The sequence below is a fragment of the Xenopus tropicalis genome, chromosome 3, assembly GCF_000004195.4.
Source record: "Xenopus tropicalis strain Nigerian chromosome 3, UCB_Xtro_10.0, whole genome shotgun sequence".
Taxonomy (NCBI): domain Eukaryota; kingdom Metazoa; phylum Chordata; class Amphibia; order Anura; family Pipidae; genus Xenopus; species Xenopus tropicalis.
Genome location: NC_030679.2, coordinates 3331940 through 3476118, shown reverse-complemented (window position 1 = coordinate 3476118; position 144179 = coordinate 3331940). Strand labels below are relative to the sequence as shown.

The window sequence follows — 144179 nt, the reverse complement described above, 5'->3', positions numbered from 1 at the left end:
AGATGTCTGATAGCAAAAACAATGGAAAGGTATGCCTCCAAGAACGCAGGAGACACGCACAGGCCTGGTCTTATAAACTGCGGGGCCCAAATGGGACCATTTTGGCCCCTGCACAAGGTGGCACAGGGTTCCATGGCTGGGTGGGCAAATAGTCCCTGCCTCTCTACATGTGACTGATGGTGTAACCCCGCCTTTTCACCTGTCTTTGTCTTGTTCCATTGGCCCCCAAAATTTCATGGCACAATGTGACCCCCAAGCACACTATACACATACACGTTGTTGGGCTAGAAAGCTTTATGTGCTTATTCCCCCTACTGTGAGCCCCCGTGGGTGCAGGTCCAACTGGTCTAAGGCCGGCCCAACATTTTTGTTGGTTTGTTTGTACACTTTTTGTAAAACAGAAATTAACTCAAATTCAATTTCAAGGCAATTGGCTAAAATATGCCCCAGAACGACACCTTCCTCAGGCTACGGCCATACATGCAACACGGTCATCCAACATGGCTCCAACCAACAGTAAGTGGGACTAGAACACATTGGTGACAGTTTACTTGGGAGGAGCCATAATTCAAGCAGTGGGTGGGACTAGAGCATTCTGATGGAAGCTCACAGTGGAAGAGTAAAGAAGACTATAACTCAAGTAGTGGGTGGAACTAGGACAGTCTAATGGCAGCTTGCAGGGGTGGGGCAGGAAGTCTGTGGGTGGGACTAAAAAACAATGGCTGCTTACAGGGGGAGGAGTTGGGTGTCTGAAATTTAAAGGGGCACGTCAATAACTCAAGCAGTGGGAGGGGCAAAGAATCTGTAAATCAAACAGTGGGTGGGACTAGAACACACTGATGGCAGCTTACAGGGGGAGGAGCAGAGAGTCCAAAACTGAAGCAGTAGAAGGACTGGAACACAGATGGCTGCTTAGAAGGGGAATGGCAGAAGGCCTAAATAAAGCTGTGGGTGGGACTAAAGCACTCTAATGGCAACTTACATGGGCAGCCTGTATTAGCCAATAAATCCAGTGAAACTCCTAGTCACATATATAAATGTTGTGTTTGGGTTCATTTTGGTTCTGAACTTTGCCCCATTGTGATGAATGAGACCTTCCAGCCGTCCCACCCACAGACTGCTCTGGAGGCACAATCCGAACAAGCGAGACAGCAATGCGCGTGTGAGATCCTCTTGGACACAAACGCACACTAAGCCGCAGGTGTAATAACAAATCAAGCTGAAATATGTCATTAAGCCGACAGAGAAATTCATAACAATGCCGTTAAAAAGACACTTACTTATTTCTGGTTCAGTTCCCGGCAGTGACGAGACTTCTCCCAAACTCCAGCAAAAACACGGCACAGACAAAGGCTCTGATATTACTGAGGCAACACAAACTCGCTGGGAACAGCAAGGATGAGACACTAGACAGGTGGGAACCTGTGGGAAAGGAACGTCTCCTGGTTTCAAACTGCCCCCTGCAAAAGTGCCCCCACGACAAAAGCCTCAACAGGGCAATAAACCGATTGACCGTTGAGGAAAACATGGGTCGTCTTTTTTAGGTGATCAAATCAGAATTCTTTAATGCATTATTAAGTGCTATCAAGTTAATCATACGGGTGGTTCTTCTCCAGGAGGTCCTCATGTTTGGCCTCCACTCTTCTCAACGACATCTTCATGATCGTTGTGATTGAGTATCTTGTCGTCCAACGATCATCCTCTTTTGCCTTCAACCCAATCATTTTTCAATGAACTGGGCCTTCCCATTACATATCAAAGAGGGCTTTCATTTGGTTATTGGTGCAGACTTGGCCAAGGATCCATGTTTCCTCCTGTCCATGGGATTCTCTTCTTCACAAACGTCCAAGTGCCTGAACGTAACGTAACTCATAGAGAGTGGCTGCTCAGACCTGGTTGGAGTAAATAGACTTCTAGAGTTGTTTCTCTAAGTGCTCAACGTCGTTTTTGAGGTTTTGTGTCCTTTTTGTTTTTGTTCTGCATTTTAGTTCTTCGTCCTTTTCAGATCTTTTAATGAATGACCAGACATTTGTAGTTTTAGTGGAAATGAGTTTTCAAGAAACCTCTCAAACCCACTAAAATCAGAATGTTGATAAATGTGTCTCTATATTTCGCCATGTTGAATTGGGGTCAAGGAGGCCAAAATTATTCTGGGTCACTTTGGTGTCGTTACTTCCACCAAACAAAAACATCTTCTGCTTCTGGACTTTTTTGAAGTGAAGTGGATGAATATTTATCAAAATGCACTTCTTAATGGAACCAAAACCACCGTGGCCCACCGGTCTTCATCTCATAACTCTCGATTTTGTGTTGGGAAAATAATTTTAGATGAACTACACACGTAGCATGGAGGTCCGAGGAAGGAATGACCCAGGTTTCGTATTTCTGTGGGAAGTCTCATCATTGGCTTAAATGTGTGGTTTATTTTATGTTTGGGCTCAAAAACGTTTCAGTGCTCACGATTTTATGATCCGAGGGCTTAAGGCGTAACTATGGGAGAAGCAGATAACTACCAGCACTCTGGGCATGGGGCCCTCAATGGGATGTAAAGCAGTAAGTGGGGGGGGGGGGGGGCTGTCAGATGGAATATTAGAATAGGGCCCAGCCTGAAGGCCAGTTAGGGGGGGATTTGGGGTGAGTGCTTATTTGTGCCCTGGGTACCCCTGGAACTATAGCGGGGTGACTGTTACCCCAATGTTTCTATATATCTGTAACCTTGTTATGGGCTAAGGGGGCCCAGCCTGAAGGCCAGTTAGGGGGGGGATTTGGGGTGAGTGCTTATTTGTGCCCTGGGTACCCCTGGAACTATAGCGGGGTGACTGTTACCCCAATGTTTCTATATATCTGTAACCTTGTTATGGGCTAAGGGGGCCCAGCCTGAAGGCCAGTTAGGGGGGGATTTGGGGTGAGTGCTTATTTGTGCCCTGGGTACCCCTGGAACTATAGCGGGGTGACTGTTACCCCAATGTTTCTATATATCTGTAACCTTGTTATGGGCTAAGGGGGCCCAGCCTGAAGGCCAGTTAGGGGGGGATTTGGGGTGAGTGCTTATTTGTGCCCTGGGTACCCCTGGAACTATAGCGGGGTGACTGTTACCCCAATGTTTCTATATATCTGTAACCTTGTTATGGGCTAAGGGGGCCCAGCCTGAAGGCCAGTTAGGGGGGGATTTGGGTGAGTGCTTATTTGTGCCCTGGGTACCCCTGGAACTATAGCGGGGTGACTGTTACCCCAATGTTTCTATATATCTGTAACCTTGTTATGGGCTAAGGGGGCCCAGCCTGAAGGCCAGTTAGGGGGGGATTTGGGGTGAGTGCTTATTTGTGCCCTGGGTACCCCTGGAACTATAGCGGGGTGACTGTTACCCCAATGTTTCTATATATCTGTAACCTTGTTATGGGCTAAGGGGGCCCACACCCCCCCAACATAATGCAGACACACTGCAGCCGCAGGGTAGAAGTTGCGTGACTGTGGGCTGGAACATGAGTGACATTAGAGATGGGAATGGCCGCGCTCCATCACACATCTATAAGCTTTAGGCTGGGGACACAGTTTAGACGGAAGGAGTTAACGTTCCGCACAATGAAGTTTCTGGCACACAGTGAGGGCAGTGCAGCACATAAATGATATGATGGAGGCGTCGCACATCTGAGCTTTCCGACCCTCCATCCTATGACATCATGTTGCCAAGCGGCGGAATGATCCGGAGATCTAGGCACCCGATACGCTCTCTTGAGCATAAAGTGGGTCTTAGTGGCCGGTGGAGCTTATTCTTCACTGATTTGTGCCACACAAGATGCACCATTGGCTGCTGAAACGTTTTATGGGTTTAGCCGCCTCCCACCTTGTGAGATTCACGCACCGTTGTACTCAAACCCACAGTCAGATCCTCACACCTAATATTCCAGATTTTCGTAGTGTTTTTTCTGCGTTACGATTTATCTGCCCCAAAACAGAGAAAAACTTCTGTGAAAATTCGCTGCGGAAAAATTTGTTGTGCAGATTTAGTTTTGTCGCGCGTCAAATTTGGCACGGTCGCATCAAATTGCCCGTGGTTGTGTCAGAATTGGGTGAGATTGCATCAGAATTGGGTAAGATTGCGTCAGAATTGGGCGCAGTCGCGTCAAAAAAAGGTGTGATCGCGTCAAAAAAGTGCAGGCGACAAAAAAAAATAGACTTGGGCGACAAAAAAAAAAACCTGCAACAAATGCGTTTCGCGAATTTTCTTGCCCTTTCACAAATTCTATGGCGAAACGGGACAGATTTGCTCATCACTACTTATAGGGGCAGATTTACTAATCCACAAACAGACCGAAAGCGTCCGAACGCGTTTTTTCGTGATGATCGGTATTTTTGCGACTTTTTCATATGTCCTGCGATTTTTTTTTTTGCCGCTGTTACGACTTTATCGTATATTTTCCGTGACTTTTTCGTCGCCGGTGTGAAAAAATCGGATTGGTTTTTCCGCCGTTTACAATTGCTCAATACGGAAACATCGCGACGGCGGCGAAAAAGTCGTGCAAAATACGATAAAGTCATGATAGCGAAATACGAAAAAAACGCGACGGCAAGGAAAAAGTCGCAAAATTTTCGTTTCCAATCCGTTTTTTTCCCATTCGGGATTCAGATTCGGGGATTAGTAAATGTGCCCCATAGTGTTCCTAAATACAATGTGAAAGGGGGGGGGGGAAATAAAAACAAAATGGTAACCGAGGCCCAACAGGGTTTAAAATAAAAATAATAAATACAAAATACTTTGTGGTTTCACATTTAGAAAAAAAATAATAGAAAATTGCATTTTAAATAATAATTTTTAAGATTTAAAAAGAACGGAAGAATTTAAAATTTAAAAAGAACTGAAGAAGGCACAGATTTACTAAAACGCTTACATTTCTAAATTTTTTCATCTTCACGACTGTCTGGAATTTACTAAAAAATCTAAAATGAACAAGCTTGTGCAGGAAAATTTACAAAAATTCAGAATTTTCCCACAAAAACAGCAAATTTTTGGAAATGTCACACAAAAACGAAAACAAAAAGTTTCAAAGCAAAAGAAAAATCCTCCAGGGAAGGGACGTCTGCCTTTGACTTCTACCTGATCTGAGCAAGTTTTAGCTGGCGAATCGTCAAATTCTGATTTTTAGCCATTTTGATGCATGTTAAATCTAAAAAAAAATCGTTATTTTTCCCCCAGCGTCTATTAGCGCCAAAAATTACAGGGGAAAAAAAGGTTTATTAAATTTTAGAGACAAGCAGAAAAAATATCTAAACTCCACAAATACTCTTACATACTAAGGACACCTATTTTTTTTTTTATTATATAATAAATCTAGAATTAATTAAATTGGGAGGCCAATTTATTAGAAAAAAAACTCTCCAGACTCAAATTTATTTATTTCCAAATTTTATATTGCGCCTGATAAATCTAGAAAATTTCAACTTTCAAATTTAAACTTAAAAATCCCGATTTTGTCACAAACCACTCGAATCGTCGTAACGCAAATTTGTTAATTCTGCCCCAATAGTTGATTTTATAGTTTTAGTTCTTTCTAACTGTTATTTGTAAATGCAGTTTACAAATACAATTTTGAATTTTCAAATTCTCTATTTTAATGTTAATATTTTATCATTTCTATAATAATTACTTATAATAATGAAAAAGGGAAATTTTAGAATGAAACAGAAAAAAATGGAGAAGCATAAAGTTTTTGTATTAAATATTGTGAATAAGAGGTTCCAAAATGGAAATTTTTGAGATTTATCAAGTGCAAAAGAAACACAAAAACTCATATAAAAATTTGGCAAAATTCAAGATTTTTTTTTTCATTTAAGTTTTTTGAAATCAGGGCAAATCTGAAAAATAATGAAAGTGATTTGCGGTGGTTGAGTTATTTTTTTTAATTTTTTACACAATTTAGTTTCCAAGATTCAACTTTTTCAAATAAATCAGTAAATATTTAAGTTTGTCACGTTTTTGAGTTATTTTTTTAATGAAAAAAATAAAGTCAAAAACATGAACATGAAGTTTTTGAAATAAATAAGTAAATATTCAAGTTTGTCACGTTCTGGAGTTATTTTTTCAATGAAAAAAATGAACTCAAAAACATGAATCGGTTATTATTATTGGCATGACTTGCAAAAAAGTTACCGGAAATCTTCCGAGACAACTCCCCTCGATTTACGTTGAAAAGTAGCATCTTTTACTTGCTGAGTTGTTTCATGGGAATTTTTTAATTTTTTTCTTTCTTTAATAAATAGCGACTTTTCGAATTTAAAAAAAAAACATTTTCAAAAATGTTTTTTTTTCCAGTGTGTTCTGCGAACAAACCTCAATCTTGAATTTTGATAAATGGACCCCTATTTGTTTCCATATTTTTGAGGGAATTTTTTCTTTCTTTAATAAATAGCAACTTTTTGAATTAAAAAAAAAATTTCAAAAATGTTTGGGGGGGGGGTTTCCTCTGTGTTTTCTGCGAACAAACCTCAATCTTGAATTTTGATAAATCGACCCCTATTTGTTTCCACATTTTTTCATGATAGGTTTCAATTTTATTTTTTTAAGTAACTTGAAAGTTCTGGGGTTCTGACTCTGACTCCGTCTGCCACTGTCCAACCTAAATGGGTCAGAAGCTTCTTCATCAAGCAGAACTGGATATTAAACATCAATATTTTCCATTGAATCAGGACCAGAACCAGGACCAGACCTTCACAGATCTGGTATTTCCAGAACATGCAAAGCATTGTGGGAATCGAAGCTGGATTTCAGGTTCTTGACCCTAGACCAAGGACCACTGAATGGGTTTTAGCATTAAATGTGTTGGCTTTGGGCAGGAGATGTTTCCCATTTCTGGAGTCACTGGAGTCATCTGGGTACATTGGTGTTCCTCAACCTTTTCCTCAAGGAGACCCAAAAAAATAACTTGAGACCAAAAAATATAACTTGAGGGCTCATTTTAGGGTTCTGACCCATAGGTTCAGAATCCACTATATACATATAATGTCTGAGGAAAGTACGAAAGTAGAATTAGGGAATAAGAAACATGAGGAACCCGTGCAGCCAGGCCAACGGTTTAACCAGAATATCTGGATGGCGGAGTCTAAAGTCACATGTTGGCTTGTGTGAGAAATGATTAGAAAACAGAACCACACGTCTGACTATTGACCACACATGTTTGTGTAGTATCAGGATCCGGAGGATGGTGCTGTACTTGTGGCTGGTTGAATACTTGAGGTATACTGTGATTTAGGGCAAGGAAAACAATTTAATATGGTGGCTTTGCTGAAAATAAAAGATGCTGATTGCATTTCCTAAAGAGCTTTAGAGGAGAAGATGGGACTCTGGGTTTAACGTTTTACTCATGAACATATCCAAATAGATCTTAGAAGATACAATCAGGACAGACTTGGAAGTAGAATTTGGCCACATACTGACGTCACTGACATCCCTGCTGGCAAAGGAGGTTTTCTGTCTCCTGTTGGTGTCCAAGACTATTGATCCATGCCCAAAGGAGCTGGTAATAGCTACAATATGAAATAGGTTTTATGGGTTTTCTATCTTCTGTTGGTGTCCATGGTTATTGATCCATGCCCATGAAGTTAATAATAGCTACATTATGAAATAGGTTTTATGGGTTTTCTATCTTCTGTTGGTGTCCAAGGCTAATGATCCTTTCCCAAAGGAGCTGGTAATAGCTACATTATGAAATGGGCTTTCTATCTTCTTCTGGTGTCCATGGTTATTAATCCATGCCCATGAAGTTGATAATAGCTACATTATGAAATTGGTTATATGGGTTTTCTGTTGGTGTCCATAGTTATTGATCCATGCCCATGGAGGTTGTAATGGTTACATTATTAAATGAGTTACCTATCTGTTGTTGGAGTCCAAGGTGATCCATGTTCTTGGAGCTAGTAATAGCTACATTATGAAATGGGTTTTATGGGTTTTCTATCTTCTGTTGGTGTCCACGGTTATATTGATCCATGCCCAAGGAGCTGGTAATAGCTACATTATGAAATAGGTTTTCTGTCTTCTGTTGGTGTCCAAGACTATTGATCCATGCCCAAAGGAGCTGGTAATCGCTACATTATGAAATGGGTTTAATGCGTTTTCTATCTTCTGTTGGTGTCCAAGGCTAATGATCCATGCCCAAAAGAGATGTTAATAGTTACATCATGAAAATGGTTTTATGAGTTTTTTATCTTATGTCGGTGTTTGAGGTTATTGATCCATGACCCCCTGCCCATGAAGCTGATAATAGTTACATTATGAAATTGGTTATATGGGTTTTCTTTTGATCTTCTTTTGGTGTCCTTGGTTATTGTTCCATGCCCATGGAGGTTGTAATGGTTACATTATTACATTAGTTACCTATCTGCTGTTGGTGTCCAACTTTATCCATGTCCGTGGAGCTAGTAATAGCTTTCTATCTTCTTCTGGTGTCCATGGTTATTGATCCATGCCGATGGAGGTTGTAATGATTACATTTTTAAATGGTTAATCATTATTGGATCTTATGGGTTTTCTATCTTCTGTTGGTGTCCAAGGTTATCCATGTCCATGGAGCTAGTAATAGATACATTATGAAATGGGCTTTCTATCTTCTGTTGGTGTCCATGGTTATTGATCCATGCCCATGAAGTTGATAATAGCTACATTATGAAATGGGTTTTATGGGTTTTCGATCCTCTGTTGGTGTCCATGGTTATATTGATCCATGCCCAATGAGCTGGTAATAGCTATATTATGAAATGGGTCTTGTGGGCTGTCTATCTTCTGTTGGTGTCCATGGTTATTGATCCATGCCCATGAAGTTGATAATAGCTACATTATGAAATGGGTTTTATGGGTTTTCGATCCTCTGTTGGTGTCCATGGTTATTGATCCATGCCCAATGAGCTGGTAATAGCTACATTATGAAATGGGTTTTGTGGGTTTTCTGCCTTCTGTTGGTGTCCAAGGAGGTGGTAATGGCTACATTATGGTGTTATGTATAATGTGGTTATAAACATTATGAACCATTATCAAATGGGTTTATATCTTCTGTTGGTGTCCAGGAATAAATCTAATTTGGTGTGGGGATCAAAGTGCAATTTAGTTTGGTTATATAGCCGATTCCATAGTGGAGAGATGTGTTGGGCTTTCTCTGGAACAGTATAAAGATAAATGTGTTGAATTTGATGGCTTGCTACTGAACTTAAGTCTTTAAAACTAAGATGCCCCTTCACAGAACACTCATGTCTGGTCAATGGCTGCATTCTCCACCCTACACCCGACCTATGCCCACTTCTTCTCTACTGTCTTTGGATGGGGGCCAAGCGTGAGCATAAAACAAGGGCTTTCCCATCCCTTGTTGGGCTTGGCATGGCACGGAGAGGTCATTGGAATGGCCAGCTGCCCCAAACCATGTATCACTAAAGGTGCTACAGGGCTCTCCAGAGCTTTGAGATCTATGGCCTTCAGAATATGGCTCAGCGGCCGGGAGTGCAATGTGCAAATATGAGAATTCCCATCATTCTTTCTTATTAGGACCATAGTTCTACAGGACACGTAGCACCATCTACATCTAGTTGTTATAAAATGCTGGTGGATATGACCTCCCAGCAATAGCAGAACTTCTCAACCCTCAACTCCATGGCTTGTCATTTGTCAAAATGCCAAAACGACGCCTGAAAAAAATCACAAAATGAAAATAAAGCTCATTGCAGTCAGTAGAACGAGGCGCCACGTCCACCGGCGGGGCCACAAACACGTACGTAGATATGTTCCGCTTGTTGTAGGAGATAAGAGTGAACTATTCACCTTGGGGCAAAGTTGTCTGACTGCATCCTCACCTCCTCGGCTTCTGTCATTCTGGTTCCTCAACAATGAGAAAGATCTCAGATATTTTTGCTTGAGCAGGGACAGAATGCGGGGAATGTGGGTGAGAAATGCACTTGGTGAGGTTTCAAAATACAAGGTGAGTTAAAGGGGAAGAGAATCCAACGTGCAATTTATTATCAGTGTCACGGCACCCTTAATAGTTTTTCAGCTTTCAAAATGCTTTCTGTGTGTTAGGGGTCCCTGGTTGCTAGGGGTTTTGGCATAGATACCCCGACCAATGAGTGTCCTGTGCTTCTATGTTGGTGTCACCATGTTGTACCCACAGCTATATCTGTAACCTTGTTATGGGCTAAGGGGGCCCAGCCTGAAGGCCAGTTAGGGGGGGATTTGGGGTGAGTGCTTATTTGTGCCCTGGGTACCCCTGGAACTATAGCGGGGTGACTGTTACCCCAATGTTTCTATATATCTGTAACCTTGTTATGGGCTAAGGGGGCCCAGCCTGAAGGCCAGTTAGGGGGGGATTTGGGGTGAGTGCTTATTTGTGCCCGGGCTCCCCTGGAACTATAGCGGGGTGACTGTTACCCCAATGTTTCTATATATCTGTAACCTTGTTATGGGCTAAGGGGGCCCAGCCTGAAGGCCGGTTAGGGGGGGATTTGGGGTGAGTGCTTATTTGTGCCCTGGGTACCCCTGGAACTATAGCGGGGTGACTGTTACCCCAATGTTTCTATATATCTGTAACCTTGTTATGGGCTAAGGGGGCCCAGCCTGAAGGCCAGTTAGGGGGGGATTTGGGGTGAGTGCTTATTTGTGCCCTGGGTACCCCTGGAACTATAGCGGGGTGACTGTTACCCCAATGTTTCTATATATCTGTAACCTTGTTATGGGCTAAGGGGGCCCAGCCTGAAGGCCAGTTAGGGGGAGATTTGGGGTGAGTGCTTATTTGTGCCCTGGGTACCCCTGGAACTATAGCGGGGTGACTGTTACCCCAATGTTTCTATATATCTGTAACCTTGTTATGGGCTAAGGGGGCCCAGCCTGAAGGCCAGTTAGGGGGGGATTTGGGGTGAGTGCTTATTTGTGCCCTGGGTACCCCTGGAACTATAGCGGGGTGACTGTTACCCCAATGTTTCTATATATCTGTAACCTTGTTATGGGCTAAGGGGGCCCAGCCTGAAGGCCAGTTAGGGGGGATTTGGGGTGAGTGCTTATTTGTGCCCTGGGTACCCCTGGAACTATAGCGGGGTGACTGTTACCCCAATGTTTCTATATATCTGTAACCTTGTTATGGGCTAAGGGGGCCCAGCCTGAAGGCCAGTTAGGGGGGGATTTGGGGTGAGTGCTTATTTGTGCCCTGGGTACCCCTGGAACTATAGCGGGGTGACTGTTACCCCAATGTTTCTATATATCTGTAACCTTGTTATGGGCTAAGGGGGCCCAGCCTGAAGGCCAGTTAGGGGGGGATTTGGGGTGAGTGATTATTTGTGCCCCGTGTGGGGGTGGGGGGTATGGCACTGGCAGTACTAGGGCACAGACAAAACTGTTGGCAAGGTCACTTTGAAGGCACCCGATTGGCCTCTCAGACTCCTTCAACTCATTTGTGTTTCCCCACAGGCAGTCGGGAGGCCGCATTCACGTACGCCATCACTGCTGCCGGAGTTGCCCACGCTGTGACATCGGCATGCAGCCAGGGCAACCTGAGTAACTGCGGCTGTGACCGGGAAAAACAAGGCTACTATAACCAGGAGGAAGGCTGGAAGTGGGGAGGCTGCTCGGCTGACATTAAATACGGCATCGATTTCTCCAGGAAATTTGTAGACGCGCGAGAAATCAAGAAGAATGCACGTAGGCTCATGAACTTGCACAACAACGAGGCGGGAAGAAAGGTATGTTGCACGCCATTGGCTCCTTCTTGGGGTGTTGCAGCCCACAATTACGTGTGTTATGGGGTAATGATGGTTTCCAATATATTGCAGTTGGTCTCTGTTATGGTGAGTCCGGGCCTCTCTATACTTTCTGTAGTCTCTTCCTATGCCCATCACTGCACTATTGTCTCCTCATTCCTCCTAAATGTTATACCTTGTATGTGATTGGTTCAACTTAAAGGCATCCTTGATTGGCCAGAGCTATTTTGGGTCTGCGGTTCCATAGATCAGGCCTCCATGCTTGAATGGGATCGCTCCAGCTGAAGAGGAATTCCAACAAACATTACAACCCCCATATCATCCATTTTGGTATTTTGTCCATCCTTTGAAGTGTATAGGGGCGGCTACTGGAATTCCACTAATAGGAACGCGGCCGTAATGAGATGTCACATTCTGAGTGTTCAACATTTCAGGGGTTAGATCAGCGATGAGGTCTCCCAGTACAACCATGTAGGTAAGAGATCTGATGACCTTGCAGTCAAGCATGTGACAGGTCAAGTTGTGTCAAACTGGCTCGACCTTCCAACCTCTGACCTAATGGCAGGCTCATATGGGCTACGTGTGGGAGGAAGGGGTTAATTGCAGGCTATTTCATCTCTGAAATCTTCAAAAAGACTCTTCTGAGGAACTGAACATGTGCAAAAAGAAGATCTCACTCATCTTCCACAAACAGACACCCACTGTTGTGACACCGTAAACCTTTCATCATTCAAAAAAAGCCAATTTCACAAGGAGATGGGTCTGAGCTCAGCCTTACAGGGGCAGGAGGAAGCACTGTAGACCATGGTTTCCACCATGAAGCCCTGATGACACCATGAGCTAAAAACAAGACAAACTGCCCCAAGATTAGGTTCCATCACACTCTAGGTGCAGCAAAACTCCATAATCCCACTTTCCTAAATGTCCATATAATCCTGGGGCGGTTCTAAGCTTCAGAGATAGGGCGTACAATGAAGATCCCGCTTTCCTAAATGTCCATATACTCCTGGGGCGGTTCCAAGCTTCAGAGATAGGGCGTACAATAAAGATCCCGCTTTCCTAAATGTCCATATACTCCCGGGGCGGTTCTAAGCTTCAGAGATAGGGCGTACAATAAAGATCCCGCTTTCCTAAATGTCCATATACTCCCGGGGCGGTTCTAAGCTTCAGAGATAGGGCGTACAATGAAGATCCCGCTTTCCTAAATGTCCACATACTCCTGGGGCGGTTCCAAGCTTCAGAGATAGGGCGTACAATAAAGATCCCGCTTTCCTAAATGTCCATATACTCCCGGGGCGGTTCTAAGCTTCAGAGATAGGGCGTACAATAAAGATCCCGCTTTCCTAAATGTCCATATACTCCCGGGGCGGTTCTACGCTTCAGAGATAGGGCGTACAATAAAGATCCTGCTTTCCTAAATGTCCATATACTCCCGGGGCGGTTCTAAGCTTCAGAGATAGGGCGTACAATGAAGATCCCGCTTTCCTAAATGTCCACATACTCCTGGGGCGGTTCCAAGCTTCAGAGATAGGGCGTACAATAAAGATCCCGCTTTCCTAAATGTCCATATACTCCCGGGGCGGTTCTAAGCTTCAGAGATAGGGCGTACAATAAAGATCCCGCTTTCCTAAATGTCCATATACTCCCGGGGCGGTTCTAAGCTTCAGAGATAGGGCGTACAATAAAGATCCCGCTTTCCTAAATGTCCATATACTCCCGGGGCAGTTCTAAGCTTCAGAGATAGGGCGTACAATAAAGATCCCGCTTTCCTAAATGTCCATATACTCCCGGGGCGGTTCTAAGCTTCAGAGATAGGGCGTACAATAAAGATCCCGCTTTCCTAAATGTCCATATAATCCTGGGGCGGTTCTAAGCTTCAGAGATAGGGCGTACAATAAAGATCCTGCTTTCCTAAATGTCCATATACTCCCGGGGCAGTTCTAAGCTTCAGAGATAGGGCGTACAATAAAGATCCTGCTTTCCTAAATGTCCATATACTCCCGTGGCGGTTCTAAGCTTCAGAGATAGGGCGTACAATAAAGATCCCGCTTTCCTAAATGTCCATATACTCCCGGGGCGGTTCTAAGCTTCAGAGATAGGGCGTACAATAAAGATCCCGCTTTCCTAAATGTCCATATACACCCAGGGCGGTTCTAAGCTTCAGAGATAGGGCGTACAATAAAGATCCCGCTTTCCTAAATGTCCATATACTCCCGGGGCGGTTCTAAGCTTCAGAGATAGGGCGTACAATAAAGATCCCGCTTTCCTAAATGTCCATATACTCCCGGGGCGGTTCTAAGCTTCAGAGATAGGGCGTACAATAAAGATCCTGCTTTCCTAAATGTCCATATACTCCCGGGGCGGTTCTAAGCTTCAGAGATAGGGTGTACAATAAAGATCCTGCTTTCCTAAATGTCCATATACTCCCGGGGCGGTTCTACGCTTCAGCGATAGGGCGTACAATAAAGATCCCGCTTTCCTAAATGTCCATATACTCCTGGGGCGGTTCTAAGCTTCAGAGATAGGGTGTACAATAAAGATCCCGCTTTCCTAAATGTCCATATACTCCCGGGGTGGTTCTAAGCTTCAGAGATAGGGCGTACAATAAAGATCCCGCTTTCCTAAATGTCCATATACTCCCGGGGCGGTTCTAAGCTTCAGAGATAGGGTGTACAATAAAGATCCTGCTTTCCTAAATGTCCATATACTCCCGGGGCGGTTCTACGCTTCAGCGATAGGGCGTACAATAAAGATCCCGCTTTCCTAAATGTCCATATACTCCCGGGGCGGTTCTAAGCTTCAGAGATAGGGTGTACAATAAAGATCCTGCTTTCCTAAATGTCCATGTACTCCCGGGGCGGTTCTAAGCTTCAGAGATAGGGCGTACAATGAAGATCCTGCTTTCCTAAATGTCCATATACTCCCGGGGCGGTTCTACGCTTCAGCGATAGGGCGTACAATAAAGATCCCGCTTTCCTAAATGTCCATATACTCCCGGGGCGGTTCTAAGCTTCAGAGATAGGGTGTACAATAAAGATCCTGCTTTCCTAAATGTCCATATACTCCCGGGGCGGTTCTACGCTTCAGAGATAGGGCGTACAATGAAGATCCTGCTTTCCTAAATGTCCATGTACTCCCGGGGCGGTTCTACGCTTCAGAGATAGGGCGTAGATGTTGGATCTAGACACGGTTTTGGAAAGATTTGGGGCATTACCCATGTATATCTGCAGGACAGAATTTCATGTGGGAATGAATACTATAACATTAGTCTATAAGATGCAAGAAGGTGAACTTCCCCTTTGAAATACCTAAAACTGTGTCCTGAGATTGGAGATTTGTCCTGTGGTTCATCCCGCGTTATTATTGAAGGCTGAATGGGAAGGCACATGATTAATGGATCCGAGGGTCACGGAAGACTAATGGTTTTTCAATCTTTAATCAGGGCCGTTTCTGGCAGCCGCTAGTGAAATCGGTTAACAGTATATCCCTTGGATGGGGGCCAGAGGTGGGAAGGTTGAACAAATGAGGAGTCCCAGCGAGTTCTCCAGGCTCAGTATTGAGATCCTTCAAAGAGCATCACTTTGTGAGGAATGCAAATTAAGAGGCTGCCAAACCCTCGCAAATATCAGTTTACAACGTCGGGAAAATCATGTCTACGGCAGCCTTGTGGCTCCACCGGGGGTAGGGGGGGAGAAAGGTGCTCCGCTTAATGACAAACAGGAATCCCAGGCCGTCATGGAGGGTCTTTGTAGAGAAGGCATCATTTGTCTAAATATATTAGTCAGCCTGGCGTACGCGCATAAATGCTTGGCTGTAGCGCAACTGATCTGTTTCTAACTGATTAACGAATCAAATTGATAGATTCATTCCTCCCATAAACCACAGCATTGTATAGCTAGAATGTGTTGAACTGCATTCAAAAGCGGCCATATTTGCCTTCCGTCAGCCTTCTCTGTGTTCCCAGAGTGTCAGGGGGGTGGAGCTACTTCATGTAGGGGGTGGAGCTACTTCATGTAGGAGGTGTGCAGTCCAGCCTGGCTTACACCCTCTTCACAAGAGATGCCACGCCCCCTGGAAAAATGAATATTTACTGCAAGAGGTTTGCCGAACTAAAGATTCCTCATTCTTAGACAAGACATAAATAGGGCCTGAAAAAAAAAGTAGAAAAATAACAAAAAAAAGGAAAAATAATAAATAATATAATATATATATTATTTTATAATTATTATATATATAAAATACATATTAGTGGCCTTTTTTTTTATATTATTTTATAATATTAATGATTTCACTTGTAATTATTTTTAAAAAAATTTAAAAAATTATTTTTGTACAGCATTATATATATATATATATACACACATAACTGTATTGTCATTATTTTTGTATTTTATGTTTTACAATTTTTTTAAATTATTTTTATTATATATTGTATATTTTTTCTAATAGATAAAAAATATTTTTGTATATTTTCCTAATATTTTATTTTTATATTTGTTTTTCTAACAGATAAAAAATATTTTTCTACTATTTTATTTTATTTTTTTGTTTTTCTAATATATAAAAAATATTTTTGTATATTTTCCTACTTTTTTTATAATTGTTTTTGTAATATCAATAAAAATTTTTGTATATTTTCCTACTTTTTTTTGTAATTGTTTTTGTAATATAAAATTTTTTTTTGTATATTTTCCAAATATTTTATTTTTATATTTGTTTTTCTAACAGATAAAAAATATTTTTCTACTATTTTATTTTTTTGTTCTTCTAATATCTAAAAAATATTTTTGTATATTTTCCTACTTTTTTTTTATAATTGTTTTTTTAATATATCAATACATTTTTTTGTATATTTTCCTACTTTTTTGTAATTGTTTTTGTAATATAAAAAAAATATTTTTGTATATTTTCCTAATATTTTATTTTTATATTTGTTTTTCTAACAGATAAAAAATATTTTTCTATTTTATTTTTTTCTACTATTTAATTTTTCTGTTTTTCAAATATATAAAAAATATCTTTGTATATTTTCCCAATATTTAATTTTTATATTTGTTTTTCTAATATATAAAAATATTTTTGTATATTTTCCTACTATTTTGAAAAATTTTTTTAGTTTGCTTTTATATCTATATTTTTTCCCTAAAACTTTTTAAAAATTATTTTTCGATTTGATATGATAAAATATAATAATAAAAAAGATACCCAGTACAGTTTAGTGGACATTTTTTTTTTCTTCGTAAAATTGACAGTTTCCTGTTTAATAATATCGTATTCCTCATTATTTTTTGTATTTCCAGGTGCTGGAAGAAAAGATGAAGCTGGAGTGCAAATGTCACGGTGTTTCGGGCTCCTGTACCACAAAAACCTGCTGGAACACATTGCCTAAATTCCGGGAAATTGGATTCGTGCTGAAGGAGAAGTACAATGACGCGGTACATGTGGAGGTGGTGAGAGCCAATCGCTTGCGGCAGCCCACCTTTTTGAAGATCAAAAAAGTCCGCAGTTACCAGAAACCCATGGAGACGGACTTGGTCTACATTGAGAGGTCCCCCAACTACTGTGAGGAGGACAGCGCCACCGGGAGTGTGGGGACGCAGGGACGGCTTTGTAACCGCACTTCTCCGCACACAGACGGCTGCGATCTTATGTGCTGTGGGCGTGGCTACAATACCCACCAGTATACGAAGGTCTGGCAATGCAACTGTAAGTTCCACTGGTGCTGTTTTGTGAAATGCAATACCTGCAGTGAAAGGACAGAGGTTTTCACCTGCAAATAAGGCACTCCGGTGATGGGCATTGGAAAAACACGGACCATTGTGGCGTCATTTTGCACACTTTATAATTTTCTTTGCCATAGAAAATTATGCCTCTTGGTCCCTCCTTAAAAGGGGTCGCATCCATGGTCCTTGGCCGGTGTCCGAGTTGTAGCGTCTTCATCAGGCGTTGAGTCGAGAACCATTAAAGCGGAGCATCATCAGGCACTGGAGGGGGGGAGAAGACAGTGATTGGCTTTTACTCTCTCAACAACAACAAAAAAGCTACGTGGGTGTTGTAGATATTTTTTTAAATTATAAATATCACAGATGTCCGAATGTAAGAGAAAAACAAAAAAATCTGAAGACGGTGATGGAAGGGACCAAAATGAAGCCTCAACGAGACAAGAAAGAAAATGGATAAGAACAAAAAAACTTGGGTTCCATAAATAAAATTTATCTTATCACTGGAACTATAATAATGAACATTAAAAAAAACAAAAACAAACAAAAAAAACCCCCCCACATAATTATTATTATTTATGTTTTAATAGTATGAACAAATTCTGAGCACTAACGGGTAGGTTGTGTCTTAATTCTGTACTAAATGGAAACTCCTAGATGTCTGGTTTTTATAATGAGCTCTGTTTATTTCTAACAATTTTTATTGCTACTGAGCCCTTTTGTTTTTGAGAATTGGGACTTCAACATTTGTTTCTACATATATTTTTCCCCTAAATTTTTGTTTTTGAGAATTGGGACATCAACATTTGTTTCTACATATATTTTTCCCCTAAATTTTTGTTTTTGAGAATTGAGACGTCAACATTTGTTTCTACATAAATTTTCCCCCTAAATTTTTGTTTTTGAGAATTGGGACGTTAACATTTGTTTCTACATATATTTTTCCCGCTAAATGTTTGAGAATTGGGACGTCAACATTTGTTTCTACATATATTTTTCCCTTAAATTTTTGTTTTTGAGAATTGGGACCTCAACATTTGTTTCTACATATATTTTTCCCCCTAAATTTTTGTTTTTGAGAATTGGGACATCAACATTTGTTTCTACATAAATTTTCCCCCTAAAGTTTTGTTTTTGAGAATTGGGACGTCAACATTTGTTTCTACATAAATTTTCCCCCTAAATTTTTGTTTTTGAGAATTGGGACGTCAACATTTGTTTCTACATATATTTTTCCCGCTAAATATTTGAGAATTGGGACGTCAACATTTGTTTCTACATATATTTTTCCCTTAAATTTTTGTTTTTGAGAATTGGGACCTCAACATTTGTTTCTACATATATTTTTCCCCCTAAATTTTTGTTTTTGAGAATTGGGACATCAACATTTGTTTCTACATAAATTTTCCCCCTAAATTTTTGTTTTTGAGAATTGGGACGTCAACATTTGTTTCTACATATATTTTTCCCCTAAATTTTTGTTTTTGAGAATTGGGACGTCAACATTTGTTTCTACATATATTTCCCCCCCTAAATTTTTGTTTTTGAGAATTGGGACGTCAACATTTATTTCTACATATATTTCCCCCCCTAAATTTTTGTTTTTGAGAATTGGGACGTCAACATTTATTTCTACATATATTTCCCCCCCTAAATTTTTGTTTTTGAGAATTGGGACGTCAACATTTGTTTCTACATATATTTTTTTCTAATTTCTTTTTGTGAAGAAGCAAAAGAACTGAGTTGAACTTTTACACTAACCCTTTATTTGAGGAGAAAATGGTTGTCCCAGTGATTTGGTGAGTGACTGTAGCCATGTTGGCTAAGTTTTTGACTAATTTAGGAGGAATTCTTAACACGCCCTTGTATTAAATCACTGGAGATTTATTAAGAAGCAATCATGTGAACAAAATGATAATACATATAGAGGAGCTATTGAAAAAAATATATATAAATAATATATATATATTTTTTTTATTATAATTTTTTTTTTTTTTAAATAAATAGCCCCTGCTTAGTAAATCCAAATCCAGGACTGAGGGATTTAATTTCATGCAAAATTTGAATTCAAATCTTTGTTTACAAATAACACACAAATTTTAACATGCAAAATAGGGGTTCGATATGGTTTCAAAATGGTCTGAATTGGGAAAAGTAGGAATTGGGCACTTGCCTAAAATTGAAATCGACTTTTTAAACAAGAACTGCCGTGAATTTCAATTTTTTTTTTAAAAAAAGGAAAAATTACAATTTTGATAAAATGATTGCACATTTCTTTTAATGTGCAAGGAACTTTCCAACTTAGAAGGGGAATAGAAGTCACTTGTGTGGTACAAAGCTATGCTTGAGGATCATACAAAGGTTGTACCTGGAGGGGGGAGGGTTCAAATGCTCAGCCTTTTGTAAATATATAGTTGGGCACCACAAGACACAGACAGGGTAAATCTGACCTTTTATGCACCGAGGGTGTCCATACTTTGTGGATGTGGGGTCCATTAGAAAAGTTAAGGCATAAGGGTCTGTGAGCTAATATGTTACACTCATGGGAAATGGAAAATAGCAACAAAGGAACAAACACTGAGGTATTTAGAAGAACAATGGCCAATTCACCAAACAATTTTTATTAAAAATCTGAATAATGGGAAATGCCATAAAGTGGGATTTAATAGAACCGTGATATTCTGGTCAGCTGGTCAAGATCTTCTGTTAGATAATAATATACTTTTTAGGTAACCATGAATTAAATTATATACCACCAGTATGGATGCACTGTTCTTGGACAACTTTCTGAACTCCTTGGGTGGCCAAGCACTGGATTCCATTGAGACATCATCACTCTCTTAGATTGTGTGCTTCCCCAATGAAATTGGGCTAGTTAGGGGAGGAGATATTCAGCCTGCAACTAGTTTCTAGTCTTCTCATGGAAATGAAGAGCATCATTGTGCAGAAAAGAGATTAAAAGAAATGAGAAAGGCAACATGGGCGTCAAGAAATCAAAAAATAAACAAGAAAAAATAAACAGGTAGAGAAGAAAAAGGATGGGAAACAGAAGAAAGGTGGTAGGAAGGAGAAGATGGTGGGCAGAAGAAAAAATGTGGTGGGAAGGAAAAGATGGTGGGCAGAAGAAGAAAGGTGGTGGGAAGGAGAAGATGGTGGGCAGAAGAAGAAAGGTGGTAGGAAGGAGAAGATGGTGGGCAGAAGAAGAAATGTGGTGGAAAGGAGAAGAAAGGTGGTGGAAAGGAGAAGATGGTGGGCAGAAGAAGAAAGGTGGTGGGAAGGAGAAGATGGTGGGCAGAAGAAAAAAGGTGGTGGGAAGGAGAAGATGGTGGGGAGAAGAAGAAAGGCGGTGGGAAGGGGAAGAAAGGTGGTGGGAAGGAAAAGATGGTGGGCAGAAGAAGAAAGGTGGTGGGAAGGAAAAGATGGTGGGCAGAAGAAGAAAGGTGGTGGGAGGGAGAAGATGGTGGGCAGAAGAAAAAAGTTGGTGGAAAGGAGAAGAAAGGTGGTGGGAAGGAGAAGATGGTGGGCAGAAGAAGAAAGATGGTGGCAAGGAGAAGATGGTGGGCAGAAGAAGAAAGGTGGTGGAAAGGAAAAGAAAAATGGTGGGAAGTAGAAGAAAGATCATTGGAAGGAGAAGAAAGATGGTAGGAAGAAGAAGAAAAATGGTGGGAAGGAGAAAAGAAAGACAAATTTCAAAAAAGAAGAGAGGTGGTAGGAAAGAGAAGAGACAAGAGGAGGACAAGATGGAAGAGAATAAAAGGGAGAAATGAATGAGGTAGGCAACTTATAAAAGGGCAAAAAGGCACAAGGAGAAGACAAGGACAGGAATTAACAGAGAAGTGAGAGAAGGGACAGAATTTCCACCAGTAGCAACCTCTGCTTTCTTGGTAGTCCTCCTGCCACCCCAGCTGCTGAAAGGGTAGTGTTGGGAGCTGTAGATCAACAACAGGTAGGGGGTGGCAGGGAGTGGGCATCAGTGACAGAAATAGAAGCTAAAAGTCATGTTTCCCAGGAGGATCTTCTGGCCAAGGAGCTCACTTCCAGCTTACTGACCTGTAGACTTAAACAAGCCCCGCCTCCATCCCATTCTTCTCTATAAGGAGATGGAGCAGTTGGCTGAGCTGTTACCCAGAAACCAAGGGAGTCTCATAACAATGTGAATCCGACTTCAATCTGGGTGGGAACGGGGAGACTTCACCTTGGAGATCAAACGCTTTCTCATTCTCCATTCCGTAGGGACTTCCCCCCCCCCTCCCAGTTAGGGTTGAAAAATAGCTGCACGGTATTTATTGTGGTAATACATTCCCATTAAATCAATAAGGTCTGATACACTGTGGTCTCGTGTTTTTGCCCAACTTTTTGAAGTTCCAAAATGGAATTATTTTTTATTTTATTTGAATATTTGGGAGGAAAACAAGGGGCGGGGCTCGGTAGTCGTGTTTATTTCTGTTCGTATCGAGAAGGTTGAGCCGAGTTAAACATTTTTGAGTGCATTTAGGATTTTAAAAATTCACAAGAATTTAAGCAAGAGGTCAGGTGACTTGGGTTTTATCTTCTCATCACCGAGTGTTTGTTCATGAGAAATGCCAGATTGTTAACCCTTTCTGAGGTGTTTGTCTACTAACTGTCACCTCCTGTTCTGTTCTGTCAGCTGGATCAGCCTTCCCAGAGGCTATTATCCAACCACTGCTACTATAGGCACCATCTCTCCCTACTATACCTGCTATCCCACAGCCCCAGTCCCTTCCCAGAGGCTATTATCCCCCCCCACTGCTACTATAGGCACCATCTCTCCCTACTATACCTGCTATCCCACAGCCACAGTCCCTTCCCAGAGGCTATTATCCCCCCACTGCTACTATAGGCACCATCTCTCCCTACTATACCTGCTATCCCACAGCCCCAGTCCCTTCCCAGAGGCTATTATCCCCCCACTGCTACTATAGGCATCATCTCTCCCTACTATACCTGCTATCCCACAGCCCCAGTCCCTTCCCAGAGGCTATTATCCCCCCCACTGCTACTATAGGCACCATCTCTCCCTACTATACCTGCTATCCCACAGCCCCAGTCCCTTCCCAGAGGCTATTATCCCCCCACTGCTTCTATAGGCACCATCTCTCCCTACTATACCTGCTATCCCACAGCCCCAGTCCCTTCCCAGAGGCTATTATCCCCCCACTGCTACTATAGGCACCATCTCTCCCTACTATACCTGCTATCCCACAGCCCCAGTCCCTTCCCAGAGGCTATTATCCCCCCACTGCTACTATAGGCACCATCTCTCCCTACTATACCTGCTATCCCACAGCCCCAGTCCCTTCCCAGAGGCTATTATCCCCCCACTGCTACTATAGGCACCATCTCTCCCTACTATACCTGCTATCCCACAGCCCCAGTCCCTTCCCAGAGGCTATTATCCCCCCACTGCTACTATAGGCACCATCTCTCCCTACTATACCTGCTATCCCACAGCCCCAGTCCCTTCCCAGAGGCTATTATCCCCCACTGCTACTATAGGCACCATCTCTCCCTACTATACCTGCTATCCCACAGCCCCAGTCCCTTCCCAGAGGCTATTATCCCACTGCTACTATAGGCACCATCTCTCCCTACTATACCTGCTATCCCACAGCCCCAGTCCCTTCCCAGAGGCTATTATCCCCCCACTGCTACTATAGGCACCATCTCTCCCTACTATACCTGCTATCCCACAGCCCCAGTCCCTTCCCAGAGGCTATTATCCCCCCACTGCTACTATAGGCACCATCTCTCCCTACTATACCTGCTATCCCACAGCCCCAGTCCCTTCCCAGAGGCTATTATCCCCCCACTGCTACTATAGGCACCATCTCTCCCTACTATACCTGCTATCCCACAGCCCCAGTCCCTTCCCAGAGGCTATTATCCCCCACTGCTACTATAGGCACCATCTCTCCCTACTATACCTGCTATCCCACAGCCCCAGTCCCTTCCCAGAGGCTATTATCCCACTGCTACTATAGGCACCATCTCACCCTACTATACCTGCTATCCCACAGCCCCAGTCCCTTCCCAGAGGCTATTATCCCCCCACTGCTACTATAGGCACCATCTCTCCCTACTATACCTGCTATCCCACAGCCCCAGTCCCTTCCCAGAGGCTATTATCCCCCCACTGCTACTATAGGCACCATCTCTCCCTACTATACCTGCTATCCCACAGCCCCAGTCCCTTCCCAGAGGCTATTATCCCCCCACTGCTACTATAGGCACCATCTCTCCCTACTATACCTGCTATCCCACAGCCCCAGTCCCTTCCCAGAGGCTATTATCCCCCCACTGCTACTATAGGCACCATCTCTCCCTACTATACCTGCTATCCCACAGCCCCAGTCCCTTCCCAGAGGCTATTATCCCACTGCTACTATAGGCACCATCTCACCCTACTATACCTGCTATCCCACAGCCCCAGTCCCTTCCCAGAGGCTATTATCCCCCCACTGCTACTATAGGCACCATCTCTCCCTACTATACCTGCTATCCCACAGCCCCAGTCCCTTCCCAGAGGCTATTATCCCCCCACTGCTACTATAGGCACCATCTCTCCCTACTATACCTGCTATCCCACAGCCCCAGTCCCTTCCCAGAGGCTATTATCCCCCCACTGCTACTATAGGCACCATCTCTCCCTACTATACCTGCTATCCCACAGCCCCAGTCCCTTCCCAGAGGCTATTATCCCCCCCCACTGCTACTATAGGCACCATCTCTCCCTACTATACCTGCTATCCCACAGCCCCAGTCCCTTCCCAGAGGCTGTTATCCCCCCCCCACTGCTACTATAGGCACCATCTCTCCCTACTATACCTGCTATCCCACAGCCCCAGTCCCTTCCCAGAGGCTATTATCCCCCCACTGTTACTATAGGCACCATCTCTCCCTACTATACCTGCTATCCCACAGCCCCAGTCCCTTCCCAGAGGCTGTTATCCCCCCCCCACTGCTACTATAGGCACCATCTCTCCCTACTATACCTGCTATCCCACAGCCCCAGTCCCTTCCCAGAGGCTATTATCCCCCCCCACTGCTACTATAGGCACCATCTCTCCCTACTATACCTGCTATCCCACAGCCCCAGTCCCTTCCCAGAGGCTGTTATCCCCCCCCCACTGCTACTATAGGCACCATCTCTCCCTACTATACCTGCTATCCCACAGCCCCAGTCCCTTCCCAGAGGCTATTATCCCCCCACTGTTACTATAGGCACCATCTCTCCCTACTATACCTGCTATCCCACAGCCCCAGTCCCTTCCCAGAGGCTATTATCCCCCCACTGCTACTATAGGCACCATCTCTCCCTACTATACCTGCTATCCCACAGCCCCAGTCCCTTCCCAGAGGCTATTATCCCCCCCACTGCTACTATAGGCACCATCTCTCCCTACTATACCTGCTATCCCACAGCCCCAGTCCCTTCCCAGAGGCCATTATCCCCCCACTGCTACTATAGGCACCATCTCTCCCTACTATACCTGCTATCCCACAGCCCCAGATGGACCTGCAATGCGATTGGTCGGAGGCAAGCAGTTCATTCCTTAATTTATTTAATTTCCTCTCTCTGTCCCTTGTTACAATATGGATCGTTGGCCCTAATGATCACTGGGCGGCTAATGTCTAATAATGATTAATTATTAATGTCTGAAGGGCTTTCCTTGCTCTTACGCCCGCAGGTTACTCAGCGCTGGGATGTCGGAGCCACACAAAGACTTTATTCATAGCATTAGGGCCCTTTCCATGGAAACGCGTCTGTGATGGCAAAATAGAGACACAAGTCCCCTGTCCCCATTGGCCGGTCGGCAAGGGAGAGAAAACAAGGGTTTGACCAGTGGCACCTCTCAACCAATCAGCAGTGGGATGGGGGGTAGGGCAGCTATGATTAACTGGAAAGTTATGACATTGTCAGTGCTCAATAGCTGGATATACTGTACATTGTATCTGAGATAATTCCATGGGCGAGATCAACTATGGGCTATGGTTGCTATTGACTAGATTATGGGCTATGTTGCTATGGGCTAGATCAACTATGGGCTATGGTTGCTATTGACTAGATTATGGGCTATGTTGCTATGGGCTAGATTAACTATGGGCTATGGTTGCTATGGGCTAGATTAACTATGGGCTATGGTTGCTATGGGCTAGATTAACTATGGGCTATGGTTGCTATGGGCTAGATTAACTATAGGCTATGGTTGCTATGGGCTAGATTAACTATGGTCTATGGTTGCTATGGGCCAGATTAACTATGGTCTATGGTTGCTATTGACTAGATTATGGTCTATGGTTGCTATGGGCTAGATTAAGTATGGGCTATGGTTGCTGTGCACTAGATAAAATATGGCCTATGTTGCTATGGGCTAGATTAACTAATCTATGGGGTATCTATGGGGTCATAGTGTTGCGTAGTCGCTGTGACTCACAGACTGTTGGCCAATCAGCTAAGAGAATGGATTTTGCCCTTACACCACAATATCTGACTCAGAGTTTAAATACAAATGGTGACATTAAAGGGGAACTTCACCCCAAAACTGCTTTTTGCCTAACGAAAGCCAATGCCACCCCGGGCAACTTCTCATCATCCAATGATACAGAATGTTCTGTGGGTTTATGTTACGTGCGAGTGGATTTGCTATTATTCTGCCGCTGATTTATTACCTGAATTCTGGGAAATTCCCAGAATTCAGGGGGGGGGTTGGTGGATAAATGGGCGATTTAAGGCGACACTTAGGGGCTGACAATGGATATTAATGGAGTTACTACTTTCTCCTGAGCCGCTTTGTCCCTATTGGGCAGAATAAATCATTTGGAGCCGCGGGGGGGGGGGGGGTGGGGTACGACTCAATGGGGGGTCATTTTCACACTATTTTCACCCTTTATTTCCCCTTTACTTCCCTTTCTTCCACCCCCAATTGGTGCCGATCATGTGATGCCGGGGAAGGGGGAGAACAGAGCTTGTTTAATTCAGCTGCCCCCCCCCCCCCCCCGGCTCTGAATAGAATAACAGGGATGTAGCCGAGCGCGAGTAACGCGGGTTTTGTTGGCCGCCCGAAGCCCCGGAACTGACTAAGCCCCGATATTATATCCAGGATTGAGAATAATAAATCCATTTTGTTTCCTGCAAACATTGAAAACACGAAGTAGAAAAACAGACTCTGCCGTCGGCGCGGCGGCCCCCGGGGCGGCCATTGTCCCCGTGTCAAAAGCATTAGCTCAATGGCGGATATTCTGCAAGCTCATACCTCCTGCCTAATGCTCTGTGGGGGCTGCGTGTCTGCTCTCCAAACAGGAACCCCCCCCCTGGGGCCGGGGGGCACATAAGGGCTTGGGATACAATGGCAACGGCCGCCATTATTAATAGGAAGATGGTTAGAGAAAGAGGAGTAGAGTTGGCCGTACACTGGTCACCAAATGAGAAGATCTTCTCCCAGTAGGCCCACCTAAAGGGGAGCAATATCGGGCTTATTTGATCGTTTGGCCCTAGGGCCTATCAAACCTGCCCAATGGAGATCTGGCCAATTTGAGGTAGGTAGGCCCGTCAGGGGTGCCCATACACAAATTGGTCTGAAGGACCAGAATTGGCAGCTGGAATCTGCCCATGTAGGGCCAAACGGGGGGGGGGGGGGACACAGCTGGGGGATAAGGGCTTGGGCTGAAATGATGAAGCTCAGAATCGGCCGCCATTATTAATAGGAAGATGGTTAGAGAAAGAGGAGTAGAGTTGGCCGTATACTGGTCACCAGATGAGAAGATCTTCTCCCAGTAGGCCCACCTAAAGGGGAGCAATATCGGGCTTATTCGATCGTTTGGCCCTAGGGCCTATCAAACCTGCCCAATGGAGATCTGGCCAATTTGAGGTAGGTAGGCCCGTCAGGGGTGCCCATACACGAATTGGTCTGAAGGACCAGAATTGGCAGCTGGAATCTGCCCATGTAGGGCCAAACGGGGGGGGGGGGGGGACACAGCTGGGGGATAAGGGCTTGGGCTGAAATGGTGAAGCTCAGAATCGGCCGCCATTATTAATAGGAAGATGGTTAGAGAAAGAGGAGTAGAGTTGGCCGTACACTGGTCACCAAATGAGAAGATTCTCTCCCAGTAGGCCCACCTAAAGGGCAGCAATGTCGGGTTAATTCGATCGTTTGGCCCTAGGGCCGATCCGACAGAAAATCAAACCTGCCCCATCAAGGTCTGGCCAATTTGAGGTAGGTAGGCCCGTCAGGGGTGCCCATACACAAATTGGTCTGAAGGACCACAATTGGCAGCTGGAATCTGCCCGTGTAGGGCCAAACGGGGGGGGGGGGGGGGGGGGACACAGCTGGGGGATAAGGGCTTGGGCTACAATGCTGACGCTCAGAATCGGCCGCCATTATTAATAGGAAGATGGTTAGAGAAGGAGTAGTAGGGTTGGCCGTATACTGGTCACCAGATGAGAAGATCCTCTCCCAGTAGGCCCACCTAAAGGGGAGCAATATCGGGCTTATTCGATCGTTTGGCCCTAGGGCCGATCAAACCTGCCCAATGGAGATCTGGCCAATTTGAGGTAGGTAGGCCCGTCGGGGGTGCCCATACACGAATTGGTCAGAAGGACCAGAATTGGCAGCTGGAATCTGCCCATGTAGGGCCAATTACAATGGTGGACATAAGCGCCGTCGGACCGAATCAATGAGCCGGCAAAATTAAACCTGCCCAGTCAAGATTTGCCCAATTTTCAGCCAGATGTTGGTTCTGGTAGGCCTGTCGGGGGGGGGGGGGCCCTAGATGGATCCTAGAGTGGCCACCTGTCTGGCTTTGACCCAGACAAACCCTTGAAAAACCTTCTCCCCGGTCTTCAACCTCTGAACCCCCCCCCCATGTCTCCAGAAACATCATCATGTGACGACTTCAATGGGGTAAAATCACAACAATCAGCAGTCGGCTTTTAACAGTCAGAAGACAAATTTGCACCAGGCCACCAACTGGGACTGAGCCAGGGGAACACTGGGAAAAAACCCAGTGGGCCCCACCCCTCATAGGCCCTGCTGACCCTAAAATGATCCAAAGCTCCCCCCGCTGACCTTCCACCAGGGAGGAATGATCTGGGGAAGGGGTTGGGTGGTGGAGGCCCCTGAGGCGGCAGCCCAAGTGGTCCCTGCACACCCCAGTCCGACTCTGGGCAGATCTTTGTGGAAAATAGATCTGCTGGGTGGTATCCCCGCTCTTCCTGATTGGATCACTGATCCGGCATCAAAAGAGACCACTTGGCCAAAAAGTCACTCGTAGCCACCACAATGGGAGTCCAACACCAGATTAGGAACCAGAACCTCCAGCAGGATACAATATAGAGGAATGTTTTTGGCGGCCCACCTCCAGCATGGAGAATTGCCACCCCCCCCCCGGGGCAGGTGGTGTTTCAGCTGTTGGGCGTGGCCAAGTCTAGAGACCTTCACCCATGCCAAATCTCTTCCTAAACCCTTAATCTCATCCCTGCGCCACCGTCCGTTCCCCTAAGGCTTCGTGCCAATCTCCCAATCTGAACTCTGGGTAATGGAACAAATGGCAACAAAGTATTCTCTGATTGGCTACAGTTTGTTCTAGCCCTCTGGTTATTCCAGTGCTCTGATTGGCTGGAGGTTGGTCTGTCCCTGGAGACATTCTGATGCTTTCATTGACTTCAGGTTGGTCTCACCCTTTGATGGAACACTCCAAGTGTCTACAGGCTGATCCAGCCCTATGACTGTTCCAATTATCTGATTGGCTACAGGTTAGTAAAGGCCCATGAATGTTCTAATGGCCTGATTGGCTACAGGTTAGTGAAGGCCCATGAATGTTCTAATGGCCTGATTGGCTACAGGTTAGTGAAGGCCCATGAAGGTCCTAAAGGCCTGATTGGCTACAGGTTAGTGAAGGCCCATGAATGTTCTAAAGGCCTGATTGGCTACATGTTAGTGAAGGCCTATGAATGTTCTAAAGGCCTGATTGGCTGCATGTTAGTGAAGGCCCATGAATGTTCTAAAGGCCTGATTGGCTACAGGTTAGTGAAGGCCCATGAATGTTCAAATGGCCTGATTGGCTACATGTTAGTGAAGGCCCATGAATGTTCTAAAGGCCTGATTGGCTACACATTAGTGAAGGCCCATGAATGTTCTAATGGCCTGATTGGCTACAGGTTAGTGAAGGCCCATGAAGGTCCTAAAGGCCTGATTGGCTACAGGTTAGTGAAGGCCCATGAATGTTCAAATGGCCTGATTGGCTACATGTTAGTGAAGGCCCATGAATGTTCTAAAGGCCTGATTGGCTACACATTAGTGAAGGCCCATGAATGTTCTAATGGCCTGATTGGCTACAGGTTAGTGAAGGCCCATGAAGGTCCTAAAGGCCTGATTGGCTACAGGTTAGTGAAGGCCCATGAATGTTCTAATGGCCTGATTGGCTACAGGTTAGTGAAGGCCCATGAATGTTCTAATGGCCTGATTGGCTACAGGTTAGTGAAGGCCCATGAAGGTCCTAAAGGCCTGATTGGCTACAGGTTAGTGAAGGCCCATGAATGTTCTAATGGCCTGATTGGCTACAGGTTAGTGAAGGCCCATGAATGTTCTAATGGCCTGATTGGCTACATGTTAGTAAAGGCCCATGAATGTTCTAAAGGCCTGATTGGCTACAGGTTAGTTAAGGCCCATGAAGGTTCTAAAGGCCTGATTGGCTACAGGTTAGTGAAGGCCCATGAATGTTCTAAAGGCCTGATTGGCTACAGGTTAGTGAAGGCTCATGAAGGTTCTAATGGCCTGATTGGCTACAGGTTAGTGAAGGCCCATGAAGGTTCTAATGGCCTGATTGGCTACAGGTTAGTGAAGGCCCATGAATGTTCTAATGGCCTGATTGGCTACATGTTAGTAAAGGCCCATGAATGTTCTAAAGGCCTGATTGGCTACAGGTTAGTTAAGGCCCATGAAGGTTCTAAAGGCCTGATTGGCTACAGGTTAGTGAAGGCCCATGAATGTTCTAAAGGCCTGATTGGCTACAGGTTAGTGAGGGCCCATGAATGTTCTAATGGCCCGATTGGCTACAGGTTAGTGAAGGCCCATGAAGGTTCTAATGGCCCGATTGGCTACAGGTTAGTGAAGGCTCATGAAGGTTCTAATGGCCTGATTGGCTACAGGTTAGTGAAGGCTCATGAAGGTTCTAATGGCCTGATTGGCTACAGGTTAGTGAAGGCCCATGAAGGTTCTAATGGCCTGATTGGCTACAGGTTAGTGAAGGCCTACAGAAAAAGAAAATAAATATAAACAATAGTTTCTCGCACCCCCATGAACATATCAAGACTTCATATGACTCTTCTGTTGGCTCCAACTCAAAAAGACAAAAAAAAAAAAAGAAAAAAAAGAAAAATTTGGCATTAGTTGTGTAGATTTAGGAGCTCGGGGCGACCAAGGCCTGACTTGGAGGATTTGTTTTCTTGCCATTCCCCTTCCTCTCATTTAGGAAAATGGCTGTAGGCTCCGTGACAAACAGACGAGTTCACAGAGATGGAAGGAGATCAGTAGAAGTGGCGCATTGTGTGTAACCAAGAAAAACTCCCCAGGTTGAGTGATGAGAGACGGAGCACAGGTGGCCTCCTACCTGGAGTCAGATGGAGCAGCGAGGGGGGGCTCTAATAACAACGGGAACTGAACCTCCTCCATAGTCAGGGCTGGGAGAGGGTAACGGGGGGCAACCACCGGGGGGTACAGGTTTGGTCAGAAACCCCCCATGTTTTCCATTAAAAGAGCACAATTTGGGGGACGGAACCTCACAAAACGTTGCTGGGAATCTCATTGTGGAAATATTCCAGACTTTGTAACTGTCAAAACATTTTTTTGCATCAGGTTTGGACTTGTCTTATTCGCCCACAGGCTGCGGAGCCGGGATTTGTACTCACAGGGCTGTGGGGCCGGGTATCATTGTGTGGCATTGGGTTACCTGAACCGCAACGCACAGTGGCACGGCCGGCACTGAGGGGCAAAGTCACAGCCCTGATTCAGTATGCCCAGAGCATTCCCTCTCTGTATATTTGTATTTATACATATGGGTAGGGGGTGCCATAGTGTTTCCCTTAGACAGTACAGTATGGGGGTACAGCTTATTGTGTGCCCAGAACATTCCTTCTCTGTATATTTGTATTTATACATATGGGTAGGGGGTGCCATAGTGTTTCCCTTAGACAGTACAGTATGGGGGTACAGCTTATTGTGTGCCCAGAACATTCCTTCTCTGTATATTTGTATTTATACATATGGGTAGGGGGTGCCATAGTGTTTCCCTTAGACACTACAGTATGGGGGTACAGCTTATTGTGTGCCCAGAACATTCCTTTTCTGTATATTTGTATTTATACATATGGGTAGGGGGTGCCATAGTGTTTCCCTTAGACAGTACAGTATGGGGGTACAGCTTATTGTGTGCCCAGAACATTCCTTCTCTGTATATTTGTATTTATACATATGGGTAGGGGGTGCCATAGTGTTTCCCTTAGACAGTACAGTATGGGGGGTACAGCTTATTGTGTGCCCAGAACATTCCTTCTCTGTATATTTGTATTTATACATATGGGTAGGAGGTGCCATAGTGTTTCCCTTACACAGTACAATATGGGGGTACGGCTTATTGTGTGACCAGAACATTCCCTCTCTGTATATTTGTATTTATACATATGGGTAGGGGGTGCCATAGTGTTTCCCTTAGACAGTACAGTATGGGGGTACAGCTTATTGTGTGCCCAGAACATTCCTTCTCTGTATATTTGTATTTATACATATGGGTAGGGGGTGCCATAGTGTTTCCCTTAGACAGTACAATATGGGGGTACGGCTTATTGTGTGCCCAGAACATTCCCTCTCTGTATATTTGTATTTATACATATGGGTAGGGGGTGCCATAGTGTTTCCCTTAGACAGTACAGTATGGGGGTACAGCTTATTGTGTGCCCAGAACATTCCTTCTCTGTATATTTGTATTTATACATATGGGTAGGAGGTGCCATAGTGTTTCCCTTACACAGTACAATATGGGGGTACGGCTTATTGTGTGCCCAGAACATTCCCTCTCTGTATATTTGTATTTATACATATGGGTAGGGGGTGCCATAGTGTTTCCCTTAGACAGTACAGTATGGGGGGTACAGCTTATTGTGTGCCCAGAACATTCCCTCTCTGTATATTTGTATTTATACATATGGGTAGGGGGTGCCATAGTGTTTCCCTTAGACAGTACAGTATGGGGGTACAGCTTATTGTGTGCCCAGAACATTCCTTCTCTGTATATTTGTATTTATACATATGGGTAGGGGGTGCCATAGTGTTTCCCTTAGACAGTACAGTATGGGGGTACAGCTTATTGTGTGCCCAGAACATTCCTTCTCTGTATATTTGTATTTATACATATGGGTAGGGGGTGCCATAGTGTTTCCCTTAGACAGTACAGTATGGGGGTACAGCTTATTGTGTGCCCAGAACATTCCTTCTCTGTATATTTGTATTTATACATATGGGTAGGGGGTGCCATAGTGTTTCCCTTAGACAGTACAGTATGGGGGTATTGTACATTTCTTTCAGGAAGAGAATGTCAGGGAAGACTTGACTGCTTTGATGTTGTTGTGTTGTTGGGACACCAAGTCTTTCTCCATCTCATCAGAAAGGTCTTGTTTTGGAATTCCCACTCCGACCCCCATGTAACACATGCCAGGATAATGGAAGCCCCTTCCCCAATATGTTTGGGTTACTTTACGAACCCTTTGAAGAACTGAGACATCGGCGCGGGGAGATCTGATAGGGAAAGGGGTTAATAACATTCCTTTGGGATATTTTTCAGCCATGAGGGATCTGGGTAAAGAAAACAGACAAAAAAACCCCCATTCTTAATGGACCAATGAGCGACGACGTGGGGTTTTTGTCGGGGTAGAAGAAGACAATGGGCTGAAAAGTGCTGGAACTGGAATCATGGTCAAACAAGATGGCGGCCAACTTAATACCGGTGGGGCTATCAAGCAGTGGTTCCCAGACTGTTGCCCCTCAGGGGAGCTCAGTGCCATGTTTGTGGGGGCCCAGCCTGAGGGAACGTTGGATTATGGGTAGAAAGCCTGTCCGGTCTTCTAAATACTCCTCAAACCCAACAGAGATACCTTGGCTCTATGGCTGAATGAGCCAAGTTTTCATTGGTATTTCAATCTTGTTATGAACTAAGGGGGGGCCTTGCTCAAATGTTGGGGCTCAACCAATTAAGTCTGCCAACCACTGCTATAGAGAGATTGGGGGGCACTGGGTATTGGCCATTACTTTGTTAAGGAACGGACTTACTTTGCAATGGTTTCCTCCATGGTGGCTCCCCCCCACTACCCCAACCTCACTGCATCTAGAGGCTCCCATGGTCTTTAACTCCCACAATTCCTTAAAAAGCAAAAGTGAGAAGTCTAAAAAGATCAACCCTCAACACTGTGGCACCTCCTACCCATATGTATAAATACAAATATACAGAGAGGGAATGTTCTGGGCACACAATAAGCTGTACCCCCATACTGTACTGTCTAAGGGAAACACTATGGCACCCCCTACCCATATGTATAAATACAAATATACAGAGAGGGAATGTTCTGGGCACACAATAAGCTGTACCCCCATACTGTACTGTCTAAGGGAAACACTATGGCACCCCCTACCCATATGTATAAATACAAATATACAGAGAGGGAATGTTCTGGGCACACAATAAGCTGTACCCCCATACTGTACTGTCTAAGGGAAACACTATGGCACCTCCTACCCATATGTATAAATACAAATATACAGAGAGGGAATGTTCTGGGCACACAATAAGCTGTACCCCCATACTGTACTGTCTAAGGGAAACACTATGGCACCTCCTACCCATATGTATAAATACAAATATACAGAGAAGGAATGTTCTGGGCACACAATAAGCTGTACCCCCATACTGTACTGTCTAAGGGAAACACTATGGCACCCCCTACCCATATGTATAAATACAAATATAGAGAGAAGGAATGCTCTGGGCACACAATAAGCTGTACCCCCATACTGTACTGTCTTAGGGAAACACTATGGCACCTCCTACCCATATGTATAAATACAAATATACAGAGAAGGAATGCTCTGGGCACACAATAAGCTGTACCCCCATACTGTACTGTCTAAGGGAAACACTATGGCACCCCCTACCCATATGTATAAATACAAATATACAGAGAAGGAATGCTCTGGGCACACAATAAGCCCCACCCCCATACTGTACTGTCTAAGGGAAACACTATGGCACCCCCTACCCATATGTATAAATACAAATATACAGAGAAGGAATGCTCTGGGCACACAATAAGCTGTACCCCCATACTGTACTGTCTAAGGGAAACACTATGGCACCTCCTACCCATATGTATAAATACAAATATACAGAGAAGGAATGCTCTGGGCACACAATGAGCTGTACCCCCATACTGTACTGTCTTAGGGAAACACTATGGCACCTCCTACCCATATGTATAAATACAAATATACAGAGAAGGAATGCTCTGGGCACACAATAAGCTGTACCCCCATACTGTACTGTCTAAGGGAAACACTATGGCACCCCCTACCCATATGTATAAATACAAATATACAAAGAAGGAATGCTCTGGGCACACAATAAGCTGTACCCCCATACTGTACTGTCTAAGGGAAACACTATGGCACCCCCTACCCATATGTATAAATACAAATATACAGAGAAGGAATGTTCTGGGCACACAATAAGCTGTACCCCCATACTGTACTGTCTAAGGGAAACACTATGGCACCCCCTACCCATATGTATAAATACAAATATACAGAGAAGGAATGCTCTGGGCACACAATAAGCTGTAAGATACAATAAGATAAAAACTGAAGCAGAATAGGAAAGGGGTAGAAGTAGTTTTGGCTGTGAGTTCCATGTAGAGAACAAACAGTGCGGTTTCTATGAATATCTCGCTCGGCGCAGATGTTAATATTTAATGTATTTTTGCCACCAGGGTAACTGTGCAATTAAAAAGCCATTGGGCAGGACCCGCACTGACGCTATTAAGAAGACAGAACGGGGCAATTGATGTGGTGAGGGCAATGGCAGAGGTTTATTGCACCACGCGGGGGGGGGGGAGCTGACTCTCTGCCCGTTGGCCCGTTGGACATTTTCCACTTCTCCGATGATTCACCGAATGGAATGAAAATGATCCTCGTGCCCCAAACCTTATGGTTTCATGGATTTCCTGAAAGTCTAAACAGTTAACTATTTGCTTTGTTTTAATAAGGATATTGTCCTATTATTGAATATAAAATGGCCGTGGGCTTGTTTCTTGGGATTAAAGGGGAACTAAACCTCAAACCCCTTTAGCAGGGAAGTTGTGTCCCCCTGTCGGCACCCCCGGCAGCTCCCCATTTGCTTTTCTGCCACTAACCAATCAGAACAAAGCTTATAGCTAGAACAGTTATACTTGACCTATGGGGTCAGGACCCAAAATGTGGCCCCCATGATCCTCATCAATACATTTCCTTGTACAGTAATAACCTGAGGGTTAGACCAGCCTGTAGCCAATCAGAGCATTAGAACATCCCCAGGGCCAGACCCACCTGTAGCCAATCAGAGCATTAGAACATTCCCAGGGCCAGACCAACCTGTAGCCAATCAGAGCATTAGAACATTCCCAGGGCCAGACCAACCTGTAGCCAATCAGAGCATTAGAACATCCCCAGGGCCAGACCAACCTGTAGCCAATCAGAGCATTAGAACATTCCCAGGGCCAGACCAACCTGTAGCCAATCAGAGCATTAGAACATTCCCAGGGCCAGACCAACCTGTAGCCAATCAGAGCATTAGAACATTCCCAGGGCCAGACCAACCTGTAGCCAATCAGAGCATTAGAACATTCCCAGGGCCAGACCGACCTGTAGCCAATCAGAGCATTAGAACATCCCCAGGGTCAGACCAACCTGTAGCCAATCAGAGCATTAGAACATTCCCAGGGCCAGACCAACCTGTAGCCAATCAGAGCATTAGAACATTCCCAGGGCCAGACCAACCTGTAGCCAATCAGAGCATTAGAACATTCCCAGGGCCAGACCAACCCGTAGCCAATCAGAGCATTAGAACATACCCAGGGCCAGACCAACCTGTAGCCAATCAGAGCATTAGAACATTCCCAGGGCCAGACCAACCTGTAGCCAATCAGAGCATTAGAACATTCCCAGGGCCAGACCAACCCGTAGCCAATCAGAGCATTAGAACATTCCCAGGGCCAGACCAACCCGTAGCCAATCAGAGCATTAGAACATTCCCAGGGCCAGACCAACCCGTAGCCAATCAGAGCATTAGAACATTCCCAGGGCCAGACCAACCTGTAGCCAATCAGAGCATTAGAACATTCCAAGGGCCAGACCAACCTGTAGCCAATCAGAGCATTAGAACATTCCCAGGGCCAGACCAACCTGTAGCCAATCAGAGCATTAGAACATTCCCAGGGCCAGACCAACCTGTAGCCAATCAGAGCATTAGAACATTCCCAGGGCCAGACCAACCTGTAGCCAATCAGAGCATTAGAACATTCCCAGGGCCAGACCAACCCGTAGCCAATCAGAGCATTAGAACATACCCAGGGCCAGACCAACCTGTAGCCAATCAGAGCATTAGAACATTCCCAGGGCCAGACCAACCTGTAGCCAATCAGAGCATTAGAACATTCCCAGGGCCAGACCAACCCGTAGCCAATCAGAGCATTAGAACATTCCCAGGGCCAGACCAACCCGTAGCCAATCAGAGCATTAGAACATTCCAAGGGCCAGACCCACCTGTAGCCAATCAGAGCATTAGAACATTCCCAGGGCCAGACCAACCTGTAGCCAATCAGAGCATTAGAACATTCCCAGGGCCAGACCCACCTGTAGCCAATCAAATTTTAGATAATGTAGCTATGAATCAAAGTATCCCTGTACATGACAGAAAGGCTACCATAGGCCTGCCCAAGGCTTGGCTAATTCGGGGCATGTAATTGGCCAAGGGATATCACATGACATGTTTGCCTTACAGAATTCCCAGGAGCTGCACAATTAATTCCGCCTTTGTTCATTTTCGGCAGAGTCAACACGGTAACAGGTTGAAATTAGGACACCCCATAGGCTGCTGATTAACCCGCGGGCTTGTCACGCGTCCAACCAACACACAGTCCCCGAGGCATTTGTTGGTCGATTGAGAAGATATTATTAACCGGGCACTCCTTCCTCTTGCCCTGCTCCTGTGCAGCCAGCCAATCAGTGTCTCAGCAACAAGGAATCCTGTAACCCACAGCCTGGCACTTGTCAGAGCTCGGTGCCAACGCAGAATAATTCATTTAGCTGATGAATGTCAATGGAAGCTGCCATAGTGTTTCCCTTAGACAGTACAGTATGGGGGTACAGCTTATTGTGTGCCCAGAACATTCCCTCTCTGTATATTTGTATTTATACATATGGGTAGGGGGTGCCATAGTGTTTCCCTTAGACAGTACAGTATGGGGGTACAGCTTATTGTGTGCCCAGAACATTCCCTCTCTGTATATTTGTATTTATACATATGGGTAGGGAGGTGCCATAGTGTTTCCCTTAGATAGTACAGTATGGGGGTACAGCTTATTGTGTGCCCAGAACATTCCTTCTCTGTATATTTGTATTTATACATATGGGTAGGAGGTGCCATAGTGTTTCCCTTAGACAGTACAGTATGGGGGTACAGCTTATTGTGTGCCCAGAACATTCCCTCTCTGTATATTTGTATTTATACATATGGGTAGGGGGTGCCATAGTGTTTCCCTTAGACAGTACAGTATGGGGGTACAGCTTATTGTGTGCCCAGAACATTCCTTCTCTGTATATTTGTATTTATACATATGGGTAGGGGGTGCCATAGTGTTTCCCTTAGACAGTACAGTATGGGGGTACAGCTTATTGTGTGCCCAGAACATTCCCTCTCTGTATATTTGTATTTATACATATGGGTAGGGGGTGCCATAGTGTTTCCCTTAGACAGTACAGTATGGGGGTACAGCTTATTGTGTGCCCAGAACATTCCTTCTCTGTATATTTGTATTTATACATATGGGTAGGAGGTGCCATAGTGTTTCCCTTAGACAGTACAGTATGGGGGTACAGCTTATTGTGTGCCCAGAACATTCCCTCTCTGTATATTTGTATTTATACATATGGGTAGGAGGTGCCATAGTGTTTCCCTTAGACAGTACAGTATGGGGGTACAGCTTATTGTGTGCCCAGAACATTCCCTCTCTGTATATTTGTATTTATACATATGGGTAGGGGGTGCCATAGTGTTTCCCTTAGACAGTACAGTATGGGGGTACAGCTTATTGTGTGCCCAGAACATTCCTTCTCTGTATATTTGTATTTATACATATGGGTAGGGGGTGCCATAGTGTTTCCCTTAGACAGTACAGTATGGGGGTACAGCTTATTGTGTGCCCAGAACATTCCCTCTCTGTATATTTGTATTTATACATATGGGTAGGGGGTGCCATAGTGTTTCCCTTAGACAGTACAGTATGGGGGTGGAGCTTATTGTGTGCCCAGAGCATTCCTCGTATATTGCTATATGCCTGGGACACTGTACTAAAGATCAGCAGAGCCATGTTGATGAATAAAGGCCCTTCCGGAGGAATTTTGGGATTCAGTACATCTATACATTTGTGTTGTTTCCACGGTGATGGCTGAACAGAAAGAATCTGAATTGTAATTGGCTCTGCCATGAAACAGAACTTCATCAGGGAAATGGCCGGCGCCTCGCTGTGTAACCCCCCCCTATTGTGCGGCTCTGCCCGGGGCTCCTCATTGTCCCCACCGTGTTACCATTGGCCCAGGGGCAAACAAAAGCAATGAAATATGTCTGAATCGGGGACTAAACCAACCAAGTTCTTCCCTAAGCCGTAGTGGAACTACACTTCCCACCCCCCCCCCCCCTGATTAACAGCCCCAGGGGGCGGAGCCCTCAATGCCCAGTGGCAGACTGGCTTTCCAGTGGGGTGAATAATATATATATAATTAAAGAAGTACTGTGCCATGTTTGGCCCCTTTAATACCCACATTACAATCAAGCTGTGGCTTGTGTAGTGGCAACAGCTTGTCGGGGGTAAAGCCCAGCCAGCGAGTGTATTACCTGTGGGAAAGTGCGCCGCGGTCCCACGGGCGAATACAGTCACCCCCATTGTTAGTCAGGGAAGGGCAGTAGCACGGGGCCAGCTAATCTCTATTGAAAGATGGCATTAGGCTGGCAGTCTGGGGCGCGGTGCCAGGCATTCCTCTCATACATGTATTGTCCGGCAGGTACGGATCCCATTGCACAATAATGGCATCGCCTGCCAGCACCGAGGCTTCTGGGTATCTGAGCCCCTGCTATTCATATATCAGCTGAACCCCCACGGCTCCCCAAATGGGCAGTTTTTTATGCTCCACTTTCTGTCACCGTGCCACCCGGGCACCACTCCTTCCCCTCTGTTTATCCTCTGTGTAACGTCTGTGCCAACGCCCCGTGTATCAACTACTTCTACATTCCCTTCTACTAATGTCATAGTATGTCTCTAACTCTACCAGCTAACCCCCATATATATACTATATAGGCACAGATATACCCCCCCAGCCCCCCCCCCCCCCCCCACTGTCACAGTGTAACCCCCATATCATATATGCACATAATGTAACTGTATACTATATAGGCACAGATATACCCCCCCAGCCCCCCCCCCCCCCCCCACTGTCACAGTGTAACCCCCATATCATATATGCACATAATGTAACTGTATAATATATAGGCACAGATATACCCCCCATCTTTCCCCCAGCCCCCCCCCACTGTCACAGTGTAACCCCCATATCATATATGCACATAATGTAACTGTATAATATATAGGCACAGATATACCCCCCATCTTCCCCCCAGCCCCCCCACTGTCACAGTGTAACCCCCATATCATATATGCACATAATGTAACTGTATAATATATAGGCACAGATATACCCCCCATCTTTCCCCCAGCCCCCCCCCCCCCACTGTCACAGTGTAACCCCCATATCATATATGCACATAATGTAACTGTATAATATATAGGCACAGATATACCCCCCATCTTTCCCTCCCCCCCCCCCCCCCCCACTGTCACAGTGTAACCCCCATATCATATATGCACATAATGTAACTGTATAATATATAGGCACAGATATACCCCCCATCTTTCCCCCAGCCCCCCCCCCCCCACTGTCACAGTGTAACCCCCATATCATATATGCACATAATGTAACTGTATAATATATAGGCACAGATATACCCCCCATCTTTCCCCCAGCCCCCCCCCACTGTCACAGTGTAACCCCCATATCATATATGCACATAATGTAACTGTATAATATATAGGCACAGATATACCCCCCATCTTTCCCTCCCCCCCCCCCCCCCCCCCCCACTGTCACAGTGTAACCCCCATATCATATATGCACATAATGTAACTGTATAATATATAGGCACAGATATACCCCCCATCTTTCCCTCCCCCCCCCCCCACTGTCACAGTGTAACCCCCATATCATATATGCACATAATGTAACTGTATAATATATAGGCACAGATATACCCCCCATCTTTCCCCCCCCCCCACTGTCACAGTGTAACCCCCATATCATATATGCACATAATGTAACTGTATAATATATAGGCACAGATATACCCCCCATCTTTCCCTCCCCCCCCCCCCCCCCACTGTCACAGTGTAACCCCCATATCATATATGCACATAATGTAACTGTATAATATATAGGCACAGATATACCCCCCATCTTTCCCTCCCCCCCCCCCCCACTGTCACAGTGTAACCCCCATATCATATATGCACATAATGTAACTGTATAATATATAGGCACAGATATACCCCCCATCTTTCCCCCCCCCCCACTGTCACAGTGTAACCCCCATATCATATATGCACATAATGTAACTGTATAATATATAGGCACAGATATACCCCCCATCTTTCCCCCCCCCCCCCACTGTCACAGTGTAACCCCCATATCATATATGCACATAATGTAACTGTATAATATATAGGCACAGATATACCCCCCATCTTTCCCCCCCCCCCCACTGTCACAGTGTAACCCCCATATCATATATGCACATAATGTAACTGTATAATATATAGGCACAGATATACCCCCCATCTTTCCCCCAGCCCCCCCCCCCCACTGTCACAGTGTAACCCCCATATCATATATGCACATAATGTAACTGTATAATATATAGGCACAGATATACCCCCCATCTTTCCCCCCCCCCCCACTGTCACAGTGTAACCCCCATATCATATATGCACATAATGTAACTGTATAATTTATAGGCACAGATATACCCCCCATCTTTCCCTCCCCCCCCCCCCCACTGTCACAGTGTAACCCCCATATCATATATGCACATAATGTAACTGTATAATTTATAGGCACAGATATACCCCCATCTTTCCCCCAGCCCCCCCCCCCACTGTCACAGTGTAACCCCCATATCATATATGCACATAATGTAACTGTATAATATATAGGCACAGATATACCCCCCATCTTTCCCCCAGCCCCCCCCCCCACTGTCACAGTGTAACCCCCATATCATATATGCATATAATGTAACTGTATAATATATAGGCAGATATACCCCCCATCTTTCCCCCAGCCCCCCCCCCCCACTGTCACAGTGTAACCCCCATATCATATATGCACATAATGTAACTGTATAATATATAGGCACAGATATACCCCCCATCTTTCCCCCAGCCCCCCCCCCCACTGTCACAGTGTAACCCCCATATCATATATGCACATAATGTAACTGTATAATATATAGGCACAGATATACCCCCCATCTTTCCCCCCCCCCCCCCACTGTCACAGTGTAACCCCCATATCATATATGCATATAATGTAACTGTATAATATATAGGCACAGATATACCCCCCATCTTTCCCCCCCCCCCCCACTGTCACAGTGTAACCCCCATATCATATATGCATATAATGTAACTGTATAATATATAGGCACAGATATACCCCCCATCTTTCCCCCCCCCCCCCCCACTGTCACAGTGTAACCCCCATATCATATATGCATATAATGTAACTGTATAATATATAGGCACAGATATACCCCCCATCTTTCCCCCAGCCCCCACTGTCACAGTGTAACCCCCATATCATATATGCACATAATGTAACTGTATAATATATAGGCACAGATATACCCCCCATCTTTCCCCCCCCCACTGTCACAGTGTAACCCCCATATCATATATGCACATAATGTAACTGTATAATATATAGGCACAGATATACCCCCCATCTTTCCCCCAGCCCCCCCCCCACTGTCACAGTGTAACCCCCATATCATATATGCACATAATGTAACTGTATAATATATAGGCACAGATATACCCCCCATCTTTCCCCCCCCCCCCCACTGTCACAGTGTAACCCCCATATCATATATGCACATAATGTAACTGTATAATATATAGGCACAGATATACCCCCCATCTTTCCCCCAGCCCCCCCCCCCACTGTCACAGTGTAACCCCCATATCATATATGCACATAATGTAACTGTATAATATATAGGCACAGATATACCCCCCATCTTTCCCCCCCCCACTGTCACAGTGTAACCCCCATATCATATATGCACATAATGTAACTGTATAATATATAGGCACAGATATACCCCCCATCTTTCCCCCAGCCCCCCCCCACTGTCACAGTGTAACCCCCATATCATATATGCACATAATGTAACTGTATAATATATAGGCACAGATATACCCCCCATCTTTCCCCCCCCCCACTGTCACAGTGTAACCCCCATATCATATATGCATATAATGTAACTGTATAATATATAGGCACAGATATACCCCCCATCTTTCCCCCAGCCCCCCCCCCCCACTGTCACAGTGTAACCCCCATATCATATATGCACATAATGTAACTGTATAATATATAGGCACAGATATACCCCCCATCTTTCCCCCAGCCCCCCCCCACTGTCACAGTGTAACCCCCATATCATATATGCACATAATGTAACTGTATAATATATAGGCACAGATATACCCCCCATCTTTCCCCCAGCCCCCCCCCCCACTGTCACAGTGTAACCCCCATATCATATATGCACATAATGTAACTGTATAATATATAGGCACATATATACCCCCCATCTTTCCCCCAGCCCCCCCCCCCCCCACTGTCACAGTGTAACCCCCATATCATATATGCACATAATGTAACTGTATAATATATAGGCACAGATATACCCCCCCATCTTTCCCCCCCCCCACTGTCGCAGTGTAACCCCCATATCATATATGCACATAATGTAACTGTATAATATATAGGCACAGATATACCCCCCATCTTTCCCCCAGCCCCCCCCCCCACTGTCACAGTGTAACCCCCATATCATATATGCACATAATGTAACTGTATAATATATAGGCACAGATATACCCCCCATCTTCCCCCCCCCCCCCACTGTCACAGTGTAACCCCCATATCATATATGCACATAATGTAACTGTATAATATATAGGCACAGATATACCCCCCATCTTCCCCCCCCCCCCACTGTCACAGTGTAACCCCCATATCATATATGCACATAATGTAACTGTATAATATATAGGCACAGATATACCCCCCATCTTTCCCCCCCCCCCCACTGTCACAGTGTAACCCCCATATCATATATGCACATAATGTAACTGTATAATATATAGGCACTAATAGTAAATGCAAGGTTATTCACTTGGGTAAAAATAATTGTTGCACAGTATATCTTACTTCCTCTCCCTTTTAGACTGTAAGCTCTTGCGAGCAGGGCCCTCACCTCTAACGATATGTGACTGTAACTGTGCATCTATCCTGGAGAAATGTTTCTCTGTTTATATAATAGGTCTTGTATTTCTATCCCCTCACTGTGTCAAATGTGGCACATGGGAGTGTGTTGGGGGGTATTTGTGGATAACAGGCTGTGCAACTCTAGGCAGTCACTCAGTGGCTAATAAGCAAATAAAGTGCTGTCTTGCAGAAAAACCACTATTAAGTCAAGGGATGAAAACATCATTTTGCCTCTTCACAGGCTCCTGGTAAGGTCTAACTGTGGGTTTGGGGTGGGGGGCAGTTTTGGGTCCCAGTCCTTAAGAAGGACATCAATGAACTAGAGAGACAGTGCAGAGACTGCAACTAAACTGGGAAAAGGGATAGAACTATGAGAGAAGTCTAACAGGGTTTGGGTTGTTTCTCTGGAAACATCGGGGGACCTGATTACATTGGGGGGCATTATAGACAGATAACGGTGTGGAGGGGGGGGTCTTTTTTTCCCCCATAGAGATTATTCCCGTATTTCAGCAGAAGGTAAGGGCTGTAACCCTTGTGGATGGAACGAGCCAAAGATATAAATGAGCTCAGCAAAGAACTAAAGGCAGAAAGTGCAAATGTTACATTGTGACGTCACTTTCCCATCAGTAACAGAAAGTAAAAGGAACCCCCCCCCCCCGGGGAACAAATAATGGGAGAGTCTAAATCCTTGTGGGGGGTTTGTATCTCAAATGGCTAAAAAAAAGGGGGTTTAAGAGTAAAAGGTCAAATCTCCCGTGACCCCCACCATTTGGAGAAATAACTAAGCAAAGAAAGTGACCCCCATCCAGCGGTCCTGACCGTGGAGCCCACAACATGGGACAATGGGGATATTTATGGGGGGTTCCTGCTGGGGGGTCTCTCGGCAGCTTTTGAAGACGGCCAAGTGAATAGAAACTTGGTCATTTTCACACATTTTCGGACAGGGTCAGGGAAGACAGGGCTAAAGGGCAAGTTGAAAGGCAACTCCAGCTTGGGTGGAAAGGGGAACGTTTGGGGCCATAATATTATAAGGGACTGTTCCATATACTGTGGGGCCCAGTAACCTAGTTACCCGCTGTGTCCGGCACTCTCATTGAGTGGTGAGTGGGACCATACGTGTAAATGTAATAAAAGGCTCAATATAAAGTGAATATTTCCTGCATAAGGATTTTACCAGCATAGAAAGTTCATCTAAAGCCAAATTAGACTGCAGAGACATAGGCTGAGAGACTGCCAAGGCACAAAGGCCCGGCTGAATAAAAGCAAAGGAATGCCCAGTCCCACCGGGTCACTCTGAGATCCCACTGACCTCTGGTGTTGTTTCCCATGGTCGCTCCGTCAGCTGTTACATTGTGTCTGGCCAATCTCTATTTGAACAGCTTCATGGAAAGACCTGAGGCTCTAGGTAACTGTCTCTAGGTAACGACTCTCTTATTTGTAAAAGAAAGTCAGGGTAATTTAGTCATGGCAGTTGGTTCTGATGTTTGTTCTTGGAAGGGGTCCCTAATGGAGACTAAAATGATTACTGCATAAGTCAAGCCAAGCTGCCTGCCATAGTCCTGCTGCTCTGGAAACAGTAGGGCAAGATGGAGACAGTAGGGCAAGATGGGGACAGTAGGGCAAGATTGAGACAGTAGGACAAGATGGGGACAGTAGGGCAAGATGGAGACAGTAGGGCAAGATGGAGACAGTAGGGCAAGATGGGGACAGTAGGGCAAGATGGAGACAGTAGGACAAGATGGGGACAGTAGGACAAGATGGGGACAGTAGGGCAAGATGGGGACAGTAGGACAAGATGGAGACAGTAGGGCAAGATGGGGACAGTAGGGCAAGATGGGGACAGTAGGGCAAGATGGAGACAGTAGGGCAAGATGGGGACAGTAGGGCAAGATGGAGACAGTAGGACAAGATGGAGACAGTAGGACAAGATGGAGACAGTAGGACAAGATGGAGACAGTAGGACAAGATGGGGACAGTAGGGCAAGATGGAGACAGTAGGGCAAGATGGGGACAGTAGGGCAAGATGGAGACAGTAGGGCAAGATGGAGACAGTAGGGCAAGATGGAGACAGTAGGACAAGATGGGGACAGAAGGACAAGATGGAGACAGTAGGACAAGATGGGGACAGTAGGGCAAGATGGAGACAGTAGGGCAAGATGGGGACAGTAGGGCAAGATGGAGACAGTAGGGCAAGATGGGGACAGTAGGACAAGATGGAGACAGTAGGGCAAGATTGAGACAGTAGGACAAGATGGGGACAGTAGGGCAAGATGGAGACAGTAGGGCAAGATGGAGACAGTAGGGCAAGATGGGGACAGTAGGGCAAGATGGAGACAGTAGGGCAAGATGGAGACAGTAGGACAAGATGGGGACAGTAGGGCAAGATGGAGACAGTAGGGCAAGATGGAGACAGTAGGGCAAGATGGGGACAGTAGGGCAAGATGGAGACAGTAGGACAAGATGGGGACAGTAGGACAAGATGGGGACAGTAGGGCAAGATGGGGACAGTAGGACAAGATGGAGACAGTAGGACAAGATGGGGACAGTAGGGCAAGATGGGGACAGTAGGGCAAGATGGAGACAGTAGGGCAAGATGGAGACAGTAGGGCAAGATGGGGACAGTAGGGCAAGATGGAGACAGTAGAGCAAGAAGGAGACAGTAGGGCAAGATGGAGACAGTAGAGCAAGATGGAGACAGTAGGGCAAGATGGGGACAGTAGGGCAAGATGGAGACAGTAGGGGAAGATGGGGACAGAAGGACAAGATGGAGACAGTAGGACAAGATGGGGACAGTAGGGCAAGATGGAGACAGTAGGGCAAGATGGGGACAGTAGGGCAAGATGGAGACAGTAGGGCAAGATGGGGACAGTAGGACAAGATGGAGACAGTAGGGCAAGATGGAGACAGTAGGACAAGATGGAGACAGTAGGACAAGATGGGGACAGTAGGACAAGATGGAGACAGCAGGACAAGATGGAGACAGTAGGGCAAGATGGGGACAGTAGGGCAAGATGGGGACAGTAGGGCAAGATGGAGACAGTAGGGGAAGATGGGGACAGTAGGACAAGATGGGGACAGCAGGGCAAGATGGGGACAGCAGGGCAAGATGGAGACAGTAGGGCAAGATGGGGACAGTAGGGCAAGATGGAGACAGTAGGGCAAGATGGAGACAGTAGGGCAGGATGGAGGCAGTAGGGCAAGATGGAGACAGTAGAGCAAGAAGGAGACAGTAGGGCAAGATGGAGACAGTAGAGCAAGATAAAAACAATAGGGAATGATAGCACCAATGTTTATTGGCCTCTTATATACTGAGACAATCTAAAATATTTTAGAGTGTTGCCCAACGTTGTTAGTGAATGATTACTTCTTGCCCAATCTCCATCCCTTCAGTTGTCGTTGAAGTAGAGAGCAGCTGAAGCACCGTGACCCACCAAGACTCTTGAATCTTTCTATCTATGGTCCCAAAATGAGCAGATATTTCCAATATTCCGACGAAACCAAATCTGATACCATCTCAGCAGCTTCTGTGCACGTTGGCATCTTCCTTGTTTGCTCCCGGAATGATAATAATGATATTTTTCCTCCCCAGGAATTCCCATCTGCTATTGATTTGCCCGCATTTTATTCCCCCCCCCCCCCCCCGGGGCAACAGATAGCAGCAAATAAACACAAGGACCAGACGTGTCATTAGAGGAACCCACAGCTCTTTCAGGAGATCGGGTTCATGATTGGAATAAAAGCCAAAATATGTAATTATCATAAGACACTCGTGAGGTTTCTGAGAGGCTGAACCATCGCGCAGGAGGGGGGGGGGGGGGGGGGAGAAATTCTATTCCCAGGCAACGCTCAATGTGGAGATCCCACCACTCAACTGCAACGATATATAAGGGACTTCTTTTCTTAATGAGTTTTCTCAGGGGAGTTACTCTGACTCGATATGTTCCTTAACCTTAAGTGTGGGGGAATAGGGGCATCATCCTTGAGCTTTGCCCCGCCCCCTCTGCCGGGAACTATGCCCCCCACGTGGCCTTCATAATAACCAGCCATTGAGCAAGAGCGCTCTTGTCATTCCCCTGCCATAGAACCCATCAGGTCAGATTTAGACCCTAAATGTCTAGAGAGGGATATGCTTCAGGGTATATATATCTGGTTTCCTTACCTGCTCCCCCTAGTGGCAGAATGCAGAATGTATCAGATATAAATGTGTATTGGCCCAACTCAGTGGCAGTTTGGGCAAAGCTAAGCCAGTGAGGCCCTTGAAAAAGCTTTATTACTGTAAGGAAATAATCAGGGTCAGACTTGGCCAGCAGGGCAAGGGGAAACAAACCTGGTGAGCCCTGTTGGTGAGGTTGGTGGTGGGTGAGTAGGTGGGCAGCGAGGGCCCCCAAGGGGGTGCAGTAACCCCTAGGGTAGCAGCCCCTATGGGCCTCCAACATCCCAGTCTGCCTATACCGTCATAGCTGACTATTTTCATGAGATAAATACAAAGGGAAAGTAAACTCTCATCATGTTTGTTTAGGGCTGGGTCATTTATCTTATTGTCCAATATGTGTCACTGCCCAATGCTCCCAAGTGCCAGCGGCTCTGTGTTTGCTCCTTCCCAGACGTCACTTTCATCTCCTACAAAGCCAAGGTCTGTGCTGTGTTGACTTGAGTTAATTAACAACTTAACGAAGCGGCAAAGCCCGGCTCTGTGTCACATTAATATGAGAGAAGGATCAATATGTTTCACTGAATCATGGATGCCGGGAAGTCATCAGCACCCAGGTAAAGGGCGCTCCTTGTGTTTAACAGGGACATTGTTGCTGGGAGTTGCTCCCATTCAGCCACAGGGGCATTAGTGAGGTTGGGCACTGATGTTGGGGATCAGGCTCACAGTCGGGGTTCCATCCCACAGGGGTTCAGTTGGGTTGCCCCTCCCTTTGCTGCTATAACTGCCCCTGCCCTTCTGGGAAGGTCCCCACTAGATGTTGCTGGGAGTTGCTCCCATTCAGCCACAGGGGCATTAGTGAGGTTGGGCACTGATGTTGGGGATCAGGCTCACAGTCGGGGTTCCATCCCACAGGGGTTCAGTTGGGTTGCCCCTCCCTTTGCTGCTATAACTGCCCCTGTCCTTCTGGGAAGGTCCCCACTAGATGTTGCTGGGAGTTGCTCCCATTCAGCCACAAGGGCATTAGTGAGGTTGGGCAGTGATGTTGGGGGTCAGGCTCACAGTTGGGGTTCCAATTCATCCCACAGGGGTTCAGTTGGGTTGAGTTTAGGTTCTTCTCATCTCAGCAAACCCATTCTCTATGGACCTGGCTCTGTGTATGGGGACATTATTGAGCTGAAGCAGAAAAGGACCCCCCCAAACTGTTCCATGGAATTGCCAGGAATGTCATTGTACCCTGGAGCCTTATGGTTACACTGGAAGCAGGGGTACAAACCATAGAAACAGCCCTCCTCCACCAAACATTACAGTTGGCATTATGCACTCAGGCAGGTAAGGTTCTCCTGGCAACTGCCAACCCAGACTGCCAGCTGGTGAAATGCCCTGATGGGGTAGTTTGGGACTTTATAATAAACTTCCAAGCTAAACAGCTGATGGGAAGCCCAAAGCCCAGGAGCAGACATGACAGAGTAGAGCACAAAATAGCAAGAAATTAGCGTGCCGGCACTTGCGGCGGGACCGCGGCCTTCTCACTGGCATTTCGCTTATGCAGTAATTCCCTCGCCGTTTCGCATCGCGCGTCGGGACCATTAGGTTTTCCTTTCAAGAAACACAGCGGTGCGGCTTGCCAAGCCTCCGACGAGAAGCATGATAAATAGATCCGCGGCGGCCGCGCTACTTAGCGATAATGACGGCTGTTCCGGGCTTTCCCATGAAATATACATGGCGGTCGCCCCTTATTTTTGGTTCGCCGGGCCCCTTTTAAGTCGGGGGGGAGAAATCTTGAACTTATTACAGGGAACAGTCATTTTGTGGCCACTTCTGTGCAGGGAAAGGGGAGCGAGCGGGGACTGCGATGCCGCTTTGTGCTGGGCTGTTCAGCATTCCAGGGAATTTGCAGGAAACACGGCCAGGGTTTAACCGTTGCTTGGAAAGAGACAGGATTCCAGTGGTGGCCAAATTAAATCTAGGGGCAGGATCGATGAGCTGAAAGGGGCATATTTATTTACAGCACTGCTGGCCGAAAAGCCTCGGACTTAGCTAGAAGGGTGGGAAACGATAAAGAACAAACTTATCGACATACACAGCATCATTAAAGCATGTGTTAAAGTTTGGCCCTGGGATGGGCATGGGGTTGCCACCTTCAGGCTTCTTCTTACCGGTCAGTGGGTGGGCGGCCCATGACAGCTGGGGCGGAGCAACAGTGTTAATGGGGTTGGGCATGAAGTCAGTGGGCCACATTCGAGGGAAAATAGATTGAGGGCGGACTATAAAGGCTGGGGTGGCTATGGGCGGTTTGGGCAAGATTGCCGGTAAGATTGTAATACCAGCCTTGGTTCACCAAGTGGAATCCCTAGATGGGCACCAGTGAGATGGCCGCTGATCCCTAGTCTGTGGGTAGCCAGCAGAGGGCAGTTGAGAGGAGTGTGGGCCGCAAAAATAAGTCTTGAGGTTCCCTTCCCGGATAAGTGGATTACCCCATTAGTTGCATCGCTCCCACAACCAATCCGACAAAGAACTGATAAGCCCTTCCAGTGGTCATAGAGCGTTTATTGGTGGCTGGGTCCAGTGAATTCCTAATGGGCTCATGTAGAAAGTTCTGAGGGCAGGGATACGAGTCTGTGAGGCTTGGCCAAGAAGAGGTCTGCCCAAAGAGACCCACACTGGTCTTTAGTTTGTGTAAATATTACAGTATGCACAAAACCAGGTCTTTGAAGAATGATCCATACAGAATGGTTTGTAAAAAAAATTGACCAGGCTGTTGAGACCCCTGACCCCAACGGGTTGGAGTGAAAAGGAACCCCAACTGTGAGCAAAGACGGATTCCCAATATCAGAGCACAACCTCACTAATGCTCTTGTGGCTGAGTGGGAGCAACTCCCAGCAACATCTAGTGGGGACCTTCCCAGAAGGGCAGAGGCAGTTATAGCATCAAAGGGAGGGGCAACCCAACTGAACCCCTGTGGGATGAACTGGAACCCCAAGTGTGAGCCTGATCCCCAACATCAGTGCCCAACCTCACTAATGCTCTTGTGGCTGAATGGGAGCAACTCCCAGCAACAATGTTCCAACATCTAGTGGGAACCTTCCCAGAAGAGATGGGGCAGTCATAGAAGCAAAGGGAGGGGCAACCGAACTTGACCCCCTGTGGGATGGAACCCCGACTGTGAGCCTGATTCCCAACATCAGTGCCCAACCTCACTAATGCTCTTGTGGCTGAATGGGAGCAACTCCCAGCAACATCTAGTGGGGACCTTCCCAGAAGGGCAGGGGCAGTTATAGCAGCAAAGGGAGGGGCAACCCAACTGAACCCCTGTGGGATGAACTGGAACCCCAAGTGTGAGCCTGATCCCCAACATCAGTGCCCAACCTCACTAATGCTCTTGTGGCTGAATGGGGGCAACTCCCAGCAACATCTAGTGGGGACCTTCCCAGAGGGGCAGGGGCATTGGGATGGAACCCTGACTGTGAGCCTGATCCCCAACATCAGTGCCCAACCTCACTAAGGGTCTTGTGGCTGAATGGGAGCAACTCCCAGCAGCAATGTTCCAACATCTAGTGGGAACCTTCCCAGAAGAGATGGGGCAGTTGTAGCAGCAGGGACGTCATTTTCACCCCTTTGAGATGATGTTGGACAGGGAGGGTTGAGGAACTTTTGTCCATATAGTGTTGGAAATACTGGATAATGGATAATCTCAAACACTTATTTTTGGCTGAGCCACAACTGTTAGTTTCTCGTGCTCAAACAATTGGGGGATCCCAAGGGGGTTGTTTTAATTCAGTCATACCGAGAGTACCATACTGCCTACAAAGAGCCCCAGGCTGTTGTTTTTTTTGGGAAGGGGGGGGAGGTTGTTTCCCATTTAGTTTGGTGGGAACAGCTACAGAAAATGGTGGATAATACACAAAACGAATGAAAACTTCTCCCCCCCCATTATCTAAACTCACAATAAGCCAGTGGTATTTTCTTCCCGACACACTGCTGCAATGTGACCCCTATTGTGCAACGTCGGAGCGGGCGCTATTTGACTATAGAGACGTGTCTGTCTGAACACTCAACCTATATCCGATGTGACAGTTCCCACCAGGAAAGAATCCTTTAGTTTTGAAACAAACATAAAGGGTGATGGTACAACACCTGCAGAATGCACCAAGATTCTATTGATATTTTGTAAATAATGGTAAATGGCCAGCGGGGGAACTGGTTTTAAAACTATGTCCTACCCGTGGCATTTGCAACAGACACGTCTTGGGTCTGGCTGGTACTGATGGGACCATGGTGCCCTGGCAGTGCTTTCCCATGGCACTAAAAAAGCTATCATTCATTAAAAATGGGTGGAAGGGGTAGGAGAGACCAGGGTGGGATCAGAAGGCCGTAGGGTTCAGTGGCTGAGAACAGAGTGGGAGTGTGTAACAATACGCACCTGTTCGACTAGCCCCACAATAACTTTAACTGGGTTGTTTAGCGTCACGCACCGAGAAACGGCACAAACAAAAGCTTGTTCTAAGCTCTTTACTTGAAGCGAGTTTGGGTGGGCAGCATTGACCCCTCAGTTGGCTGGACAACAGAGCCTGCGGTAGAACGAAAAGATTCTACTACGGAACAGGGGATAACTCCTTCGCTGCCAGAGCAGACCCACTATACAAGTTATTTATGGATGTTCTTTCTATAAAAACGATGGGCAAATCCTACGGATGTTATTTCTGGGGAAAGAGAAAGCCGATTTGTTTTGTTGCCTGGTGGCCCTTGGACCAGTAACTACTAAAAACATCTGTCGGAATGAAAAGAATGGACTTATGTCAGGTGCACGGATACCCAGAACATTTTTAAGCCCCTTTTGAAATTCCCACTGCCCTGTCTTGTGAATTTAGGTGCCAAAAGGATCCCGGCACATAGGCATTCATCAAGGTTCAGGCAAACGGTGGGCAGCAGGTTGACATCTCCTGGAAGGTGGCCACTTCGCAGGAATGGAGTTCTAGTTTGGTTGGTGACCCCCTTCGGCACATGATCCAAGCTTTTCCAAAATGAAGACCTTCAAAATGAGGAGGACCCCCTAATGCTTTAGATTAACCATTAAAGATGACAAATCGAGTTGATTTTTGAAGATGAAGGCACAGATGATTGTAGATGCTAACTAGCCACTCACACAAAGTCCAATAAAGATTCCTTATCTATACAAATGGGCAAACAGAAATGATGAGTTTGTTCAGCTGATCTCCCGAAGAAGTGGTCAAGGGCCAATCATGGCAGTGTTTATATAATGAAGACAACTGTTCCAGGTGTTGGTACTGAGAAGTCTTGGGCACCAGTCTATAGGAAGGAAAGACTGAAGAGACAGTCAAATATTCAGGGTTTGTTGTCTTTGGAGAATGGGAAACTTGCAAGGGAACATATACATATAAGGGCATTATATACAACACAAAAAAGAACAAAGGACAAGAAGTCCCCTCTTTAGGATGATTTATTTTCACCTAAATAAAGCAACGCAAATGGTTCTTCACCATGAGGCTGTGGAAGATTCTGCCCACAAGATGTGCGATGGCAGATTTCTATTATGTATTTTTGAGGGGCTTGAGAGGTTTCTTGGACAGACACAATATCTAGCACTCGGTTAATCCCCTCAGCTTGTGATACTATGACTTTGTATGAGATTCCTGTTCTCAAATAGTCCCTAAAACAAAGGCAACCCCAACACATTGATGGTCTTTGTTCACGAGGGCTATTTTTTTTGAAAGGAAGAAAATGGCTCCAAGTTGTGATCTTACTGCTCTTCATTCTTGAGGTTTCAATAAGGCTTTACTCTCTTTTTTGGGCAAGGTATTAATCCTTCTGCATGTAAAACAAGCCTTAAACACTGGGACACTATTGGACGTGGGATGGGAACCGTTGTATTCTGGGGATTAAGCCATCCAAAAGAATGAAAAGGCACTAACAAAGCAGCAATCGGCATGTTTTTCCCCATGAAAGACCCGCATTTTCCCATTTAGAAAACACTGGGTTTTTTTTTTTTACTTATTCCCTCCATTCGGCGGAGCAACAAAACCCTCTTTTCTTGCGTGGCACCAATGTGTGTGCTTTAGCATATCCTATTGGCAGCTCCGGTGCCAAAGAGAAAGAGTGTCTTGTATCATGACGAAAAAAGGAAAGGAAGTACCCGCTGTTTTTTTCCACAGGCTAAATAGATCGATGGTTTTGCTCACCGATTGTTGTTTTTGTGAATACAGAATGAACATTCTTTGCATTTCTGCATGCAGAGTTGGTCATGAATACTGATTGCCGGGCCTCTTGTACTCCAGGGCTAGGTCTTCCGAAATAATATGGGGTAGCCAGGAGGTACACTTGCTTTTATTATTTAGCAAAGGCACGACATCTCCCTCAAATACGTCCAATGGTTGGACACCATTATGGGGCAACTGTCCCTTACCCAACTTTACTTCCCTACCCAACATCAACCAATGGGCTTCCTATGGTGTTAAACAACTGCAAGATATACTAGTAAATGGGGACATCAAACAATCCCAAGCACTTAGAGAAAGCCACCAAATCCCACAAACAATGCACTTTTCACTCCCAGTTCGCCACTAGACCGGTGGAAATGAAAGACACCACCCTAGAAAAATACATACGCAGGGAAAACCTCATCAAGCCCCTATTCCTGGTACTACACCAACCTATGGCAGGCTAACCCAGACCCCCTGGCCAAGGTACGTGAGAAATGGATGCTTTAAAGCAAATTCCAGAGCTGACAATATCATTAGCGGACAGGTACATACAAATGAAGTTCTTTAACCGGGTATACCTTACGCCACACAGGCTTTCCAAGATGTTCCCCCACACCCCAGATACCTGTATAAAATGTGACCAAGATACAGGCTCATATACTGTGCATGTGTTCTTGAGCTGTCCACCTGTGCAGGACTTTTGGAGAGAAATTGTTCTATATCTCCGATGCCCTAAGCTTCCCTCAGATCCTGTCACCAATTGTTTGCAGAGGACTTAGGGCTTACACACCACTCCAGACTTTGCTACCTCCAGCTTCTATGCCAAAAAAGCCATTATTTTACAAAGGAAATCCTTGCCCCCCCTCCCAACCCTCCCGTTCTGGAGAACTCTAGTCAACAACACCCTTACCAACCAGAAGCTGACCTACCTCGCACGGGGTTGTCCTAAAAAATTTAATGCAAAATGGGGCCCCTGGATGACCTTCCATGAAACCCCAGAAAACTCCACAGACAGCATACCACAACATTGAAGACAAACTGGTTCCAATCTACCAGCCTCTCTTTCCTCTTCCTCACTCTTTCACCCTACTACCCCCTGTTTTTTGTATTTTTATGTTAAATTGAAAAACGCAAAAATAAAAACTTTAAAAAAAACAAAAAAACACGACATCTCAACACAACAATTATTTAGCAAAGTCTCAGACATCTCAACACCAGTGGGAATGCAAGGTAATAAAGAATAAACACTCTACCCAAGGGGCTGGGGTGTGAAGCTTTGGCAAGGAGAAGGCATTGCCCTACCCACCAACCAGAATGTAGAGGATAAACTAACCCAGACCAAAAAAACATCATCTTTCTTTTGCTTGGTGTGATGGCCATGGTGCTCTTCTTTATGGTACACCATCAAGCCTTTGAGAGGTCTTCTGCTCAGCAGCCTAGCTCTGGGACCAATAATTCAGACAATCTATGACTGATAGTTGAGAAGTGAAACCAAATTCCGCTGTTTCTACAATTGCACATTGTTTGGGGGTGCACTTTTATTATTTAAACATACACTATTGGGTGAAATGTTTTGCTATCGTAGTTCCTCCTACAGAATGAGACATGTTGGAGGGCCATAAGAGTCTTTAAATCGTATAAGAGGAATTAATTTTTCCTATATACTGCTTCTTTAGTGCAAAAATTGCTTCTTCCTTTTGGATCACTGCATTCTCCTCCTCCTTTCCATTTTACATCACAAGGCGGGGGATTTCTTGACCGACTTTAGGAGAAGTTTCCCATCACGTTCCTCTGCTTGCAACCCCATACTCTTCAGCAGGGAACTATCGGCCAGACCTTGCCGCTCCATGCTCGCGATCAGTTCTTGATTCTTGTCATTATTTTCCGTCAGGTTTCTAATTGCGAAAACTGCCCATTGGTTCAGGACTGAGAAGTAGTGTCAAGGAACACAGACTGACAAAAAAACATGTATATTTTACACAAATTACCTTTTCTGTATGGTTTCCTGCATAGAAAGAGATCACACCATCTACAAACATATTCAAAATGGAAGGAGGAGCATCTTTAATCAATCATACTTTATTTCCTTTAATCAATAAGGAAATAAAGTATATTTGTATTCTTGGTATACAGAGGTAGGATGATGCATATCTTGCCTAACATGGCTACTAAGCCCTAAAGCATTAAATGATGCCATCAGATCTAGAGGGACTTCTGATGTACCACTGAGGTGGAGATGCCTACATCTAGGACAGTGTTGTCCAATGGAGCCCCCAGGGCTACTGGGATTTATAATGCTCCTGGGGTCTCCCAAGGGCACCGGTGACATGACATGATCTAATGTATGGTAAAGAAGGGTCTTCGGGAATAGAAGTCAACATGATCTAAGTTACTGGGCCACTAGTACACAGGTATGAATGCCAACTGGGGATGTCTTCAAGCTCCTGTGTTTATAACCCAAAAACAAAAGACCAAACTCAAAGGGTCAGCATAATAATTGTAAAAAATTCCCCTTTAGCTTCTGGTCAGGCCAAAAATCTACTAATGAAAATTACTTCTCAGACTTCTCTAATATAATAATCCAACCATTTCCTAAATCTAATATATCTGGGTTTGTTTTTTTTGGTGGGGGGGTAACTCAACAACCTCACTGGTTAACTTTCACCACCTTAAGATGCGATGTCTTCTCTCAAAATTAAAAGATAGAAGGGGGACCTTCAGTAGTTGTTGACCTGTCTCAGTTCCAGCCTCCCTTAAGGTCCCCCATACATGTTAAGATTCGCTCATTGGCAAGATCGCCAAGCGAGCGGATCTTAACCGATATCCCCACCTACGGGTGGGCCATATCGGGGAGCGTGTAGGCTAATTCGATCGTTTCGCCCTGGGGCCAAACGATCGAATTATATTGGCGGCAACGAGGCAGTCGGTTCAGGGACCGCATCAACGAGCCGATGCGGTCCCCGATCCGACTGAATTTTCTAACCTGCCCGATCGATATCTGGCCAATTTCAGGCCAGATATCGGTCGGGCAGGCCCCTCATTTCTGCCCCTACACGGGCTGATAAGCTGCCGAATCTGTCCAAGGGACCCATATCGGCAGCTCGAATCGGCCCGTGTATGGGGACCTTTAGAAGTTCCACCATTGATTAGGCTAATTACTATCCCCGTATCTCACCCTAACTGGTCTTCAAGCAAAGCCCCTCAGTATGGAAGCCACGTCCTTCTGTATTTACACTCCCCTCCCCTCAAGCAACTCTTCTTCTATGGGAACAATGGCAGATTTCCAGCCTATCTTCAGATAGAAGGGGCACCTTCAGTAGTTGTCAACCCGTCTCAGTTCCAGCCTGCCTTAGAAGTTCAACCATTGATGAGGCTAATTATTAGGTTAATTATACAGCTATAGTTCCAAGAAGATCTACAATTCTCACCCAAATAAACCTTCAAGCTGGGCTTCTAGGTGTAACAGATATGTTCCCCGTATCTCACCCTAACTGGTGTTCAAGCAAAGCCCCTCAGTATGGAAGCCACGTCCTTCTGTATTTACACTCCCCTCCCCTCAAGCAACTCTTCTTCTATGGGAACAATGGCAGATTTCCAGCCTATCTTCAGATAGAAGGGGCACCTTCAGTAGTTGTCAACCTTTCTCAGTTCCAGCCTCCCTTAGAAGTTCAACCGTTGATTAGGCTAATTTGTAGGTTAATTATTCAGCTACAGTTCCAAGAATATCTACAATTCTCACCAAAATGAACCTTCAACCTTTGGGCTTCTAGGTGTAACAGGTTCCCCGTATCTCACCCTAACTGGTCTTCAAGCAAAGCCCCTCAGAATGGAAGCCACGTCCTTCTGTATTTACACTCCCCTCCCCTCAAGCAACTCTTCTTCTATGGTAACAATGCCACATTTCCAGCCTATCTTCAGATAGAAGGGGGACCTTCAGTAGTTGGCAACCTTTCTCAGTTCCAGCCTCCCTTAGAAGTTCAACCGTTGATTAGGCTAATTATTAGGTTTATTATTTAGCTATAGTTCCAAGAATATCTACACTTCTCACCCAAATAAACCTTCAACTTTTGGGCTTCTAGGTGTAACAGATATGTTCTCACCCTAACTGGTCTTCAAGCAAAGCCCCTCAGTATGGAAGCCACGTCCTTCTGTATTTACACTCCCCTCCCCTCGAGCAACTCTTCTTCTATGGAAACAATGGCAGATTTCCAGCCTATCTTCGGAACAAATATGCCACATTCCCGTAAAATTTATGAAGACAGAACTGCTCGGACAATACACGACCACATTACCCTTATTTCTACATAAATCACTGCAGTAAGGGCAAATTACACTGCTTTGTCTTGTCGAAACCTTGGGAACGGGCTGAAAGAATCAGAAGGCACGAGGGAGCTTTCCTCTTTAATTTCTGGTTTGCTTGAAGTAACTACGTAAATTTGATATGCATATTAGAAGAACAAAGGATGAAAAATATGGCATGGACCTTCGCCTTTCCCTCTAATTATTTTGTATATTTATTTTGTTATTGTTGGATGGAAACGACTTCGTGGGGATGGTCAAAGGTTTGACTGAAACACGGACAGTTTTGCACTGGTCTTAAACAACCCTCCCCAGTGTGGTACATGGGCTTGTAAATACAGTTTGTCCTAATTATAAGGGATTCATCTTGTACTTTCTTCCTTGGGCTTATGTCACAAAAGGGGATGGGTAGCTGCTACTTACATCTGGACAGGAATAGGTTTGATGCTTCCCATGAGGGCATAGCTTACTATGTGCCCAGAACATTCCTTCCCTGTATATTTGTATTTATACATATGGGTAGGGGGGTGCCATAGTGTTTCCCTTAGACAGTACAGTATGGGGGTACAGCTTACTATGTGCCCAGAACATTCCTTCCCTGTATATTTGTATTTATACATATGGGTAGGGGGTGCCATAGTGTTTCCCTTAGACAGTACAGTATGGGGGGTACAGCTTATTGTGTGCCCAGAACATTCCCTCTCTGTATATTTGTATTTATACATATGGGTAGGGGGTGCCATAGTGTTTCCCTTAGACAGTACAGTATGGGGGTACAGCTTATTGTGTGCCCAGAACATTCCTTCTCTGTATATTTGTATTTATACATATGGGTAGGGGGTGCCATAGTGTTTCCCTTAGACAGTACAGTATGGGGGTACAGCTTATTGTGTGCCCAGAACATTCCTTCCCTGTATATTTGTATTTATACATATGGGTAGGAAGTGCCATAGTGTTTTCCTTAGACAGTACAGTATGGGGGTACAGCTTATTGTGTGCCCAGAACATTCCTTCTCTGTATATTTGTATTTATACATATGGGTAGGGGGTGCCATAGTGTTTCCCTTAGACAGTACAGTATGGGGGTGCAGCTTATTGTCTGCCCAGAACATTCCTTCTCTGTATATTTGTATTTATACATACGGGTAGGGGGTGCCATAGTGTTTCCCTTAGACAGTACAGTAAGAGGGTACAGCTTATTGTGTGCCCAGAACATTCCTTCTCTGTATATTTGTATTTATACATATGGGTAGGGGGTACCATAGTGTTTCCCTTGGACAGTACAGTATGGGGGTACAGCTTATTGTGTGCCCAGAACATTCCCTCTCTGTATATTTGTATTTATACATATGGGTAGGGGGTGCCATAGTGTTTCCCTTAGACAGTACAGTATGGGGGTACAGCTTATTGTGTGCCCAGAACATTCCTTCTCTGTATATTTGTATTTATACATATGGGTAGGAGGTGCCATAGTGTTTCCCTTAGACAGTACAGTATGGGGGTACAGCTTATTGTGTGCCCAGAACATTCCTTCTCTGTATATTTGTATTTATACATATGGGTAGGGGGTGCCATAGTGTTTCCCTTAGACAGTACAGTATGGGGGTACAGCTTATTGTGTGCCCAGAACATTCCTTCTCTGTATATTTCTATTTATACATATGGGTAGGAGGTGCCATAGTGTTTCCCTTAGACAGTACAGTATGGGGGTACAGCTTATTGTGTGCCCAGAACATTCCTTCTCTGTATATTTGTATTTATACATATGGGTAGGGGGTGCCATAGTGTTTCCCTTAGACAGTACAGTATGGGGGTACAGCTTATTGTGTGCCCAGAACATTCCCTCTTTGTATATTTGTATTTATACATATGGGTAGGGGGTGCCATAGTGTTTCCCTTAGACAGTACAGTATGGGGGTACAGCTTATTGTGTGCCCAGAACATTCCCTCTCTGTATATTTGTATTTATACATATGGGTAGGGGGTGCCATAGTGTTTCCCTTAGACAGTACAGTATGGGAGTACAGCTTATTGTGTGCCCAGAACATTCCATCTCTTTATATTTGTATTTATACATATGGGTAGGAGATGCCATATTGTTGACCCCCCAAGACACATTTATCTGCAGTCTGGTCGATACTTGAAGGAACACAGGACATGCACATCCTTTTTTTGGGGGAGGGGGGGGGTCCCCTCTCTCTGTCTTAAGAAGATTCATTTGAGAAGAGCCACAAGTTACGGAGTTCTCACTACTGAAGCACTCGCTGAAGTCCCAGACAAGTGGATGATGAAGTCTATAGCCTCAATGTTCCCCTCACCTCTTCACAAAACCCTGAATAGATGGTGTTTTGATTGCCTGAGAATTATCTGCCCACACTAAATAAAAGCCCAAAGGGATCAAGTTTGGGGAATTAATCCGTGACTAATACCCCCCTCCAATAAACAGCACAAACTCCCATAGGAACAAAAGGAGAATGAGGTGTGGGATTCCGAGGCGAGAGTGAGAAGAAACGAATCCCGCCGTTCACAAACCACTTCATCACCCCCCAGAGCCGATTTGGGGAATATTAATGAGGCGAAATGCGTGAGTTTGCAAGCAGCGCCCCATGAAAGCGTGATTATATTGTCATGCTTGCAACAAAAAAAAAAAAAATTACCGGCTTGTCCGCCCCCCTTGCACTCCATTCTACAGAGGTTCTCAATGGAAGGCGTCGAGGCCAAGTGGTCCAACTGAACAAGGAGACGCCTGGGCCGGAATGATGCAGCTGGGAATATAAAGAACACAAATGAAAGAAGGAATTTTTAGCCAGGAATGAATTAACCCAAGTATGGATGGGGGGGGGGGTAACTGCTGGTTTGCCGGAAACTCTCCAACCACAAATGTGGGATGACCATTAGGACAATATTGAATGTATCTGTAACCATGGGATGAGGCAAGAAATTGATTAAGGTGTGCTACACAATGGACAAACCGGCTAGTTGTAGCCCCAGGTGCAAGCTGAACCCTCAGCCAGGGTAAAACAATATCCAGGATAAAATGAAAAAACAGCAGCACTCCGGAAATGTTGTAGAAAAAAGTGACTTTACTCAAGTGCACACAGCAACGTTTCGGGCTTAAACCATGGGATGAGGCAAGAGGACCTCAATGGAGGCCAAATCGATCTTATTTCTCTTGTCCGTCTGTGCATAATAACTGGACTAAATGATATTTACAGATGGAGGGGGGCCTTAGGCACAGTAGCTGACCAGGTCAAGGCCCGAATGAAAGACGAATGGATTTGGAAGGAATCTGGAAGGCGGCACATAGATGGTTGGAAGGCGGCACATAGATGGTTGGAAGGCGCACTTAATCATGGTTCAGAGCACATTCAAAATATGGTCATGTTACATCATGTTGGGAGATAATTACAAGGGCTGTATCCTGCTCCTCGTCAAGGCAAATTCCGGGCTGCGACAAACGAGCTCTTCTATCTGAAGTAACAGCTCTTAAAGGGCCCACATCGCAATATCATGGGGGAAAAATGCAAACAATTTCCAGCCGGCTAGAACAAGGGGTAGTCAAGCTATTTATGGCTAATGCTTCACTCCGTTCCTCCTATCCCGTATTGATTAGCACGTATTTATAAAGAGCCAACATATAATGGGCTGTGGTCTTTAGCACCAGAGTTGGGCTTAGTAACCATTAGCACTGGGTTAGATAGGTTGGGTTTAGTAGCAAATTTGCTTCAGCTGTTTCAGAGATGCTGTGCAACAGGAACCAGACAGTCCTTAACACTAGTATAGAGCTTGGCTTTGTGATCTTTACAACTAAGAGTTTGGGTTTGGGAGCCTTAGCACTAGTCTGGAGTCAGGCTTTGCGATTCTTAGCAGTCTTTGTGGTCTTTAGCACCAGAGTTGGGCTTAGTAACCATTAGCACTGGGTTAGATAGGTTGGGATTGGCAGCAAAGTTGTCAACAGTTTCAGAGATGCTGTACTACAGGACCCAGACAGTCCTTAACACTAGTCTAGAGCTTGGCTTTGTGATCTTTAAACTAAGAATTAGAGTTTGGGAGCCTTAGCACTAGTCTAGAGTCAGGCTTTGCGATTCTTTGCAGTCTTTAGCACCAGAGTTGGGCTTTGTAACCATTAGCACTGGGTTAGATAGGTTGGGTTTAGTAGCAAAGTTGCCTCCCAGTTTCATGATGCTGTACTACAGGACCCAGACTGTCCTTAACACTAGTCTAGAGCTTGGCTTTGTGATCTTTAAACTAAGAATTAGAGTTTGGGAGCCTTAGCACTAGTCTAGAGTCAGGCTTTGCGATTCTTTGCAGTCTTTGTGGTCTTTAGCACCTGAGTTGGGCTTAGTAACCATTAGCACTGGGTTAGATAGGCTGGATTTAGTAGCAAAGTTGCCTCAACTCTTTCAGAGATGCTGTACTACAGGACCCAGACTGTCCTTAACATTAGTCTAGAGCTTGGCTTTGTGATCTTTACAAGTAAGAGTTGGGGTTTGGGATCCTTAGCACTAGTTTAGAGTCAGGCTTTGTGATTCTTAGCAGTGTTTAGCACCAAACCAGAGTTGGTCTTCATAACCATTAGCACTGCATTAGATATGTTGGATCTGCTGTGCTACAGGACACAGACAGTCCATAACACTAGTCTAGTGCTTGACTTTGTGATCCCTAGCGACAGCCTTGATTCAGGCTTTGGGGTCTTGAGCACAAACCAGAGTTGTAATCTTCAGCACTAAGATATGGCTTTGTGATCATTAGGACTAGCCTAGAGTTGTTTTTTTTGGAGTTCTTAGCTCTAGTCTAAAGCCAGGCTTTGTGGGCTTTAGCACTAAACTAGAGTAGGGCTTTGCAATCATTAGCCCTAGCCTAAAGTTGGGGGTTTGTTGTCTTCATTGCTAGCACAGAGTCGAGATCTTTGGACCTTGTGTCTAGAGTTGGGCTTTGTGATCCTTAGCACTAGCTTAGATTCAAGCTTAAGACATACTAACTGTATTTAAGATGCACAAGTAAAACCTGTTATGATTGCAAACTCCTGTATCCAATGGTTCATGAGGGTAAGGCCTGGGTGTTGCCCATGATACCCCCGAGAGAAGCAATATTCACAGGTACTACTAAGCTTTCCTACATCCTCAAGAAAGTATCGGGGTAACTATTTTTCCATGACGCAATCCAGGGATCAATTCTAAAGAAATAACTGAATGCGCCCAAGGAGGCCCAGCTACGCAGATCAGGTTTTAAACAAAAATCAGAATAAATACAATGAATTTTCCGACTCTCCAGAGGGAATGTAATACTCCCTGCGACATGAAATCAGGCAAAAACCAAAGCTCTTCAAGATGTTCCAATTTCTGGCTTTGTCTTATAAAGAAAATTGGAGGAGGAAAATGATGTTTAATGAATGCCTAACCCTATCTGCGCGCTGTGGACTTCCAAGCCCAGATTGTGGTTCTGTTTGAAAGTCAACTGGTGGCCTTATAAAGCCTCGAGTGAATTGCAGGCCACATCATAAACATACCAGGCATAACTTGGCACGGCTAGCGGGGCTCCCATGTGGCCAAGAATGAGCTCGCTCTTTGGAACGAGGAGGAAGAGAAGAACTTGAGAGTTTGAAATATTTACAAAAAAATAACAAAAACAGGTGTTTTTGTTCCAAAATAACAAAAATTAAGCACCTTTAGTCCCCACGGAGGGGCCCTTGTGTATCTAACAACTCCCAGGCGTTGTTGTTGTGTGCAAGATATAGTTGTGCCCCTATCCCAGGGAGAAGCACCACACAAACCACAAATGGGGAGAATATTCAGAGACTATCCACATCTGGAAGGTCCATTTGGAAACATTAGAACCGCCAGGCAGCCTGTAGTCCATTCTCTTCTGTTCTGGTTATCCAGGGTCGGACTGGGCTGCCGGGATACCAGGAGAAATCCCGGTGGGACCTGACGGCCCAGACCCGACCCATGCCAGCGCTCCCCCTGTCCAACCGCTTCTCCCCTGACGCTCGGGGGAGGATGTTGGGTGGGCCCTTCACTCCCCAGTCCGAACCTGTGGTTATCTAGTGTAGTACAGAAGACACAGAGCCCCATAGCACCAATTACACATAGGTTTAGAGGGGCTTAGTCTAGAGTCGGAACCAATTATTGAAACCTGAACCCAACCCAGACCCGAATTTCTACCCGCTTTGAGCCACTACCTGACCTGATCGGCTACCCGAACTGACCACCGTTAAACAGGAAGTGCTGTTGCTGCAAACTGGAAGTGACATCATCAGAAGGGGGCGGGGGTAGAAAAAAATAAGTTTGAAAAATGTAGAAAAAGAAGTAAAATATAGATAATATCAAGCGATACAAAGACCCGTTACCCGACCCACATCTGGAAAGCCTACCCGCAACCTGCAGCGTACCCCGTGGGTCATGGCTATTACTTCAGGTTTGATTTTAGACAGGGCACAATCTGTATATCGGAGTTTGTATTTTCTCTTCAGGTCTATGTGCCCTTTATCTTGTTTGGGTTAACTTCCCCTTTAGCTTCCCTCTGTAACAATACTGCAGACGCTCAGTTTGTTCAGCAAAGTGGTTGCGTTCTGGTTGCAGAAAGGCGAAGGCCCGATGTTTGCAGTACTAAGCCCGGATCCCCAGTCAGGGGTATCGGAACCTCGTCGTTGTGTTTCCCTGGCAAGAAAAACCTGGATTTGAGTGTTTGTTCAAACCGTCGCACCGTCTCGCAAAGCGGCTCCCCATTCGCCGGCTACGGGGCGAGTGTTTGTCATTGGAGGAAACAGCCAGAGAGGAATAATGAAAGGAAGTCATTAAGGTTTAATTAAGCAGCGAGGCCCACCTGGAGCCAAAACAACATTCACCTTTGGGAAAGAATAGGCCTTACAATCACTTGTTTCTTTAAGGACCTTCCTGCCCCCCCCCCCCCACAGCAGGAACAGCCTGGTGTTTATCAGCCCCCCACCTGTAGTGAAGCAGTTAACGCCGCACAGCGCAGATGTCGGGCTTATGGGTCCGGTAGCGTCACTTTACAGCGTGGTGACAGAAATGATATACATTAGGGCATCGGTAGGGTTCTGATGTGGTGCACCGCTTTGCTGTACTGCTGCTGATGTGGTAACCGGACCACCCAGGGGGAACAGCGGACTAACCTCTGTGTGGGCATGGGAGAGGGCTATAGGTTGGCTCACACACAGCCCATCTGCTTGGCCTAGGGCAGCGTCCCTCCGAGCTACTCCTACATACACTGCAGGAACAGACAGATGCCATTGTATCAGGCCAGCACAGGTATTCCCTTCTACTGTGCTCAATTCAGCAGGAACAGCCCCCTAAGTTTGCTCATAGCCTGTACAGAGAGATACCATAAAACTATGGCACATAGGGATTCCCCTGTACTAAGCACAATTCAGCAGGAACAGCCCCCTAAGTTTGCCCATAGCCTGTACAGAGAGATACCATAAAACTATGGCACATAGGGATTCCCCTGTACTAAGCACAATTCAGCAGGAACAGCCCCCTAAGTTTGCCCATAGCCTGTACAGAGAGATACCATAAAACTATGGCACATAGGGATTCCCCTGTACTAAGCACAATTCAGCAGGAACAGCCCCTAAGTTTGCCCATAGCCTGTACAGAGAGATACCATAAAACTATGGCACATAGGGATTCCCCTGTACTAAGCACAATTCAGCAGGAACAGCCCCCTAAGTTTGCTCATAGCCTGTACAGAGAGATACCATAAAACTATGGCACATAGGGATTCCCCTGTACTAAGCACAATTCAGCAGGAACAGCCCCCTAAGTTTGCCCATAGCCTGTACAGAAAGATACCATAAAACTATGGCACATAGGGATTCCCCTGTACTAAGCACAATTCAGCAGGAACAGCCCCCTAAGTTTGCCCATAGCCTGTACAGAGAGATACCATAAAACTATGGCACATAGGGATTCCCCTGTACTAAGCACAATTCAGCAGGAACAGCCCCCTAAGTTTGCCCATAGCCTGTACAGAGAGATACCATAAAACTATGGCACATAGGGATTCCCCTGTACTAAGCACAATTCAGCAGGAACAGCCCCTAAGTTTGCCCATAGCCTGTACAGACAAATACCATAGGAATAAGTGAATGGGGGCTCTTAAAGCCACTGTACAATTACTGTTTGGATGGCGAATCCTGTAGATAACTGATTACACTCTACTAAAATAACATTTCTGTAACAAGGGCGATGAAATGAGAGGAAAACCCAATTTACCTGAATCTAATCTGCTAACAAACACAGAAGGAAAAAGGGAAAATTTGGCCACTTTTCAGCATTTGCTTTTTTTCTTGCTTTGGTTGCAATCTGCGCTCCAACAAAATAAACGGATTATAAGAAAAAACAAAAAAACACAAAAGCCCCCGAGCGCCTCAGATGGTCTTTCCTGGCACGGGGCAGATACCAACATGCCGTACAGCGGAGCAACTGGATTCGGGGGCCGGTTCCAGCCAGAGGTTTCCTAAGCCACAATTACAGGCGGAGCTGCCAGAGGGATTGCGAGCTCCATCGCCGAGAGGCTTTCAGGCATCTGACGGGGGAAAAGGGGAAGCGAATGGAGTGCTTGTGTTTTGATCATTTATATTTTTATCCATTATCCAAACAAAGGGCCCTGTGATTGGGTCCGGCCAGACCGCTGGGTACGGGGTGCCAAACCAGTAGCAGGTTTTCCCTCGGTACAGAGAGCTAAGCCCTCAATCCCTCTAAATAGCCTTCTGTATCGGTATAGGGCCAAGGCCAGCCTCGCGGGGTACCCAGAAATACGGAAGGGGTAGCTGGGGGCCCCAAGGAAATATATACTGTATATATTATAGCACTATGGAACATAGGGATTCCCCTGTACTAAGCACAATTCAGCAGGAACAGCCCCCTAAGTTTGCCCATAGCCTGTACAGAGAGATACCATAAAATTATGGCACATAGGGATTCCCCTGTACTAAGCACAATTCAGCAGGAACAGCCCCCTAAGTTTGCCCATAGCCTGTACAGAGAGATACCATAAAACTATGGCACATAGGGATTCCTCTGTACTAAGCACAATTCAGCAGGAACAGCCCCCTAAGTTTGCCCATAGCCTGTACAGAGAGATACCATAAAACTATGGCACATAGGGATTCCCCTGTACTAAGCACAATTCAGCAGGAACAGCCCCCTAAGTTTGCTCATAGCCTGTACAGAGAGATACCATAAAACTATGGCACATAGGGATTCCCCTGTACTAAGCACAATTCAGCAGGAACAGCCCCCTAAGTTTGCTCATAGCCTGTACAGAGAGATACCATAAAACTATGGCACATAGGGATTCCCCTGTACTAAGCACAATTCAGCAGGAACAGCCCCCTAAGTTTGCTCATAGCCTGTACAGAGAGATACCATAAAACTATGGCACATAGGGATTCTCCTGTACTAAGCACAATTCAGCAGGAACAGCCCCCTAAGTTTGCTCATAGCCTGTACAGAGAGATACCATAAAACTATGGCACATAGGGACTCCCCTGTACTAAGCACAATTCAGCAGGAACAGCCCCCTAAGTTTGCCCATAGCCTGTACAGAGAGATACCATAAAACTATGGCACATAGGGATTCCCCTGTACTAAGCACAATTCAGCAGGAACAGCCCCCTAAGATTGCCCATAGCCTGTACAGAGAGATACCATAAAACTATGGCACATAGGGATTCCCCTGTACTAAGCACAATTCAGCAGGAACAGCCCTCTAAGTTTGCCCATAGTCTATACAGAGAGATCCCATAATGCTATGGCAGTATAGGTATTTGTCGGGCAGGTTGTTGGAAGGGCACCACACAAGGCCCAATAAGCTGCCAGCTCAATCCCTTCAGCCAGTTTTATTGGGCTGTGTATGGGAGGCTTTAAATTCCAGGTCTGGCCCAAACGATCCCTAGAGCTTTCCTGAGTACGACCTGGAATAAATATAAATAAGTATGAAACCTTGGATAATAAGGATACAAGGGTTGTTGTCGTCAATGCTGCAGTTGTCCAGAATAAGCGCAATCCCATCAAGCTGATACACCTGGAGGGAAAAAAAGGGAAAGTAATAAATGAAAGGGGTAGTTCACCTTTAAATTAACTCTTAGTATGACACAGACATTGATATTCTAAGATAATTTGCAATTGGTCTTCCTTTGTTATTTTTTTATGGTTTTCCAGTATTTTGAGTTTTGTTCAGCAGCTCCCCAGTTTGGTCTTTTGGCCGCTATCTGGTTGCTATGGTGCTATTTACCCTACAGACCAGGCAGTTGTTTGTACAAGAGTTGGGTATACGAATAAAGGAGGGGCCTAAACAGAAAGATAAGTTCTAAATAGAAACAATAACAATAGCACTGGAGCCTCACAGAGCTATCATTTTTGGTTGCCGGGGTCAGTGAGACCTATTCCCAAGTAGAATGAGACCCATTCCCACAAAGAATGAAACCCGTTCCCATGTAGAATGAGGCCTGTTCCCAAGATGAATGAGGACCACTCCCATGTAGAATGAGATCCAATCTCAACTAGAATGAGACCCAATCCCAACTAGAATGAGAGCCAATCTCAACTAGAATGAGAGCCAATCCCAACTAGAATGAGAGCCAATCTCAACTAGAATGAGAGCCAATCCCAACTAGAATGAGACCCAATCCCAACTAGAATGAGAGCCAATCCCAACTAGAATGAGAGCCAATCCCAACTAGAATGAGACCCAATCCCAATTAGAATGAGACCCAATCTCAACTAGAATGAGAGCCAATCCCAACTAGAATGAGAGCCAATCCCAACTAGAATGAGAGCCAATCTCAACTAGAATGAGAGCCAATCCCAACTAGAATGAGACCCAATCCCAACTAGAATGAGACCCAATCTCAACTAGAATGAGACCCAATCTCAACTAGAATGAGAGCCAATCTCAACTAGAATGAGACCCAATCCCAACTAGAATGAGACCCAATCCCAACTAGAATGAGACCCAATCTCAACTAGAATGAGACCCAATCCCAACTAGAATGAGACCCAATCCCAACTAGAATGAGACCCAATCCCAACTAGAATGAGACCCAATCTCAACTAGAATGAGACCCAATCTCAACTAGAATGAGACCCAATCTCAACTAGAATGAGACCCAATCCCAACTAGAATGAGACCCAATCTCAACTAGAATGAGACCCAATCCCAACTAGAATGAGACCCAATCCCAACTAGAATTAGACCCAATCCCAACTAGAATGAGACCCAATCTCAACTAGAATGAGACCCAATCTCAACTAGAATGAGACCCAATCCCAACTAGAATGAGACCTAATCTCAACTAGAATGAGACCCAATCCCAACTAGAATGAGACCCAATCTCAACTAGAATGAGACCCAATCTCAACTAGAATGAGACCCAATCTCAACTAGAATGAGACCCAATCCCAACTAGAATGAGACCCAATCCCAACTAGAATGAGACCCAATCCCAGCTAGAATGAGGCCCATTCCAAAGTAGAATGAGACCTATTCCCACGTAGAATGAGGCCAATTCCCATGTAGAATGAGACCCATTTCCACGTAGAATGACAATGAGGCCAATTCCCATGTAGAATGAGACCTATTTCCACATAAAATGAAACCCATTCCCACATACAATGAGACCCATTCCCACGTAAAACGAGGCCCATTCCCACGTAGAATGAGACCCATTCCCACGTAGAATGAGACCCATTCCCACGTAGAATGAGACCCATTCCCACGTAGAATGAGACCCATTCCCACGTAGAATGAGACCCATTCCCACGTAGAATGAGACCCATTCCCACGTAGAATGAGACCCATTTCCACGTAGAATGAGACCCATTTCCATGTAGAATGAGACCTATTCCCACGTAGAATGACAATGAGGCCAATTCCCATGTAGAATGAGACCTATTTCCACATAAAATGAAACCTATTCCCACATACAATGAGGCCCATTCCGATATTTCCACATAAAATGAAACCCATTCCCACATACAATGAGACCCATTCCCACGTAAAACGAGGCCCATTCCCACGTAAAACGAGGCCCATTCCCACGTAAAATGAGGCCCATTCCCATGTAGAATGACAATGAGGCCCATTCCCATGTAGAATGAGACCTATTTACACATTCAATGAGACCCATTCCCACATTCAATGAGACCCATTCCCAAGTAGAAGGAGGCCTATTCCCACATAGAATGAGACCCATTCCCAAGTAGGAGGCCTATTCCCATGTAGAATGAGGCATATTCCCACGTAGCAGGCCCATTTCAACGTAGAATGAGACCCATTTCAATGTAGAATGAGGTCTGTCCCAACATGGAATGAAACCTATCTCCACGTAAAAAGAGGCCAATTCCCACGTAGAATAAGACCTATTTCCACGTAGAACGAGGCCCACTCCCATGTAGAAAAAGGCCAATTCCCATGTAAAACGAGGCCCACTCCCATGTAGAAGGAGGCCAATTCCCATGTAAAACGAGGCCCACTCCCATGTAGAAGGAGGCCAATTCCCATGTAAAACGCGGCCCACTGCCATGTAAAATGGGGTCAATTTCCATGTAAGAATGACAATGAGGCCAATTCCCACGTAGAATAAGACCTATTTCAACGTAGAGGGAGGCCAATTCCCACGTAGAAGGAGGCCAATTCCCACGTAGAATAAGACCTATTTCAACGTAGAGGGAGGCCAATTCCCACGTAGAAGGAGGCCAATTCCCACGTAGAATAAGACCTATTTCAACGTAGAGGGAGGCCAATTCCCACGTAGAAGGAGGCCAATTCCCACGTAGAATAAGACCTATTTCAACGTAGAGGGAGGCCAATTCCCACGTAGAAGGAGGCCAATTCCCACGTAGAAGGAGGCCAATTCCCACATAGAAGGAGGCCAATTCCCACGTAGAAGGAGGCCAATTCTCACGTAGAAGGAGGCCAATTCCCACGTAGAATAAGACCTATTTCAACGTAGAGGGAGGCCAATTCCCACGTAGAAGGAGGCCAATTCCCACGTAGAAGGAGGCCAATTCCCACGTAGAAGGAGGCCAATTCCCACGTAGAAGGAGGCCAATTCCCACGTAGTAGGAGGCCCATTCCCATGTAGTAGGAGGCCCATTCCCATGTAGAAGGAGGCCCATTCCCATGTAGAAGGAGGCCCATTCCCATGTAGAAGGAGGCCCAGTCCCATGTAGAATGGGGCCCATTCCCATGTAGAAGCCCAAGTGGACAATTGGGCGCAGAACAGTTTCATGTAATGGCTGCGCCGCACTTTGCCTTCATAGCAACCCGCTTCTCAAAGGTTTCTGAAATCATTGTGGGCACGGTAAATGTTTACTTTTCGAAAGGCGGGAAGTGATTTCTGAAGTGCTATCCAAATACCTGAATGGGAGATTGCCACCCTTCCAAAAATGTGAAGTGGCCAGATGAATGCGTGAGTGGCCAACCCCCCCCCCCCCCCCCCAGCCCCATAGCCAACAATTCGGCCCTTGTAGCGAGGCTGAAGTGCTACACACGGACGCAATTAGCCAATGTGTGTGTGTGTAGCCATCAGGCGTTTCATCCATTCTCAAGACTGTTTGAAAATTGTGCAAAGGAGACACTCCCTGTACCCCCCCCCCCCCAACCCCAACCCAGGGGTCAAAATTTTATTCTTTTTTTCTACATTAAAGAAAGTATCATTTATTCAAATTCCAAGGGCTAATCAGATACCCTGAAATTCCTTTATATGGTCACAAACAGTCAGTGGGGTGGGGCATCGGGAATGTCTAACCCTCAGTGACTTCTAATATCCTTATCATTTACAGTAGGGGGTACATTATCCCTTATAATACATGAGTGATACTCAGAGTTCCCTGTATAACTCAGCCTGCAGCCTTGTGCCTTTATATGGGGGGCACAGAGCCCCTCAGTGACTGCTAATATCCTTATCATTTACAGTAGGGGGTACATTATCCCTTATAATACATGAGTGATACTCAGAGTTCCCTGTATAACTCAGCCTGCAGCCTTGTGCCTTTATATGGGGGGCACAGAACCCCTCAGTGACTGCGAATATCCTTATCATTTACAGTAGGGGGTACATTATCCCTTATAATACATGAGTGATACTCAGAGTTCCCTGTATAACTCAGCCTGCAGCCTTGTGCCTTTATATGGGGGGCACAGAACCCCTCAGTGACTGCTAATATCCTTATCATTTACAGTAGGGGGTACATTATCCCTTATAATACATGAGTGATACTCCGAGTTCCCTGTATAACTCAGCCTGCAGCCTTGTGCCTTTATATGGGGGGCACAGAACCCCTCAGTGACTGCTAATATCCTTATCATTTACAGTAGGGGGTACATTATCCCTTATAATACATGAGTGATACTCAGAGTTCCCTGTATAACTCAGCCTGCAGCCTTGTGCCTTTATATGGGGGGCACAGAACCCCTCAGTGACTGCTAATATCCTTATCATTTACAGTAGGGGGTACATTATCCCTTATAATACATGAGTGATACTCAGAGTTCCCTGTATAACTCAGCCTGCAGCCTTGTGCCTTTATATGGGGGGCACAGAACCCCTCAGTGACTGCTAATATCCTTATCATTTACAGTAGGGGGTACATTATCCCTTATAATACATGAGTGATACTCAGAGTTCCCTGTATAACTCAGCCTGCAGCCTTGTGCCTGTATATGGGCACAGAACCCCTCAGTGACTGCTAATATCCTTATCATTTACAGTAGGGGGTACATTATCCCTTATAATACATGAGTGATACTCAGAGTTCCCTGTATAACTCAGCCTGCAGCCTTGTGCCTGTATATGGGCACAGAACCCCTCAGTGACTGCTAATATCCTTATCACTTACACAACAAAAGAAGCCAGAGAGAGTATGTAGGTTAACTTCCCCTTTAACTGTAAAAGCCTCTCGTGCTCAGCCATATTGCATCACAATGAACATTTCTTAAACTGGAAGGTTCCAGGCTGCCAAGAATAATACGCTACTGGAACAGTAGAACAAATATTGCTTCTAATTATTATTATTATTGAGATTAATCCTGCAATGTCGGAGAGGGTTTGAGTAGCAAAGAGCACCCTGGGCCAAAGGACACGCCTCGTTGTACAGACTTGCCCCTCGCCATGGGTATTCCGGGGTGCTGTACGTCACTCGGTGCCTTTTACGGGGTATTTATTAAGAAATACGAGAGTGCGGCATCCTTGCTCCACCCTGAAATGTGTCACCTAGCCAAAGCCAAGTGTGGCCCCGAGATTGGTGGCAAATATCTGTGAAGGTTCTACGAATCTGATAAGCTGAGGGTGGTCTAGCCAATAATTCGGCTCTTGGCTGGAAGATCGTCCAACCCTGTGACGGTTCTAAGGCTTCAAGTGGACATTGATTGGTCCAGCCATGGTAATGGACGAGCTAATGCTAAGGGTGGGCTACAGGTTGGTCAAATCCTGAGAAGGTCCTAATGCTCTACAGGTTAGGTTTGTCCTAGGAAGGTTCCATTATTCTGTCTACAGGATGGCACTGTGAATGTTTCACTGCTCTGATTGGCTAGAGGCTGGTCTGTCGTGGGAATGTTCCAATGCACACAACAAAAGTCTGTTCCAATCAGTTATAAAGGTTATTTTTTTAAAAACACCAGTATCCCCTTATATTTATATTGGCTCTTTACAAGTCACTAAAAGAGTAGAACAAAAGAGAAGCCCTTCCTCTTCATACCTCTTCCCCTGCTCACCCCTAGTCTCTTCATCCTAGCCTTCTCTTCAATCAAAAGCTCTTGTCTTGGCTGTTGGTGGTTGGTGTCTTCATTTCAACATATTGTTACCATTTGCCCAACAGTCTCCATCTGGCTCCACCATCTCTGCCTAGCCCTATTGTCTTCATCCTATTCATCTATCTCCATCATACTGTCACCCTACTGCCTCCATATTAATCTACAGTCTCCATCTTGTCCTAAGTACATCATCTTGTTCTACTGTCTCTGGCCTTCCTGACCTCATCTTGCCTTATTGACCTCATCTTGCCTTATTGTCCCCATCTTGCCCTGCTGTCCCCATCTTGCCCTGCTGTCCCCATCTTGCCCTCCTGCCCCCATCTTGCCCTCCTGCCCCCATCTTGCCCAGCTGCCCCCATCTTGCCCAGCTGTCCCCATCTTGCCCTGCTGTCCCCATCTTGCCCTGCTGTCCCCATCTTGCCCTGCTGTCTCCATCTTGCCCTGCTGCCCCCATCTTGCCCTGCTGCCCCCATCTTGCCCTGCTGCCCCCATCTTGCCCTGCTGCCCCCATCTTGCCCTACTGTCCCCATCTTGCCCTACTGTCATCATACTGTGTTCGTCTCAACCTACTTTCATCATCTTGTTCTACTCTCTGGTTCTGCTGACCTCATCTTGCCCTACTGCCTCCATCTTAAAATACTGCCACCATCTTGCCATGCAACACTGCTAACCCCGGCTCCTACCTGCAACTGCTGCTACACAGGCCCTGGGGCAGTCGTTCCTATCGGGCCCCCCTATAAGACAGCAGTGGCCCTAGCTGACCGTGCCCCCAGGAATGGTTCCTATTACACGGCAGAGCCAACGAGCCAATGAGCACCCCCAGCACTTGGCTCGGAGCTATCCATTCTAACAGGAGAGGTATTATTGCCACGCATGACAGCCTCTTAAAGGAAGAAACACTTCCTGAAATTGTGGCACTTTAAATCTTTTACCAACTACTAGAGATTAAAATCAAGGCAACAAAGAAGAAATATGATGTTTTTCTCTCCGGCTGTGATTTATACAGAGAGAGCGGGGAGCGTACTGTCTCCTGATGATGTATAAGCAGTGGGGTGTACAAGGGGCCCCGGGGCAGATACAGGGACGGGCCCTTACACGATCCCTTACAATTAGCCCAATGCCCCGGGGCACAAACACATACTATTTTATCAATGTAACTTTCAATTATTGCCAACAATTTTTTTCCTGCTCTTACGTGCTTGGCAGCAGGATACACATCTAATACTGGGGGGGGAGAGAAACTCGTGTTCAGGAATAGCAATTTGCACTACTAAATCATACACACAGGCTAATACTGGGAGGATTTATATTAATGGGAGAAAAAATGGATTTTACTGAGAATCTTTTGACCTTCCTGAGTAGTCAGATATATCCTGAATAAAGGAACCCTATATTCTAACAGCTGCCATAGTGTTTCCCTTAGACAGTACAGTATGGGGGTACAGCTTATTGTGTGCCCAGAACATTCCTTCTCTGTATATTTGTATTTATACATATGGGTAGGGGGTGCCATAGTGTTTCCCTTAGACAGTACAGTATGGGGGTACAGCTTATTGTGTGCCCAGAACATTCCTTCTCTGTATATTTGTATTTATACATATGGGTAGGGGGTGCCATAGTGTTTCCCTTAGACAGTACAGTATGGGGGTACAGCTTATTGTGTGCCCAGAACATTCCCTCTCTGTATATTTGTATTTATACATATGGGTAGGGGGTGCCATAGTGTTTCCCTTAGACAGTACAGTATGGGGGTACAGCTTATTGTGTGCCCAGAACATTCCTTCTCTGTATATTTGTATTTATACATATGGGTAGGGGGTGCCATAGTGTTTCCCTTAGACAGTACAGTATGGGGGTACAGCTTATTGTGTGCCCAGAACATTCCTTCTCTGTATATTTGTATTTATACATATGGGTAGGGGGTGCCATAGTGTTTCCCTTAGACAGTACAGTATGGGGGTACAGCTTATTGTGTGCCCAGAACATTCCTTCTCTGTATATTTGTATTTATACATATGGGTAGGGGGTGCCATAGTGTTTCCCTTAGACAGTACAGTATGGGGGTACAGCTTATTGTGTGCCCAGAACATTCCCTCTCTGTATATTTGTATTTATACATATGGGTAGGGGGTGCCATAGTGTTTCCCTTAGACAGTACAGTATGGGGGTACAGCTTATTGTGTGCCCAGAACATTCCCTCTCTGTATATTTGTATTTATACATATGGGTAGGGGGTGCCATAGTGTTTCCCTTAGACAGTACAGTATGGGGGTACAGCTTATTGTGTGCCCAGAACATTCCTTCTCTGTATATTTGTATTTATACATATGGGTAGGGGGTGCCATAGTGTTTCCCTTAGACAGTACAGTATGGGGGTACAGCTTATTGTGTGCCCAGAACATTCCTTCTCTGTATATTTGTATTTATACATATGGGTAGGGGGTGCCATAGTGTTTCCCTTAGACAGTACAGTATGGGGGTACAGCTTATTGTGTGCCCAGAACATTCCTTCTCTGTATATTTGTATTTATACATATGGGTAGGGGGTGCCATAGTGTTTCCCTTAGACAGTACAGTATGGGGGTACAGCTTATTGTGTGCCCAGAACATTCCCTCTCTGTATATTTGTATTTATACATATGGGTAGGGGGTGCCATAGTGTTTCCCTTAGACAGTACAGTATGGGGGTACAGCTTATTGTGTGCCCAGAACATTCCCTCTCTGTATATTTGTATTTATACATATGGGTAGGGGGTGCCATAGTGTTTCCCTTAGACAGTACAGTATGGGGGTACAGCTTATTGTGTGCCCAGAACATTCCTTCTCTGTATATTTGTATTTATACATATGGGTAGGGGGTGCCATAGTGTTTCCCTTAGACAGTACAGTATGGGGGTACAGCTTATTGTGTGCCCAGAACATTCCCTCTCTGTATATTTGTATTTATACATATGGGTAGGGGGTGCCATAGTGTTTCCCTTAGACAGTACAGTATGGGGGTACAGCTTATTGTGTGCCCAGAACATTCCTTCTCTGTATATTTGTATTTATACATATGGGTAGGGGGTGCCATAGTGTACCTGACTGCACAGAGCCCTGACCCCAACCCAACTGAACCCCCTGTGGGATGAACTGGAACCCCAACTGTGAGCCGGAACCCCAACATCACTGCCCAACCTCACTAATGCCCCTGTGGCTGAATGGGAGCAACTCCCAGCAACATCTAGTGGGGACCTTCCCAGAAGGGCAGGGGCAGTTATAGCAGCAAAGGGAGGGGCAACCCAACTGAACCCCTGTGGGATGGAACCCCGACTGTGAGCCTGATCCCCAACATCAGTGCCCAACCTCACTAATGCCCCTGTGGCTGAATGGGAGCAACTCCCAGCAACATCTAGTGGGACCTTCCAGAAGGGCAGGGGCAGTTATAGCAGCAAAGGGAGGGGCCACTGATCCCCTGTGGGATGGAACCCCGACTGTGAGCCTGATCCCCAACATCAGTGCCCAACCTCACTAATGCCCCTGTGACTGAATGGGAGCAACTCCCAGCAACATCTAGTGGGGACCTTCCCAGAAGGGCAGGGGCAGTTATAGCAGCAAAGGGAGGGGCAACCCAACTGAACCCCTGTGGGATGGAACCCCGACTGTGAGCCTGATCCCCAACATCACTGCCCAACCTGACTAATGCCCCTGTGGCTGAATGGGAGCAACTCCCAGCAACATCTAGTGGGGACCTTCCCAGAAGGGCAGGGGCAGTTATAGCAGCAAAGGGAGGGGCAACCCAACTGAACCCCTGTGGGATGGAACCCCGACTGTGAGCCTGATCCCCAACATCAGTGCCCAACCTCACTAATGCCCCTGTGGCTGAATGGGAGCAACTCCCAGCAACATCTAGTGGGACCTTCCAGAAGGGCAGGGGCAGTTATAGCAGCAAAGGGAGGGGCCACTGATCCCCTGTGGGATGGAACCCCGACTGTGAGCCTGATCCCCAACATCAGTGCCCAACCTCACTAATGCCCCTGTGACTGAATGGGAGCAACTCCCAGCAACATCTAGTGGGGACCTTCCCAGAAGGGCAGGGGCAGTTATAGCAGCAAAGGGAGGGGCAACCCAACTGAACCCCTGTGGGATGGAACCCCGACTGTGAGCCTGATCCCCAACATCACTGCCCAACCTCACTAATGCCCCTGTGGCTGAATGGGAGCAACTCCCAGCAGTGGGGACCTTCCCAGAAGGGCAGGGGGAAACTTCAAATGATTTCCTTTAGTCTCACCAGGTGGGGGTTAAGAGCAGGAAGCCCCTGTAGGTGCTGCTGGGAGTTGCCCTGCTAATGCTGAAGATAAGATTCTGGATCTACTTGGCTCAGAGATGGATTTGGGGTTGAATTTCAGACCAAGTCGACACTTCAAACACATTTCTACCTGGGAACGAGTGTAACGATGCTTTGATGTTTGTTAGTCTCATTGAGCAGATAGCAATTAACCCCGCGAGCGGAACATCAAACGCTCTCGGGAGCCCCTGGGTGAGGCTTCAAGGTGGGTTGCGGGGAGAGAGATTCCCGTGCCGCTCACGACTCCCCGTACGGGGCTCGGGGTAATTAAATGTCTCGCTGACAGCTCGGCTTCACAACACGCATTAGAGAGAAAGCCGCTCTGTCAAGACGGGCATTAGCGCCCCATTGTGAGCCCCACAAAGGCACAATCCCCCCGCCATTCTTTAAACAGCGTCGCCGTCTGATGTCTTGTTTGATCACCAGTCAAGGAAAGTGCCTCTAAAGTCGCAGCCACTTCACTTTATGGTTTCGGCCCGTACTGTTTGTTTGTGTAGCCGGGGGGGGGGGGGGGGGGGGGGCCAGGGAGATGTCATTCCCTTCCCCAGTCAAACGGCTCCATTCACTGCTGTATCCTTGGCAAGAATTTCATTCACTTTTCAACTGTTTTGTTTGAAAATGGCAAAATTTATCATTATAAAATTAAGAAAACTTAGGGGGCTGTTCCTGCTGAATTGTGCTTAGTACAGGGGAATCCCTATGTGCCATAGTTTTATGGTATCTCTCTGTACAGGCTATGGGCAAACTTAGGGGGCTGTTCCTGCTGAACTGTGCTTAGTACAGGGGAATCCCTATGTGCCATAGTTTTATGGTATCTCTCTGTACAGGCTATGGGCAAACTTAGGGGGCTGTTCCTGCTGAATTGTACTTAGTACAGGGGAATCCCTATGTGCCATAGTTTTATGGTATCTCTCTGTACAGGCTATGAGCAAACTTAGGGGGCTGTTCCTGCTGAATTGTGCTTAGTACAGGGGAATCCCTATGTTCCATAGTTTTATGGTATCTCTCTGTACAGGCTATGGGCAAACTTAGGGGGCTGTTCCTGCTGAATTGTGCTTAGTACAGGGGAATCCCTATGTGCCATAGTTTTATGGTATCTCTCTGTACAGGCTATGGGCAAACTTAGGGGGCTGTTCCTGCTGAATTGTGCTTAGTACAGGGGAATCCCTATGTGCCATAGTTTTATGGTATCTCTCTGTACAGGCTATGGGCAAACTTAGGGGGCTGTTCCTGCTGAATTGTGCTTAGTACAGGGGAATCCCTATGTGCCATAGTTTTATGGTATCTCTCTGTACAGGCTATGGGCAAACTTAGGGGGCTGTTCCTGCTGAATTGTGCTTAGTACAGGGGAATCCCTATGTGCCATAGTTTTATGGTATCTCTCTGTACAGGCTATGGGCAAACTTAGGGGGCTGTTCCTGCTGAATTGTGCTTAGTACAGGGGAATCCCTATGTGCCATAGTTTTATGGTATCTCTCTGTACAGGCTATGGGCAAACTTAGGGGGCTGTTCCTGCTGAATTGTGCTTAGTACAGGGGAATCCCTATGTGCCATAGCTTTATGGCATCTCTCTGTACAGGCTATGGGCAAACTTAGGGGGCTGTTCCTGCTGAATTGTGCTTAGTACAGGGGAATCCCTATGTGCCATAGTTTTACGTTATCTCTCTGTACAGGCTATGAGCAAACTTAGGGGGCTGTTCCTGCTGAATTGTGCTTAGTACAGGGGAATCCCTATGTGCCATAGTTTTATGGTATCTCTCTGTACAGGCTATGAGCAAACTTAGGGGGCTGTTCCTGCTGAATTGTGCTTAGTACAGGGGAATCCCTATGTGCCATAGTTTTATGGTATCTCTCTGTACAGGCTATGGGCAAACTTAGGGGGCTGTTCCTGCTGAATTGTGCTTAGTACAGGGGAATCCCTATGTGCCATAGTTTTATGGTATCTCTCTGTACAGGCTATGAGCAAACTTAGGGGGCTGTTCCTGCTGAATTGTGCTTAGTACAGGGGAATCCCTATGTGCCATAGTTTTATGGTATCTCCCTGTACAGGCTATGGGCAAACTTAGGGGGCTGTTCCTGCTGAATTGTGCTTAGTACAGGGGAATCCCTATGTGCCATAGTTTTATGGTATCTCTCTGTACAGGCAATGGGCGATATTTAGGATACAAGGTAGAACCGGGCCTAGCAAACTGGGGCAACCAATCGGAACCCAGCATGCCATGAGGCTAGGGACAGTGAAATGAAGAACCAAATGAAGCAGCCAATCAGCGCTGCAGAAGAAGAAACACATGAATGTTCCCATACGGGAGTATTTGCCCATAAAGCCGACATGTTATATTCCAAACCCCCGTCGGGGGCAACATTTCCGCCCCGTGCGTCTGGGATGCCTGCGACCTGCCCGGCGTTCCGCAGCGACTCGACAGCACATTCCTCAGGCGGCCGCTGCAACTTGTAGCAACTAGTCTGCGGGATTATTTGTCTGAACAGAAGGAGCGTTTCACAACAGGGGAATGTTCCCGCTCGGCTGAAGTGTATAATTAAAACCAAGGGAAAAATCTCAAGAATCAGCTAAAAATGCACCGTTACAGGTTTTTTTCTTTTTTCTCTCGCTTTTTAGAAATCTTCAGACCTTCCTAGAATGTGGCGTTTTTCTTCAGAACCCAATATCATGGGGGGGGGGGGGGGGGGGGTATGGTGGGTACTACAAAGCTGATGGGGGCAAATGCCAGGGACGCACAATTAGGGGTTTTAATTGCCCCTGCGGTTTTCTAAAATAAAGCAAATTCGTTTCATTCACTGAAACTTCCACCAGAACCGTTTCCCTCTAATTGTCTTGTTGTCTCCGAATTGGCTTCCTGTCAGGGGCCCTTATTCTCTATAGTCTTACCTGTACCTTCTCTGTATATTTGTATTTATTCACATGGGTAGGAGGTGCCATAGTGTTTCCCTTAGACAGTACAGTATGGGGGTACAGCTTATTGTGTGCCCAGAACATTCCTTCTCTGTATATTTGTATTTATACATATGGGTAGGGGGTGCCATAGTGTTTCCCTTAGACAGTACAGTATGGGGGTACAGCTTATTGTGTGCCCAGAGCATTCCTTCTCTGTATATTTGTATTTATACATATGGGTAGGAGGTGCCATAGTGTTTCCCTTAGACAGTACAGTATGGGGGGTACAGCTTATTGTGTGCCCAGAACATTCCTTCTCTGTATATTTGTATTTATACATATGGGTAGGGGGTGCCATAGTGTTTCCCTTAGACAGTACAGTATGGGGGTACAGCTTATTGTGTGCCCAGAACATTCCCTCTCTGTATATTTGTATTTATACATATGGGTAGGGGGTGCCATAGTGTTTCCCTTAGACAGTACAGTATGGGGGTACAGCTTATTGTGTGCCCAGAACGTTCCTTCTCTGTATATTTGTATTTATACATATGGGTAGGGGGTGCCATAGTGTTTCCCTTAGACAGTACAGTATGGGGGTACAGCTTATTGTGTGCCCAGAGCATTCCTTCTCTGTATATTTGTATTTATACATATGGGTAGGGGGTGCCATAGTGTTTCCCTTAGACAGTACAGTATGGGGGTACAGCTTATTGTGTGCCCAGAACATTCCTTCTCTGTATATTTGTATTTATACATATGGGTAGGGGGTGCCATAGTGTTTCCCTTAGACAGTACAGTATGGGGGTACAGCTTATTGTGTGCCCAGAACATTCCCTCTCTGTATATTTGTATTTATACATATGGGTAGGGGGTGCCATAGTGTTTCCCTTAGACAGTACAGTATGGGGGTACAGCTTATTGTGTGCCCAGAACATTCCTTCTCTGTATATTTGTATGTATACATATGGGTAGGGGGTGCCATAGTGTTTCCCTTAGACAGTACAGTATGGGGGTACAGCTTATTGTGTGCCCAGAACATTCCCTCTCTGTATATTTGTATTTATACATATGGGTAGGGGGTGCCATAGTGTTTCCCTTAGACAGTACAGTATGGGGGTACAGCTTATTGTGTGCCCAGAGCATTCCTTCTCTGTATATTTATATTTATACATATGGGTAGGGGGTGCCATAGTGTTTCCCTTAGACAGTACAGTATGGGGGTACAGCTTATTGTGTGCCCAGAACATTCCCTCTCTGTATATTTGTATTTATACATATGGGTAGGGGGTGCCATAGTGTTTCCCTTAGACAGTACAGTATGGGGGTACAGCTTATTGTGTGCCCAGAACATTCCTTCTCTGTATATTTGTATGTATACATATGGGTAGGGGGTGCCATAGTGTTTCCCTTAGACAGTACAGTATGGGGGTACAGCTTATTGTGTGCCCAGAACATTCCCTCTCTGTATATTTGTATTTATACATATGGGTAGGGGGTGCCATAGTGTTTCCCTTAGACAGTACAGTATGGGGGTACAGCTTATTGTGTGCCCAGAGCATTCCTTCTCTGTATATTTATATTTATACATATGGGTAGGGGGTGCCATAGTGTTTCCCTTAGACAGTACAGTATGGGGGTACAGCTTATTGTGTGCCCAGAACATTCCTTCTCTGTATATTTGTATTTATACATATGGGTAGGGGGTGCCATAGTGTTTCCCTTAGACAGTACAGTATGGGGGTACAGCTTATTGTGTGCCCAGAACATTCCTTCTCTGTACATTTGTATTTATATATTCAATGGTACTAGTTTTGGGCAATGGCACAAGTGACATCTGGAAAGAGTAGATTGGTGGAAGCAGCAGAGCCGGTGTGATTGATGAATCCTGACATGGAAATGAATTGTATAACAAAGGGAAAGGAATGCCAAACAAGCAATATCTTGTCGGAAGGTTCAGGTGCAGCAGCCCCAGTGAGGGGAATATTCCTATCGCACCGGCTGTTCTGCTACTGAAGGGTCAGGAAAGTGAATGGGGCGACAAAAGTGCGACTCAGTACCAATTGTAGCACACGTAGCCCGCAGGGTAAATAGGCTTTCGGCTCTGCCACCGTTTATTTATCCCCTTGCCCTAACTCTGCTTCTAACCCCATCCAGGCCCTGCCCCTTTTGCAGGAAGCCCCACCACTTTTGCAGCAGTCCCAGAAAACCACAATATCTTCAATGTAAGCGACTGTAAGGGTTAATTATAAAGGACAAGTCTGCAGTTTGCTGCATAGGAGTCAATGCCCGACCTATCTGGGGTATCACCAAGCTGCGCCGTGGGTTCAACGTTACGCCAATATGCCAACTTGTGCGGATTTGATGCCTATAGCTGCCCTAAATCTCGCCTCACTGACTTCCAGAGAAAAACATAATAAATAGATAAAGTAACAGCGTGCCACGGCAGCGCCACTGAACCGAGACGGGATTGGTACCCGCTGCCAAGGGGAGTTGGCAGGAGAGATAGAAAGGGGAATTAAGGAAACACCGCATTCTCTGCCATTTGTACCTGAGATACAGTGTCCTGAGAAAGGGACAGGCGCAGTGACAGTTACACAGTAAACCCAGTGAGAATGAGGGATGAATGGGTATTGGGGAGTTGTATCAGGAGTCAGAACCAGCAGTGCAGGGAAGGGAAAGGGACAGACACAGTGACAGTTACACATAACTATAAACCCAGTGAGAATGAGGAATGAATGGATATTGGGGAGTTGTATCAGGAGTCAGAACCAGCAGTGCAGGGAAGGGAAAGGGACAGACACAGTGACAGTTACACATAACTATAAACCCAGTGAGAATGAGGAATGAATGGGTATTGGGGAGTTGTATCAGGAGTCAGAACCAGCAGTACAGGGAAGGGAAAGGGACAGGCACAGTGACAGTTACACATAACTATAAACCCAGTGAGAATGAGGAATGAATGGATATTGGGGAGTTGTATCAGGAGTCAGAACCAGCAGTGCAGAGAAGGGAAAGGGACAGACACAGTGACAGTTACACATAACTATAAACCCAGTGAGAATGAGGAATGAATGGGTATTGGGGAGTTGTATCAGGAGTCAGAACCAGCAGTACAGGGAAGGGAAAGGGACAGGCACAGTGACAGTTACACATAACTATAAACCCAGTGAGAATGAGGAATGAATGGATATTGGGGAGTTGTATCAGGAGTCAGAACCAGCAGTGCAGAGAAGGGAAAGGGACAGACACAGTGACAGTTACACATAACTATAAACCCAATGGGAATGCCATTTCTTACATTAATAATTCACATTAAATGAATATTTACATTGCATGTTCTCCAGATGCTGCCAAACTACAAGTCCCAGAACTCCGGAAGTTGGAGTGTGAGTTTCAGTACAAAAATACCTGCAGATAAACAGGTTGAGATGAAACTCTTACCTTCTCCTGATTCTCCTTATTCTGGTAGCACAGGTTGCCGATAAGACGGATGAGGTGAGCCTTAAACCCCACGGCGGCGTGGGTCAGATCCTGCCCCATGGACATGGTGTGAGCGGCCGTGAAGACATTCATGCTCTGTTTGCCCGCTAGATGCGTCAGGCGCAGGATATCTGCAGAGGACACTGGCATTCAGATCCCTTTCCTAGTTAAACTTAGGGGGCTGTTCCTGCTGAATTGTGCTTAGTACAGGGGAATCCCTATGTGCCATAGTTTTATGGTATCTCTCTGTACAGGCTATGAGCAAACTTAGGGGGCTGTTCCTGCTGAATTGTGCTTAGTACAGGGGAATCCCTATGTGCCATAGTTTTATGGTATCTCTCTGTACAGGCTATGAGCAAACTTAGGGGGCTGTTCCTGCTGAATTGTGCTTAGTACAGGGGAATCCCTATGTGCCATAGTTTTATGGCATCTCTCTGTACAGGCTATGGGCAAACTTAGGGGGCTGTTCCTGCTGAATTGTGCTTAGTACAGGGGAATCCCTATGTGCCATAGTTTTATGGTATCTCTCTGTACAGGCTATGGGCAAACTTAGGGGGCTGTTCCTGCTGAATTGTGCTTAGTACAGGGGAATCCCTATGTGCCATAGTTTTATGGTATCTCTCTGTACAGGCTATGGGCAAACTTAGGGGGCTGTTCCTGCTGAATTGTGCTTAGTACAGGGGAATCCCTATGTGCCATAGTTTTATGGTATCTCTCTGTACAGGCTATGGGCAAACTTAGGGGGCTGTTCCTGCTGAATTGTGCTTAGTACAGGGGAATCCCTATGTGCCATAGTTTTATGGTATCTCTCTGTACAGGCTATGAGAAGACTTAGGAGGCTGTTCCTGCTGAATTGTGCTTAGTACAGGGGAACCCCTATGTGCCATAATTTTATAGTATTTCTCTGTACAGGCTATGAGCAAACATAGGGGTCTGTTCCTGCTGAATTGTGCTTAGTACAGGGGAATCCCTATGTGCCATAGTTTTTTGGTATCTATCTGTACAGGCTATGGGCAAACTTAGGGGGCTGTTCCTGCTGAATTGTGATTAGTACAGGGGAATCCCTATGTGCCATAGTTTTATTGTATCTCTCTGTAAAGGCTATGGGCAAACTTAGGGGGCTGTTCCTGCTGAATTGTGCTTAGTACAGGGGAATCCCTATGTGCCATAGTTTTATTGTATCTCTCTGTAAAGGCTATGGGCAAACTTAGGGGGCTATTCCTGCTGAATTGTGCTTAGTACAGGGGAATCCCTATGTGCCATAGTTTTATTGTATCTCTCTGTACAGGCTATGGGCAAACTTAGGGGGCTGTTCCTGCTGAATTGTGCTTAGTACAGGGGAATCCCTATGTGCCATAGTTTTATGGTATCTCTCTGTACAGGCTATGAGCAAACTTAGGGGGCTGTTCCCGCTGAATTGTGCTTAGTACAGGGGAATCCCTATGTGCCATAGTTTTATGGTATCTCTCTGTAGAGGCTATGAGCAAACTTAGGGGGCTGTTCCTGCTGAATTGTGCTTAGTACAGGGGAATCCCTATGTGCCATAGTTTTATGGTATCTCTCTGTACAGGCTATGGGCAAACTTAGGGGGCTGTTCCTGCTGAATTGAGCTTAGAGTCTTGCTATTGCTATGTCTATTGAATAAACCCTACAGGCAAGTTTACCCATTCAGTAGGCCATTCCTGCACTTGAAGTTATTAAAAAAAAATCTAACACTATTTTAGGGCTACAAAAAATGTATAAGTGAGAACAAAGCTGACAACAGAAGCTGAGCCAGTAACAAATTAACACAGGGGAGATTCACAACCTGGAGCCCCCTTGTGGTGGCCCCTGCAAAGCCACCCCCAAATGCTTAACCTTTCCTATGCTTGAGGGGGTCCAGGGGGGCCGCATTGCTACTGCAGAGTGCACAATTGTGCTCTTTGCACTAGAAAAGCCACTTTTTTGTTTTAAAAAACAGAAATTTGTCTCGTAAAGTTACCAGGAGGGGCTTTTTCCTGCCCTCCGTAACTTTGGGGCCCTCCGGCCTGAATCATATTTTCTCAACTCACTACAGGGAAGTGAACATGCATTGGATAAACCTGGCCGTTCCCAAAGCCCTATGGTCGACCATAAACAGTGAGAAGTGAAGGGGAAGTTCACCTCTAAATTAAGTTTTAATATGTTGTACAGTAGACATTGATATTCTGAGACATTTTGCAATTGGTCTTCATTTTTTATTATTTATGGTTTTTCAGTTATTTAGCTTTTGTTTAGCAGCTCTCCATTTGGTATTTTAACAGCTATCTGGTTGCTTGGGTCTTTTTTAACCCTAGCAACCAGGGAGAGGTTTGAAAGAGAGAGGTGTATGAATAGGGGAGGGGCTGAATAGAAAGATAAGGAATAAAAAGTAACAATAACAATAAAACTGGAGCCTCACAGAGCAATAGGGTTTGGCTGCCGGGGTCAGTGACCCCCATTTGAAAGCTGCAAAGAGAAAGGCAAATCATTCCAAAACTATAAATAATAAATCATGAAGACCAATTGCAAAGTTGCTAATGTCAAGGTGAACCTCCCCTTAAGGGACAGGAACTCACTGAACTTAAAAATAAAAACCCCAACAGAATTGTATCAGCCTCTAAAATTAAAAAAAAAAAAAATGAACTGTGGGTTGAGGCAAATGCACGCTTACCGACTGCCGCCTCGAGCAGGCCGGGGCAGGTCTGCAGACAGGAAAGGTGCTCATTCTTGGAAGTCACTTCACACAGAATATCCAGGAGTCTGGTTACAACTATGGGCTCCTGTAAATAACAGTGAGAAGGATCAGGAATGCAAAGACATCACTGCTTTAAAGGGGATATAAACCCAAAAGTACATTTTTGTCCTAATGACAGAAATTTCAGCAATATACCTCCTCATATTCCTCATTCTCACTGGGTTTATAGTTATGTGTAACTGTCACTGTGTCTGTCCCTTTCCCTTCCCTGCACTGCTGGTTCTGACTCCTGATACAACTCCCCAATACCCATTCATTCCTCATTCTCACTGGGTTTATAGTTATGTGTAACTGTCACTGTGTCTGTCCCTTTCCCTTCCCTGCACTGCTGGTTCTGACTCCTGATACAACTCCCCAATATCCATTCATCCCTCATTCTCACTGGGTTTATAGTTATGTGTAACTGTCACTGTGTCTGTCCCTTTCCCTTCTCTGCACTGCTGGTTCTGACTCCTGATACAACTCCCCAATATCCATTCATTCCTCATTCTCACTGGGTTTATAGTTATGTGTAACTGTCACTGTGTCTGTCCCTTTCCCTTCCCTGCACTGCTGGTTCTGACTCCTGATACAACTCCCCAATATCCATTCATCCCTCATTCTCACTGGGTTTATAGTTATGTGTAACTGTCACTGTGTCTGTCCCTTTCCCTTCCCTGCACTGCTGGTTCTGACTCCTGATACAACTCCCCAATATCCATTCATTCCTCATTCTCACTGGGTTTATAGTTATGTGTAACTGTCACTGTGTCTGTCCCTTTCCCTTCTCTGCACTGCTGGTTCTGACTCCTGATACAACTCCCCAATATCCATTCATTCCTCATTCTCACTGGGTTTATAGTTATGTGTAACTGTCACTGTGTCTGTCCCTTTCCCTTCTCTGCACTGCTGGTTCTGACTCCTGATACAACTCCCCAATATCCATTCATTCCTCATTCTCACTGGGTTTATAGTTATGTGTAACTGTCACTGTGTCTGTCCCTTTCCCTTCTCTGCACTGCTGGTTCTGACTCCTGATACAACTCCCCAATACCCATTCATCCCTCATTCTCACTGGGTTTATAATTATGTGTAACTGTCACTGTGTCTGTCCCTTTCCCTTCCCTGCACTGCTGGTTCTGACTCCTGATACAACTCCCCAATATCCATTCATCCCTCATTCTCACTGGGTTTATAGTTATGTGTAACTGTCACTGTGTCTGTCCCTTTCCCTTCCCTGCACTGCTGGTTCTGACTCCTGATACAACTCCCCAATATCCATTCATTCCTCATTCTCACTGGGTTTATAGTTATGTGTAACTGTCACTGTGTCTGTCCCTTTCCCTTCTCTGCACTGCTGGTTCTGACTCCTGATACAACTCCCCAATATCCATTCATCCCTCATTCTCACTGGGTTTATAGTTATGTGTAACTGTCACTGTCCCTGTCCCTTTCCCTTCCCTGCACTGCTGGTTCTGACTCCTGATACAACTCCCCAATACCCATTCATCCCTCATTCTCACTGGGTTTATAGTTATGTGTAACTGTCACTGTGTCTGTCCCTTTCCCTTCCCTGCACTGCTGGTTCTGACTCCTGATACAACTCCCCAATACCCATTCATCCCTCATTCTCACTGGGTTTATAATTATGTGTAACTGTCGCTGCTATTCTGTCTGGCTGTTTATATTAGGGATGCGCCGAATCCAGGATTTGGTTCGGGTTTCAGCAGGATTTGGATTTGGCTGAATCGAATCCATAAAGGGGCGCTTCAACTTTATGTTAACTTTTAGTATGTTATAGAATGATAGAATGGCAAATTCTAAGCAACCTTGCAATTATTTTTTATAGTTTGTAACTATTTGCCTTTTTCTTCTCTTTCCAGCTTTCAAATGGGGGTCACTGACCCCGGCAGCCAAACCCTATTGCTCTGTGAGGCTCCAGTTTTATTGTTATTGTTACTTTTAATTCCTTATCTTTCTATTCAGCCCCTCCCCTATTCATATTCCTGTCTCTCATCCAACCCACTCCCTGGTTGCTAAGGTAACTTGGACGTTAGCAACCAAAACCTATTGCTCTGTGAGGCTCCAGTTTTATTGTTATTGTTACTTTTTATTCCTTATCTTTCTATTCAGTCCCTCTACTATTCATATTCCCACTTCTCGTTCAAACCACTGCCTGGTTGCTAGGGTAAATAAGACCCTAGCAACCAGATAGCTGCCAAAATACCAAATGGAGATGCCGAACAAAATGCTTAATAACTGAAAAAAAAAAAAAAAATGAAGGACAACTGCAAATTGTCTCAGAATATCAATGGCTACATCATATTAAAAAGTGAAAAATCCCTTTTAAAATCATGTGACTTTTTGTTAAATAAAGAAGTAGGATTTGGATTCGGTTCAGTATTCGGCCAAATCTTTCACAAAGGATTCAGGGTTTGGCCGGCTCCTAAAATTGTGGATTCAGTGCATCTCTAGTTGATATTGTCTGTCCTGGTGGTTGCGACTTTGACACGATGTAGCAGACACCAGTTTAGTAACAACAAGCAAACCCAATTCACTGGAGGGTCGTAATGCAAAGGGAAATACTGTGGGATTCTCACCTCTTCGTCGCAGGCAGAGGGGGATGTCAGTTTTAATATAGTTTTGCACTGGGTTTGGAAGCAGTCGGACAGGAATGCCGCTATCGCCTGTAACGCCTCCGACTCCTCGGCAGAAAGTGGCTCTTTTTGACTTATTTTGCCCAAAATGAGCTCCAACAGTGTAACCCTGCAGAGCAAGCACAGCTGTATCAATTAAAGGGTAACCGTTCCACGTACTATAGACAGAAAGAATAATGAGCTGGGTGCACATTGGGGACTCATGGTGCCGGTGTTACCTTTCCGGACTGCTCTGGCTGAGATACACGGCTTTCACCAGGTCTGGGCACAGGAGGAAATGGTCCATGACAATCAGGTACCTGGAAGAAAAGGTGTTGAAATGAACGCAGTGTAACCTCCGGAGAGCCCTCAGTCTGCACTTAGCGACAACGTCTGGCATTCCTCTGTAGCGCACAAATGGGCCCCGGTGCCTCAGCAAATCAAACAGCAATCACTCAGTGCATAAATAACCACACTCATCTCTCAAGATAGTAACTCAAACTGAACTAATAACAATTACTATTCACTCCCAAACACACCAGTAATGGAATTACATTGAATAAACTTCCCCCATTTGGTCTGAATACTTCCTGGTTACCTCACAGAACACTTCCTCTCACGCTCTCGCTTGCTTGAAGTACTTCCTGGTTACCTCACAGTATACTGCAGGGGTGGGCAGACCTTTTTCATCGGCTATCGACCGATGACGGGGGATGCGGAAGTGCGGTGTGAATGCTTTCGTACGCATTCACGCCGCACTTCCGCAGCCCCGGCTTCATCGCGGTCCACCAGCAATCTACGGGGGATCGACAGGTGGACCGTGATAGATGTCTTGGCCACCCCTGGTATACTACTTATCACACTCTCATTTGATTGAAGTGCTTCCTGGTTACCTCACAGTATACTTCCTCTCACTCTCTCATTTAGGGCTCTGGCACACGGGGAGATAAGTCGCCCGCGACAAATCTCCCTTGTCACGGGCGACTAATCTCCCCGAACTACCATCCCACCGGCGAACATGTAAGTCGCCGGTGGGATGGTACACGCTGTGCAGGCGATTTCGGCAAATCGCCGAAGTTGCCCCGCGAGGCCGAGATCGCACCGCCGCGTCTGCCATCCCACCGGCGTCTTACATTTTCGCCGGTGGGATAGCAGGTGATGGCAACTCGGGGAGATTTGTCGCCCGCGAACAGGGAGTTTTGTCGCAGGTGACTAATCTCCCCGTGTGCCAGAGCCCTTAATGTAAACACTTCCTGGTTACCTCACAGTATACTTCCTCTCAAGCTCTCAATTGCTTGAAGTACTTCCTGTTTACCTTATAATACACTTCCTCTCACTCTCTCATTTAATGTAAATACTTCCTGGTTACCTCACAGTATACTTCCTCTCACACTCTTATTTGCTAAGGGCTCCACAGTACACTTCCTTTCACTCTCTCATTTAATGTAAACACTTCCTGGTTACCTCACAGTATACTTCCTCTCAAGCTCTCAATTGCTTGAAGTACTTCCTGTTTACCTTATAGTACACTTCCTCTCACTCTCTCATTTAATGTAAACACTTCCTGGTTACCTCACAGTATACTTCCTCTCAAGCTCTCAATTGCTTGAAGTACTTCCTGGTTACCTTATAATACACTTCCTCTCACTCTCTCATTTAATGTAAATACTTCCTGGTTACCTCACAGTATACTTCCTCTCAAGTGCTCAATTGCTTGAAGTACTTCCTGGTTACCTTATAGAACACTTCCACTCACTCTCCCATTTGCTATAAGCATATTATGGGTTGCCACCTTTTTTTTTTTTTTTAACTAATTATTATACCGCCTTTATCTTAGGGGAGCAGACACCTGGGGTGAGGAAATGGGTGGTGTTGGGGGAAATGGGCTGAATACAGGCAGGTTTGGCCTTATAAGGGCTAAACTGTCAGAGGAAGGGAGGACAAGGGAAGGGAGGAATTCGTAGAGTATAACAAATTTATAATATAATGTAATGGTATAATATAGAGTAAATTTGTAATTTCGGACCCGACCCTAGATGGTGATTTACTGGCTGGACCCAACAAATATTGGCTGAGTGGTAACCTTACTCTCATTTGCTGGAAGTACTTCCTGTTTACTCATAATACACTTCCCCTCACTCTCTTATTTGCTGTAAATACTTCCTGGTTACCTTACAGTACACCTTTCATCAGTCTCTTATTGGCTGTACATACTTCCTGGTTACCTCACAGTACACCTTTCCTCAGACTCTCATTGGCTGTACATACTTCCTGGTTACCTCACAGTACACCTTTCCTCAGACTCTCATTTGCTGTACATAATTCCTGGTTACCTCACAGTACACCTTTCCTCAGACTCTCATTTGCTGTATATACTTCCTGGTTACCTCACAGTACACCTTTCCTCAGACTCTCATTTGCTGTATATACTTCCTGGTTACCTCACAGTACACCTTTCCTCAGACTCTCATTTGCTGTAAATACTTCCTGGTTACCTCACAGTACACCTTTCCTCAGACTCTCATTTGCTGTATATACTTCCTGGTTACCTCACAGTACACCTTTCCTCAGACTCTCATTTGCTGTATATACTTCCTGGTTACCTCACAGTACACCTTTCATCAGTCTCTCATTGGCTGTATATACTTCCTGGTTACCTCACAGTACACCTTTCCTCAGACTCTCATTTGCTGTATATACTTCCTGGTTACCTCACAGTACACCTTTCCTCAGTCTCTCATTTGCTGTATATACTTCCTGGTTACCTCACAGTACACCTTCCCTCAGTCTCTCATTGGCTGTATATACTTCCTGGTTACCTCACAGTACACCTTCCCTCAGTCTCTCATTGGCTGTATATACTTCCTGGTTACCTCACAGTACACCTTTCATCAGTCTCTCATTGGCTGTACATACTTCCTGGTTACCTCACAGTACACCTTCCCTCAGTCTCTCATTTGCTGTACATACTTCCTGGTTACCTCACAGTACACCTTTCCTCAGACTCTCATTTGCTGTATATACTTCCTGGTTACCTCACAGTACACCTTTCCTCAGTCTCTCATTTGCTGTATATACTTCCTGGTTACCTCACAGTACACCTTTCCTCAGACTCTCATTTGCTGTATATACTTCCTGGTTACCTCACAGTACACCTTTCCTCAGACTCTCATTTGCTGTATATACTTCCTGGTTACCTCACAGTACACCTTTCCTCAGACTCTCATTTGCTGTATATACTTCCTGGTTACCTCACAGTACACCTTTCCTCAGTCTCTCATTTGCTGTAAATACTTCCTGGTTACCTCACAGTACACCTTTCCTCAGTCTCTCATTTGCTGTAAATACTTCCTGGTTACCTCACAGTACACCTTTCCTCAGTCTCTCATTTGCTGTAAATACTTCCTGGGTACCTCATAGTATACTTCCTCCCACTCTCTTTTAATGTAAGTGCTTCCTGGTTACCCCACAATGTACTTTGTCCTCACTTTCTCATTTGCTGTGAGTGCTTCCTGGTTACCTCACAGGCAGACCAGCAATCTTTGGGGGCTGCTGGCAGGTAAATATACTTAACTGAGAATGGATTCTGACCCTGTGACATGTTTTCAAACTATATCTTTTGCCCTACTTGGATAACCAACTTTTTAGCAACAGGTCTAGAAAAAATATAAATAATTCCAATGAGTTCATTGCACATGAACCAATGCTACGGCCTACATCATACTATAAAGCCATTTTAAAGCTGACTGCCCAGGCAAAATTCCCCATTCTACACCTTCACTCAGTATCTGGGTTCAGTGCAATTATCCAGCTCCGTCCGTAAATGATTCCATCAAGAATGAAACACAAACTCAGAGGGGGGTCCGGGCCTCGATCAAAAGAGACATAAGAAAAGAGAGATTACGGGGAATTACGGTCTCCAGTTTATCTGCCATTGAGTAACTGATTTCCAGGCTCAGATCCAGTCTGGGACAATTAAACTATTGTACGATTCTAAATTAACGTGGCCAAGGAAGGCCCCAAGTAGCCACATGTGCCCTGGGGTCCCCTCCCGGTGCAGAGGAATGGCCTCTGGGCTTAGCTGATAGACCAAAGCAAATTGTTTTGATCACCGAAAAAGCTTTGCCCTCTTCACGTTTTCTCCTTTGTTGTGAGAGAGGGGGGTTTTGATAGGACAGGTTATTCACTCGGGGAACGCTGTTTATGGGTTTAATTCCCCTGCTTGTTCTCTGCGGAGGAATTTCAGGTTCAGAATAGAGAAAGGCGGGTTTGTTAATGGGAGGTTAAGATGAATTCTGAAAGCGGTTACCCACCACCAACAATGTAAACAAAACTATCATTTATATTCCCTGCATATACCTCAAAGGAACATCACTCGGCTTCTAAGCCTTTTCTCTGTTTTATTTTCCCTTGAGAAGCAAAGAAAACTCAGTGTGGACACGGCTGGCCATATCTAAAGGAACAGATATTTACATTTGGATGACCTTCCCACCCAAACAAACAGTGTCTTCAGCCTTTGGTCACCCGAGATACTACTGGCTGCAATGCCTCCTCCATGTAGCATCTGCTGTAACCCCAACCCCACTCCAGTAATGTAACCATTCCAAACACTGCAACCTAAATTATCCAATCATATCCACACAGATCTGCCGAAATGTTCTCTGCTCTTTGTGCATTCCAAAACTGTAACCAACTACTACATTTTAGAACCATACAGGCAGCAGAAACTTCTGTCCATCCAGACAAACAGCTGGACAAGGCACATCCCTCCTGAGCTATGGAAAGACTTTTGACAGTCTACCTAGTCTAAAAGTAAACCCCACTCTCAACATTCTTTAACCACTCGTCCCAGTGTACCCGAACCTCAACCTTCTTTTAACCACTCATCCCAGTGTACCCAAATCTCAACATTCTTTAACCACTCGTCCCAGTGTACCCGAACCTCAACCTTCTTTTAACCACTCATCCCAGTGAGCCCCACTCTCAACCTTCTTTAACCACTCATCCAAGTGCAACCCACTCATCCCAGTGTAATCCACTCTCAACCTTCTTTAACCACTCATCCCAGTGTAGCTTTACCTTCTTTAACCACTCATCCCAGTGTACCCAAATCTCAACCTTCTTTAACCACTCATTCCAGTGTAGCTTAACCTTCTTTAACTCGTCCCAGTGTACCCCACCCTCAAACTTCTTTAACCACCCATCCCAGTGTACCCCACCCTCAATCTTCTTTAACCACTTGTCCCAGTGTAACCCACCCTCAATCTTCTTTAATCACTCGTCCCAGTGTACCCCACCCTCAATCTTCTTTAACCACTCGTCCCAGTGTACCCCACCCTCAATCTTCTTTAACCACTCATCCCAGTGTACCCCACCCTTAATCTTCTTTAACCACTCATCCCAGTGTACCCTAATCTCAACCTTCTTTAACCACTTGTCCCATTGAACCCCACTCTCAACCTTCTTTAACCACTCATACCAGTGTAACCCACTTTTAACCTTCTTTAACCACTCATCCCAGAGTAACCCATTTTTAACCTTCTTTAACCACTCATTCCAGTGTAGCTCAACCTTCTTTAACCACTCATCCCAGTGCAACCCACTCGTCCCAGTGAACCCCACTCTCAACCTTCTTTACCCACTCATCCCAGTGTAACCCACTTTCAACCTTTCTTAACCAACGTATCGCACAATTTTTATAGTGAACACCCAAGAACTCTACTAATCCATCTGTACTGGAAGTGAAATCAATACCCCAAAACTCAAAATATTACAAGCAACTGAATGTATTGATGACTTACATCCACTCTGCATCTGGGTATTTACTGTACGCAGTGACAACACTAAGCGCAACGTCGAGCTTTGAGGGATCTTGTAGGGTGGATACCTTTTCACGGTTGATGCACGTAAATAAAACCATCGAACTGTAGGTTACAACCTTCTCATCATCGTGCACTAGGCAGCTCCTGGGGCACAGCAAAAAGATGAGTGAGATTCAAATGGAATTCGATATATTGTTCATTGCATCAACAATGTAGTACAACCGTGCAATGGATTCGATTAAAGGGGACCTGTCACCCAGACATCAAAAGCTGTATAATAAAAGTCCTTTTCAAATTAAACATGAAACCCAAATCCTTTAACAGCTGTCAATCATATATTGCCTTCCCCGCTTCTATGGCAAAGAGGTGGGCAGACAATTACTTTCACTTTCCATTCAGCACTTACATTTCCCCCTTCCTCCTCACCATCTAATTATGTATCCTGTGCATGCACATGTACATCAGGGGACCTATTAGGGACATGTTGGCCAATCATGACTTACAAGAAGAGATCTGGAAATGCACAAGCCCAAACAGCATTCTGGGAATCCCGGTTTCCGGCTGCAGTGTTGCCGAGGAATTGCAAGCCACAACGAAAAGCTGAAAATACAACAATATAAACATCATTTTTACATTTGTAGGAACATATAACTCGAGGCTAATACAAAGAAATGCTAAAAAATAAAATTCTATAAAACTTTAGTCATTTGAAACTACTGCCGGAAATTGCATAAAATACAGTAAATGCAATAAATAAATAACTAATTTAAAGATGCTAGCTGAAATTGCATGAAAATATTAAAAATAAAACAGGCCAGTTATTGGTTGGGTAGGCCCACTGGTGGGCAGATAAGCTAAAGGACCCGAATCGTCAGCTGCAATCTGCCTGTGTAAGGCCGCCTTTAGAGATAATAAGTTGCAGTACCTCTTCTTGCCACTTTCAGCCAATAGCTGATATTCACTATAGGGTTGCAATACAACAGCACCAAAGCCTAATCTGGGCTGCAAATATGAGATTGGCATGTGACTTGTCTCCTAAAAAGGGCAGAGCAAACAGAACCAGGGTCGGACTGGGCCAGAGGGGCACGGGAATAATACCCAGTGGGTCCTGCCAGCCCAGACCTAATACCCACTGAAGCACGTGGGCTGGAGATCTCCCTCCCCAACACGATGAAATAAGTTTGATTTACGTACGCTTGGGGGAAGGGTCAGGAGGGGCCCCTGTAGGGTGCTGTGGGGGCCATGGCAAGGGCCCCTGAGGCAGATGCCCTAATGGGCCCTTGTCCCCCCCCCCCCCCATCAACCATGACTCTTACGTGGGGCTTCGCTAAGGCGGTGCCACCCAATAAATAGTCAAGGACAAACCAGAAAACGACCTCATCGCAGCCATAAATAAAAATTACCCACAAACACCGGTTCCGCATACCGAAAAGTCATTTTAGCGAACGATTCCGAGGCCACAGGAAGAGATTTATTTTAATAGAAAAATAATAGAAAGGAAACGGGGTGTGTGGTCGCCCAGACTAATTTTATCTCGCTGGTGAACCGCTTCACAAATTATACGTGTCATTATGTCCCTCCCGGTGCCTGTGCAAATACTGCGCTCTCTGTAAGTCCTTCCATTAGCAGCAAATAATGCGCAGTAGCGCGTCCAGCAATGCAACACCCAGCGCTGCGCCCGCATTCTTCTACTGCTTCCTACACACACGGAATAGAACCAGGGGTTGTGTTTGTTATGGGCTAAGGGGGCCCAGCCTGAAGGGCAGTTAGGGGGGGATTTGGGGTGAGTGCTTATTTGTGCCCTGGGTACCCCTGGAACTATAGCGGGGTGACTGTTACCCCAATGTTTCTATATATCTGTAACCTTGTTATGGGCTAAGGGGGCCCAGCCTGAAGGCCAGTTAGGGGGGGATTTGGGGTGAGTGCTTATTTGTGCCCTGGGTACCCCTGGAACTATAGCGGGGTGACTGTTACCCCAATGTTTCTATATATCTGTAACCTTGTTATGGGCTAAGGGGCCCAGCCTGAAGGCCAGTTAGGGGGGGATTTGGGGTGAGTGCTTATTTGTGCCCTGGGTACCCCTGGAACTATAGCGGGGTGACTGTTACCCCAATGTTTCTATATATCTGTAACCTTGTTATGGGCTAAGGGGGCCCAGCCTGAAGGCCAGTTAGGGGGGGGATTTGGGGTGAGTGCTTATTTGTGCCCTGGGTACCCCTGGAACTATAGCGGGGTGACTGTAACCCCAATGTTTCTATATATCTGTAACCTTGTTATGGGCTAAGGGGGGCCAGCCTGAAGGCCAGTTAGGGGGGGGATTTGGGGTGAGTGCTTATTTGTGCCCTGGGTACCCCTGGAACTATAGCGGGGTGACTGTTACCCCAATGTTTCTATATATCTGTAACCTTGTTATGGGCTAAGGGGGCCCAGCCTGAAGGCCAGTTAGGGGGGGATTTGGGGTGAGTGCTTATTTGTGCCCTGGGTACCCCTGGAACTATAGCGGGGTGACTGTTACCCCAATGTTTCTATATATCTGTAACCTTGTTATGGGCTAAGGGGGCCCAGCCTGAAGGCCAGTTAGGGGGGGATTTGGGGTGAGTGCTTATTTGTGCCCTGGGTACCCCTGGAACTATAGCGGGGTGACTGTTACCCCAATGTTTCTATATATCTGTAACCTTGTTATGGGCTAAGGGGGCCCAGCCTGAAGGCCAGTTAGGGGGGGATTTGGGGTGAGTGCTTATTTGTGCCCTGGGTACCCCTGGAACTATAGCGGGGTGACTGTTACCCCAATGTTTCTATATATCTGTAACCTTGTTATGGGCTAAGGGGGCCCAGCCTGAAGGCCAGTTAGGGGGGATTTGGGGTGAGTGCTTATTTGTGCCCTGGGTACCCCTGGAACTATAGCGGGGTGACTGTTACCCCAATGTTTCTATATATCTGTAACCTTGTTATGGGCTAAGGGGCCCAGCCTGAAGGCCAGTTAGGGGGGGATTTGGGGTGAGTGCTTATTTGTGCCCTGGGTACCCCTGGAACTATAGCGGGGTGACTGTTACCCCAATGTTTCTATATACATCAGTAACCTTGTTACAAGATATAAGTATTAGGAGAACTGTAACTGCCCTAACGCAGGGGAACATGAATATGACATAACAATTACTCAGAAACCCAGTACCAATCGCTCACGCTGCGGCCCACCCACAGAGAGCGCGAGTGGTGTGGAACGGTAGCACAAACCCTGCAGCTCAGGGGATTTAGCAAGCTTGGGGAAAGTTTAGTATCCAAGCAAAGCAAACTGGAACAGAACTACAAATTTAAATAATGCTAAGCCGTTTCCACATCATTTAATTCTAGGCTATAGCTAAACCAGCAAAAATGCTTCAAAAGGTTAACGTTCAAGTGCTGTATTTCCAGAGCTGTTTCTATATGGCAAACTGAACCCCTTTCTGTATTTTATAAGGATATTAGAGTCCCACGACTGTCTAAAGGGAACTCTGAGTATCACTCATGTATTATAAGGGATAATGTACCCCCTACTGTAAATGATAAGGATATTAGCAGTCACTGAGGGGTTCTGTGCCCCCCATATAAAGGCACAAGGCTGCAGGCTGAGTTATACAGGGAACTCTGAGTATCACTCATGTATTATAAGGGATAATGTACCCCCTACTGTAAATGATAAGGATATTAGCAGTCACTGAGGGGTTCTGTGCCCCCCATATAAAGGCACAAGGCTGCAGGCTGAGTTATACAGGGAACTCTGAGTATCACTCATGTATTATAAGGGATAATGTACCCCCTACTGTAAATGATAAGGATATTAGCAGTCACTGAGGGGTTCTGTGCCCCCCATATAAAGGCACAAGGCTGCAGGCTGAGTTATACAGGGAACTCTGAGTATCACTCATGTATTATAAGGGATAATGTACCCCCTACTGTAAATGATAAGGGTATTAGCAGTCACTGAAGGGTCTGTGACCATTTGCCATTTTTGACATATTTAGCATTTTGTTCAGCAGCCATGTGGTTGCAAAGGTCTTATTTACCCTAGCAACCAGGCAGTGGTTAGGATGAGAGACTGGAATATGAATAGGGGAGGGGCTGAATAGAAAGATAAGGAATAAAAAGTAACAGTAACAATAAAACTGGAGCCTCACAGAGCAATAGGGTTTGGCTGCCGGGGTCAGTGACCCCCATTTTGAAAGCTGGAAAGAGTCTGCTGGAATAGGCCATTCTATAAGATACTAAAAGTTAATCTGAAGGTGAACCGCCCCTTTAAGTGCAAACAAATGGAGAGCGTCCATCCCAGGCTACTTTAAAATAAATGGAAAAGAAAAGCGAGACAGTAGGAAAATCTCAGGGAACCCCAAACACCCACGGGCTCTGTCACTTAGTAATTTAAAAAACCAAAATCAGGTTTTGGGAAAGTTTTGCTGATTCAGCAATGAGTTTGTATGGGGGGTGCAGGGAGACTGAATATGCAGAGTTGGCCACTCTCTGGGGGGGTAAGAAGGTGCTGTCCAAACCAATGCCCCCCACTGGCCCCCCTATACTCCTGCACCCCCAAACCTTGGGGATAATGATCTGTATCTCACACATATATTGTACATCAGTCAGGGACCCCACTGGCCCCCCTATACCCCTGCACCCCCAAACCTTGGGGATAATGATCTGTATCTCACACATATATTGTACATCAGCCAGGGACCCCACTGGCCCCCCTATACTCCTGCACCCCCAAACCTTGGGGATAATGATCTGTATCTCACACATATATTGTACATCAGTCAGGGACCCCACTGGCCCCCCTATACTCCTGCACCCCCAAACCTTGGGGATAATGATCTGTATCTCACACATATATTGTACATCAGTCAGGGACCCCACTGGCCCCCCTATACTCCTGCACCCCCAAACCTTGGGATAATGATCTGTATCTCACACATATATTGTACATCAGTCAGGGACCCCACTGGCCCCCTATACTCCTGCACCCCCAAACCTTGGGGATAATGATCTGTATCTCACACATATATTGTACATCAGTCAGGGACCCCACTGGCCCCCCTATACTCCTGCACCCCTAAACCTTGGGGATAATGATCTGTATCTCACACATATATTGTACATCAGTCAGGGACCCCCGCCCCCCTATACTCCTGCACCCCCAAACCTTGGGGATAATGATCTGTATCTCACACATATATTGTACATCAGTCAGGGACCCCACTGGCCCCCCTATACCCCTGCACCCCCAAACCTTGGGGATAATGATCTGTATCTCACACATATATTGTACATCAGTCAGGGACCCCACTGGCCCCCCTATACTCCTGCACCCCCAAACCTTGGGGATAATGATCTGTATCTCACACATATATTGATATTGTACATCAGTCAGGGACCCCACTGGCCCCCCTATACCCCTGCACCCCCAAACCTTGGGGATAATGATCTGTATCTCACACATATATTGTACATCAGTCAGGGACCCCACTGGCCCCCCTATACTCCTGCACCCCCAAACCTTGGGGATAATGATCTGTATCTCACACATATATTGATATTGTACATCAGTCAGGGACCCCACTGGCCCCCCTATACCCCTGCACCCCCAAACCTTGGGGATAATGATCTGTATCTCACACATATATTGTACATCAGTCAGGGACCCCACTGGCCCCCCTATACTCCTGCACCCCCAAACCTTGGGGATAATGATCTGTATCTCACACATATATTGATATTGTAAATCAGTCAGGGACCCCACTGGCCCCTCTATACTCCTGCACCCCAAAATTTATTTTTGAACAAATAATTGCATTTTTTTTTTTTGTTCTGATACCTACAGGGAGCTGCTATCTTGCTCCCTTTCCCATTGTTCTGCTGATTGGCTGCTGGGGATGAGTGGGGGGGGATATCACTCCAACTTGCAGCGCAGCAGTAAAGTGTGCCGGAGTCCAAGCTTTCAGAAGGAGCCAGCGCTACACATTAGAACTGCTTTCAGCTAACCTATTGTTTCTCCTACTCCCATGTAACTGGAGGAGTCTCAAGCCGGACTTGGATTTCTTACTATTGAGTGCTATTCTGATACCTACTGGGAGCTGCTATCTTGCTCCCTTCCCATTGTTCTGCTGATTGGCTGCTGGGGATGAGTGGGGGGGGATATCACTCCAACTTGCAGCGCAGCAGTAAAGTGTGCCAGAGTCCGAGCTTTCAGAAGGAGCCAGCGCTACACATTAGAACTGCTTTCAGCTAACCTATTGTTTCTCCTACTCCCATGTAACTGGAGGAGTCTCAAGCCGGACTTGGATTTCTTACTATTGAGTGCTATTCTGATACCTACTGGGAGCTGCTATCTTGCTCCCTTCCCATTGTTCTGCTGATCGGCTGCTGGGGGTGAGGGGGGGGGATATCAATCCAACTGATTTTTAGCCATTTTGTTGCATAGTAAATCTCAAAAAAAGTCACAACTTTTTTGTTTTTTGTGCTAAAAATCAGAAAACAAAATCAGACGGTTAGTCAATGGCACTAGAGCAGTGATCCCCAACCAGTGGCTCTGGGGCAACATGTTGCTAGCCAACCCCTTGGATGTTGCTCTCAGTGCCCCCAAACCAGGCAGTTATTTTTGAATTCCTGACTTGGGGGCAAGTTTAGGTTGAATAAAAACCCCCCTGTAAGCTGATAGGGTGCATAGAGGCTGCCTAATAGCCAATCGTAGTCCTTATTTGGCTCCTCCATGAACTTTTATGGTGCTTGTGTTGTCTTTTTACATTTGACTGTGTCTCACGAGTAAGAAAAGTTGGGGACCCCTGCACTAGATTGTGGACCCCCAACCTGCTGAACCCACAGGTAGTCTTCCTTTGCAAGCTGGACCTGCCCAAACCACTAGTCACATGAGTTTAGTGTTTACAACTAGGGAATCCAGAATTCGAATCCATGCCTCTGGCCGAACCGAATCGGAAGTCTTAAAATCGTGTGACGTTTTTGTCAGATAAACTTGGAAGTTGAACATTTTTCACCACTTTGCGCGGTTCTCTTTAACCCTTCGTTATCCTGATTGGCCAAGTCCGGGGTTCGATGGATCCTAAAATAGTGGAATTTAGTGATGGGCGAATCTGTCCTGTTTCACTTTGCCATAAAATTTGCGAAACGGCAAGAAAATTTGCGAAACACACTTTTTTTTTTTACGCGACCGCGCCCAATTTTGATGCGACCGAAACACATTTTTCCATGCTGATTTTTTACGGAAGTTTCGCAAAACAATACGCCGATGGCAAAATTCGCTGCGAATCCATGCCTGGTGAAAGAAATTCGCTCATCCCTAGTTGTATTTGACGCATCCCTATTTTCGACGAATCTTTTTTTTTCGTCTAAACTTTTCCCCAATGATCGGGTCCCTTTAATGAAAACACCCCGTTTCCTGGCGTTCGAGTCGAACAAGCACGTTGCAAACATGGTTTAAATCAATTATTTTTTTTTTTTCCCCTTCTTTGCTTTCTGGCTTGATTTTTTACCGACGCTGAAAAGAAAACCGTCCAAGAACGTTCCGTGCCAAAATCAACACCAATAATTCAAAACGAATAAACAATATTAAAAAAACATGGTCGAACGTATATTGAATTTTGATGATTATAATATATTTGTCACACTCCCATAATTATTTCCCGAAAGAAAGAAATATAAATACTATTCTGACAGCTTAATTACAGCTTTCCCTTTGCGAGCAGCAGCTCGGTCCTGGCCTCGTCTTCTCTTAGTCTTCAGATAAGAACGTATAAGTACTAAATAATGCAATAAAATTACGACAAAGAATCAGAATATTGAAAAGGGGATTTGCAAATTTCGGAGAAATTGTTTGATTTTGGCACGTCTATACATCCCAATAAAAAATCTGCCCAATAAATCACAGAAGGACGGGATGTCCTTAGCCGCCTGCCGTCGGTAATGCTGCGCTAAATGGGCTCAAATGGTTTGGGACCTGAGAAATTACTAGCTGCGGGTCCTGCCTTCTGATGTAGCGCCAGTCCATAATTGAACCAAGAGGAGTTTACTTGAAGTACACGAGAGGCCGAAAGCCGTAGTTGACCACAAGCTTTCCGAGAAAAAGTAATCGGGGTCACATTTTCGAAAAGGCGCTGCTGGCAGCTATTTGGTATCAACAGAAATTTCGTTAAAATTCCCTCGGTTTTCTTACCTGGATACGCACCGTGAAATCGCTAGTTCGGCTTTCAGAAACTCCTCAGACCAACCACTCTTGCCAAAGAAAGCTGAACGTCAAGCGCAGTCATTGAGCAACACGAGGGAGGCCCATATATCAACATTCTCATTTTCGTGGTTTTAGAAACCACGACTAAACTCATTTTCTACAATTGTCAGTCATTTATCAAAAAGTCCGAATTGAAAAAACATGAAGGAAAATGCAGGAAAAAAACAGAAAACCGCAATTTTTTCATTAGGGATGCTCCGAATCCAGGATTCCGTTTGGGATTCAGGCTTTTTCAGCAGGAATTTGGTTGAATTCATGCCTTTAGGTAAACCGAATACAAAAAATCACTTGCTCTTTGTGTGTGGACTTAGGGTTTGGCCACAAAGGACTTGGGGTTGATCCTAAAATAGTGGATTCAGGGCGTCCCTATTTTTCATATTGTTGGGGTTCGGCTGGATCCTAAAATAGTGGATTCTGGGCTTCCTTTTTTTCATATTGTCGCATGAATGACAGCGTCAGAACCCCCCCCCGACACCCTCTAAAATCATGAAGCAAAAAAAGATCTTCCAGTTGTAAAAGGGACATCTGCCATTGACTTCTACATGATCTCGACAGGTCTTAGATGTCGTATTGTTGATTTTGCTTTAGTTTGTCCCATCACAAATCGAAAAAAAAATCTAATTTTTCTTCCAAACTCGTATTTTTGGCACAAAAAATTACGAAACGTGGGGAAAAAAAATCAAGCACTAGAATCTAGAACCCAGAACCCATGGTCTCTATGAGGAACATTTACTGTGTGCGAGAGAAAAGAAGTGCACAATACGCAAAGTAATCGGGGTCACATTTTCATAGGCGCTGCTGGCAGCTATTTGGTATCAACAGAAATTTCCGTAAAATGACCTCGGTTTTCTTACCTGGATACGACAGTTTATCGCTCCGTGAAATCACTAGCTTGGCTTTCATAAACTCCTCAGACCAAGCACTCTTGCCAAAGAAAGCTGAACGTCAAGCGTGGTCATTGAGCAACACAGGGAAGGCCCATTTATCAGCATTCTCATTTTTGTGGTTTTAGAGGTTTTTGAAACCACGACTAAACTCATTTTCTACAATTGTCAGTCATTTATCAAAAAGTCCAAATTGAAAAAAAAAAAATGCAGGAAAAAACCCGAGAACCGCAACTTTTTCATTAAGGATGTTCCGAATCCAGGATTGGGCTTTTTCAGCAGGATCTGGTCGAATCCATGCTTTTGCCTTGCCTGAACTGAATACAAAAAATCACTTGCTCTTTGTGTGCGGACTTGGGGTTGATTCAGGGCATCCCTATTTTTCATATTGTCGAATGAAAGACAGCGTCAAAACCCCCCAAAACCCATGAAGCAAAGTAAGATCTTCCAGTTGTAAAAGGGACATTGACTTTTACATGATCTCGAGGTTTTAGAAAGCGTATTTTTGCTTTCGGTTTAGTTGCAGTATTCTCACTTCATAAATCACAAAAAAACTAAATTTTCCTTCCAAAATCGTATTTTTGGCACAAAAAATTACGAAACATGGGGAAAAAAATCAAGCACTAGAACCGCGGTTCTCAACCTGTGGGTCGGGACTCCTTTGGGGGTTGAACGACCCTTTCACAGGGGTCGCCTAAGACCATCGGAAAACACATATTTCCGATGGTTTTAGGAATAATTTTATGGTTGGGGGCCACCACAATATGAGGACATTCTCATTTTTGTGGTTTTGGAGGTTTTTGAAACCACGACTAAACTCATTTTCTACAATTGTCAGTCATTTATCAAAAAGTCATAATTGAAAAAACATGAAGGAAAATGCAAAAAAACCCCAAAACAGCAACTTTTTCATTAGGGATGCTCCGAATCCAGGATTCAGTTTGGGATTCGGGATATTTCAACAGGATTTGGTCGAATCCATGCCTTTGTCTGAACTGAATACAAAAAATCACTTGCTCTTTGTGCGCGGACTTGGGGTTCAGCCACAAAGGACTTGGGGTTGGCCTGGATCCTAAAATAGTGGATTTAGAGCATCCCTATTTTTTATATTGTCGCATGAATGAATCAAACACTAGAACCGCGGTTCTCAACCTGTGGGTCGGGACCCCTTTGGGGGTCGAACTACCCTTTCACAGGGGTCGCCTAAGACCATTGGAAAACACATATTTCCGATGGTTTTAAGAATAATTTTATGGTTGGGGGTCACCACAACATTAGGAACTATATTAAAGGGCCGCGGCATTAGGAAGGTTGAGAACCACTGAACTAGAATCTAGAACCCATGGTCTCTACAGGGAACATTTACTGTGCGCAAGATAAAAAAAGAAGTGCACAAGATGCAACTGATTGCCCACTCCAGTGATATACTAGCCTATAAAACCCACTTGAATGATATAATAGCCTATAAACCCACCAAGACAGTTGGAGGTTCAAACAATTCCACTAATCATGGGCTCCATGTGGCTATAGATACAACTGCAGTTGATGGGCCTGAAACTGATATCCTGAAGGCCAAATGACTTGGCCCACCACTCGGTGAGAAGACTAAGTATGGATAATGTCCCAAAATTGGTTATCATTATCAGTTGGATCACCATGAGCACTTTTAGAAGCGAACCATACCTCCAATGATCCTGAAGTGGAAATACCCTGGACTTTGCTTTATAAAGCACAAAATGCAATGTTGCATCAACATGTCCAGGTGGTTAGTCATCATGGGCTATCTATCTATCTATATAGAGAGAGAGACTTGTCAAAACTTAGAAGACACCTTTGTTACCATTAATGAAGAAGACCTGCGAGCGTTGTTGGTGGATTCTGAGCTTATATATTGTATATCTATCAGACCTAAGTAAAGTTTATGGGTCGAAACTCTAGTAATAAGAAGAACATGCACAATACAGTTCATTAACGGATCCCAGTAAATATGAGAGGGCTATTAAATGACACCATTCTTCTGAGCCAAACACAAATAAGACTGATTCACAGTCAGTGTGTGAAAGAGCAAGAAGGTCCATGGATTCCTTCGCTAATTAAAATCAGGAGCTTAAATAATTAGGTAACAAGAGTAAATCTGCTCGACAGATTTTTGGCAGCCTCTCCTACGTAAAGTTCCAGAAGGTTAATGGGAAGTCATTGTACTGCATTCAACTGGAATTTTAGAAGGCTTACAGAAAAGAATTGTTGATGTTCATCGATGCCACAAGATCATTTCTGTTACCCGTGGCTACAACTAGCCACTGCCGTACCACAACTGCAAAAAGCAAGAAGTAGTTGTCCTGCTGCCATCAAAAACGGCCCTGAAGCTACTAGAGAACTTCAGACTAGCACTGAAACATTGGGAGGTCACTCCAAGGAAGGGATTCCCAAAAAAGTGTTGGTGAGCCACACAAGCATTAAAAAAAAAAGTTACTTGGGGGTGCCAAACAAAGGCTGTGATTGGCTACTTGTGGCCTTCCAGCCTGAAGAAGCCTCTGCTTTCAAAATTAGATTCCAAACTAGAAATGTAACAATGGCCACCGATTTGAGGCCACTGGGATCAACTCCAAGGAACTCGTGACCCACTAGAGGGGGACCCATAAGAGTTACGGTTAGTCACTATCTGGAAACAACCTACCGCTGTTTTGGAAAGTTGCCCATATGCGTAGAGATACTGGCGTACAAATACAATTTTCTAACCTGCAAAGACGAACGGCGACCATGGTACGTTAATATTGGTCATAATCATGAACATCCACATCTATACACTTATCGAATCTCTACGAGTCTAAGGGCGGTGCTTTATCACCCATGCAAATTTGCTCGTAAGGCAAGGGGCACCATCTTAACAGCTGCCACTTGCTCTCCACCTTTAAAATTTAGTCTTCGTGGGTGATCGTCCCGTGTGGTCGAATTATAAGGAACAACCCAACCTCCGCACCATCAGGAACAGAGTGAATGGAAATGGCGTTTATGGAGAGAAGCTGCCACTTTCTAAAAAAAGGACATCGCTCCCGGCCGTCTGGTTCACCAAAGAGCATCTGAATGACCACAAAAATTTTCCAGTATTATGTCTTTGGACAGAACATTCCAAATGTTACATTTCGGCCGGAAAAATAAATATTTTTCTTTGGAATACCAAAACTTTCCCTGCCAAAAGTGAGAGGCCCATTCAAACTGTCAAACATGGTGGTTGTGGTCTTATGTATTTCTGTTGATTTACTGCACCAAGACTGGGACAGTTAATGACTATAGATAATTCCAGTTCAGCAAGAGTGGGCAGTGCTGTCCCGAAAAGAGTCATTCATCTAGACAAAGGTCTAAAGCAGTCAAGGAAACCTATCACTGGGCCTTTATCCACCTGTTGTCATTCAGATGGTCAATCTGTTTCAGTCTTATATCTGAGGACAACCTAAAAAAACGAGGATGCAAATAAATTATTATGGGAAGTTCAAGGACAACCTTGAAAAAATCCTTGAGGGACCACAATGATTCTCAAGGACGACATTTGGACACCCTGACCCAAGAGACAGAGGGGTGAAGAGACCCAACGTGTTGGGCAAGACAATGGAGGAAGAAGTTATGGTCTAGCCCAATGATCCCCAACCAGTGACTTGTGGGCAATCACCATCCCAGTGGGTGATGCTCCCAGCGGCAACTAAATTATTATGGGGTGTTCCAGGACAACCTTGAAAAACCTTGAGGGGCCATCTTGATTCTCAAGGATGATATTTGCACACCCTGACCCAAGAGAAAAAGGGGTGAAGAGATCCAACGTGTTGTAATCACAGAGGCAAGACAATGGAGGAAGAAGTTATGGTCTAGCCCAATGATCCCCAACCAGTGACTTGTGGGCAATCACCATCCCCATGGATGATGCTCCCAGCGGCAACTAAATTATTATGGGGAGTTTAAGAACAACCTTGAAAATCCTTCAGAGGCCACCTTGGTTCTCAATGACGACATTTGGACACCCTTATCCAAGAGAAAGAGGGGTGAAGAGACCCAACATGTTGTAACCATGGAGGCAAGACAATGGAGGAAGAGGTATGGTCTAGCCCATTGATCCCCAACCAGTGACTTGTGGGCAATCACCATCCCCTTGGATGTTCCTCCCAGTGGCGTCAAAGCAGGTGCTTATTTTTGAACTTTTGGCTTAGATGTTGTTCCCCAACTCTTTTTACATTTGAATGGGGCTCAGGGGTAAAAAAGGTTGGTCTTGCCCATTGATCCTCAACCAATGGCACCTAAACAACCTGATGATATGAGCGGCTCCTACATGAACTTTCCAGCAGGGGAATGACTGGTTATTATAGAGTCACATCAGCTGTTTGTATTGGGATCTATTTACTGAATGATATGAGCGGCTCCTACATGAACTTTCCAGCAGGGGAATGACTGGTTATTATAGAGTCACATCGGCTGTTTGTATTGGGATCTATTTACTGAATGATATGAGCGGCTCCTACATGAACTTTCCAGCAGGGGTATGACTGGTTATTATAGCGTCACATCGGCTGTTTGTATTGGGTTCTATTTACTGACTGATATTAGCGGCTCCTACATGAACTTTCCAGCAGGGGAATGACTGGTTATTATAGAGTCACATCAGCTGTTTGTATTGGGATCTATTTACTGACTGATATGAGCGGCTCCTACATGAACTTTCCAGCAGGGGTATGACTGGTTATTATAGCGTCACATCGGCTGTTTGTATTGGGATCTATTTACTGACTGATATGAGCGGCTCCTACATGAACTTTCCAGCAGGGGAATGACTGGTTATTATAGAGTCACATCAGCTGTTTGTATTGGGATCTATTTACTGACTGATATGAGCGGCTCCTACATGAACTTTCCAGCAGGGGAATGACTGGTTATTATAGAGTCACATCAGCTCTTTGTATTGGGATCTATTTACTGAATGATATGAGCGGCTCCTACATGAACTTTCCAGCAGGGGTATGACTGGTTATTATAGCGTCACATCGGCTGTTTGTATTGGGATCTATTTACTGACTGATATGAGCGGCTCCTACATGAACTTTCCAGCAGGGGAATGACTGGTTATTATAGAGTCACATCAGCTGTTTGTATTGGGATCTATTTACTGACTGATATGAGCGGCTCCTACATGAACTTTCCAGCAGGGGAATGACTGGTTATTATAGAGTCACATCAGCTCTTTGTATTGGGATCTATTTACTGAATGATATGAGCGGCTCCTACATGAACTTTCCAGCAGGGGAATGACTGGTTATTATAGAGTCACATCGGCTGTTTGTATTGGGATCTATTTACTGAATGATATGAGCGGCTCCTACATGAACTTTCCAGCAGGGGTATGACTGGTTATTATAGCGTCACATCGGCTGTTTGTATTGGGTTCTATTTACTGACTGATATTAGCGGCTCCTACATGAACTTTCCAGCAGGGGAATGACTGGTTATTATAGAGTCACATCAGCTGTTTGTATTGGGATCTATTTACTGACTGATATGAGCGGCTCCTACATGAACTTTCCAGCAGGGGTATGACTGGTTATTATAGCGTCACATCGGCTGTTTGTATTGGGATCTATTTACTGACTGATATGAGCGGCTCCTACATGAACTTTCCAGCAGGGGAATGACTGGTTATTATAGAGTCACATCAGCTGTTTGTATTGGGATCTATTTACTGACTGATATGAGCGGCTCCTACATGAACTTTCCAGCAGGGGAATGACTGGTTATTATAGAGTCACATCAGCTCTTTGTATTGGGATCTATTTACTGAATGATATGAGCGGCTCCTACATGAACTTTCCAGCAGGGGTATGACTGGTTATTATAGCGTCACATCGGCTGTTTGTATTGGGATCTATTTACTGACTGATATGAGCGGCTCCTACATGAACTTTCCAGCAGGGGAATGACTGGTTATTATAGAGTCACATCAGCTGTTTGTATTGGGATCTATTTACTGACTGATATGAGCGGCTCCTACATGAACTTTCCAGCAGGGGAATGACTGGTTATTATAGAGTCACATCAGCTCTTTGTATTGGGATCTATTTACTGAATGATATGAGCGGCTCCTACATGAACTTTCCAGCAGGGGAATGACTGGTTATTATAGAGTCACATCAGCTGTTTGTATTGGGATCTATTTACTGACTGATATGAGCGGCTCCTACATGAACTTTCCAGCAGGGGAATGACTGGTTATTATAGAGTCACATCAGCTCTTTGTATTGGGATCTATTTACTGAATGATATGAGCGGCTCCTACATGAACTTTCCAGCAGGGGAATGACTGGTTATTATAGAGTCACATCAGCTGTTTGTATTGGGATCTATTTACTGACTGATATGAGCGGCTCCTACATGAACTTTCCAGCAGGGGAATGACTGGTTATTATAGAGTCACATCAGCTGTTTGTATTGGGATCTATTTACTGACTGATATGAGCGGCTCCTACATGAACTTTCCAGCAGGGGAATGACTGGTTATTATAGAGTCACATCAGCTGTTTGTATTGGGATCTATTTACTGAATGATATGAGCGGCTCCTACATGAACTTTCCAGCAGGGGAATGACTGGTTATTATAGAGTCACATCAGCTGTTTGTATTGGGATCTATTTACTGACTGATATGAGCGGCTCCTACATGAACTTTCCAGCAGGGGAATGACTGGTTATTATAGAGTCACATCAGCTGTTTGTATTGGGATCTATTTACTGACTGATATGAGCGGCTCCTACATGAACTTTCCAGCAGGGGAATGACTGGTTATTATAGAGTCACATCAGCTGTTTGTATTGGGATCTATTTACTGACTGATATGAGCGGCTCCTACATGAACTTTCCAGCAGGGGAATGACTGGTTATTATAGAGTCACATCAGCTCTTTGTATTGGGATCTATTTACTGAATGATATGAGCGGCTCCTACATGAACTTTCCAGCAGGGGTATGACTGGTTATTATAGCGTCACATCGGCTGTTTGTATTGGGTTCTATTTACTGACTGATATTAGCGGCTCCTACATGAACTTTCCAGCAGGGGAATGACTGGTTATTATAGCGTCACATCAGCTGTTTGTATTGGGATCTATTTACTGACTGATATGAGCGGCTCCTACATGAACTTTCCAGCAGGGGAATGACTGGTTATTATAGAGTCACATCAGCTGTTTGTATTGGGATCTATTTACTGACTGATATGAGCGGCTCCTACATGAACTTTCCAGCAGGGGAATGACTGGTTATTATAGAGTCACATTGGCTGTTTGTATTGGGATTTATTTACTGAATTATATCAGTGGCTCCTATATGGACGTTCCAGCAGTGGGAACGACTGGTTATTGAGCCCCACAGCAACACCACTGGACCCCAACGCTTACGCAATTTACGTAACTTATGTAAAAACTTACGTAACCCCACTGTTAAATAGGTTCTTCACCTTTAAACATCTTAAACATTGTGCAATTGGTCTTCATTTATTATTTATTATGGGTTTTCCGGTTATTTAGGTTTGGTGTTTCACCAGCTATCTGGTTGCTAGAGTCTTATTTATCCTAGCAACCAGGCAGTGGTTTAAACGAGAGCCAGGAGTATGAATAGGGGAGGGGCTGAATAGAAAGAAAAGGAATAAAAAGTAACAACAACAATAAAACTGGAGCCTCACAGAGCAATAGGGTTTGGCTGCCGGGGTCAGTGACCCCCATTGGAAAGCTGCAAAGAGTCAGAAGGAGGCAAATAATTCATAAACTATAACAAATAAATAATGAAGACCAATTGCAAAGTTGCTAGGAATAGGGTTTCTGCGACACACTAAATGTTAATTCCTTCCGGAATGGTCCGGTTCCTGCTCCCGGAGCCTCAGTCACAAGGATCCAAGGGAGAGGATGAAGCGGAGCCGGGAGAGGAGAATTCTTGGCTCGGATGCCTCGGAGTTAATAAATCACAGTCTATTTAGTGGCTTTTCTGCTCTCGCTGCTTTTATTCGGGGGAACAGAAGAAGGAATCCGCGCTCCCAAGCCAACCGCGGGGCTCCGCGCCGTGCCAGGAATACTGTATAGAGCGTTTCAGGGTTCCTGTCTATTGCGCCCTGTAGGACATTCTGAACCTTTATTGGTAATTACCAGGCCGCAGAGAAGAAAAATAACTTCCGTGGCAGAGGGAAAAGCCGAATTCATCCTTGGCTGGGAGCGGGGAGGCTAAACCTTCTGCCTTCCTTTCTGCTCTGTTCTTTAGGCCAATTGTAATAGGCAGAGAGAAGCAGCTTCCCAATGTGACTGTCTCTTCCCTGCACTGCTGGTCCTGACTCCTGATACAACTCCCCAATATCCATTCATCCCTCATTCTCACTGGGTTTATAGTTATGTGTAACTGTCACTGTGTCTGTCCCTTTCCCTTCCCTGCACTGCTGGTTCTGACTCCTGATACAACTCCCCAATATCCATTCATCCCTCATTCTCACTGGGTTTATAGTTATGTGTAACTGTCACTGTGTCTGTCCCTTTCCCTTCCCTGCACTGCTGGTTCTGACTCCTGATACAACTCCCCAATATCCATTCATCCCTCATTCTCACTGGGTTTATAGTTATGTGTAACTGTCACTGTGTCTGTCCCTTTCCCTTCCCTGCACTGCTGGTTCTGACTCCTGATACAACTCCCCAATATCCATTCATCCCTCATTCTCACTGGGTTTATAGTTATGTGTAACTGTCACTGTGTCTGTCCCTTTCCCTTCCCTGCACTGCTGGTTCTGACTCCTGATACAACTCCCCAATATCCATTCATCCCTCATTCTCACTGGGTTTATAGTTATGTGTAACTGTCACTGTGTCTGTCCCTTTCCCTTCCCTGCACTGCTGGTTCTGACTCCTGATACAACTCCCCAATATCCATTCATCCCTCATTCTCACTGGGTTTATAGTTATGTGTAACTGTCACTGTGTCTGTCCCTTTCCCTTCTCTGCACTGCTGCATCAAAGTGGCAGAGGCATTTCATTAACTTAGTTCTGCTGCATTGTCTCAGAGACCAGAAATGGACAGACACTGGGTAAGTACTGGGGGGAGATTGGATTCACTTACCCAGGGGGAGGTTCCTGCCTGACCATGGGAAAGAGAGCAGCCCAGGAGCAGGAAGTACAGAGAATCAGAGCTCTGTACCTGGGTAAGTACTGGGGGAGATTGGATTCACTTACCCAGGGGGAGGGTTCCTGCCTGACCATGGGAAAGAGAGCAGCCCAGGAGCAGGAAGTACAGAGAATCAGAGCTCTGTACCTGGGTAAGTACTGGGGGGAGATTGGATTCACTTACCCAGGGGGAGGTTCCTGCCTGACCATGGGAAAGAGAGCAGCCCAGGAGCAGGAAGTACAGAGAATCAGAGCTCTGTACCTGGGTAAGTACTGGGGGAGATTGGATTCACTTACCCAGGGGGAGGGTTCCTGCCTGACCATGGGAAAGAGAGCAGCCCAGGAGCAGGAAGTACAGAGAATCAGAGCTCTGTACCTGGGTAAGTACTGGGAAGAGATTGGATTCACTTACCCAGGGGGAGGTTCCTGCCTGACCATGGGAAAGAGAGCAGCCCAGGAGCAGGAAGTACAGAGAATCAGAGCTCTGTACCTGGGTAAGTACTGGGGGGAGATTGGATTCACTTTCCCAGGGGGAGGTTCCTGCCTGACCATGGGAAAGAGAGCAGCCCAGGAGCAGGAAGTACAGAGAATCACAGCTCTGTACCTGGGTAAGTACTGGGAAGAGATTGGATTCACTTACCCAGGGGGAGGTTCCTGCCTGACCATGGGAAAGAGAGCAGCCCAGGAGCAGGAAGTACAGAGAATCAGAGCTCTGTACCTCGGTAAGTACTGGGAAGAGATTGGATTCACTTACCCAGGGGGAGGTTCCTGCCTGACCATGGGAAAGAGAGCAGCCCAGGAGGGAATGGATAAGACTACAATCACTTACCTACTAAGGCAGGTTCTTGAAGCACATGGGGAGCACCGAAAATCTGGATTAAGCGAACAGATTCCTCAATCAAGCCCACGTTTCTAAAGCAAAATAAAATGTCCGTTAGCGGATAGATATTGGCTCATTATACGCCTTCATTTCCTGGAAACAGCAGTGCCATGGGGGGGGGGGGGTTGTATCCAATCAGATTTAGCTAAAATCCTTATTATTCAGCAGGACTGAACCCAACACCATGTGAGTTGGGCAAGGAAAGGCGGCAAAATGTGTTCACCGTTAACGGCATTTTATTGATTTCGGTCCCAGTAATTAGGGTTCCGCGCTGGGCCAAGGGGTTCTGCTCGCTCTGGATTCGAGCGCTCCAAGTGTTTCCTGAGAGGGGAAAACTCTGAGGTCTGAAGTGGCCGCACTCCCAGCCATAACCCGAAATACTACAGCGTTATAAACACCAGCAGATATTTATATTTAGATCCAAATATTAAACCTGCGCCCCCCCCACTATACCCTTAAAGCAACAGATATATGTATCAGCCAATAGCGCTGAGCTTCCAAGTATTGCCCTACTGACTCCCACTGTCACCCTAAATGATCAACCCCCCATTTACCCTTTGGTGTCACCAACCCCCCCCCCCCCCAGCTAAATTCGCCATTACAACTCCGCTTATTTACCCTTTGGTGTTACCAAACTTCCTTCTCCTCAGCTAAATTTGCCTTTCTAACCCGCCTATTTACCCCCACCAACCCCCCTCAGCTAAATTTGCCTTTCCAACCTGCCTATTTACCCCCACCAACCCCCCTCAGCTAAATTTGCCTTTCCAACCTGCCTATTTACCCCCACCAACCCCCCTCAGCTAAATTTGCCTTTCCAACCTGCCTATTTACCCCCACCAACCCCCCTCAGCTAAATTTGCCTTTCCAACCTGCCTATTTACCCCCACCAACCCCATATTGAAAGGAGAAAGTAAGTGCAATTAACTAACTGCTGTGTGACTTGTAAGTGCTACCTGGCTGATTGAGCATACTAATTAAGGGGGTGGAGTAAATCTGGTAAATTCTCAACAGACATTTGGCTGTTTGGTTTGAACCTCAATAAGTTTCTGACTGCACAGCGAGTTTGGGAGCTGCTAGCGAGAGTTGCATGTAATCTAAAGTGTTGCATGTAAATTTAAGTGTATAGCAGGCGTTTAAAACAAAAAAGGCGTTTGAAACTTAAAAGGCACTATACAAGGGATTGCACTCGGGAGACTGTAAGTACCCAGTTGCAATATGAGTTGCAGTATGATTGCTGGTGTTACTCAGTGTGCATCTTGTCGCATGTATGTGGTCCTGGAGCAGCAGTTCCATGCAGCATTTACTTGTGAGAGATGCAGGTGGGTTTTCCTCTTGGAATCTGAGGTGCAGAATCTAAGGGGGGAACTGGCAGCACTGAGGGCAGCTGCAAACATGGGGGAGAACAGGAGGCTCACTGAGCAACCACTGGCAGGGGCCGGTGTAGTGGGGGGGGGAGAAGGGACAGTGGAGGTTAATGAGGGAGACAAATTTGTAACAGTTAAGAGGGGCAGTAGGGGACACAAGGGTAGGGGGGCTGGTTCAAAGCTTGTACAAACCAACAGATTTGCCGCGTTAGGTGAAGATGCTGGGGAAGGCAGCTCTGAGCTGGCGTGTATGGAGCGGGCTGACTCTCAGAGCACCCTGGGAGCCGGCACCTCTAATACAGGTGGGGGGAGTAGTGCTAGGAAGGGAAGGCAGGTTATAGTTGTAGGGGATTCAATTATTAGAAAGGTGGATAGGGTAATTTGTCGCAAAGACCCTACATGCCGAACTGTGTGTTGCTTGCCTGGTGCTAGGGTTCGGCATGTGGTGGAACGAGTGGACAGATTGTTGGGAGGGGCTGGGGAAGACCCGGCGGTCTTGGTACACATAGGTACCAATGACAAAGTTAGAGGAGGGGGGGAAGTCCTCAAGAACGATTTTAAAAAGCTAGGTGCGAAGTTGAGGGCGAGGACTTCCAAGGTAATTTTCTCAGAGATATTACCTGTGCCACGAGCAACATTAAGAAGGCAGCGGGAGCTCAGGGAGATTAATGCGTGGCTGAGAGATTGGTGCAGGGAGGAGGGCTTTGGGTTTCTCCAGAACTGGGCTGATTTCTCAATCGGCTACAGGCTCTTTGCCAGGGATGGGCTGCACCTCAATGATGATGGGGCAGCTGCTTTGGGGGAAAAGATGGCTAGAGGGTTGGAGGAGATTTTAAACTAGGAGTGGGGGGGGAGGGTGCAGCGGGAAATTCTGTGGTAGACAGGATAGATGAGGTAGTGGGCACAGTAAGGAAAATTGGGGGAGGAGACTTGCTTCGGGATACTGATAATGGCAGGGAGGCCCATAAGTTGTTTACACGTCATTCTCACGCCGGAACCAGTATTAAATGTATGTTTACCAATGCAAGGAGTCTGACTGGTAAAATGGGAGAGCTGGAGGTACTGGCGTTGGAGCGGAAATATGATGTGATTGGTGTTGCTGAAACTTGGTTGAATGAGTCTCATGACTGGGCTGTTAATATTGGGGGGTATACATTGTTTCGGAGGGACAGGGGCAATAGAAAAGGAGGAGGAGTGTGTCTGTTCATTAAGCACGACTTAAAAGCAAATATTAAGGAGGAAGTGATGGGGTTAACAGAGGGAGCTGAATCCTTATGGGTTGAGCTTCTCACAGATAGTAAAGAATCTACCAAACTAATTGTAGGGGTATGCTATAGACCCCCTAATGTAAGCGAAGAGGAGGAGGCCCAGCTCCTGTTGCAAATAGAAAAGGCTGCTAGTTTGGGGCAAGTGATAATAATGGGGGATTTTAATTACCCTGATATTGACTGGGGCAATAGTACTGCCAGGACAGTAAATGGGAACAAGTTTATAAACTTGCTGCATGGCAACTTTATGTCACAGGTTGTTGAGGAGCCAACCAGGAACCTGCTATACTAGATCTAGTGATCTCTAATGACCCAGAACGTATAGCAAATGTGCAAGTGGTTGAACCCCTGGGTAATAGTGACCATAATGTTATTTCATTTGATGTTTGGTGCAGGAAACAAATTTACACGGGGGCAACAAAGACACTGAATTTTAGGAAGGCAAATTTTAGCTCCTTAAGGGCAGCGCTTCAGGGCACAGATTGGGGCATTATGTTTTCTGATAAAAATACAGAGCAGAAATGGTTGTCATTTAAAATGATATTAAATCATTACTGTTCTCAATTCATTCCATTAATAAGAAAAAGTAGAAGTGTTAAGAATCACCCCATGTGGCTTAACTCTGAGGTAAAGAAGTTAATAGGGAAAAAAAGGAAAGCTTTTAAGAAATATAAGTCAGAGGGGACAGTAGCTGCGTTTAATGAATATAAACACTATAACAAGTGTTGTAAAACAGCAATCCGGAAGGCAAAGATAGAAAATGAGGAGCGCATCGCGGCCGAGGCCAAGACTAACCCCAAAAAGTTTTTTAAGTATATTAATAGTAAAAAGATGCAGGTTGAGGGTGTGGCCCCATTGAGTTATAGTAACAATATGGTTACAGCGGATACAGAAAAGGCAGATGTGCTTAACCAGTTCTTTTCTTCTGTGTATACAGTAGAGGAGCCAGTGGGCCAAGTCTCACCCAATAGCTTCACTGTTGCCTCAGCTCCAACTACACAGTGGTTGGCACAGGATATGGTGCTTAAAGGGTTACACACGATAAATGTAAACAAGGCACCTGGGCCAGATGGAATACACCCTCGGGTACTGAGAGAGCTAGGGGCAGAATTGCAGTGGCCCTTGTTTCTGATATTCTCAGACTCTCTTTCATCAGGTATGGTACCTAGTGATTGGAAGAAGGCGAATGTCACTCCCATATTTAAAAAGGGAATAAGATCTCAGCCTGGCAATTATAGGCCTGTAAGTTTGACATCCGTGGTGGGCAAGTTATTTGAAGGCTTGTTAAGGGATCACATTCAAAATTATGTAGTGGAGAATGGCATTATGAGCAGTAATCAGCATGGCTTTATGAAGGACAGGTCATGTCAGACCAATTTAATTGCTTTTTATGATGAGGTAAGTAAGAAGCTGGACAGTGGGGATGCAGTAGATATAATCTATTTGGATTTTGCCAAAGCATTTGATACCGTTCCCCACAAACGACTGCTTTCTAAGCTAAGGTCTATTGGTCTTAGTGAAGTCGTTTGCACATGGATAGAAAACTGGCTACAGGATCGGGTACAGAGGGTGGTTGTTAATGGCACATTCTCTACTTGGAGTAAGGTTCTCAGTGGGGTCCCTCAGGGTTCTGTACTGGGTCCACTTTTGTTTAATTTGTTCATAAATGACTTAGGGGAGGGTATTATGAGTAATGTATCAGTGTTTGCAGATGACACAAAACTCTGCAGACCAGTCAATTCTATCCAGGATGTGACATCCCTGCAGCAGGATCTTGACCAACTGGCAATCTGGGCAGCTAAGTGGCAGATGAGATTTAATGTGGATAAATGTAAGGTCATGCACCTGGGATGTAAAAATATGCAAGCCCCGTATAACCTTAATGGGACTGCACTAGGCAAATCCATAATGGAGAAGGATCTTGGAGTCCTTGTAGATAATAAACTTGGCTGTAGCAAGCAATGCCAGGCAGCAGCTGCAAGGGCAAACAAGGTTCTGAGCTGTATTAAAAGGGGTATAGATTCACGGGAGGAGGGGGTTATTCTTCCCCTTTACAGAGCACTGGTAAGGCCCCATCTAGAATATGCTGTTCAGTTTTGGTCTCCAGTGCTCAAACGGGACATTATTGAGCTAGAGAGGGTCCAGAGAAGGGCAACTAAGCTGGTAAAGGGTATGGAAAGTCTCAGTTATGAAGAAAGACTGGCCAAGTTGGGTCTGTTTACACTGGAGAAGAGGCGCTTAAGAGGTGACATGATAACTATGTATAAATATATAAGGGGATCATATAATAACCTCTCTAATGTTTTATTTACCAGTAGGTCCTTCCAACGGACACGAGGGCACCCACTCCGTTTAGAAGAAGGGAGGTTCCATTTAAATATTCGGAAAGGATTTTTTACAGTGAGAGCTGTGAAGTTGTGGAATTCCCTCCCCGAATCAGTCGTACTGGCTGATACATTATATAGCTTTAAGAAGGGGCTGGATGGATTCTTAGCAAGTGAGGGAATACACGGTTATGGGAGATAGCTCTTAGTACAAGTTGATACAGGGACTGGTCCGATTGCCATCTTGGAGTCAGGAAGGAATTTTTTCCCCTCTGAGGCAAATTAGAGAGGCTTCAGATGGGGTTTTTTGCCTTCCTCTGGATCAACTTGTAGTTAGGCAGGTTAGGTATAGGCATTATGGTTGAACTTGATGGACGTATGTCTTTTTTCAACCCAACTTACTATGTTACTATGTTACTATGTTACTATATGCTAAATTTGCCTTTCCAACCCCGCCTATTTACCCCCACCAACCCCCTCAGCTAAATTTGCCTTTCCAACCTGCCTATTTACCCCCACCCACCCCATATGCTAAATTTGCCTTTCCAACCTGCCTATTTACCCCCACCAACCCCATCAGCTAAATTTGCCTTTCCAACCTGCCTATTTACCCCCACCAACCCCATCAGCTAAATTTGCCTTTCCAACATGCCTATTTACCCCCACCAACCCCCCTCAGCTAAATTTGCCTTTCCAACCTGCCTATTTACCCCCACCAACCCCATCAGCTAAATTTGCCTTTCCAACCCCGCCTATTTACCCCCACCAACCCCTTCAGCTAAATTTGCCTTTCCAACCTGCCTATTTACCCCCACCAACCCCCCTCAGCTAAATTTGCCTTTCCAACCCGCCTATTTACCCCCACCAACCCCTTCAGCTAAATTTGCCTTTCCAACCTGCCTATTTACCCCCACCAACCCCCCTCAGCTAAATTTGCCTTTCCAACCCTGCCTATTTACCCCCACCAACCCCCTCAGCTAAATTTGCCTTTCCAACCTGCCTATTTACCCCCACCCACCCCATATGCTAAATTTGCCTTTCCAACCTGCCTATTTACCCCCACCAACCCCATCAGCTAAATTTGCCTTTCCAACCTGCCTATTTACCCCCACCAACCCCATCAGCTAAATTTGCCTTTCCAACATGCCTATTTACCCCCACCAACCCCCCTCAGCTAAATTTGCCTTTCCAACCTGCCTATTTACCCCCACCAACCCCCCTCAGCTAAATTTGCCTTTCCAACCTACCTATTTACCCCCACCAACCCCCCTCAGCTAAATTTGCCTTTCCAACCTGCCTATTTACCCCCACCAACCCCCCTCAGCTAAATTTGCCTTTCCAACCCGCCTATCTACCCTTTGGTGATGCCAAAAACGTATAAGAACATAAAGAACAGAATACGGGCCCTTGAACATTCATACTTTAAATGCTCTTATTGGCTACAGGTTGGTCTGGCACTGTCACTGCTTTAAGGTTCTAATTGGTTAGAGGAAAATCAAGCCTAATGAATCTTCTAATGATCCGATTGGCTACAGGTTGGTCGAGCCTAATGAATCTTCTGATTCCACCGTGACAATGTTTAAAGGGGTTGTTCATCTTTAAATTTACTCTTAGTATGAAGTAGAGAGTGATATTCTGAGACAGTTTGTAATCGGTCTTCATTTTTTATTATTTGCGGTTTTTGAATTATCTAGCTTTTCCTTCAGCAGCTCTTTAGTTGGGAAATCTTAGAAGCTGGTTGCTAGGGTCCAAATTACCTTAGTAACCAGGGAGTGGTTTGGATGAGAGACTGGTATATGAATAGGGGAGGGGCTGAATAGAAAGATAATTAATAAAAAGTAACAATAACAATAAAACTGGGGCCTCACAGAGCAATAGGGTTTGGTTGCCGGGGTCAGTGACCCCCATTTGAAAGCTGCAAAGAGTCAGAAGAAGAAGGCAAATAATTCAAAAACTATAACAAATAAAAAATAAAGACCAATTGAAAACTTGCTAGGAATTAGCATTATATAACATAGTAAAGATTAACCTGAAGGTGAACCACGTATAGTTTACCATGTGACCATACGATCATCCAATAACCCTACAGCTCTGGAAGAGCCAATCAGAAACAACTAGTGCTATAGAAGCAATTTGTTACCCTCCAGCATCTCCCCGCTCAGCATAACCAACCGCTCACATACACCCCCTGTGGCACGGGAGAGCTGCAAGCTCCTCTCCTTGTGCCTTTATATGGGCACAGAACCCCTCAGTGACTGCTAATATCCTTATCATTTACAGTAGGGGGTACATTATCCCTTATAATACATGAGTGATACTCAGAGTTCCCTGTATAACTCAGCCTGCAGCCTTGTGCCTTTATATGGGGGGCACAGAACCCCTCAGTGACTGCTAATATCCTTATCATTTACAGTAGGGGGTACATTATCCCTTATAATACATGAGTGATACTCAGAGTTCCCTGTATAACTCAGCCTGCAGCCTTGTGCCTTTATATGGGGGGCACAGAACCCCTCAGTGACTGCTAATATCCTTATCATTTACAGTAGGGGGTACATTATCCCTTATAATACATGAGTGATACTCAGAGTTCCCTGTATAACTCAGCCTGCAGCCTTGTGCCTTTATATGGGGGGCACAGAACCCCTCAGTGACTGCTAATATCCTTATCATTTACAGTAGGGGGTACATTATCCCTTATAATACATGAGTGATACTCAGAGTTCCCTGTATAACTCAGCCTGCAGCCTTGTGCCTTTATATGGGCACAGAACCCCTCAGTGACTGCTAATATCCTTATCATTTACAGTAGGGGGTACATTATCCCTTATAATACATGAGTGATACTCAGAGTTCCCTGTATAACTCAGCCTGCAGCCTTGTGCCTTTATATGGGCACAGAACCCCTCAGTGACTGCTAATATCCTTATCATTTACAGTAGGGGGTACATTATCCCTTATAATACATGAGTGATACTCATCCCTGTATAACTCAGCCTGCAGCCTTGTGCCTTTATATGGGCACAGAACCCCTCAGTGACTGCTAATATCCTTATCATTTACAGTAGGGGGTACATTATCCCTTATAATACATGAGTGATACTCAGAGTTCCCTGTATAACTCAGCCTGCAGCCTTGTGCTTTTATATGGGGGGCACAGAACCCCTCAGTGACTACTAATATCCTTATCATTTACAGTAGGGGGTACATTATCCCTTATAATACATGAGTGATACTCAGAGTTCCCTGTATAACTCAGCCTGCAGCCTTGTGCCTTTATATGGGGGGCACAGAACCCCTCAGTGACTGCTAATATCCTTATCATTTACAGTAGGGGGTACATTATCCCTTATAATACATGAGTGATACTCATCCCTGTATAACTCAGCCTGCAGCCTTGTGCCTTTATATGGGCACAGAACCCCTCAGTGACTGCTAATATCCTTATCATTTACAGTAGGGGGTACATTATCCCTTATAATACACGAGTGATACTCAGAGTTCCCTGTATAACTCAGCCTGCAGCCTTGTGCCTTTATATGGGGGGCACAGAACCCCTCAGTGACTGCTAATATCCTTATCATTTACAGTAGGGGGTACGTTATCCCTTATAATACATGAGTGATACTCAGAGTTCCCTGTATAACTCAGCCTGCAGCCTTGTGCCTTTATATGGGCACAGAACCCCTCAGTGACTGCTAATATCCTTATCATTTACAGCAGGGGGTGCAAGTGCAGATGTTACAATATCCCACCAATGAGCAGAGATACACACAGAGACACGTACCTAACAGAGTCCTGGTTGGACGCGCATTGCACGCAGGCGTTTCGCAAGCAGCGGAAACATTCGGCAGGTAACTGGCAGTGAGTGTCAGTAAAAGCGCCAGCAGGCAAGGTGGCCACTTTGATCTCACATGAAACTCTAGACAAAATTTGCAAGATCAGCCGGAATATCCGCGGTTCCGCAAGCTCCCTGAATGGAGACAAAGCCAACAAGGTGTCAGAAGTGAATGGGGAGAATTTAAAGGGGAACTATCACTATAATAACAGCCGTGCCCTATTGTATTTACTACACAGAATCAGGAAACTTGCCAAGTAGGTGCAGGGTTTAGTATCTAAGGAAAAGCTTGGGGGTCCCGAAATGGAAATGATGCATAAAAAGGGTGGGGCTTGTGAGGAGTGGGCGGATCATGGGTGGAGTTATGCCATAATGAGGGAGTGGCTGGGGCACGTTCCATAGGCTTTTATTCGCCATTGGAGCCCCATTTCCCTTATTGGCAGGGCCCACCACCCAGGGGAGCCAGGTGACTAGTGGGCTAATAAATGGGGCTTTCTAAGGTGATGGGGGGGCAGCTTAATGAGCCCCATAACGTCCAAATCTAAGGCTGTGATTGGACACAAGTTTTAGCCCCGCCTACTCCTTTTTTCTCCATATATAGACACCCCAAAATGATTCTTATTTGTGCAACAGTAGAGTCGACGCCCCCATTTATTTCATATTTACAATAAAGATGTTTTAGATTATTTAATAAAAAATTTTTTTTTTCTGGGACACGCGGCTGAACCCCCAGGGGCTTGGAGTGGGGAGCGGCGCATTCGGCGGGGCTGGGCCAGGGCAGATATTAGTGGTTACCCGCCGGGCGGGGCGCAGCCCTCCATTACTCCTAATTAGTAAAGCAGAAAGGGAATGGGCCCAAAAATAATAACTAGGAGAAACAGCTGAGGGTAAGTGTCTTGGAAATGGGCCGTTCCTGCCATTACTATGGGATCCCTTAGACTCTAAGGCACTGTAAGCTGGGGGCTCATTGGCATGGAAGGGGCCATTGCAACACTGCCATTTACCCGGGGTGGCAGCCCAGTACCCTAAGTGCCCCCTCTAAGGCTTATCAGTCTGTTCAGCCCACCAGATAATAGGTCTGATAAAGTATTGGCCAGTATATTGGCCACCTTTACCCAGTAGTTTCATAACTGCCCCCTAAGTTTGCCCATAGCCTGTACAGAGAGATACCATAAAACTATGGCACATAGGGATTCCCCTGTACTAAGCACAATTCAGCAGGAACAGCCCCCTAAGTTTGCCCATAGCCTGTACAGAGAGATACCATAAAACTATGGCACATAGGGATTCCCCTGTACTAAGCACAATTCAGCAGGAACAGCCCCCTAAGTTTGCCCATAGCCTGTACAGAGAGATACCATAAAACTATGGCACATAGGGATTCCCCTGTACTAAGCACAATTCAGCAGGAACAGCCCCCTAAGTTTGCCCATAGCCTGTACAGAGAGATACCATAAAACTATGGCACATAGGGATTCCCCTGTACTAAGCACAATTCAGCAGGAACAGCCCCCTAAGTTTGCCCATAGCCTGTACAGAGAGATACCATAAAACTATGGCACATAGGGATTCCCCTGTACTAAGCACAATTCAGCAGGAACAGCCCCCTAAGTTTGCCCATAGCCTGTACAGAGAGATACCATAAAACTATGGCACATAGGGAGTCCCCTGTACTAAGCACAATTCAGCAGGAACAGCCCCCTAAGTTTGCTCATAGCCTGTACAGAGAGATACCATAAAACTATGGCACATAGGGATTCCCCTGTACTAAGCACAATTCAGCAGGAACAGCCCCCTAAGTTTGCTCATAGCCTGTACAGATAGATACCATAAAACTATGGCACATAGGGATTCCCCTGTACTAAGCACAATTCAGCAGGAACAGCCCCCTAAGTTTGCCCATAGCCTGTACAGAGAGATACCATAAAACTATGGCACATAGGGATTCCCCTGTACTAAGCACAATTCAGCAGGAACAGCCCCCTAAGTTTGCCCATAGCCTGTACAGAGAGATACCATAAAACTATGGCACATAGGGATTCCCCTGTACTAAGCACAATTCAGCAGGAACAGCCCCCTAAGTTTGCCCATAGCCTGTACAGAGAGATACCATAAAACTATGGCACATAGGGATTCCCCTGTACTAAGCACAATTCAGCAGGAACAGCCCCCTAAGTTTGCCCATAGCCTGTACAGAGAAATACCATAAAACTATGGCACATAGGGATTCCCCTGTACTAAGCACAATTCAGCAGGAACAGCCCCCTAAGTATGCCCATAGCCTGTACAGAGAGATACCATAAAACTATGGCACATAGGGATTCCCCTGTACTAAGCACAATTCAGCAGGAACAGCCCCCTAAGTTTGCTCATAGCCTGTACAGAGAGATACCATAAAACTATGGCACATAGGGATTCCCCTGTACTAAGCACAATTCAGCAGGAACAGCCCCCTAAGTTTGCCCATAGCCTGTACAGAGAGATACCATAAAACTATGGCACATAGGGATTCCCCTGTACTAAGCACAATTCAGCAGGAACAGCCCCCTAAGTTTGCCCATAGCCTGTACAGAGAGATACCATAAAACTATGGCACATAGGGATTCCCCTGTACTAAGCACAATTCAGCAGGACAGCCCCCTAAGTTTGCTCATAGCCTGTACAGAGAGATACCATAAAACTATGGCACATAGGGATTCCCCTGTACTAAGCACAATTCAGCAGGAACAGCCCCCTAAGTTTGCCCATAGCCTGTACAGAGAGATACCATAACACTATGGCACATAGGGATTCCCCTGTACTAAGCACAATTCAGCAGGAACAGCCCCCTAAGTTTGCTCATAGCCTGTACAGAGAGATACCATAAAACTATGGCACATAGGGATTCCCCTGTACTAAGCACAATTCAGCAGGAACAGCCCCCTAAGTTTGCTCATAGCCTGTACAGAGAGATACCATAACACTATGGCACATAGGGATTCCCCTGTACTAAGCACAATTCAGCAGGAACAGCCCCCTAAGTTTGCTCATAGCCTGTACAGAGAGATACCATAAAACTATGGCACATAGGGATTCCCCTGTACTAAGCACAATTCAGCAGGAACAGCCCCCTAAGTTTGCCCATAGCCTGTACAGAGAGATACCATAAAACTATGGCACATAGGGATTCCCCTGTACTAAGCACAATTCAGCAGGAACAGCCCCCTAAGTTTGCCCATAGCCTGTACAGAGAGATACCATAACACTATGGCACATAGGGATTCCCCTGTACTAAGCACAATTCAGCAGGAACAGCCCCCTAAGTTTGCTCATAGCCTGTACAGAGAGATACCATAAAACTATGGCACATAGGGATTCCCCTGTACTAAGCCCAATTCAGCAGGAACAGCCCCCTGGGTACCTGTGCTAGTCCCATAGCCATAACCCCCCATGCCCCGCTCCTGACTAGCCCTACCCAGTCCCTTACATAGCCCCTGTGCCCCGGCAGCTGGGGGGGGGGGTGATACAGAGTCTCCTCACCGGTACTGCGCTTCCCTAAACAACTCGCTGAGCCGCCAGACGATCCCTTCCCCCTCCGCCCAGTCATTTCTCTGCCCGGATTCCTCCCCAAGCCACTGCTCCAATTCCGCACACACCCCGGCCAGCCGCTCCACGGGCGCCGCCATCTTGCTCGGAATCCCGCCGTGGGCGCTGCTATGGCAACGGGAAGTCGGATACCTATTGGCCAGCCCAACCGCGATTCGGGAGACGTGATTGGGCAGAGAGTGACAGCGCAAGGTTCTATTGGTCAGGCGAAATGCCCGTCACATGGTGAACACGTGGGTTTTTGTTTATCCGCCTGAGCTGAATGTGAGGTAAAATATGTGTGAGAGGATATAATATGTTTATATATATATATATAATGTGTATATTAACCCTACATATACTGACTTATACTGAGGGGTGCCACTTATACCAGCAGCCCTGCCAGTCTCTGCCCCATTGGGGGTATAATGCTTCTACTGCCCCTATACCATTGGCCTGAGGGGCACATTTCATCTACTGCTGTATCTTATCAGCTCAGTGCTTCTGATTGGCCCTAAGGGATCCTGTCATGTGTAGCGACAGTCACCCGGGTACCGGGAAATACACTCCCCCGTGCAAAGGAAGCAGAGACAGTCACACGGGTACCGGGAAATACACTCCCCCCGTGCAAAGGAAGCAGAGACAGTCACATGGGTACCGGGAAATACACTCCCCCGTGCAAAGGAAGCAGAGACAGTCACACGGGTACCGGGAAATACACTCCCCCGTGCAAAGGAAGCAGAGACAGTCACACGGGTACCGGGAAATACACTCCCCCGTGCAAAGGAAGCAGAGACAGTCACACGGGTACCGGGAAATACACTCCCCCGTGCAAAGGAAGCAGAGACAGTCACATGGGTACCGGGAAATACACTCCCCCGTGCAAAGGAAGCAGAGACAGTCACACGGGTACCGGGAAATACACTCCCCCGTGCAAAGGAAGCAGAGACAGTCACACGGGTACCGGGAAATACACTCCCCCGTGCACAGGAAGCAGAGACAGTCACATGGGTACCGGGAAATACACTCCCCCGTGCACAGGAAGCAGAGACAGTCACATGGGTACCGGGAAATACACTCCCCCGTGCAAAGGAAGCAGCGACAGTCACACGGGTACCGGGAAATACACTCCCCCGTGCACAGGAAGCAGAGACAGTCACATGGGTACCGGGAAATACACTCCCCCGTGCAAAGGAAGCAGAGACAGTCACACGGGTACCGGGAAATACACTCCCCCGTGCACAGGAAGCAGAGACAGTCACATGGGTACCGGGAAATACACTCCCCCGTGCACAGGAAGCAGAGACAGTCACATGGGTACCGGGAAATACACTCCCCCGTGCAAAGGAAGCAGAGACAGTCACACGGGTACCGGGAAATACACTCCCCCGTGCAAAGGAAGCAGAGACAGTCACACGGGTACCGGGAAATACACTCCCCCGTGCAAAGGAAGCAGAGACAGTCACACGGGTACCGGGAAATACACTCCCCCGTGCAAAGGAAGCAGAGACAGTCACACGGGTACCGGGAAATACACTCCCCCGTGCAAAGGAAGCAGAGACAGTCACACGGGTACCGGGAAATACACTCCCCCGTGCAAAGGAAGCAGAGACAGTCACATGGGTACCGGGAAATACACTCCCCCGTGCAAAGGAAGCAGAGACAGTCACATGGGTACCGGGAAATACACTCCCCCGTGCACAGGAAGCAGAGACAGTCACATGGGTACCGGGAAATACACTCCCCCGTGCAAAGGAAGCAGAGACAGTCACATGGGTACCGGGAAATACACTCCCCCGTGCAAAGGAAGCAGAGACAGTCACATGGGTACCGGGAAATACACTCCCCCGTGCAAAGGAAGCAGAGACAGTCACATGGGTACCAGGAAATACACTCCCCCGTGCACAGGAAGCAGAGACAGTCACATGGGTACCGGGAAATACACTCCCCCGTGCACAGGAAGCAGAGACAGTCACATGGGTACCGGAAATACACTCCCCCGTGCAAAGGAAGCAGAGACAGTCACACGGGTACCGGGAAATACACTCCCCCGTGCACAGGAAGCAGAGACAGTCACATGGGTACCGGGAAATACACTCCCCCGTGCACAGGAAGCAGAGACAGTCACATGGGTACCGGGAAATACACTCCCCCGTGCACAGGAAGCAGAGACAGTCACACGGGTACCAGGAAATACACTCCCCCGTGCACAGGAAGCAGAGACAGTCACATGGGTACCGGGAAATACACTCCCCCGTGCAAAGGAAGCAGAGACAGTCACACGGGTACCGGGAAATACACTCCCCCGTGCACAGGAAGCAGAGACAGTCACATGGGTACCGGGAAATACACTCCCCCGTGCAAAGGAAGCAGAGACAGTCACACGGGTACCGGGAAATACACTCCCCCGTGCAAAGGAAGCAGAGACAGTCACACGGGTACCGGGAAATACACTCCCCCGTGCACAGGAAGCAGAGACAGTCACATGGGTACCGGGAAATACACTCCCCCGTGCACAGGAAGCAGAGACAGTCACATGGGTACCGGGAAATACACTCCCCCGTGCAAAGGAAGCAGCGACAGTCACACGGGTACCGGGAAATACACTCCCCCGTGCAAAGGAAGCAGAGACAGTCACATGGGTACCGGGAAATACACTCCCCCGTGCAAAGGAAGCAGAGACAGTCACATGGGTACCGGGAAATACACTCCCCCGTGCAAAGGAAGCAGAGACAGTCACACGGGTACCGGGAAATACACTCCCCCGTGCAAAGGAAGCAGAGACAGTCACACGGGTACCGGGAAATACACTCCCCCGTGCAAAGGAAGCAGAGACAGTCACATGGGTACCGGGAAATACACTCCCCCGTGCAAAGGAAGCAGAGACAGTCACATGGGTACCGGGAAATACACTCCCCCGTGCACAGGAAGCAGAGACAGTCACATGGGTACCGGGAAATACACTCCCCCGTGCAAAGGAAGCAGAGACAGTCACATGGGTACCGGGAAATACACTCCCCCGTGCAAAGGAAGCAGAGACAGTCACATGGGTACCGGGAAATACACTCCCCGTGCAAAGGAAGCAGAGACAGTCACACGGGTACCGGGAAATACACTCCCCCGTGCAAAGGAAGCAGAGACAGTCACACGGGTACCGGGAAATACACTCCCCCGTGCAAAGGAAGCAGAGACAGTCACATGGGTACCGGGAAATACACTCCCCCGTGCAAAGGAAGCAGAGACAGTCACATGGGTACCAGGAAATACACTCCCCCGTGCAAAGGAAGCAGAGACAGTCACACGGGTACCGGGAAATACACTCCCCCGTGCAAAGGAAGCAGAGACAGTCACATGGGTACCAGGAAATACACTCCCCCGTGCAAAGGAAGCAGAGACAGTCACACGGGTACCGGGAAATACACTCCCCCCGTGCAAAGGAAGCAGAGACAGTCACACGGGTACCGGGAAATGCACTCCATCGTGCAAAGGAAGCAGAGACAGTCACACGGGTACCGGGAATACACTCCCCCCGTGCAAAGGAAGCAGAGACAGTCACATGGGTACCGGGAAATACACTCCCCCGTGCAAAGGAAGCAGAGACAGTCACATGGGTACCAGGAAATACACTCCCCCGTGCAAAGGAAGCAGAGACAGTCACACGGGTACCGGGAAATACACTCCCCCCGTGCAAAGGAAGCAGAGACAGTCACACGGGTACCGGGAAATACACTCCCTCGTGCAAAGGAAGGAGAGACAGTCACACGGATACCGGGAAATACACTCCCCCGTGCAAAGGAAGCAGAGATAGTCACATGGGTACCGGGAAATACACTCCCCCGTGCAAAGGAAGCAGAGACAGTCACACGGGTACCGGGAAATACACTCCCCCGTGCACAGGAAGCAGAGACAGTCACATGGGTACCGGGAAATACACTCCCCCGTGCAAAGGAAGCAGAGACAGTCACACGGGTACCAGGAAATACACTCCCCCGTGCACAGGAAGCAGAGACAGTCACATGGGTACCGGGAAATACACTCCCCCGTGCAAAGGAAGCAGAGACAGTCACACGGGTACCAGGAAATCCACTCCCCCGTGCAAAGGAAGCAGAGACTGTCACACGGGTACCGGGAAATACACTCCCCGTGCAAAGGAAGCAGAGACAGTCACACGGGTACCGGGAAATACACTCCCCCGTGCAAAGGAAGCAGAGACAGTCACACGGGTACCGGGAAATACACTCCCCCCGTGCAAAGGAAGCAGAGACAGTCACACGGGTACCGGGAAATACACTCCCCCGTGCAAAGGAAGCAGAGACAGTCACACGGGTACCGGGAAATACACTCCACCGTGCAAAGGAAGCAGAGACAGTCACACGGGTACCAGGAAATACACTCCCCCGTGCACAGGAAGCAGAGACAGTCACATGGGTACCGGGAAATACACTCCCCCGTGCAAAGGAAACAGAGACAGTCACACGGGTACTGGGAAATACACTCCCCCGTGCAAAGGAAGCAGAGACAGTCACATGGGTACCGGGAAATACACTCCCCCGTGCAAAGGAAGCAGAGACAGTCACACGGGTACCGGGAAATACACTCCCCCGTGCACAGGAAGCAGAGACAGTCACATGGGTACCGGGAAATACACTCCCCCGTGCAAAGGAAGCAGAGACAGTCACACGGGTACCAGGAAATACACTCCCCCGTGCACAGGAAGCAGAGACAGTCACATGGGTACCGGGAAATACACTCCCCCGTGCAAAGGAAGCAGAGACAGTCACACGGGTACCGGGAAATACACTCCCCCGTGCAAAGGAAGCAGAGACAGTCACACGGGTACCGGGAAATACACTCCCCCGTGCACAGGAAGCAGAGACAGTCACATGGGTACGGGAAATACACTCCCCGTGCAAAGGAAACAGAGACAGTCACACGGGTACTGGGAAATACACTCCCCCGTGCACAGGAAGCAGAGACAGTCACATGGGTACTGGGAAATACACTCCCCGTGCAAAGGAAACAGAGACAGTCACACGGGTACTGGGAAATACACTCCCCCGTGCACAGGAAGCAGAGACAGTCACATGGGTACCGGGAAATACACTCCCCCGTGCAAAGGAAACAGAGACAGTCACACGGGTACTGGGAAATACACTCCCCCGTGCACAGGAAGCAGAGACAGTCACATGGGTACCGGGAAATACACTCCCCCGTGCAAAGGAAGCAGAGACAGTCACATGGGTACCGGGAAATACACTCACCCGTGCAAAGGAAGCAGAGACAGTCACACGGGTACCGGGAAATACACTCCCCCGTGCAAAGGAAGCAGAGACAGTCACATGGGTACCGGGAAATACACTCCCCCGTGCAAAGGAAGCAGAGACAGTCACACGGGTATCAGGAAATACACTCCCCCGTGCAAAGGAAGCAGAGACAGTCACACGGGTACCGGGAAATACACTCCCCCGTGCAAAGGAAGCAGAGACAGTCACGCGGGTACCGGGAAATACACTCCCCCATGTACAGGAAGCAGAGACAGTCACACGGGTACCGGGAAATACACTCCCCCGGGCAAAGGAAGCAGAGACAGTCACACGGGTACCGGGAAATACACTCCCCCGTGCAAAGGAAGCAGAGACAGTCACACGGGTACCGAGAAATACACTCCCCCGTGCAAAGGAAGCAGAGACAGTCACATGGGTACCAGGAAATACACTCCCCCGTGCAAAGGAAGCAGAGACAGTCACACGGGTACCGGGAAATACACTCCCCCGTGCAAAGGAAGCAGAGACAGTCACATGGGTACCGGGAAATACACTCCCCCGTGCAAAGGAAGCAGAGACAGTCACACGGGTACCGGGAAATACACTCCCCCGTGCAAAGGAAGCAGAGACAGTCACACGGGTACCGGGAAATACACTCCCCCGTGCAAAGGAAGCAGAGACAGTCACATGGGTACCGGGAAATACACTCCCCCGTGCAAAGGAAGCAGAGACAGTCACACGGGTACCGGGAAATACACTCCCCCGTGCAAAGGAAGCAGAGACAGTCACATGGGTACCGGGAAATACACTCCCCCGTGCAAAGGAAGCAGAGACAGTCACACGGGTACCGGGAAATACACTCCCCCGTGCAAAGGAAGCAGAGACAGTCACACGGGTACCAGGAAATACACTCCCCCGTGCACAGGAAGCAGAGACAGTCACATGGGGTACCGGGAAATACACTCCCCCGTGCAAAGGAAGCAGAGACAGTCACACGGGTACCGGGAAATACACTCCCCCGTGCAAAGGAAGCAGAGACAGTCACGCGGGTACCAGGAAATACACTCCCCCGTGCACAGGAAGCAGAGACAGTCACATGGGTACCGGGAAATACACTCCCCCGTGCAAAGGAAACAGAGACAGTCACACGGGTACTGGGAAATACACTCCCCCGTGCACAGGAAGCAGAGACAGTCACATGGGTACCGGGAAATACACTCCCCCGTGCAAAGGAAACAGAGACAGTCACACGGGTACCAGGAAATACACTCCCCCGTGCACAGGAAGCAGAGACAGTCACATGGGTACCGGGAAATACACTCCCCCGTGCAAAGGAAACAGAGACAGTCACACGGGTACTGGGAAATACACTCCCCCGTGCACAGGAAGCAGAGACAGTCACATGGGTACTGGGAAATACACTCCCCCGTGCAAAGGAAACAGAGACAGTCACACGGGTACTGGGAAATACACTCCCCCGTGCACAGGAAGCAGAGACAGTCACATGGGTACCGGGAAATACACTCCCCCGTGCAAAGGAAACAGAGACAGTCACACGGGTACCAGGAAATACACTCCCCCGTGCACAGGAAGCAGAGACAGTCACATGGGTACCGGGAAATACACTCCCCCGTGCAAAGGAAACAGAGACAGTCACACGGGTACTGGGAAATACACTCCCCCGTGCACAGGAAGCAGAGACAGTCACATGGGTACTGGGAAATACACTCCCCCGTGCAAAGGAAACAGAGACAGTCACACGGGTACTGGGAAATACACTCCCCCGTGCACAGGAAGCAGAGACAGTCACATGGGTACCGGGAAATACACTCCCCCGTGCAAAGGAAACAGAGACAGTCACACGGGTACTGGGAAATACACTCCCCCGTGCACAGGAAGCAGAGGACAGTCACATGGGTACCGGGAAATACACTCCCCCGTGCAAAGGAAGCAGAGACAGTCACATGGGTACCGGGAAATACACTCACCCGTGCAAAGGAAGCAGAGACAGTCACACGGGTACCAGGAAATACACTCCCCCGTGCAAAGGAAGCAGAGACAGTCACATGGGTACCAGGAAATACACTCCCCCGTGCAAAGGAAGCAGAGACAGTCACACGGGTACCGGGAAATACACTCCCCCGTGCAAAGGAAGCAGAGACAGTCACACGGGTACCGGGAAATACACTCCCCCGTGCAAAGGAAGCAGAGACAGTCACGCGGGTACCGGGAAATACACTCCCCCGTGTACAGGAAGCAGAGACAGTCACACGGGTACCGGGAAATACACTCCCCCGGGCAAAGGAAGCAGAGACAGTCACACGGGTACCGGGAAATACACTCCCCCGTGCAAAGGAAGCAGAGACAGTCACACGGGTACAGAGAAATACACTCCCCCGTGCAAAGGAAGCAGAGACAGTCACATGGGTACCAGGAAATACACTCCCCCGTGCAAAGGAAGCAGAGACAGTCACACGGGTACTGGGAAATACACTCCCCCGTGCAAAGGAAGCAGAGACAGTCACATGGGTACCAGGAAATACACTCCCCGTGCAAAGGAAGCAGAGACAGTCACACGGGTACCGGGAAATACACTCCCCCGTGCAAAGGAAGCAGAGACAGTCACACGGGTACCGGGAAATACACTCCCCCGTGCAAAGGAAGCAGAGACAGTCACATGGGTACCAGGAAATACACTCCCCCGTGCAAAGGAAGCAGAGACAGTCACACGGGTACCGGGAAATACACTCCCCCGTGCAAAGGAAGCAGAGACAGTCACATGGGTACCAGGAATACACTCCCCCGTGCAAAGGAGGCAGAGACAGTCACACGGGTACCGGGAAATACACTCCCCCGTGCACAGGAAGCAGAGACAGTCACACGGGTACCGGGAAATACACTCCCCCCGTGCAAAGGAAGCAGAGACAGTCACACGGGTACCGGGAAATACACTCCCTCGTGCAAAGGAAGCAGAGACAGTCACACGGGTACCGGGAAATACACTCCCCCCGTGCAAAGGAAGCAGAGACAGTCACACGGGTACCGGGAAATACACTCCCCCGTGCAAAGGAAACAGAGACAGTCACATGGGTACCGGGAAATACACTCCCCCGTGCAAAGGAAGCAGAGACAGTCACACGGGTACCGGGAAATACACTCCCCCCGTGCAAAGGAAGCAGAGACAGTCACATGGGTACCGGGAAATACACTCCCCCGTGCAAAGGAAGCAGAGACAGTCACACGGGTACCGGGAAATACACTCCACCGTGCAAAGGAAGCAGAGACAGTCACACGGGTACCAGGAAATACACTCCCCCGTGCACAGGAAGCAGAGACAGTCACATTGGTACCGGGAAATACACTCCCCCGTGCAAAGGAAACAGAGACAGTCACACGGGTACTGGGAAATACACTCCCCCGTGCACAGGAAGCAGAGACAGTCACATGGGTACCGGGAAATACACTCCCCCGTGCAAAGGAAGCAGAGACAGTCACACGGATACCGGGAAATACACTCCCCCGTGCAAAGGAAGCAGAGACAGTCACACGGGTACCGGGAAATACACTCCCCCGTGCAAAGGAAGCAGAGACAGTCACATGGGTACCAGGAAATACACTCCCCCGTGCAAAGGAAGCAGAGACAGTCACACGGGTACCGGGAAATACACTCCCCCGTGCAAAGGAAGCAGAGACAGTCACATGGGTACCAGGAAATACACTCCCCCGTGCAAAGGAAGCAGAGACAGTCACACGGGTACCGGGAAATACACTCCCCCGTGCAAAGGAAGCAGAGACAGTCACACGGGTACCGGGAAATACACTCCCCCGTGCAAAGGAAGCAGAGACAGTCACATGGGTACCAGGAAATACACTCCCCCGTGCACAGGAAGCAGAGACAGTCACATGGGTACCAGGAAATACACTCCCCCGTGCAAAGGAAGCAGAGACAGTCACATGGGTACCAGGAAATACACTCCCCCGTGCAAAGGAAGCAGAGACAGTCACACGGGTACCGGGAAATACACTCCCCCGTGCAAAGGAAGCAGAGACAGTCACATGGGTACCAGGAAATACACTCCCCCGTGCAAAGGAAGCAGAGACAGTCACACGGGTACCGGGAAATACACTCCCCCGTGCAAAGGAAGCAGAGACAGTCACACGGGTACCAGGAAATACACTCCCCCGTGCAAAGGAAGCAGAGACAGTCACACGGGTACCGGGAAATACACTCCCCCGTGCAAAGGAAGCAGAGACAGTCACACGGGTACTAGGGAAATACACTCCCCCGTGCAAAGGAAGCAGAGACAGTCACACGGGTACTAGGGAAATACACTCCCCCGTGCAATCAGAAATAAGGATTATAACTTGTACAGGAATGAGTAGATTATTACTTCCAGGCAGTGGACCTTCCCATGATTGGTACATTACATTCCCAATGCCCCAATTCTGTGCCAGCGCCCCCTGTAGGTGGGCAGTGTACGGAATGGATCAATGGGATAATATAATGGCCACGTAGCAGCGCAGAGGAAAGCATGTCATGGAAATCCTCATTTGCCCTGGTTTGCTCCTAAGATGGACACCATGAAGCTGGGCACTTACAGACACATAATATCAATATACTGGGTGTGGCCAAACGTAGCCACACCCACAGCTGATAATGGCCAGATTAGAGGCAGTTTGGGCCTCTGCCCCGTGTGAAACAGACCCCCCCCCCAATGATTCTGCTGCGCCGGTTCCATTGCCTGCTTTTCTCTCTCCCCTCCTCACCTGTAAGACAAAGACAAACACAGAGAGATAGTTGTTATACAGAGACTGCTGCAGACTGCAGTGGTATCAGGGCATCCAGGGGTGAGTGACAGAGCTTGGGGCAGTTCCTGGGAACCATCACAGATCTGTCAGTTCCACCCTAGGATTTTGTCCTTATTTGTAAGTCGTTTTACATTTTCGGTGTTGGATTTCCCATTTTCTTAAATCTTCGCTCAGAGGCCCCGGGGTGTAACGTTACCTCTGTAGGCTGCGGCGGCTGTTTTCTGCATTCCTTCTAAATATCCCATTTATCAAAGTGTTTTTTATTTTTATTATTTTTTGTAATCTTTCCTTTAAACTAAATTGGCTTTTGTGTAGGGCTTTATTGTAACATGTATTCAGCAGGAACAGCCCCCTAAGTTTGCCCATAGCCTGTACAGAGAGATACCATAAAACTATGGCACATAGGGATTCCCCTGTACTAAGCACAATTCAGCAGGAACAGCCCCCTAAGTTTGCTCATAGCCTGTACAGAGAGATACCATAAAACTATGGCACATAGGGATTCCCCTGTACTAAGCACAATTCAGCAGGAACAGCCCCCTAAGTTTGCTCATAGCCTTTACAGAGAGATACCATAAAACTATGGCACATAGGGATTCCCCTGTACTAAGCACAATTCAGCAGGAACAGCCCCCTAAGTTTGCTCATAGCCTGTACAGAGAGATACCATAAAACTATGGCACCTAGGGATTCCCCTGTACTAAGCACAATTCAGCAGGAACAGCCCCCTAAGTTTGCCCATAGCCTGTACAGAGAGATACCATAAAACTATGGCACATAGGGATTCCCCTGTACTAAGCACAATTCAGCAGGAACAGCCCCCTAAGTTTGCCCATAGCCTTTACAGAGAGATACCATAAAACTATGGCACCTAGGGATTCCCCTGTACTAAGCACAATTCAGCAGGAACAGCCCCCTAAGTTTGCCCATAGCCTGTACAGAGAGATACCATAAAACTATGGCACATAGGGATTCCCCTGTACTAAGCACAATTCAGCAGGAACAGCCCCCTAAGTTTGCTCATGGCCTGTACAGAGAGATACCATAAAACTATGGCACATAGGGATTCTCCTGTACTAAGCACAATTCAGCAGGAACAGCCCCCTAAGTTTGCCCATAGCCTGTACAGAGAGATACCATAAAACTATGGCACATAGGGATTCTCCTGTACTAAGCACAATTCAGCAGGAACAGCCCCCTAAGTTTGCCCATAGCCTGTACAGAGAGATACCATAAAACTATGGCACATAGGGATTCCCCTGTACTAAGCACAATTCAGCAGGAACAGCCCCTAAGTTTGCTCATAGCCTGTACAGAGAGATACCATAAAACTATGGCACATAGGGATTCTCCTGTACTAAGCACAATTCAGCAGGAACAGCCCCCTAAGTTTGCTCATAGCCTGTACAGAGAGATACCATAAAACTATGGCACATAGGGATTCCCCTGTACTAAGCACAATTCAGCAGGAACAGCCCCCTAAGTTTGCTCATAGCCTGTAGAGAGAACAACAGGGCCCAATGGGCTACATCTCAGGCTAGTGACCAGTAGATCTGCTTGTTTTCTTACTGTAGTGCAAGTTTGCCGCTCTCCGTTGCTAGGGTCGCACCTTAGCAAATTTTCCCATTCTTTACTGCTATCATTGTTTATTACAAAGGCAAGAAAATGTCATTTTTTCACAGCGTTCTTGGGAGGGAAGGTGCCCGCGGGGCAGATGATTATTATTATTATTAACATTTATTTATAAAGCGCCAACATATTCCGTAGAGCTGTACATTGGACATACAGAGTGACATATAAAGCACCCAATATGAGACACCCGGTACCCCCTGAGCCCCACGGAGAGAGTGCAGCGGCCCCAGGGCCAGAGACCTGACCCCATAAAGCTCTGTTAGCGCTGAGCTACAACACAGGCTCTCATTATAGGGCACTCTCATTATACACAGTGTCTGTCTCATCGACAGGGGCCTCTCACACTGTACAAAGGATGTCTCTCTCTCTAATATTCCAAATATGCTCCTGAGAAAACACTCAGGGACACTTGAGTTTCTTCCCCACTCACATTATTATATATTATACACCTGCCGTCGTCACCTCTCCAGTGACACCCAGTGGCTCATTCTGGCATTGCAAGGCCCCCCTACCTCCCACTTGTATTAGCCAGGAATCCCCCCTTAAACCATAGTTTTCCACAACCACTCGGAAAAAAATATATTTTTAATTGCAGCCCAAAGGGGCGTTGGGCAAATCTGGCTGATTATCTGCCCCAGAATGTGACGCTTTGTCTTTAGGAAGGTTGGGCAACTTGGAAATGGATCTGTGCCACTGTGACAGAATGCTCTGTTATACAGATAGCTAGAATCTCAGCCATAAAGCAGGGCAGGACTGCTGCTTACAATGGGGGGATCAGATAGGGTCTGTGCCACTGTGACAGAATGCTCTGTTATACAGATAGCTAGAATCTCAGCCATAAAGCAGGGCAGGACTGCTGCTTACAATGGGGGGATCAGATAGGATCTGTGCCACTGTGACAGAATGCTCTGTTATACAGATAGCTAGAATCTCAGCCATAAAGCAGGGCAGGACTGCTGCTTACAATGGGGGATCAGATAGGATCTGTGTCACTGTGACAGAATGCTCTGTTATACAGATAGCTAGAATCTCAGCCATAAAGCAGGGCAGGACTGCTGCTTACAATGGGGGGATCAGATAGGATCTGTGCCACTGTGACAGAATGCTCTGTTATACAGATAGCTAGAATCTCAGCCATAAAGCAGGGCAGGACTGCTGCTTACAATGGGGGGATCAGATAGGATCTGTGCCACTGTGACAGAATGCTCTGTTATACAGATAGCTAGAATCTCAGCCATAAAGCAGGGCAGGACTGCTGCTTACAATGGGGGGGGATCAGATAGGATCTGTGCCACTGTGACAGAATGCTCTGTTATACAGATAGCTAGAATCTCAGCCATAAAGCAGGGCAGGACTGCTGCTTACAATGGGGGGGGGGATCAGATAGGATCTGTGCCACTGTGTCCCTTAAATTAGCCCAAGTGAATGGCTTTGCTTGGGGGGGGGGGGTATAACTGTAGCTGCTGATTTCCCATAAGTCTGACTGCTGAGCTGGAAGCAAATCATATTTTAGTACATATGACATGGGGCAGCCTCTGCCTGTAGGAATCTGTCCAAATTGGCAGTTTGGATTTTGTGTCGGTATAAAACCAGCCTGTACTTGCTGTGTGGGGATATTAAGGGAGGAAGGAATGTGCAGAGCTGTCAGCCCTACAGAATAATGGGAGTCCACCAACAATCCCTACAGCCAATAGCCAGGAACCCACTAGGTACTGCCCCACCCCCCCCCCCATGTCTGGCTGAGATGTACTGGCCCAAAGTGCCCCGACCCTCATGGCTACTGCCCCACTGCCCAATATCCATTCATTCCTCATTCTCACTGGGTTTATAGTTATGTGTAACTGTCACTGTGTCTGTCCCTTTCCCTTCCCTGTACTGCTGGTTCTGACTCCTGATACAACTCCCCAATACCCATTCATTCCTCATTCTCACTGGGTTTATAGTTATGTGTAACTGTCACTGTGTCTGTCCCTTTCCCTTCCCTGCACTGCTGGTTCTGACTCCTGATACAACTCCCCAATACCCATTCATTCCTCATTCTCACTGGGTTTATAGTTATGTGTAACTGTCACTGTGTCTGTCCCTTTCCCTTCCCTGCACTGCTGGTTCTGACTCCTGATACAACTCCCCAATATCCATTCATCCCTCATTCTCACTGGGTTTATAGTTATGTGTAACTGTCACTGTGTCTGTCCCTTTCCCTTCCCTGCACTGCTGGTTCTGACTCCTGATACAACTCCCCAATATCCATTCATCCCTCATTCTCACTGGGTTTATAGTTATGTGTAACTGTCACTGTGTCTGTCCCTTTCCCTTCCCTGCACTGCTGGTTCTGACTCCTGATACAACTCCCCAATATCCATTCATTCCTCATTCCCACTGAAATCCCATAACCTGACTGCCCTTACAGTAAGGAACCCCTTCCTATGCTGATGGTGAGATCCCCTTCCCCCCCCCACCCCCAATGTATCACTCTTTCCCCCTCTCTGGGTAGGGAACCCCATAACCTGACTGCCCTTACAGTAAGGAACCCCTTCCTATGCTGATGGTGAGATCCCCTTCCCCCTCCCCACCCCCAATGAATCACTCATTCCCCCTCTCTGGGTAGGGAACCCCATAACCTGACTGCCCTTACAGTAAGGAACCCCTTCCTATGCTGTTGGTGAGATCCCCTTTCCCCCCCACCCCCAATGAATCACTCATTCCCAACCTGACTGCGTTTGATTGGCACCAATGTAGATTTAATCCCAGGCAGCGTTTTCAGTGGTTTCCAAAAATAAGTGACATTGGAGATCCAGTTCCGTCTCCCTTTCCCAGTTACAGAAGAGCAGCTTTGAAGTGGGACAGATTGGGATCAGTGACAGATCGGTACCTGCGGGGAGTTACAGGTGTGATACCCACTAACAGCCGCTCCCGGCCCCCAGTAAGAGAAGCTTCAATGGCCGACATTGTTCAGCCGAAAGCTCAGAGAAGCCACAGAGAGATCGCAATGCTTGGCTGGATTCCCCCTGTATTGTGCTCCGTCCATAGAGAGACACCAGATACCAACCCAGTAACATTACCCACCCATCCCCGGGCCACAGGCCCCGCTCTCTCTTATTCAGCGTGTCCCATCATGCACTCTGGGAAATATATCCAGATCTCTGTCCACTTACTGTGTGCCCAGAACATTCCCTCTCTGTATATTTGTATTTATACATATGGGTAGGGGGTGCCATAGTGTTTCCCTTAGACAGTACAGTATGGGGGTACAGCTTATTGTGTGCCCAGAACATTCCCTCTCTGTATATTTGTATTTATACATATGGGTAGGGGGTGCCATAGTGTTTCCCTTAGACAGTACAGTATGGGGGTACAGCTTATTGTGTGCCCAGAACATTCCTTCTCTGTATATTTGTATTTATACATATGGGTAGGGGGTGCCATAGTGTTTCCCTTAGACAGTACAGTATGGGGTACAGCTTATTGTGTGCCCAGAACATTCCTTCTCTGTATATTTGTATTTATACATATGGGTAGGAGGTGCCATAGTGTTTCCCTTAGACAGTACAGTATGGGGTACAGCTTATTGTGTGCCCAGAACATTCCTTCTCTGTATATTTGTATTTATACATATGGGTAGGAGGTGCCATAGTGTTTCCCTTAGACAGTACAGTATGGGGGTACAGCTTATTGTGTGCCCAGAACATTCCCTCTCTGTATATTTGTATTTATACATATGGGAGGGAGGTGCCATAGTGTTTCCCTTAGACAGTACAGTATGGGGGTACAGCTTATTGTGTGCCCAGAACATTCCTTCCCTGTATATTATCTATAGTCATGCAATGGGAGCTGCCATGTTGCTTGCTCTGCATTATTATCTGGCAGACATTGCCACCTGCTGGCCACAGGGAGTATTTACACCAGACAAGCCATGTTGTTCTGTGAATAAGATGTGACTCAATACATTATTTATTCCAAGTGGAATGACACTGAGAGAATTTTTTCGGGGAAAGAGAAAATCTTCTTCCCTTCCACCCCGACGACGTTTATTTCACGTGGAATAGAGAATTAAAGGCAAAGTCTGCAGAGCAGTAGGAATACAGTGGCCCCTGCAGTGAACAGTTGGGGGTATTTTGCCCTTGGCCCTTAGCCCCTCCCCCATGTACA

The 144179-nt window shown here is 46.3% G+C and overlaps 2 protein-coding genes across 3 annotated transcripts in view; one reads left to right on the top strand and one right to left on the bottom strand.

Moving 5' to 3' along the window:
• Positions 1 to 17971, top strand: part of wnt7b (Wnt family member 7B) — a gene marked incomplete at its 5' end in the record, with an annotated part of 24934 nt that extends 6963 nt beyond the window's left edge. The window contains 2 exon segments of the mRNA NM_001126633.1: positions 11438 to 11709; positions 17028 to 17971. Of these exon segments, the coding sequence (NP_001120105.1) occupies positions 11438 to 11709; positions 17028 to 17507 (752 nt within the window). The 3' untranslated portion in view covers positions 17508 to 17971.
• Positions 17972 to 53869: 35898 nt separating this feature from the next.
• atxn10 (ataxin 10) lies at positions 53870 to 128538 on the bottom strand. Of its 2 annotated transcripts, NM_001015825.1 has the most exons (11): positions 128281 to 128538; positions 124711 to 124896; positions 115917 to 115999; positions 97272 to 97368; positions 96748 to 96912; positions 91186 to 91266; positions 90911 to 91076; positions 88248 to 88356; positions 85538 to 85707; positions 69083 to 69146; positions 56318 to 56723 (listed from the first exon to the last, which is right to left on the bottom strand). In NM_001015825.1, the coding sequence occupies exons 1-11, from the start codon at positions 128424 to 128426 to the stop codon at positions 56533 to 56535; spliced, it is 1458 nt and encodes a 485-aa protein (NP_001015825.1). In that variant the 5' UTR covers positions 128427 to 128538; the 3' UTR covers positions 56318 to 56532. The 2 variants fall into 2 exon arrangements, with proteins under 2 accessions (XP_031753776.1, NP_001015825.1); XM_031897916.1 differs by lacking the exon at positions 124711 to 124896 and having other exon boundaries at positions 53870 to 56723; positions 128281 to 128452.
• Positions 128539 to 144179: the final 15641 nt, after the last annotated feature.

Excerpts from the sequence above, each read along its gene's own strand:
- atxn10 (NM_001015825.1), bottom strand. The coding sequence starts at position 128,426 with ATGGCGGCGCCCGTGGAGCGGCTGGCCGGGGTGTGTGCGGAATTGGAG. Across the intron at positions 124,897-128,280 it reads TTTAGGGAAGCGCAGTACCG|GGAGCTTGCGGAACCGCGGA; the intron begins GTGAGGAGACTC and ends GTCTCCATTCAG. Across the intron at positions 116,000-124,710 it reads TCCAACCAGGACTCTGTTAG|AAACGTGGGCTTGATTGAGG; the intron begins GTACGTGTCTCT and ends ATTTTGCTTTAG.